Source organism: Pteropus medius, unplaced genomic scaffold (assembly GCF_902729225.1).
Source record: "Pteropus medius unplaced genomic scaffold, Ma_sr-lr_union100, whole genome shotgun sequence".
NCBI lineage: Eukaryota > Metazoa > Chordata > Mammalia > Chiroptera > Pteropodidae > Pteropus > Pteropus medius.
Genome location: NW_024349802.1, coordinates 6,360,845 through 6,505,023, shown reverse-complemented (window position 1 = coordinate 6,505,023; position 144,179 = coordinate 6,360,845). Strand labels below are relative to the sequence as shown.

Below are 144,179 nucleotides of genomic sequence, written 5' to 3'. Positions count from 1 at the left end.
CCTCCCTCTGGAGCTTTCCTGGTCAGAGAAAGCAGCAAACAAAGTGTGGAGCCAGCCCCCTGGGCCTGGAGCCCTGAGCTCCCAGGGCAGACCCACAGGCTGACGGAGACGTTACTGAAGCCGATGATTCAACTTCCTGCCTTTTGAGAGCGCCCAGACCACAGAAGTTTTCTTTCTCGCTTGGAGGAGGGGGCATCTCCCTGCTGAGGGCCAGGCAGAGCAGGAGGAGGCTCTACCACAACCACAAGGACTAGGCAGTGCAGGGGCAGGCCTTCGAGGCCCACACTAGAACCCTGGCCTGTGGCCTCCTGAAGCCTGTCTCTTTGGGTTAATGATTACCACCTAGGGTGATCAACCATCCTGGGACTGTCCTAGGTTTGCCTGGGACTGTCCTGGCTGTAGCACCAAAAATCCCACATCCCAGAAAACCCCTCAGTCCTGGGCAAGACAGAAGGGTTTGTCATTCTGTTACCACCCGTATTTCGGTATGACATGACTTACTGCCTCAGTGATTCTGGGCATCCAGGCCCCAGGACAGCACATTCTAGAACAGGGAATTGGCAAACTATGGCCTGAGGGCCTGATCTGGCCCTCTGCCTATTTTTGTACAGCCCATGAGCTAAGAATAGTTTTTTATATTTTCTGATTGTTGAAAACAAAATTAAAGAATAATATTTCATGATGTGGAAATTATATGAAATTCAAATTTTAGTGCTCATAAACAAAGGAACACAGCCATGCCCATTCATTTACATATTGTCTCTGGCTGCTTTTACATTACAAGACAGAGCTGCGTAGCTGCCACAGAGAGTTGTATGGACCTATGGACCACAAAGTCTAACATATCTACTGTCAAATGTTACATAAACAGATTGCTGGCACCTGTTCTAGAGGGAGGGAAAGGGTGAAGTGCCTGATCTGTGCTAGGTATGGCTGTGTGTGAGTGGGCAGTGATGCTTTTCAGAACTTCTTCTTCAGAACTGCAGAAGGAGAGATTAATTAAGTGGGCATGACGGCACAGCACTAATTTGGGATTTAGCAGATTAGCTGTGAGATGGGGACAAGGCACCAATTTTCTTTAAGACTCAGTTTGCCAATCTGTACAGGGGGATGAAGACAGGCAGGCTCTGCTTCTCTCTGACTTCAGTGCCTCGTCTTCCAGGCTGACACTGTCCTCTCTAATAACTCAGCATCTCCAGGGACTTTTGTATGGGCTAAGGCAGGTCCTGCTCCCTCTGGGCCCAACCCTGAAGCTTCTCTAGCTTACAGAGTGGGTACTTTATCTGGCTTTAAGGCAGACCCAGATTCTGCTCCTAGGACTGGAAACCATTCTATCCAGCCATTCAACAGGGTCAGGAAGCACCTACCTACCATGTGCAAGGCACTATTAGGGCCTCCTAACATTGGAATGATCCAATGTCATCCAGACATTGGAAGTGGGAAGCTCTCCACTCAGAGAAAGTGCAGTGGGGCCATTAGCTCCATGACTCCCGCTCCTTTGGTGAACATCGCTAGAAACCTCTCAGGTACCAGGCCATGTCCTATGTGCTATTGAGCTGAGCCAGCAGGCAGTTGACAATCTAGGAGAGCTTGAATGATGTAGAAGGGGTTTAGTGAAACTGGGGCCCAATGCAAAGTCTAAAATGGGCCTCAACTTGACCCCTCTACCCCATCTCCGCCCTAACCCTAAGATAAGTTGCACTCTCCTTTTTCTTTCAGAGGGCTGGTGGGGGGGAGGGGGTACCTGAGCAGCATGAGGTTCTTGGAAGGCTTGCAGGGAACTGACCTCAGCGTGGACCTTCACAAGCCCTAGCTCTGCACTCACAGGGTCTGCCTGGTTTGCTTACACAAGGCTAGGATGAGCCCTGTGGAGGCCTCCTTTGTGCCCTCTGAGACTCTCAGCTACCTCCTAGGCACAGTCACCCATAGGCCACCTCCCTCTTTGCCTGTGTCCCAACATCTCTGCTTGTTGACCTCAGGTGTTAGGACTTCTGAGAACCCAGACACTCCAAATTGACACCCTTACATCTCCGAGTCCAGGTGAAAGGACATCTTTTTCTTAGCCACTCAAACACCGGGTATTGGCTCTGACTGGATCTGATGGCTTGGCTTGGGTCACATACTCATCCCTAAACCAACCACTATGTAACTCTGCACAATGCTTAATGCGCTATATGACTCTGATTCATGTGTGACTCTCAAGCCAGGGATCAACTCCTCCTGAAGTATGTGAGCTAAAAATAACAAGAGGAGTAGTTCCTCAGATGAAGATCAGGGTATATTACCAGAAGAGAGGGAATGGATACTAAGCAAGGAGACTACAACAGTTCTCAACAGGGAAGAGGTGTGTGTGGGCAGGATTCCTTGGGCCTGGGTATAAGATATCAGTGGACTGATACACAGCCCCAGATACAGTGAGATTATGAGATACCACCCACCTCCAAGAAAACACTTGGTGGCCTGAGAAGCCCCAGCTACTGCCCATCCCTCTGGGACTTGGTACTTCACAGCTAATCAGCAGATAATCTGGGCACCCTGAAATCCACAAGAGCCACCAGCTCCTGACTGGAACAAGAGTTATCCAGCCCATACCTCTCTACTCCTTGATAGTACTGTGCTATCTTTGAGGACAGCGACCATAACTTTCTTCCCTGTGCATCAGCAGAAATAGTTACAGAATGAATAATAATCTTCGGCAGGTATGTAAAGCTTGATATCTTTCCAGACCTCTTTAACATATATTATTTGATTCTCTGTTCTTCTTTTTGGCTACCCAGGATCTGAACCCTCTTCCTGTGATGGGGAATTCCCCTCATTCTGAGGTAGAGCCACTTCCACCATAGAGGCTGAAAGTACCAAGTGCACACTTTTCCCAGCCTTCCTGTGGCAGGGCAAGAGCTCATGACCTAGTCTCTGGCAACCAGACATGTGACTCCAGACTGTGACCCAGGAGCTAGTGGCCCAAAGGAGCAGGGACCACAGAGAGTTCCCCTTGGTGGTTACTGTGGATATAACAGGCCAGGGCAGTTCCTAGGGCAGTAGAGCTGGTGGCACTTGAAGTCATGGACAGGATGCTGCAACCCAGCCTGCAGAGCCTAGTGCATGGTGGTGGTGGTGACAGTAATGGCAGTAAGGTCCTGAAAGCCAGTTCTGCAGTGTGATCTGGGGCCTTGCTTGTGGCTGTGTAGCCTCTGGGGCTGCTTCTCTGCTCTGCCCAGAGATTCTCTGAGCTGCTCACTCTCCTTATTATTTTTCTGCTTAAGTCAGTCTGCTTAAGAGTCAATTTCTGTTACTAGCAGCTGGAAACTCTGTTATAATTCTTGAAACAAGACAACTGGATTCCCATTTTTCGGATAGATAAATTGAGCCTTAGAGACTGGCCCAAGTTCATGCAATGTGACAATTTCTGAGTTGAGACCAGAACCCTGGACTAGGTGGAACAGACCTATAAATTGCAGGTGGGAGCCCAGGCAAGAAAGAACTTTTTCACAAGTAGCGCTGCCTCACCAGACAGGAAGCCCGTTACTGGAAGTGTGCAAACAGATCTGGAGAAATTGAAGGGAAGAGGCCAAACAAGGTAACAGCAGCTCCCTTTTTCATGGATTACACATGTTATCATCTGCTCAACTTAGATTATTCTTATTTATTTATTTATTTATTTATTTATTTATTTATTTATTTATTTATTTTTAGGCGGAGCAACCATTGGTTGACCTCACAGATTGCAAGGACCTTGTCAGCTTACAATCCTTTATTTTTTATTTCTTATTCCTACAGCACCTGGTCTTCTTAGGTGGTCTCCCATCCAAATACTAACCAGGCCCGACCCTGCTTAGCTTCTGAGATCAGACGGGATCAGGCTTGTTTAGGGTGGCATGGCTGTAGACTCAGATTATTCTTTGTGAGCACAAAAGTGAAAACACAACTCCAGGTGCTGTAGCTTCGAGTCCTCATAATCTCTTAACCAGCTAGCCTGTCCCTGGCCCAAGACACAACTGCTGCTAGTCCTATATCCCATAGCAAGGCCATGGTGCTTATTGGCCTCTGTCACTTTAATGAAAAAGCCCCTACACCAAACAAATACAAGCACAGACATTTGCAACTAATTATGGTATTGCTGATCAGTCAAATTTCATTGCAAATTGCATGTTGAAATTGATAGTGGGTGACTCGTGAATAAACTGGTTGTCTGGAAAAGTGACATGGGCACACAGGACTAGATTAATAATTCAATTTAGACTCCACCAGACACTCTGAAGAAGAGGAAAAAGCAAATTAGCATTGCCCTAAGATTGCCTGTTTACCCGGGTACCTCCTGCCAATGTGCCTAGCTTCTAAGGGAAGCTGATCCTCCTTTAGGATCCTCCCACTTTGTGAGACCGCAGGGCATTGAGTATTCCAGCCTTTAATTCTTGGTTTGCAAAATTGCAGCCTTGAGTGGTGTTGGGAGGGGAAGACTGCCCTATGTCCCATCCACTGCTGAGAAGCCCATTCAGGAGGCTTCTTGAGGACAGATGTCCCCGTTGCAGTGAACAGCACTGTTAGTTTACTATTTGTGAGTAGTAGGCCTGGGCAACATAACCCACCTTGAAAGCCTATGTGGGTTCCCCAGGTAAGTTATGGTTCTAGAGGAATGAGCCTGGAAAAGGTGGGAGAGGAGCTTTACAGAGCTCCCGCTTGGCCTTGTCTCTGTGGGGCCCTTCGAGAGCTATGAAATCCAGAGGAGAGATAATCCCAGCGTGGCCAGGTGACCACAAGACGGATGGGCAATGTTCTCAGGACTGGGTCTTTAGTGGTGTCCCCCGAAAGGTCATTGTGCCTATGAACCTAGGGAGGAAGGCGGGAAGGAGACATGGAGCAGGCGGAGTGTAAAAGTGTTGAGGGGCAGACACCTATATGCGTATGAGATGCAGCCACAGTGGCCACCTTGACCCAGCCAGGAGTGCTGCATGCTGAGCTGCTCAGCCAGCCCAAAGTGGAGAGTGAGTCCACCAGCCTGCAACTTTTGCTGAGCCACTGGCCCCAACTCCAACTGCCCTCACTCCAGCCTATGCAGAAGGAAAGTCTTACTTTTCATCCTCTAGATTGGGGTTCAACACTCAAATGTCTACAGGGAAGTGAGCCAGCTATGGATTGGAAAGAATTGGTGAGCTTGGGTCTGATTAGATGCAAGTGGTCATGATTCAGCTTTAGGAGACTACCTAGAGACAATAAGAGCTAGAACTCAGAAAAAGGCTTAGGCCAGTGATATAAATTTGGAAGTTGTCAGCAATTGAATGGTATTTAAAAGCCAGGACACTGGAGGAGATTATCAAGGGAATGAGTATAGACAAAGGTTAAAAAAAAAAAAAAAAAAGTCCAAGGACCTAGTCTTAGAGATGAGGCAGTGCTCTAACCAAAGGAGAATGAGAAAGAGCAACCAGAGAGATAGGAGGGGAGAGGGTGGTGGTGATCTGGATGCCAAGGATGAAGAGATGAACTCTTATATGCTCCAGAGAGGTAAGGGAGGTGAGGCCTGTGATTGAACAGCATGGAGAGTCCTTGACAAACATGGGTGTTTGTAAGTGGGAGGGCAAATAGTTAGAAGTGGTACTGGGGAGGCAGGTTTGCTATAGTAGTGTGGGCTAAAGCCTGATGGGAGCAAATGGGAGAAAGGAAGGAAGGAGAGGACTTGAAGGTAGCAAGAAGTCAATTCCTTCTAGCAGCTGTGCCATAAAGAGGATCAGACAAATTGGGTAGGAGTCTGAGGAGGATTATTAGGCCAAGAGGTTTTTCTTTAAGATGGAACCATTACAGTATTATAGACTTCCCAGTATTTCTTTGTGTTGATGAGAATAATTCTGGAAAGGGGGGAATTTCGATGATGTAGGTGAGAAAGGGGTAAATGTTGGCATGAAGTCCTTGAGTAGACAGGTGACACTAGCATCTGGTATACAAAAGAGGGGGTTGTCCTTGAATAGGAGCATGGATGGTTCCCCCATATTAGGGACATAGGAGGCGGAATTGATGAGCAGAGGTGCAAGTGGGTGGGGGAAGCAGTGGGGAAGCCCCTGGAACTGTTCTGAGGGCTTCTCTTTTCTTCGCAAACTAGGAAGAGGTTGTCAGTGGAGAGTGAAGTAGAGGAGGGGGTGCAAAGCAGTCGGCTGGGAGTAGATTTGGGGATGTAGTATGATTACTGGGCAGCTTTTAGGTCTCATTTAGGGAGGCTTGTGTTCATTAACTTAAAGTGAAACTGGTCAGCCCATTGGGTTTTTCGTCAGTCCCAGGCAGCCTGTGGGTGTAGGTGTAGAGTGGGTAGGGGGCTGAGTTTAACCAGGGTTGTAGTTTCGCCAGGTGACTATACTATAGTGAGGGACAAGGGCGAAAGTATAATATTGAATCGTGGACTCTTAGCTGGGTAAAGAGGGAAGTGGGGCACGAGGGGGAGGGGGATGATGAACCTCCTTTTGGATCAGTAGGTTCTAGGAAGAATTGTCAGAGTGGGAGTACTGGAGGGAGTGAGTTGGAGAGAGGCAGTGTTTATCGGAGAGCAGGATGCATGACATTGAGATGATGAAGGGATTGCATTGACGGATAACAACTAATTCAAAGTCTGGCTATGAGAGTGAGAGGCTGAGGTATTGCAGAAGCCAAGATTGTGAAGAGGAGGCCAAGGGGCTGAGAGGCCTGTTCATCTACAGGAACGATGAAATAAAAAATGAAGACAGGAGGGGCCTTGGAGGGAGTTACAGCTGGCCGGGAGCTAAAATCTTAAAGAAATGAGGGCAAGTGCCAGGAGGTCTGTAAATGACTGCAAAAAGGTAGAGAAATGGGTGGTTTTGTCTGATTGCATGGCATTCAAACATGGTGTTTGTAAGTGGGAGGGCAAATAGTTAGAAGTGGTACTGGGGAGGAAAATGGGCAGTTCCCACCCCTAGACCCAGAAACACAAGGATCACAAGAGGGAAAACAGCCACTGCTTGAGAGGCTGCTGGGGAAGCGGAGTCCTTACAGGAGAGGCAGTTTTCCATTAGAGCAAGAAGCACAGGAGACATTCCGAAATCAGGTTGAGGATGTGAGGGAGTTTACTGCTGCCGGACCATGAGTTTCAGAGAGTCCATGGAGGAGGGTGGGTGGTGAGGTCAGAAAAGGGAGATACAGAGCCAAATGGGGCGTAGAGTCCTGAGTGAGGGATGCCTTAAGAATTCTGGCCCAACGCACAGTGTAAATAAATATATATATATGCCTTACTGTTAAAGTATACAGCTGAAACTTACTGGATTTTGTTAACCAGGTCACCATAAAATTAATTAATTAGTTAATTACAAAAAGAATTCTGGGCATCTGGTAGGGACTGATAGCAACAGGGATAAAAGGCCTGATGACAGCAGTTGTGAGGGGCCCAAGGCAGAGGGTGGTGGCAGGCTGGCTTTGTTGGGAGGTGGGCAGAGAGAGTACTGTACTGGTCAGGAGCCCTCTGCTTTCCTGCTGATGGTGGTCTGGAGGTCTGAAGAGGAGCAGACTTCCCAGAACAGGTGGAGCTTTGGGCTCCTTCTTTACTCCCAGGGAGGAATATTAATCAAAACATTCTCTATAGAACTAATACTAAAACCACAGACATGTCAATGAAAGAGAATTGCCCAGAAATAGACTCTTATAAATGGCATAATAAATCTATCTATAATAAACGTGGCCCTCAAAATAGAAGAGATAAAAAGCATGATTTTTTATCCCCAGAGACAACTGGTTAACTATTTACAAAAAGATAAATCCAGATCTTTACTTTAGATCTTATGCTAAATGAATTCAGGTGAATTGAAAAGCTAGTGTAAAAAATGTGATATTAGTGTAAAAATAGAAATAGACCCACACATACATGATTGATTGATTTTCAGCAAATAGTATCAAGGCAATTCAGTGGGGAACAATCTTTTCCAACAAATGATGCTGGAACTATTGATAACCACATGTGACATAATGAACCTTTACTGTTAAACCATGTATCATAAACAAATACTAACTTGATATGGATTATAAGTCTGTATGTATGAGCCGTATACAAAGTTACACATGCAAATATTATACAAAAATGATACACAACCCAATTTAAAAACGGACAAAAGACAAACTGAAGAAGAATTCACCAAAGAAGATATTTAGATAATAAACACATGAGAATATGCTCATCATTTGTCATTAGGGAAATACAAATTAAAACTAAACACTCACTAGAAGGACTAGAATTAAAGACTGACCAAATCAAGTACTGGCAAGACTGGGGTCAGTGGTTGCCCTGGGATGGATAGATCACAAAGGTGCATGAAGAAAACGTTGGGGAATTATGGGTATGTTGTGTGAACACAGCAAAATTTAACCTTTCTTCAGATGATAGACATTTGGGTTGTTGCCAGTTTGAGCTTGTGGCAGATGCAAAGATTCACCACCCAGACTCCACTTCATTGAAGGATTTGCTGTCCAGCTGCAGGCAATGTGGTCAGAAGAAATCTGCAGCTGACAGCTTCTTCTGGGTCTGCCTGTGCTGCCTTGCGCCTTCCCAGAGCAGCTTGCATCCGGTGGCTGAACAAAACAAGGATATAGAGGATCGGCCATTTTCATCCCATATGGGACAATTCAGATGCACAATATTTGCTCCAGAGTTCCCTGCCAAGTTGGCTTGGACTTCCTTGAACCTGCATCAAAGTTTGACTTCTGCTCAGTACTGCTTCCTCTCCCTTCCTTTCATAAATGTTGATCCCTAATATCCCTAGTAAATATCTTGTATCCCAGACTCCATCTCAGCACTGCTTTCTGGAAACTTGACCAGGAAACTTAACAGGACTATTGCAAACAAAGCTTCTATGATCATTCTTATTCATGTTTCCTGTCCTATAAGCACTATTTTCTGTTAAGTATTTATCTAGGAATGGAATTGCTGGGCCATAGAGTATGTTATTTTTTAGCTTAATTGGATAGTACCGAACTGTTTATCAAGGTGGCTGTATAAGTTTTGTAAATTTATATGGATAAATATTTTTGCTAATATTTGGTATTGTGGCTTTTCAATTTTAGTCAATTTAGTTAAGTGCGTAGTGGTATCTCATCATGATTTTAATTTGCATTTCCATGATTACCAAAGAAGTTTTTTATGTTATTGGCCTTTGAGTTTCTTCTTTTTCAAAGAGCCTATCTTTTGCCCACTTTGTCTTTTTTGCAAGATTATTTATTTATTTAAAAACCACTTTATTGAGGTATGATTGACATATAAAAAGCTGTAATGTTTTCTATATGCAACTTTATGAGTTAGGATTGCTCATTTTTCTATTGGGTTGTCTTTTATTATTAATTCTTGTGAGTTCCATATATATTCAGGATATAAGCCCTTTGTTAGTTTTACCTATTGCAATTATCTCCTGCTACTTCGTAGTTTGCCTTTTCACTTTCTTATGTTGTCTTTTGATGAACAGGGATTCTTCATTTTATCTATCTTTCTTTTGTGATATCGCTTTTTGTGCTCTGTTTAAGAAAATTTTTCTTACCCAAGATTATGAAGATACTCTTCTTTCTACATTATTATTCAAACCCTTTAATTCTGCCTTTCTAATAGGTCCATATGTCCCTGGAGTTGATTTTGGTATATGGTGTGAAGTAGGGGTCCAATTTCATTCTTTTCCCATACGGATACTCAATTGTTCCAGCCAAGTTTACTGAGATTCTGTCTTTTTGCCACTGCTATACACTGCCATCTCTGTCAGAAATCAAGTGTCTAGATGTGTGCTGGTCTGTTTCCATAATCTCATCCCTATTTCATTGAACTGCCTATCCCTAAATAATGTCACACTCTCTTAATTACCATAGCTTTAGAGTAATCTGGTAGAACAATTCCTCTAACCTTGTTCTTCCTCTAGATTGACTTAGCTATTCTTGACCTTTTGCATTTCCATATAAATTTAAGAATCATTTTGTCAAGTTCCACAAAAAATTCTGATAAATTTTCATTAGAAATAAAGTTGAATCCATAGATCACTTTGGGAAGAACTGACAATATTTGTAATATTGAGTTTACCAATCCATAAACACCATTATCTTCACTTATTAAGATCTTTAATTTCTGTCAGTAATGCTTTCAGTTTTTTGCATTGGAGACTTACTCAACTTTAATTAGATTTATTCCTAGTGATTTGGTATTTTAAAATGATATTACAAATGCTATCCTTTTAAAATATAATGTTCTCTTTGTTGCTGTTAAATACATTGATTTTTTGGTTATTGATTCTTTTTAAGCCCAGGAAACCTGCCGAACTCTCTTAATAATTCTAATTATCTATAGATTATTTTTAATTTCCTTTGAACACTATTATATCATCTATAAATAATGGCAGTTTTGTTTCTTCCTTTTCCAGTCCTTATTCCTTTCCTTTCTTCACTGTGCTGGCCAGGACCTCCAGTATAATGTTGAATAAAAGTGGTAGTAATGAGTATGGGTTTTTTTGTTCCAATTTTCAAGGGAAACTTTCAATGTTTCTCCACTAAATATGATGCTTGTGTTAGCTATTTTTTTTTTTTTAAAGACAGCCTTTATAAAATTAAGGAAGTTCCAGTTTGGCAAAAGTTTTTTAAAATCATTTATTTATTTATTTAATTCAATGGATGTTAAATTTTATCAAATGCTCTTTCTGTATCCATTGAGACAAACATAAGATTTTTTCCCTCTAATCTGTTAATGTGATAAATTACATTAACTGGATGTTAAATGTTAAGCAAACATTGCATTCCTAGGATTAATTATAACTTGATCATATGCACTATTCTTTTTATATAATATTAAATTTTGTTTAATAATACTTTATTTAGAGTTTTCGTATCTATGTTCGTAAGTGAGATTGGCCTTTAATTTTCCTATACTGACTCTGTCAGATTTGGGGATCAGGGTCATATTAGTTCTATGAAATGAGTTGAGGAGGATAATTTTTGTTTTTTGGGAGTAAAAATTCTAAAATTCTAAAACAGTTTATGTGTTAATGGATTTTTATTTTCCTTGAATGTACAATATAATTCACAGGTAAAGCCATCTGGATTTGGAATTTTCTTTGTGGGAAGATTTTAAATTACTGACTTGATTTCTATAATAGTTATGGGACTATTCAGGTTTTCCATTTCTTTATGAATATCTTTTATTAAGTTCTTATTTCTAGGGATTTTTCCTTTTTATCTAAAACTTTTACATTTATTGGCATTAAGTAGTTCATAGCATCTTCTTAGTACGTTTTAGATGTCTACAGGACCTCTAGTAATGTCCCCATTCTTCATTCTTCATATGAATTATTTGTTCATTCTTTTTTCTTTATTAGTCTCACAAGTCTTATCAATTTCTTTATTTTTTGAAGAACAAAGTTTAGTATTAAAAAAATTCTCTCATGTGTATGTTGTTTTTATTCATTGCTTCTCTTATATTTATTTCATTCTTTTACTTTCTTTGAGTATAACTTCCTGAAATTCATCCTTGCCTCATATTTTCAACAATTCTTCTTTTTAAGTGTATACGTTTAATGCTATAAATTTTCCTCTAAATACTACCTTAGCTATACTCGCACTTTTTATGTACAATATTTTCACCATTACTCAGTTCTTCTTATGAATTTATAGAAGTTCTTTATATATTCTGGATATAAACCATTTACTAATTACAGTTGACCCTGAAACAACGTCGGGGGTTAGGTGCACCAACCCCTGCATAGTCAAAAATCCACTTATAACTTTTGACTCCCCCAAAACTTAACTACTCTTAGCCTACTGGAATGGTGGCACTCACGTGACACCATTCAAGTCCATTTATTCTCTTAAAAAAAAAAAAAACTTAACTACTCTTAGCCTACTGGAATGGTGTCACGTGAGTGCTAGGCCAGCCCCAGGACCCACTGGAGGTCAGATAAGAACTCCTCAGCGCAGCTGGATTCTGCTGCATGAAAGCCCCAAGTGGATATGGGATAAGAGAAGACAGAAATGCACACAGACAGCAGGGAGGACAAGTTTAAACCATATTGGAAACTCTGTCCAACTCAGGCTGTTCAAGTACTTTAACAAAGTTGCCTATTTTGAAGCTGAAGTCCTAAGGAGGAGTCGCTACCAATAACATAAGTAGTCAACACATTTTTTGTATGTTATATGTATTATATACTGTATTATTATAATGAAGTAAGCCAGAGAACAGAAAACTTTATTAAGAAAATCATAAGGAAAACAAAATACATTTACAGTACTGTGCATATTTATTGAAAACAAATTTGCATATAAGTGGACCCATGCAGTTAAAACTTATGTTGTTCAAGGATCAACTCTATATGTTTTGTAAATATTTTCGCTTTCTCTGTATCTTGCCACTTCACTCTTGTAATGATATTTTGATGAACAGAACATTTTAATTTGAGTATAGTTCAATTTATGCATTAATTTTATGATTTTTTGAGTGTGTCTAGCTTAATAAATTTTTCTCTAACCTGATATCATGAAGAGCTTCTTCCCCTATGGTATCTTATAAAGCTCAGGAAGAATAACTCACTTATAAAAAATATTCCTAAGGATATTATTATAGCATGAAAATAATAATAATAAATTTTAGATGAGTTAGATAAACAATAAAATAAGGTATATCTCTAATGAAATATTTTGTAGCTATTGAAAAGTCATGATAGTCCAAGATTTGCACATAAATCTTAACTATTATTTCACTTCATCACAAGCAAATATGTACATATTATAATTATTTTAAAATCACACTTTAAAGAGCTTTAAATCACATCTAATAATGCTCAAACATGTAATTTTTTTATTGAGGTGAAATTTACATAACACAAAGATAACCGTTTTAAAATGAATGATTCGGTGGCATTTGGTATATTCACAATGTTGTGCAACCACCACTCTCTAGTTCCAAACATTATTATCACCTCAAAAAGAAATTCTGTACCCAATAAGCATTTCACACTCTCCATTCCACACTTCCCGCATCCACCAACACACACACCAAAAGCATAGGCAACCAAAGAAGAAATAGATTAATTGGACATCATCTAAATTAAAAATTGTGTGCTGCAGAGAGCATCAAGAAAGTATAAAGACAACCCAGAGGATGACAGAAAATTTTTACAAATCACATATCTGACAAGGGACTTTTATCTGGAATATATAAAGGGCTCTTATAGAGAAAGGGCTCAATAATAGAAAGACAAATACCCAGCTAGAAAAATGGGCAAAGGATCTGAATACACATTTCTCCAAAGAACATATACAAATAACCAATAAACACATGAAAAAATACTCAACATCATTAGTCATCAGGGAACAGCAAACCAAACCATAATGAAATACTACATCACACTACTAGAATGGTTAGATAATAACAAATGTTGGAAAGGATGTGGAGAAATTGGAACCCTCATACGTTGCTGGTAGGAATTTAAAGTAGTGCAGCTGCTTTGGAAAGTAATCTGATGGTTCTCCAAAATGTTAAACATGGAGTTACCATATGACCCAGCAATTCTACTCCTAGGGATATACCCAAGGGAAATGAAAACATATGTCCATATAAAAACCTGTACATGAGCATCCATAGTATTCTCCATAATATCCACAAGGTAGAAAGAGCCCAAATGACCATGAACTGATGAATGGATAAACCAAACAAAGTATATCCATGCAATGGAGTATTATCCAGCCATAAAAAGGAATGAAATTCTAATACATACTACAATATGGACGCACCTGGAAAGCATTAAGTAAGTGAAAGAAGTTAGTAATAAAAGACCACATGTTGTGTGATTTCATTTAAATAAACACACAGAAAAGGCAAACCCATAAAGACAGAAAGTAGATGATGAATGATTTCTAGGACTGGAGGTGGGGCATGGTAGGAAAAGATAATGACTCCTAATGCGTATGGTTTTTTGAGGAGGAGGGTGATGAAATATTCTAAAATTGATTGTGGTGATCGTTGCACAAATCTGTGAGTAGACTAAAAACCATTGAATTGTATGCTTTAAATAGGCGAATTGGATGGTATGTGAATTATATCTCAATCGAGCTGTTTATCTAAAAAAAAAATCAATGGATCTGACAGTCAGGAGGACTCTGGGTGATCCCCAGCCAAAGCCATTTCAGTGTGATGGTGGGTTACAGTCTAGAAAGTGTGCCAGCAAGGAAGAAAGGAAAATACATGGAGAAGACTCTGGAGACTCATCTGGCCATGAAGGCAACAGTGAGCCTTGATAGAAGGGAAGTTTGGGGAGTGTGTACTCTCAGGCCCCCATAAGACACATTATATCCCTCAGCCTGAGAATCAGCTCCTCAAAGAAGCCGGTGAAGCTGACTCCTTGGGCCTCTAGAGCATTCTCTCCCAATGCTGACCAGACCGGCCAGGCCAGTCCTCTCTTTTCTATACCACTAAAACTTAGCCACCTGGAAAGGCTTACCACACCCGGCTTCATCTTGGAGCCCTTCCCTGGAGGTGCCAGCTCCCAATGACCTCTCCTTTCTCAGCCTGCTTTTGCATTGCATACAAGATGTCATCACCATATCATATATTACACTTTACGGGAGCAGCTTGCAAGTACGGGGAAGATGCAGGCACATACACGCACACTGCTTCCCCAGCCTGTGAGGACAAGGGGACCCATGAATGGTTCCAGCCTATATATCCTGACTCTAACTCCAACTTGCTCAAGCAGGGCATCTGCAGCCTCCTGCTTGGTGCCCGAAGGATTTCTGGGAGCTCCAGGGAATGCACGGGAGGTCCCATGCAGAATCTACAGTCTCTTTCCTCTGCTGTTCTTCTGGTCACTCCCTGCTTCCTAGTGAGGATGCAGGTCTTTCTAGTGTTGGCTACACTTTGTCAAAGGGATCCCTCAGCAGCACAGCTTAGATGCCACTACTTTATCAAAGCAATAAGAAAGCCCATTTTTGATGACCAACTTTACTCCTCTGCTTTCTGTGGAGTTAGACATGAGACCATAGAAGGCTAGGCTCAAGATATGTCCTAGTGGAGAAATCACACTGAAAGTAGCCTCAACCTGCAATCTCAGCCACAATCTATAACCTCTAATCAGCAGGTTCTCTGCATAGGCCATGGGATTCCCCAACGATGACCAGGTATCTCATATTCACCTGATCTGGGGAGTAGGAGATTGCATGGAACCTGGGACCCAGAATCTTGAGTCTGCCGAACTCATTCATTTAGCATTCTCTTATGGCTATCACCCCTCCTTGGGCTTCTGCAGGCTGGCTTTCCTTTGAGGAGATGGTCATGGAATCTGGGTTTCTAGGAAAGCCATGTTTACTTTGGTGCCTATGTGTTCTTACCCATTCCATCTGAGCCAGAGCCAGCAAGTGAGACATATTTATTAATCCTTGGGCCCCAATTTTTTCAGAAAAGCGCAAGTCCTATGAGACTGAGCTTCAGGGGGGAAAGGACTTTCTGCATACTCTGCCTCACTATTGGAGAACAAAGATGCTCATTAACTAGCATATGAAGTAAAGGCTCTGATAAAGCCTGCAGTAAGTACTGTTTAGCTTTTTTGAACAGTGTTCTGGAAACATATTTGTTCATAGGATCCTTTCTTGTCCACTCCACCATCATCCAGGAGCACATTGCTCAACAATGAAGTCTAAAACCTGTGACTGGCATTTGGGGACCAGCCTACGAGTCTCATTGGCCAACCTGTCTCCTTTCCTGCCACCAGGTTTCCTCTTCATATTTGACACATTTTCCTCCTTCAAGGCATAGCCCACAGCTTTCTCCACCTGCTGTGGTGCCAGTATCTCAGAGGAATCTATTCCCTTGAACACCCAAAGACCCCTCTCCCCACCTCATATCCACAGCTGGCTATTGCTTTCAATATTGAATATCCTTCAGTATTCCTGATGACTGTCCTTTCCCCATACTCCTTTCCAAGTCATTCCTTGCTGCTCTGAGTTGCCCTTGTGAAGCCATAGGCATGGGATATCACACTTGGCAATAAGCCAAGGGGGCAGGACTGGGCCTTGAAGTGTTTTGTTCTCAGACCCTGACCCCTCCCTCAGCTTCTCTACCTCAAAGGAACTCTGTCTCAGGCAGCTGAAGAGCAGGGGGATGATAGAAGGTAGAGATGGGGGTGGGGCAACAACCCAGTATTAACTTCTCTCATGGGCAGGGGCCAGAGGCTGTCTCCATGCCTGAGCCTGGCACCTGATGAATAAAAGATCAATGATGGTTCTAAGAGAGAAGCCCCCACCCCATTCCCTGTCTCTCAAGTCCAGGACACATTCTCCATGAGAGAATTGGCCATTTCCCAAAACTCAAGACACATCCTGGCCGGAGCTGGCTGTGGGCCTGGCACCCCCGGGGCAGCCGGGCAGGGCGGGGTGTCCTGGAGATCTGAGTATGGGCCTCACACCCAGGCCGGGCCAGGACACCCCGTCCTTGGCCGAAGCCCAAACCGGCTCTGTTTACAGAATGTCAGCTCTGTTCCCCCTCCCCCACCCACCACTTCCCCTAGAGTCCTGGGGGGCTGGGAGAGGGCCAGGCAGGACCTGAGGGAGACTAGGAGGCAGCCAAATCCCAGGTCGGTCTCTCAGTCCCCCTCCCCTTCTTGGCTCCGAGGGTCTATCCGCCCCCGTTTTCCAGTCTTCTGGTTTCCCCTTCAAAGCATAGGTGGGAATGTGCATTTCAAAACAGAAATCTGCAGAACACAATGCTTAATCCCAAGGAAAGTTTAGCTAATGGTAGAAAGATAGGCATTGTGCCGGCAGGCGCAGGGAGATTTTCCTAGGAAAGGGGCTTACTGGATACCCTCAGACAGCTGGGAAGGAGGCTCCCTCTTTCTTCAGGACCCTAAACCCTTGGATCTCTATTTTTCCAGAACTGCCAGAGGGACTTGGCACAAATTAGATGTCACTCGACGGGCAGGCCGGGGGCTTTCGGGGGTAGCGACATCTTGAGATAAGGCCAACGGCCGGCGGGGCCGCAGTGACTCAGCTCCTGCAGGCTGCAGGGAAGCTCAGCGGGCCCCACAAGAGCCAGACAGGGGAGGCGGGGCCTGATCTGGGACGCCCCGCCCCCTCCCCGTGCCCTGGCTCCGGGAAGGCCGGCCCACCACCCCCAACTTCCCAGAGGCGCCCGGATTTCCCACGGGTTTCCCCGTTTGCTGCAAATAGTAACAAACGCTAACACTTTTGGAGCGCTCACTCTGTGCTGGGCACTTTGCAGGCACTGAGTCTTTTGTTACCTCTAACAAGGCTCTATAGTAGGCGCCACTATTATTCCATTCAGAGACAAGGAAATTGAGGCTCAGAGAAGCCAAGCGACTTGCTCTAGGTCACACAGCTACTGGGTGGTAGGGGGCCACAGTTTCCAAACCCGCAAACCCCTCTTGCCCCTTCCCAGCGTCCATGTCCTGTCCTTCCGGGTCCTAACGGGTTCTCCTGGTGGTGCCTTTCTTGGCAAAATCAGGAACCTGGCAATCCCCTGGCCTAGGGGCTAATTCGATAGAAATATTTATCATTTTAAGGCAAATCCTGAGGTATTGATTACGTGTCTGCTGAACTCCCAGCCTGGTTTCAGGTGGTGGCAAAGTTCCCCAGCCCTGAGTTTCCCCTTGACCTCCACTCTGAGGGAAACTCCTGGGCACAGTGCTGGGTCTCCAGGGAATACTGCCCCACCAGCACCCAACCTTGTCCTCTGGAGAGATGCAGTCTCCAGAAAGCCCCTGCCTTGCTCACAGGTTACCCCCCAAACCTGGGGCCTTGCCAAGTGAGAAGCAGCAAATGCACACCACCTAACTGCTGCTGGCTGACCCCTGCCGATGTGGGGTCAGGGCCAGGACAGTGCCACAGAAAGCCAAGTCTGAGCCTCAGAAAGGGGTGAGAAGAGCAGCCTGCACCCTGGGGCTGCCCTTGGAGGTTGTGAGCTCCCTGTTATCTGGGGTAGGGAAGCACCTGTGGAAGAAATGATTCAAAAGGAAGGTGGGATGAGATGACCTTTAAACCCCAAATTCTTCTATTCTATGAGTCAGGCAGTGTCCAAGTGAATGACTTGTTCTGACAGCTGCTTAAATGGAAACTTTCCCAGACTCTCCCACTTCCTTCCCCTTTGACTTCTTTTTGCTGGGCCCAGGGATCTTCCTCCTAGAGACTCAGAGACTAGGGGTAAAGAAGATCACTCCCACATCTCCCTGCCTCAATTTGCCGCTCTGGCCACCACATGAGTTCTGGGAGCTGAGAGGCTCCGATTCCTGGGAAGGAAGGAAGGGAGGGAGGGAGGGAGGGAGAGAGGGAAAAATCTTGAGATGAGAGATTGCCTCTGTGGTCAAGTTGGTTTAACCTAGGCCCCAATCTCAGCTCTAACCTCTTCTCCCAGATACATGACCTTGAACAATGTCACTTTACCTCCCAGGGCCTCAGCAAAATGAGAGAACTCTAATACCAACCACCTTTCCTGTGAGGGTTGTTGGTAGCAACGAGTGAATACTGTGGGTAAGGTCTTCTCAAGCACAATCGTGTGATGGTACCCAGCAGGCATTCCAGCTATACAGGGCAGACATCATTCTTTGTGGTTCTATCTGAGGAGGTAAGTCTCCAAGGACAGGCAAGTTTGAGTGGGAGAAGAGGGAGAGAGAATGGGGCCTGAGTAAGGGCTGCAAGGGGTGGGTTTCCTGCAGTGGGAAGGGCTATGGCCTGTGATCGGGGGACCTGTGTTCTAAGCACCACCTCTGTGCCAGGGCCATGTGGTGCTAGGTGCTACACGCACACTGTCACATTTAATTCTGTAAGTCAAGTACTGTTATTACCCCCATTTTATGGATAGCAAAATCAAGGCTTAGAGAAAGGTTAAGCGACTTGCCAGTGGAGGAGCCGAGATTCGCAGCCAGGCAGGATTACTCTGGAGCCCTGTCTTTTCTAAGTCCTGTCTCTGCTCCTACCATGGTCTTAGAGGCCGGTACCCAGTGGCCAGGAAGACTGTGCCCAGTCCTCCGAGATCCCTGCCCTTGCTTAGCACCCTCCCTCTGCCAGCTGCCCTGTCCTGCCAGAGCAGCTTTGGCCAACCAGACATCTGGCATCATGGCTGTATTGGACTTTTAGTAGAGACTAGGGTTGACAGGGGCTAGGATCAAAGGCCTGAATGACAGGAGATAGAGAGGATGTGGGGGAGGGGTCTTGGCTGGTGCTGAATCTTGCACAGCAAAAAAAGAGAGGAAGACTGGCAGGCAGGCAGCCATCCCCATCTACCTTGCACCCAAGAACCAAGCAGTGACCTTAGGCACCTTGTTACCTGAGACCAGCTCTGGTTCCACAAAGGTTGAGGAAGGTTTTAGACAGTTATTCGGGGAAGCTGGAAGACTGAGGCTGCCCTAACTATAAGGTGATACTGGAGGACCCCAAGGCCTCCCTCAAGTTCTCTGCCAATATCCTATCAGAGTCATGGTCTGGCCTGGGGCATCCCCTAGTCAAAGTCCTGCACTGCAGTCCTGTGGCCATCATGGAAAACCTCTGTCCAGTGGCACTGAGCCCCCAAAAGGGGCCCCCTCCCCTTTAGACAGAAGAGCCCCCTCCTTGCCCTCTCAACTCCACTCCCAGTTGACTCTTCATCTTTCCTTGGAAACAAATTGTTCCCAACTCTGAAGCATCATAATTTCCCCCAAAGAGCAATCTCGAGAATGTCAAGGGGAAATTATTGAATTATCCTGGTTGGCAGAAAAATCTAATTTATAGCAAAGCATTTCTCCTGAAGTTTTAATAGATTTTTTTTCCTCCGATGGATTTTAATGCGCAATTGTTTCCCGGGCTTGGAAATTTACTTTGAAGCAGTGACATCGCTTTCAGTTCTTGATTTATTGCCAGTTTCCTGCTTTGAGCTTGATAGCAAACCCAACATCCTATTTTCCCCTAAACATGAATGGCCTGTGCTCTCTGGTCAGCCTGCTGGACCAGATATCGCATGGCACTGCCCTCTCATTAAGGGCATAAGGGGGCCTGGAGACCTGGCTGAACCCTCCCTGCCCTCCTTACCTGGCTCCCAGGGGCAAGTCTCCTCCTTGAGGATTTTGCTAGAGTGGAAGCTCAATGCCACATCTGTGAGAATGGTATGCTACTGGTGTGTGGGGACCAATGGGGGCAGGGCATGGCTAACTTTCCTCTCTACCTACTTCCTGACTCCCAACCTGTCAAGGTGCCTGGCACAAAATAAGGGGTCAGTCAACAGGTGTCAGTTGAAATAGAGGGTGGTGTGGCTAAGTGTCAGAGTCCTGCTTGGGCCAATAACAGTTTAGGCTCCCACTAGCAAAGGAATGTTGTTTTGACATTTTTACTCAGGCTCCAGTCCATTAAATTGGGATCATCTGGGCATAGCACAGGGGGCAGCAGGCAAGGTGCTACCTACAGGTCTCAATTTATGGGGGCATGGCCAGCTCTGGGGAAAGGGAATGGAAGACAAGATGGAAGCAGAAAAATGCATCCTCCCCAAAGATGAGAAACTCATTGTGCCCCCAGCCACCTTTCAAGAGTGATATCTGACCAAAACTTAACTAAGGCAAGTGGGCTTTTAGAATGAATGACAGGCAGAGAAGGGAGATACTTTGAGAATAAAATAAACTTTTGAGACCTTAGAATGATGATACCCATTTTAATGATGAAGAAACTGAGGTCCAGAGAGGCTAGGAGCTCATGAAGCTTTGGTAAGTGGCCAAAGTGACACCAAGACCCACAGTGACACTGTTCAACTCCCTGAGGACTCTTCAACTGACAGCATGGGAAGCTGTACCAGGCTCTTTCTAGCCTCACCCTGCAGGACCCAGCAAAGATCAGTCTCCTTTGGGAGGGTGGGGGTTCCTCAGGCCCCAAAGGAGGGGGTTCGGGGGCAGGCATTTCTGTGCGACTTCAGGGCAGAACTAGGTCTGGGACTGAGGATCCTGGAGACCCCATTCCTATAAGGAAGGCATCCTCACCACTCGAGCTGCAAAAACATAGGACAGGAAGCATCATGAGGAGAGTGTGCTGTTACAGGGCTATTCCCCTCCAGGCCTACCTCCAGATTTAATGACTCCCAAAATGCCACCTCTGCAGAGACAATTCCCTGGCTCTGTCCCAGCCAATTAGACCTTCCTAATGACTGTCTCTTTACCCTCTGGCAGGCCTGTGACTGCAAAAGAAATGGCTGTGAGCCAGGTTGAGTGGTGAGTGGGGGGGCTGAGTGATGGGTGGGGGGACAAGAGAAGGAACCCCCCCGAGCAGGCTAGTTATCTGATCCCAGCTCTTGGGGATGAGGAGCTCATGAGAGGCCAAAGCTGGGACACTTTCCTGAGGGTGTCAGACGACAGGCTTTCAGGATGAGGGCCACTATGGCACCAAATGACACTTTCCAGAAGGGCAGTATAGGGATTAGGGATAAGAAAGCTGCTGATAAGATTCCAAAATACATAGCAGGTCAATCTTGGATAGATCTGAGGACTCTGACAGACCCAATTTGTCAGCTAGAGGGGCAGGTCCAAAGGAGGCTCAGGCCATGGTCCACCAGTCCCCACTTGTAGTTAGGTAAGATGAGGTATAGGGTGGCCCAGCCTTGGAAGGAGCTGTGCCTAGGCAGGGTCCTGGCCCCAGCCCTGAAAGTCCCCCAGTGCCACAGCCCCTGGTGAACAGCCATTCTGATCAGATCTGGGACAGGGCCCCTTGCCTGGATTTCTGAAGCTTTACCCTCTGGGAGTAATTTCTTGGGCTGGCATCAAGATCAGAGGTTTTGCTCTCCACCTCCTACCTCTGAAGGAATCATGAAGAAGAGCCCTTCTCAATGGCCCTGGGGGATGCTTCTGATCTAAGAGAGGGAATCTGGAGGCAGGATGAGGGGCATGTGTGGACCTGAAGTGCTTGAGGCAGGCTCCTGTACTGGGTCCTCTGGCCTACGCACTCTGGCACAGGCTCACTGGGTCTGAGTCTGACGGGCACCAGAGGTTGGCATGCTTGATAGAGGTCATGCAAAAAGCATGCCTGCCACCCAAGCCCTTGGCCCCCAGCCCATGCCTCAGTCCCACTGCTTCTTAGCACCAAGCACTCAATAAGGGCAAGTGTGGAATGGTTTGAGTGCAAACTGCTGGAAGGTCAGGGTCAGACACGAAGAACTTTCTAAATATAAGAGCTATAATATGTAAATGGCAAAGGTGGAAAAAGGTGAACTGATCACTTAACTCCCAGCAACCAGGTGCCAGCCTTGTCCCTTCAACTTGTTCTTCCACTGGTCAGATCTCAGAAATGGTGTTTCCACCTATACAGCAAAACTTGCTGGGCAGCGAGCCCCTCAACCCCATGGCCAATCCAGCCACAGGCCTTGGCCTCTCTTTCTCCAAAACACCGCTAAAATCTGTCCGTAGTCCTCCTCCTCCACTGCCACCACCCAGGCGGAGTCACCACCACCTCTCTTCTGGATGCCTGCAGCAGCTTCTCACTGTCTGCCTGCTCCTACCCATGCCCCCTGCTGTCCATTCTCCACGCAACAGCTGGAGTGAGCTACTCAAAATGTAGGTCAAATGGGTCTCTCTCCTGCTGCAAAACCTCCAGGGTGCTATGGTCCTCTTGGGTAAAGATCCTGTCTAGTCCGGATCCAGGTTCATCTCCTGCCACCTTGACCACAGCTCAACCACAGTGGCCTCATTTCGTGTGCCCCTAGCTTCACTATGACTTTCCCATCTCCCTTGCCTCTTGGCCGTCACTTACTCATCTTTTAAGACTCAGGAGACTTTCCAATCTGCCAACCCCCTCCAAGGCTCTGAGAATGCCCGCTGAACCTGAATCCATCTCTCGATTACCCATTACCTCTTACTGTGATGCTTCTTTTTCTTTTTTTTGATATTTCTTTATTCTTAAGTCTACCTACTTAAGAATGACAGTAACAATCAGTAACAACACACATAGAACAGACATGTTAAATGACCACAACTCATCACTGTCTTCATCATTATCACTGCTCTTACTGAGCACATTTTATGTGCCTGGCAACTATTCTAAGCATTTCACATGGATTAAGTCATTTGATCTTCATAACAATCCTATGAGGTCAGATTTTTCTTAAATTCCAAGATGCCTCATAGGAGGTCAGTGGGGATTGAAGTGGACAAGAAGGCTTTGTGGTGGAAGTAGGAGTGAAGCCGGGGCTTGAGGAATGAGTAGTAACTGAAAGATGCAACCGGGTAAGTATTCCAGGTTAGTATGAAGAATAATCATAACAGTAATAATAATATGTTGAGCATTTACTATGTAAGTCACTGTACTTAAGAGCTTTATATTTATTATGTTGTTGGATGCTCACAACAACCTTCAGAGGTGGATCTGAAGAGACTCGTTTTGCAGACAAAGGCACTGAGTAGATATTGCAGGCCTCCTCCATTGGGGGAGAGAAGTTCATCCAGCCCCAGAAGAGCTTCAATCCCTGGGGAAGGAGAGCAGGACAAGGAGAGCTGGAACTTGTTGCGGGGGAGTGAGGGCTGGAGATCCCATCCTGGAGGAAGTTGGAAAGGATCAGAGCTGGGCTTCAAAGGATGGGCAGGAGTTAGAGAGGGAGAAATTAGGGGAAACTTGGTGGTGGGAGTGGGGACCAGACAGTCCCCTTCCTCCACTCCAACCCTTCCCACTATCTCCCAGGGCCCTGAGTAAGCTCCCAGAGGAGGACACTTAGAGATTTAAGTGCCTCTCACCCATGCGACTTTTTCTTTTTTTTTTTTTATTGTGGTGAATATACATAAAATTTACCATTTTAACTATTTTTAAGTGTACAGTTAGTGGCATTAAGTACATCTACATTGTTGTACACCATCACCACCTTCTATCTGCAGAACTTTTTCATCATCTCAAACTGGAACTCTGTACCTATTCAGCAATAATTCCCCATTCTTCCTTCCCCCTTGCCCATAACCACCCTTCTACTTTCTGTCTCTATGAATTTGACTACTCTTGGTACCTCAAACAAGCAGACTCATACAGTATTTGTCTTTTTGTGACTAGCTTATTTCACCTAGCATAACGTCCTCAAGCTTCATCCATGTTGTAGCATGTGTCAGAATTTTCATCTTTTTTAAGTCTGAATGTATTCCATGGTGTGTCTGTACCTCATTTTGTTTATCCGTTCATACACTGATGGACATGAGTTGCCACCACCTTTTGGTATTGTGAATTATGCTGGTATGAATATGAGTGTACAGACATCTGTTCAAGTCTCTGCTTTCAATTCTTTTAGGTGTCTACCTGGAAATGGAATTGCCGGATCATATGGTAATTTGATATTTAATTTTTTAAGGAACTACCATTTTGTTTTCTACAAAAGCTGAACTATTTTTTATTCTCACTGGCAATACACAAGGGTTCTGATTTTTCCACACTCTTGTGGTTTTGATTTTTATTTTTCTAATAATTAGTGATGTCAAGCACCTTTGCTGTGTTTATTGACTATCTATATATCTTCTTTGAAGCAATGTCTATTGAAGTCCTTTGTCCACTTTTAAATCTGGTTGTTTGTTTTCTGTTGTTGAGTTGCAAGAGTTCTTTATTTATTCTGGATATTGACCCCCTTATCAGTTATATGATTTGCAAATATTTTCTGCCATTTCATGGGTTTCCTTTTCACTTCGTTGGTATTGTCCTTTGATGCACAAAAGTTTTTCAAATATTTTTAAAAATTAAAAAAATTAGCTATTAGGGAAGTGAATATCAAAACCACAATGAGATACCATCTCACACCTGTCTGAATAACTATAATCAACAAGACAAATAATAACAAATGCTGGAGAGGATGCAGAGTAAAAGGAACTTTCATACACTGTGGGTGGGACTGCAAATTGGTACAGCCACTATGGAAAACAGTGTGGTGGTTCCTCAAAAAACTAAGAATTGATCTACCATATGATCCAGCAATCCTTCTACTGGGTATTTACCCCAAAAACTTGAAAACTCATAACCGAAAAGATATTTGCACACTGATATTCATAGCAGCATTATTCACGGTGGCCAAGACATGGAAGCAACCTAAGCATCCTACAATAGATGATTGGCTAAAGAAGCTGTGGTACATATATGCGATGGAATATTACTCAGCCATAAGAAGAGATGAAATACTGCCATTTGTGACAACATGGATGGGCCTTGAGATAATAATGCTAAGTGAAATAAGGCAGACAGAAAAAGTTGAAAATCACATGATATCATTTATATGTGGGATATAAACCTAAAAGCAACAAATGAACAAGACAAACAAACAGAGACTCATGGACTAGTGATTAGCAGAGGGCAGGGGGTGGTGGAAGAGGGAGGATGTAGATGGGGTAAAGAAGGGTCAAATATAGGGGGTAAGGGGAGGGTGAAGTGAGTAAAGGGGATCAAATATATGGTAGCTGAAGGAAACTGGACTTTGGGTGGTAAACACACAATAGAATATACAGATGTCAAATTATAATGTACACTTGAAAATTACATAATTGTATTAACCATTGTTACCCCATGAACTTATTTAAAAAATTTTTTTAATGAAGCCCAATTTATCTATTTTTGTCCTTCATTGCCTGCACTCTTAGTGTCATATGCAAGAAATCATTGCCAAATCCAATCTCATGAAGGTTTTTCCTTATCTTTTCTTCTAAGAGTTCTATAATTTAAGTCTTAAGTTTCTGTCTCTGATCTATTTTGAGTCAATATTTGTATACCGTGTAAGGTAAGGATCCAACTTCATTCTTTTGAATGTAGATGTCTATTGTTCCCAATATTATTTGTTGAAAAGACTGTCCTTTCCACATTGAATAGTCTTGACACCCTTGTCGAAAATCATTTGAACATATATGTAAGAGTTTATTTCTGGGCTCTCTATTCTACTTCATTTGTCTACGTGTCTGTCTTGAATGCCAGTACTACACTGTTTTGATTACTGTTGCTTTGAAGTAAATTTTGAAATCAGGAGGTATGAGATCCCCCAGTTTTGTTCTTTTTCAAGATTGTTTTGGCTATCCAGGATCCCTTGAGATTCCACATGAACTTTAGGATAGATTTTTCTATATCTGAAAAAACATTGTTGGGATTTTGATAGTGATTGTATTGCCTTTGTGACTTCAAGGAGGATCTGAGCCAGTTAGGGTGTTCCAAGGTGACCAGGAACCAGCAGTGCAGTAAGGGTGAATGGTGGTCTGAGCAGAAGGGGAAGGCACAGACTTGACAACTCAAAGAGTGAGGGACAAGAGGCTCCCTTTCTTTAGAATACTGAAAGCTTTGGTTCTTCCCAGGCCTCCATCAGAGGCAGGTCCCCACGGGCAGAAGTGTACCCATCTGTATAATGGGCATTAAATTCCTAAGCCACTAAGAACGCTCCTCCAGAATCAAACGCCTCCTACTTCCCCTCATTTAGATTTTTTAGCTCTTCCAAGTCTCTTGTTGATTTGTTAGGACCTAGTTTTCCCTATCCTGGCTCTTGAGAACATCAGCACTATTTTTGATGTGGCTAGGAGTCTGCCTCACTCCTACCCCTAGACAAGTCATCCCTCCAGTCCAGCCAGCTATCCCTCTTAGGAGGAGTATGTTTCCTCGAGACTGGAAGGAATAGGAATGGGTAGTTCCAGGCCCTCAGGGAAAGGATGGCTGGGCAAAATCACTTGGTAAAGATTATAGAGATGTTCTCCTCATCCTGGTTTGTCTCACAAGCAGACCCAGGTCTCAGTAAGTGAGGTCCACCTGCCGCAGTAAAAGCAAAGGTGGGCACAGGCAGCCTTGTTGTGCAGCCCAGACTCTTGGGAGATGACTCACCAGGATTTAAGTCAGCCCTCTGGCTCTGCCTCAGAAAAACTCCTGCACTCAGTCCAGCAATGCAGACAGACTGAAGGACAAAGGAGCAGAACCCCTCATGGGACACAATTGCCGGTTCTGAGCTGTGACACTTACCTACCCTCTCTGTCTGACTTTGGAGACATAGAGGAGCTTTTACTGCCCTAACTTTAGGAGGTATGTCTAGGGCTTCTGGAAACTCATCCTGCCTGGGGAGCCGGAGACCTAATCCCAGCTCTGAAAGAGGAGCCTGTGGTCTCTGGCACAGCCTGAATTTCTATCCCAAGGTTCACATATATAAGACCAGGTGTCAGAAAATAAGATCCTGAGCCAAACAGGAGCCTTTATCCAAGCTGTTTTTAAACCATTCCAAACTTTAGCAGGCTGACTTGAGTCATGTTAGATATAGAAGTAAAGTAGCAAGCAGATAACATTCTACCTATTTCAGAGATTAAACAAAAAAGGCCTAGAAAATTATACTAATGCTGGGAAGGATCTCATCCAACTGAGCCTTTTGTTTTACCAAATAAAATCTATCCAGCTGTCCATCTGTTTGTTTATCCATCCATCCATCCATCCATCCATCCATCCATCCATCTATCCATTCATCCATCCACTGCCTGCTCCTAGACAGGTTTCTTGCTAGGGGTTGGGGAAATAGCAGTGAGTAAGACAAGCAGAAACTCTCTTTCATGTAAGTCACAGTCTTCTGGGGAAGGCAGATGGCAGTAAACAAGCAAATAAATAAATAAGACCTCTAATAAAGGGGGATAAGTCATGGAACACAGGTCTACGGGAATATTTAACTAAAAACTCTGACCTGGACCAGGAAGTCAGTGAGGTCTGCCCTGAGAAAGCAGAGACCTGAAGGATGAGCTAAACAGAGAAAAAAGGGAAGAGTATTTCAGGCAGAGGGAACAGCGTGTGCAAATGCCTGGGAGCTGGGGAGATTGGGAGGACAAGCCCAGAGAGGAAAGGTCACCTGAGGAGCTGGAGACCAGACTGAGGCTTTAAGATTGCTACTTATATTCTTCCACCATATCCCATAGCCCAACACCCCTAAGCTTCATGGCCTCAGAGAACACCTCTGGCCCCTCTTGGGGTCAATCACTGTACCTCCAGGTGTCCAGGAGAGCCCAAAGACAAACCACAGAGTGCAGGATATCAGAATTATGCAAAGAAATTATAGGGTGTGTCTAACTTTGTTGAAGCTCCTTCAGGTTCCCCTGTGGCTGGTGGGAACCTCTGGCTTGAGTTAATACTAGAGATCAAAGTTGAGTGCTGAGTAGAAAAGATTTACTGCTACAGAGAGAAACTACTCCAGCGGAGTCTACGCTCAGGGTTGGGTGAGGGAGAGAAATGGGGTTGGTCATGAACTATCTCTGCTCTGTATTTAAAAAGCAAAGTTTCTGAGTGTTGCTGAGTGACTGGGGATATCAGGTTTAGAGGTCCAGTCAGCACTGGGCTGGCTGGAGGTGGTCAGCTGTGTACCTAGACTGTCTGCTTCAGCATATGGTGTCTAGCAGCTTCTATATGCGTTACATGCCTGAATCAAGATCTGGGTGTCCAATCAGGTCTACCACTGATGTCAGCAGGCTAGATGGCCAGATTAGGGCTTATTATTTGCCACTGGCCTTCAGTACTTTGGTTATGAAACAATGTGGGGTGCCCCAGACCACCATGTCCTGAGTCCAATCAGTTAAGAGTTGTTTGCTAAATGCAACCATTGGTCTAGAATCTATATCCTCAACACCTAAGGCAGGGTCCCCTTCCTCTCCCTCACCCCCACATGTTGTGTTGAATTCCACCTCTTTTCATATTCTACTGTGTCTACCCTAGTCCAGGCCACTACTATTTTCACCTAAAGTCATTCACTTCCTCCAGGCTTATCATCTCTAGGTCATGGTCTATGTGGCAACCAGAGTCATCTATCTAAAATGTCACTTCTTTCCTTAAAACCCTTCCTTGGCTACCCTTGGCCATTGGGACAAAGCACTGGGGTTTACACACCCAGCCAGCTGACCTCTCCAACCATGGCCCTGCACAACCCCCTCACATACTAAGCTCAGCCACAGTGAATCTCAGTTTCTCCAGAGTCATGCTCCCTCTCACTTTCAGGCCTTTGTCCATGGTGTTCCCTCTGCAAGGAATGCTGCTCTCATCTTCGCCTGTCAGCTCCTGCTTCTTTTACTTTTTTTTTTAGATTTTATTTGTTATTTATTTATTTATTAGTATTAATGCCTATAGCACCTGGTCTTCCTAGGTGCTCTCCCATCCAAGTACTAACCAAGCCCAACCCTGCTTAGGTTCCGAGATCAGCCATCAGGCTTGTTCAGGGTGGCATGGCCGTAGACCATGGACCGTGGCTCCACTGGGGCACGAACTCAGGAACTTCTGCATGTAAGGCAGACATACTAACTGCTACACTATGGAATCATGTCCTCTTGCTTATTTTTCAAGTGTCAGTTTAGATGCCAATACCTTGGAGCCTTCCCCAATGTCCCTAAGTTCAGGTTAGGTGTTCCCAACTTAGTGCACCCCACTTCCAGTCCCTTCTCCCTACTTCAAATTTATTTGAATTGGAGGGTGGGAGACAGTGAGGTTTCCAGGTTATTTGGAAAAGACATCTGCCCCCTGCTCTTCAAACTGCCTAGAAACGTGGGCTGGAATTCCCGGAGAAGGAAATACCAGCACATCCCTGTTCTTCCCTCTCGAAATGCTAGCATAGATCCTATTCTAAGGAGAACAGGGCCCATTTAGTCTCTAGGATAGATTCTTCTCTTGGACTATTATAAGGAGAATCACCTAGGAGGTAGAGGGGCTCCAGGCTGCCCAGCCAGAACACTGGGCCAGGCAAAAGCCCAGGCTGGAGAAAGAATGACCAAGGTTCAAACCTTGCCTCTCTCCATCCAACTGAGTGACCATGTCATTAAATTAAGGTTGCCAATTTCTGGTTCAGCTCAGCCTGGGCTTGTAGTGCAGGTTGTGCTAGGCCAAGAGGATTCTCCAGGGGCCTAGGTGCTTTTTGAACTTGTGTTTCTGGCTCTTTGGTGAATAGAATGAATATTCCCATGCAAACAAGAAATGCCTCCATGGGGTTCTGTTCTTTAAAAGAAACCAAGGGTCCCACAGACTGAGGATTTTCTTTCAAAGTCAACTCAAGTCACCACTCTCTGAAAATTTTTATCAACTCTGCTTGTCCCAAGTCCTACCCTGCCACCACCATGTCAAATGGTTATGGAAGGTCCCCAAGGGCACCTCTCATGCTGGGTAAATGGGTACCCATGTGCATGGCTGACTGTTAACCAGAGTGAGTTCTAGGGAAGGAGAGTTGGGAATCACACATATTCTTTTTACTGTGTACACTTCTGTAATGTGGGAATGTTTTTACAAGCATGTATGACTCTTGTAATTAGAAATGCAAATCTAGTAAAAAGCTCCATCCCTAAGGCCATAGGTTCAGAAGGCGGAGGGTGACAAGGAAAACTTACTAAGAGTGAGACAGTACTGTAGTTGGACCTGGTCAGAAGGGCACATGTCTATGGCAGTGACAAAGGAGTATTTATATCAAGTAAAGGCAAGACCCAGGACCTAAGGATGGGAGAGATTCACAGGCAGAGGATAAAATGGATGAAGGAGTGTAAGGAAGCCTGGTGAGAGGTGAGTTAAAACCATAGTGGTTAGAGCCTTGAAAGCCAGATCAAGGAGTTTGTAATTAAGAGAATTAATTACAAAGCCAGAGGGACATGACCCGAGCTAGGTCTTGGGGTTGGAGCTGGCAAAGATGAGAGCGGCCAGAACTGCCAGGTGACTATTTGCACATCCCAGTGAGAAGAATAATAATCAAGGAAAAGGGGTCCCTGGATGAATGAGCTTACTGGCCCGGACATTGATACTGAGGGCAGGGCCTACTCTCTACCTGCACCACAAATTCTCCCATAGCCTTGCACTGGTAGCTCTGTGCTTGAGGCTCCCGGTGCACCTGAAGCTGGCGACAGGGTGACATCCCAGCATGGCTCTGGTTCAGTCCTACTTGCCCATTTTGATCCAGAGAGGAAGTGGTGCCCACTGGACCTCCTGGGGCCTTTGTTTCCTTCTGTCTTCATAGAACCACTCCAGAGCTGCTGTTTGGTTTTGGGTCACTTGGTGATTCATTTGCAAATCACATTTTCCTGGGTCCTGAAGGAAAAGCAAGCTTGTACACCACAAAAAGAGTGACTAGGGTGTGCCCGTATGAGCCAGATGCTGCTGCTTATACTGTAGTGCCAGCTGTAAGAGGCAGGATGGGTGCTTTGGCAATACTGGGGGTTCCCGTGGGCTCTGGAGAGCATCATGGATCTGGAGGCACTGGGTCTGACAGCAGGGAGCGGAGGCCAGAAGTGCCCCACCTGATGTACCTTCCAGCCCTGCGAGGAACAATCATGCCTAAGGGACCTACAGGAAGGACTGGGCCTTGGGCAGGTTATTCAAGACCAGAGAACCCTTCTCCCCTTCCTAACTATGGGACTTCCACGATCATGACCAGATATCAAAGACTCAAAGACAAAAGGAAACCAAACAAACCCTGCAGCAAGGGAGCATTTTCTTCCCTCTCTGACTCCTCTGAGTTGCTTAGTGGAAAGAGATCAAGGCCATACTCTACCCTGAGCAGGCCCCAAAACTTCGGAGTACTGTAAACCCACCAGGCAAACAAAATCCCTTCCTCTACCGCAGGTGGTCTCACAGCTCAGAACTCTGGGGCTTGCTGTTCCCTCTGCCAGGATGCCCTTCCTCACCTGGCCCCACTGCTGGCTGAGGAACTCTCATTCCTTTTGCAAGTATCACCTCTTCTGTGAAGCTTTCCTTTACCACTCTGCTAGCACACTCCCCGCTCCATTATTTCTGTACCTTGTACTTAACCCATCACTGCATATTGCACTCTCAGCTGTTGCGCTTTAATTATTTGTCTGGAGTGATGTCATACACCTTACTCTTCTCTGTCCCCAGGGAGTAGCCTAGTATCTGCCTCATTGACAGGTGCTCACCGAGCATTGGGGCAGTCACAGAACAGAGTCAGAGATTTCCTAAGCCAGTTTTAGGGTACTAAAGAATACTTTGCCTCTCCTCACCACCCCCTTAGCCACATCTGGAGGTGTCTCTCTTGAAAGAGTCCTCAAAACAGGAGTCTGTGGAGGTCCCCCAAGTTCCTGATGAACTTGGGACTGAGGCCAAGGCAGAGTGGGGAAGGCTGGGAAATTTGCTGATCCCTCACTGCTCTGGAAATTGAGCCTTGTGCAGCAGCAATGTGGTGATGATTGACAACCCACTTGCAATAAAGAGCATGGGCTGTGGCCTGAGTGACTGAGCATGTTGCCTGCCCAAGGTGTCCTGACAAACCCATCTGGACATGACCAGGTGGATACTCAGGACCCAGTACATCATCCAGCTTGGGCCATGGGAAGGGTGTGTAAGATCAGCCAGGCAGGTAGGAGACCCCCAGCCACACTCCATGAAGCAAGTACCTCTGAGTGCTCAGTCTACCCTCTTCCACTTTCATGATAAGGATCCATGTCCAGGCAGGCTGTGGCAGCAAAGAGAAGGCCAGCCCCTGCCACAAGGCCTTGGCTTCCACCCCAGGCATCCTGCTTCAGACTTTGCATTCCTCTAGGATGACAATGCTCCCTGTCTCTGGCCACTTTGCCAAGCCAGAGCCCTGCCTTCCTGCCAGGGCAGCTTTTCTGTGGACTTCTCAAGCCTTAGAATTCTCTGACTGGCTTACAGCTCATCTGCTCAGCCAGGCTCCAAAGCCCAACACCACCCTCCCTATCTCCTTACCCCTAGCTTGAGTCAGCACCCAGCTGGCTGCTCAAGCCCTGGCTCTGGTCCTTCCAGAGGTCTCTGGGCAAATCTGCAGCTCAGCTCTAAACACTTCCGTATTTGGTCTCTTTGGTTCATTGATCAGGAATCATATGACCTTTTAAAAACACAGCTGGTAGAGTTTCCTATCTGTGCTTCTGTATTTGGATCAGTAAATTGGGCTACCTAGAGTTTATTTAAACCTGCAGGTCTGGGTGCAGAATGAAGCTGCCCTCATGACGCCTCTTGAATTTTCTCATTTTCTGGGTCATCTTAATTCTTGAGACTAAACTAGGCCTGTTTTTAAAGCTCATTTGTCTCCTGAGTTCTTCTAAGGACTATTTTCTCTTTACACTGAGATTCACTAATTACAAGGTAAAGCACTAATCTATACTCCTCCCCTATCCCTGTACCACACACACACACACACGCACACACACACACACACACACACACACACACACACACACACACACACTTATTTCTCAGACAAGATGAGTCATAACTCCTTAGTCAGGTCAGTAACCCAAGGTAGTAATATTCTCTATGTTCCCTTCCTCCATCTTTTGAAATATACACAGGTACATTGCAGATGTGGCAGAGACTGCCAGCTGTCCTCCAGTATCTAGTCTAACTGAGCACTTCACCATCCAAAATAATTACTAAATTTCCCAGCCTCCTTTCTAGCTATGTGACTAAGTTCTGATTAATGAGATATAAGAAAGATGGTGCATTCAACTTCTGGGGAGTATCCTTAAAGGGAAAAAGCATGCCCTTCCTCCTTTCTTCCTTATTCATGCTAGCTAAAAAGCTTCTGTGATGTGATAGCTGGAGTTGTATATAGCAGCTATCTTGGAACATGAGAATGAAGCCACACTTTGAGGATGGCAGATGTAGTAGCCCAACTTCAGAGATGGCCTCCAATGATTCTCAACTTCTGGTATTCATGTTCTCCCATATTAAATAGGGCTGACCTGTGCAAACCAATAGGGTAACAACATAAAAACTATTGTAGCTACTGCCTTACTCTCTTTTAGATCACTTGCTCTAGGTTAGTGGAAGCCAGCTGCCATGTTGTAAGCACACTCAAGCAATGCTATGGAGGATTATAGGTGGTGAGGAACTGAGGCTTCCTGCCAACAACCAGGTCCAACTTGCCAGCAGTATTATAGTTGTAGTCAAGCCTTCGGATCACCAGAGATCCATGTGACACCCTGACGGCACCCTCATGAGAGAACCTGAGCCAGAACCACCCAGTTTAGTCACTCTGAATTCCTGACACACAAGAAGTATGAGATAATAAATGTTTATTGTTGTTTTAAGCCACTGAGTTTTGAAATAATTTGCTACACAACAGAGAAGAGCAACAAAATAGGAGCCTTGGCCCTCTGAAATTGTGGAGGTCCATAACAACCCTTCATACCTCCCTCAGAATTTTTTTTGAAAAAGAGAAATAAGCTTATTTTCACAACTATTATTTTACATTTTGTGTCACTCCTACTCCTGTCCCTGATTTGGCACCCTCCATTCATTCAGAAACTCTTCTAAGACTCACCAGCTGGAAGTGCCTTTGGAGGCCATCTCAGTCATTTCTCCTACCAATGGCATGTTGGGGCCTAAATCTTCCTAAGCTGATGCCTAAAAATGTCTATAAAAGGAATTTCATAATGAGAACCACAGGCCAAGGATCAGGAAACACTGGTTCCAACCCCTCCTGAGGGATTTCATGTAACGGTTTGGTGACTTTACCTGACACAGAGATATCATCTTCATATGGGTCTCCCTGGGATTTCCATGAGCCTCAAACAATTTGTAAGTGCTTTAGAGAGAGCCAAGCAGCTCTACAAACTAAAGATAGTTCTCTTGCTGTGGGTCTGGTTGTCTCTGGATGGAGTTAGCCTACGTCAACATTTACAGGTGTCCCTTTCATGGACTAGTTTTCAGGTATGCACCCCATGTGGCCTACTGAGTAGATCCTTAGCAGTGATGAGATGCCCTGCTCAGTTCTATTCAGCCATGATAGCTAACAGAACTGAGAGATGACAGTCCTGTTAGTTTATTCTTTATATTAAAGTGCTCCTTCCCGGTGCCCTGGTTGCAAGACAACGGCTGGCCCTCTGAGGCTCCCTCTCCATCCACGTCCTGCTTCATCACCGACTATGACATCTGGGCAGACTAGCCAGCTAATTCCTGACTCTCGGCATCAAAATTCCTAGACCTGCTTAATGTTCCTCACCTTCTCCCACTTGGCTCTTCCCACATCGTGAGACAGCTTCTCTCTGAAATCATAGCCTCCAAAATTGTACCAGAGGCCTTGACTGACTTCCTGCTTTCTAGATTTTTCCAGTCCTCTCTCCACTACTGCTTTTGGACTTTAACAAGGACCTTCTGTCCCTAGAGGCCTCAATTGTTTCCTCAGCCTGGCCCATCTGAATCAGCTAAACAACGATGCATTTTCATAAACCCTATATTAGTTCAGGTAATGCTAGATGCTATAACAAATTCCAAAATGTGTACTGGCTGAGACAACATAGTTGATTTCTTGCTCACAAAAAACCCAACAGGCGTTCCTGATTAGTGGTGTTTCTCCTCCAAGGGATGATTCAGGGACCAGGATCCTTGCACCTTGTGGCTCTGCCATCTTAAACATGTGGTTTCCAAGGGGGCATCAAACTGGAAGAAGGGGAAAGGAAGGGTGCAGAGGCACATCCGTTTCTTAACTATCTTGGGCTTGTACTGGAAGATGTAGTCTCTGCTGGAAAGCCTCAATTCTATTCTTTGGAAGGGCTGGGGGCGGTGACAATATTTTTTTTGGTGAACAGTTAGCTCTCTGTGGTACACACCCTTCCTTTCCTTTTGCCACACCTTCCTAACAAGACCACCACCCAGGCACTCCAGGCCAACCTGCCTTCCTGGCTTCTATGTCCTGGAAAAAAGCCGAGGTAGGCAGATTAGTGCCAATATAGATTTATGACCACCAAAGCCAGCAGAGCCCTGTACTCCTAGGCCTAGTTCAGATTCTCTATTTCCTATAACAAGGGTTCTAATCATCCACTCCTTGCCTTTAGCCCCTCCCCTACCCTCATTCTCAGCAAGTAAGAATTTTAGAGCCAAAGGTCACGATGCATGTCAGTCCACTTCTTCTCCTTCTCTCTCCTCCTCCTCCACAATCATATAAACTTGTCCACGCCCACATTCACTCCAACTTCTTCTCCCCAGCTTCACAACCCAAAGAGCTCCCTAGATTTCAGACCTGTGCATCATTCCACCTGCCCACCAGATGCTTCCACCGAGGTGCCCATAGGTCTTTCATACTCATTATGTCTCTAACTGAACTCACCATTGCCTAGCTCAGCCCCCTCCCCCAAGCCTGCTTTTCCTCCTGTGTGCTTTTTTTCTCCTATGAAGGTGACACCCTAATCACATTGTCAATCACGAAGAAATCCTGAGGGTCATCATTGTTTCATTTCTCAAGTTAAATCCTGGTCAAAAGATTTTTTGAATCAGTTCCCTCCACCCCGTTCCTAAAAGCAAATTTTTATTTCTTGCTTGGATGCCTGCAACTCTTTCCTAATGAGTCTTTATGCCTCTAGTCTATTCCCCTCCAAGCTGTTCTCCATGGGCATCCAGAGTGGCTGTTTCTCAGTACAAATCTGACCACAACACTCCCTTTCTTAAGTGAAGTACGGACTTCCCTCTGAGGCCGCCAAGACCCCACGTGACTGGTCCCACTGTCCCTGACACTCTAACAACATCAGACATTCCTCTGTACATGCCCTGCGGATCCTTGATGCCCCACCAGTGTCACTGGTGGGTGACCCTTCTTGGTGCTGCAGGCATATCCTTAGTTTAATTCTGTCTGTGTTTATCACACTCCTCAGTAAAGTTCTTTTTCTATGCCTGCCCCCAGCACCACGAGGGCAGGAACTAGCTCTCTTTATCTCAGTATCTCAGTGCCTGGGACAGTGCTTAGCATACAGGAAGTGCTCAATACATGTTCAGAGAATGAATGAAGATGGTGAAAAGGTACCCATTGAAGGTATGAAAATCTTGATTTATATATACTTGCCTTACACTGAATGAATACTTCCTTCTCAGGAAAGCCAAAGTATATATATATATATATATATTTATCTGTGAAATCTGATCCTTTGCCTGAGGGCCTCCCCATCAATTAATAATGACTGGCCATTTGCACAAAACCTCTTCTCCCAAAGCACTTTGCAAGGTGGTGTGGGGGGAGAGGCACAGCTCTCCTGTCCTGCCAGAGCTGTGGGCTCAGTCTTCACCATGTGACTGGCCTTGGCAATTGACTCACACCCTCTCACTGGATCCCTACACAGGCCCTAGGAGGCGAGACAGAAAGGAATATTGTCCCCCGTTTTTAAGATAAGGAAACCTGTTTGCAGGACATGAGTTGATCATCAAAAGGTGCAGAGAGGGTCTGGTATTTGTTCTTTTCTGCTATATCATAGACCATTCTGTCCCTGACCTCTGGGGCTGACATAAAGCCTCATGAAGCCAACATGGATCCTGGGCTCTGTGGGAAACTGCCTCAGACCAGGAGGGTTGAGACGCTACCCCAGGTCCTTAGGCCATAATACTGTACGTCTTACATGTCAGCTATTCTCTCAGGTGGAGAATTATTGGAACAGACAACCATCCAAGCTGACTGGGGCATAAAGGACTCTCATGAAATCCAAATGCATGAAGCCATCTCAGGAAGCTCATTAGGCAGCCACTTTGTCCTTCCTGCTGGACCACAGGTCTTTATCTCTGCATTGCTAATCTCTTCCTCTTTTCACAAAACCCCTGACCATATTTTACAAGGCCCAACATGACCACCGGCCTTGAGTTGGCCTAATTCACAACTCCAGGGCCCACCACCATAGAAGCAGAGTGTCAGAGCCTTGGGAACACCTAGTTGGCTCAACCTAGACGATGGTTGGTTCTCCCAGGTTAGGCTTGAGTCCCAGCCCAACACCTGGAACATGGGCAACGGGATTGGGTCAGCTGGTATGAACAGGGCAGCAGGGATTGTGGCAGGGGAATCCTAGGAAAGATGGAGGTAGGGAGCCAATTACAAGTGTAGGGAAAACTGAGAAAGATGTTGAAATTTTGTGGGTGTCTTGAATCACTAACTTACCCACCGAGGTTATCTCTGCCTTTTGTTGACATTTCTCAACTCTAAACATGGAACTTAAGTTATAAAATCTTAATAGTAATGCAGGTAATTCTTGTTCACAGAAATGCAAATTGTGGAATACTAATGACTATGGCCTTGTGGAGATCGATCAGTTTTGCGTCCATTTCTAAAATCATTTCAACATTCCTTATCTGACTATCCTGTGTGATCCTTTGACTTATCCTTTGAGTTGACTGTAATATTTTAGTAGTTCTCAGTCTTAAAATTAACGTGTTAAATTTTTGACACGTTAATTTTACATCTTAGGAGAGTTATGATTACGTACTCTTTTAAAACTTATCACTAAATATAGACAAAGCCTGTATGATCACATACTCATTTTAGAAACATTACTGATACAGAGAAAAAATTTTAGAAGAATACACAAGAAACTGTTAATGGCTACTTATGGGTGAAAAGCAAAGGAGGAGGCACTCACTTTTCATTTTTTATCTTTTTGTATGTTACAAGAATTTCAACGGAAGTTGTCTAAGCAAAAATTTAAGGGCCATTTGTTTTCTTTTTTAATATATTTTTTATATATATGTAAAAATAGTATTCATTTTAAGCTGTACATATGGTTGTTTGGACTTTCCTGATTGTATATTATATTTTAAAATAAAATAAAAGAAACTGGATTCATGTTATTGTTAAATTTTGTAAATTTTATGGGCCCAGCACACTTCTGCTGTGCTAAATTTTGTAAATTTTAAAGGAAAAAATAAACCAAATAGGTAAAACTACATCTGGGCCTATTGCTCCAAGCTAGCCACAAGGCTGCCAGGAGGTGGTTATGACATGCTGTCTGCCTGCAGGGAATAGGATAAGGTTTGGGGCCCACCCACCAGCCAAATGGTTCCAGACACTTACCACACCTACCCTGTGTCAGGAGCTGCTTAGGTGAGGAGACTTCCCCATTGTTCAACACCAGCTGCCTCTCCACCCTCCAGCCCGCTGGCAGCCCAACTCAGAGAACACTGATGGAAGATGACGCCAGAATGGGAATCCCTTCTTCCTGGCCTCCTCCCCTAACAACCGGAGAGGCATCCTGCCCTCCCTATCTTGCCGCTGAAAGGGGAGAATCATTGCCAAACCACTGCTTGTACAACAATGCACTTCTGAGAAGGGTACACAAAATTTTTCTCAACTCAATTGTCTTCCTCCTGACTTATTCGATGGTCTTGATGTACTCAGCCTTCAAGCTCATGGGTGGCTCACCTACTAGTAATGACTCCCAATACTTTATATTCTTCTGTCTTCTTTAGCCAACCTATAAACCAGTATTTAAGTACATGAAGATAGAACCCTCCTTCTAGGAATTCTTCCATCAACCACATTTGGATATTTGTCTCTGCTGTTTTCTTAGTGTGTGTATGTGGTGAGGGAGGCAACACCAACAGGCAGTGGGACCATCTCTCGGCCCCAGGAACTTCTCCTGCAGGATCTTTAGCATGAGTATGTGAAGTCCCTTGTACTTGGCACATCTGCAGGCAGATGCTTCACTAATGAACTCTAGCCTAGGAGGACCAAGGAAGAAGGAAAAGCATGAGCCCAGGGCTTCCTCTCACTTGCTGCACACTCTCAGCTAGCCTGACAAGGGCCAGTCCTTCTCACACTGACCCACTAAACACAGAGCTGCGGCCACTCTGAATCCTGGGGCTGGTGCTGCAGGTTCTCTTGAACACCTTCCCAAGTAGCACATCACTTCTTACAGACTGCTATGGGGAGGGAGAGCCTTATTCATAGTGCCACTTCTTGGGGAATGTTTGAACTCAGACACCAACATTGTCTGATCACATTACTCCCTTGCCATTGCTTCTAGCACTAAGTCCAAGCTCTGCGGAATGGCCTTCAAGTCCCTTCCTTCCCAATCTGGCCCCAGCTATATCTCTCTACGCTATGTACTCTGCTGTTTAACCACTCATTCACCCCATGCATACTAGATTCCAATTTGTGTGTTGAAGGCTGTTTTCCAAGCCCTCACAGCTGCCCCAAATGCCTCATTTCCAAAGCAGCTTCTCTTGTATTAACTGGTGTCATCAGAATTGCATTACTACAGATGCAGATACAGGCATGCCAGTGCCCGCTCTAACGCAGGACCTTACCCTGGTTCTTACACCATTCCTGTGGCTGCACCTGGGTGAAAAGCACACAGACCACTTTCCAGAATGGCTCTCTCCACAGGAACAGCTGCAGAGTCCTTCCATCTCTCAAAAGCTCACTGCCATGGAGCAGAGGCAGTTGTATTAGGATACATCACAGCATCTCGCTGCCAAAGTGACAGCTACAATTATGTTTTGGCCGACAGCTGGAGATGAGAGAATATACAAACAGCCAAGACCTCATGAGCCTCCATGAATCAGCAGTTTGTGTTACATGTCTAGCTGGTAGGTGAGGCAAGCCTACCCTGCCAGTTGTCCAGTCTTCCCTTGGTGGGCAGCCTGCTGGCTACAGACCTCAAGTTAGCACTTGGGACCCTCAGGTGAAGTCCTCCACTGGACAGTGATAGTTAATGCCCCCTTAGGCCACCCCAGGTGTCAGATCTGCAGAAAAGTAGGCTGGTCAAGCCCAGGCAAGGCCCAATTCTTGATTGCCAGGCAAGGGCAGGGAAAGGAAAAGCAAAGGGCTGAGCAGCCCAGCGGGGAAGCCCATTATGCTGGGCAGCCTGGAGGGAGTGTGCTCTTGATAGACAGAGGGTCTTTATAGAGGCCCCAGGACACCACCTCGATGAGGAGCCTCAGGGCCATAAGCTATGAGAAAAGGAATGACATCAGCCTAGGGACCAAGACACCAGAGAGAAAACAGCAGCAGCAGAGGCAGCAGTTTCCACTGACTGAGGCTTCCATGTGCCAGGCACTATGTTGACTGCTTTATATCTGTTCCTTTTCATCTTCACCACACTCAGTGAGGTAGATTCTTTTATTATCCCCATTTTACTGGTGAGAAAACTGAGTCTCAGAGAGGAATTGTGAGGAATGGAGGCTGTGTAGCTGGCAAGTGTGGAGATGGAATCTGAGCCCAGACAATCTAGCTCCAGAGCTTGGTTGGTTTATGCCTCATGATCTCGATTTGGCCCTTTTGATCCAGTCTTGGCAGCTTAGAGACACCCTGTGCGTTCCTCACACAGGGTAGGTTGAACTAGGACCTCTAAGTAGACTTTGGCTTGGAAGCCAAGATGTTGCCCCCAAAAAATAAACAACAGCTTCAGGTGACAGGTGCTGTACCATGGAATTGCAGGGGGAATCTAAAAGCTACCAGGATTTCCTCATTGTACATGTTTGCATGTTCAGCAGAACTAGCGTCATTAGGAAGCTGTTCTGTGGCCAGCACTGCCCCTGGATACAGAGGGCAGGAGCAGGAACTATCCTCTCTCTTTGACTCACAGGCCATCCAAGGTCCCAGCACCCGAAGGTGGCCTCCTGAGCCCAGGGCTTGCCTCTTACTCAGCCTGGACCTAGGTTCTAGCCAGGGCCTCTGGGAGGGGCGGGTTTAGACTCTCGGGATTCTCCGAGGAGTACTGTAGCCCTTTTCAGGCCCCTTGTTGGAGCAGAATTTGCTGCAAACGCATGCAGACAAGGAGGCAGCAGGCTAGCAACTCTGTTCCACATGCTTCCAAAGTGGGATTGTGAAAGGCCAGTGGGACTGAGGTGCGGGTGTGTTTGTATTTCAAGTGGCTGCTGCCCATGAATCACCAGTTTCATTTTGTGCTCTCAGCTCTGTGAAGGCATCATTTCCACCCAGCCTCACATGGAGCTGGCGGCCAGAGCCTCTTAGTGGGGCTATAAATAGCAGATCATCAACTCACCTCCTCTGAGCTCATCACAGGCTCTCCGTTTACTGTGTCTTCCTGCTGCCTGCACGTCACTCACTCAGATTTCCCAGGTGAGGCCTGTCTAAGACCCAGCACAAGCCCTGGGGGCTTCAGGGTTTAGGTCCCCAGAGATGTTTAGGGAGACAACAAGGGCAATGGCAGACTTTTGAAAGGCTCGACATTTAAGATGTCATCATTATAATTTCAGGCCTCTGAGCTCCTCTCCAATTAAACGTAGCAGCAAGGGACTGTCATTTCTCTAATAGTCCTAGAAATAAAAGGCAAAGGACTCACCAAGCACACACCCAGAGAAAGCCACCAAGAGCGGGTAGCAACAAATGAAAGGTTTCTTGCCTTCCTGTGGACTTGTCTCCTAACACTGAATGAAATACTTTATGGCTCACTGGCTTCAGAAGTGAGATCACATTTTTTAGTATTACTCACAGCTACCATTTACAGAGTGCTCCCTGCATGCCAGGCTCTGTGCCCAGCCTTTGCATGCTGCATCTCATTAAGTCATCACAATAGCCATATTGAGTTAATGCTGGCATCATTAGCTTTCTGTAGGTGAGGAGGCTATGGTTCTCAGCCTCACACGGACGGACAGGGCAATCAGATCCAGAGCTCAGTCTCTGAACCACCACACTTTCTGCTCCTACAGAACAGAGCTGTGTGTGTGTCCATGTATATGCATGCATATCTCCATGCATGTATGCGACCAGAGGGGTCTAAACTGTAGTCTCTTTTTCCCAGCTCCATGCACTCCATGACTGTATGTAGGAGCCAGATGCTCAGAGTCATCTTCCCTAAAGTCCCCTGGCATTCTGAATATCCCTTGTCACCATTTTCTCTCAAATCTGATCTCCTTCCAGTTCTCCTGCAGGGAGGGGACCAGACTTCATTGGCTCTCCAGGGCCAGCTCAATGGTCTCCTCATGCCTCCTTCCCACAGGTCGAAACAGGCAGAGGTCAGGTGGGACTCCCCCATTGTCGATCTATTTCTTCCTCTATCTCCCAGAGTCACAACCCCGTTTTTGAGGTCTGGTGCTCTTTACTGGCTTGTCACAATAGCCTTCCAGCTTAGTGCTACATCTGGGGGATGTTTTAAGAACACTGATTCTTGATCCCAGATCAGAGGCCAGGGTTTGGATTTTTAAAAAGCTCCCCCAGTGATCTTGGTAGCTGGGGTTAAGAACCACTTTGTCTAACTGGCCTCCTAGATTCCAGCCTCTCCCTGCTCTAAACCCTCTCACTCACAGCTATCAGCTTAATTTTCTTGATGCATAGTTTAACTCAAGTCATTCTCCTGCTCAAGATCCTTGGGTGGTTCCCCATTCCCTACAGGAAAGCGCAAATTCCCTAGCAGGGCATTTGAAGCCCTCTCCATCCTGATCCACCCACTCTCCTACTAACCCCTTGCCTTACCTCACAGAGTCACCTTTTCCTGTGACAGCCTTCTGGCCCTGCTCTCTTTCCTTAGCTTGTCTGGACTTCAGCTGTCATCTAGACACAGAGGAGCACATAGAAACAGCAGCGATCCTTCTCTAAGACTTTCAGCCCTTCAATAGGAGGAATGAAGGATTATTGCTAAAATGCCCCCTCTTAATTCAAGAGCCACGTGTGCAGCTTTAAATGAAGAGAGTTTTGTGTGGCTTGAAGATGAAAGGAGATCCGCCAGCAGATACAACACAATAGCAGTAATGTGTAAACACAGGATGGGGGTGGAGGGGAGCTCATGATTAATTCAGAGGAGATGGTATTTCGGCATTTTCCTTGCTTTTATTCAAGCCCAGAAGACAGCGCAGGTTTGGTAAGCACCAGGGCCACGTTTCAAAGTGCCTCTCCGGTTCTTAGACATAAGCAGAGAAACATATTCAGGTCTTGATCAAAAGGTCATGAGTGTTTTACTAATATGATTAAACAATGTGTGTGTTTGGACTTTGCTCTTCTTCCCATAAAGAAACATGTACCCCATAATAAAATAAAATGTGACTGTGTTGACTGACAGCATGAGTTACTTCAGAACGGGGCCTAGAAATTGTTCCCTTCTAGTGCTTCAGAGTGAAAATGGACCCCCAAAGAACTTCTGGTTAAATGTGGCAGAAGAGCCTCTCATGAATCTCTGTCTGCTCCCTCCCAATACCCTACCACAAACGATAAAGGAGTAAAAAGAGTTACAAATCCACAAGGTCTATGAGAATAGGAGATAGCAGCAGACAAAGATGTCAGCACATTTTTGGAAGGTGGGAAGCAGATGAAGGAGCGGTGAATCACACAGCAGTGTGGGAGAGGTTGAAGGCCTGATGCCTACAGAGGGGTTCCTGGTGAGAAGGTGGGAAGCAGGGCAAGCTGCAGGGAGAGAGAGGGCAGAGGTGCAAATGGGAGGACTGGTGGAGCCTGTGTAAGAGCACAGTCCCAGTGGCCAGTGGAATCACCACACCTTGCCTACTCCTGCAGAAGACCTGAGGTACTCGCTGGGGAATATGGATCAGCCCATCAGGCACTGTGGAGGGGGCATATGAAGTACAGAACTGAAAATATGGGAAATAAGTGGAAATCTAGATACTAAAAGGTAAAATCCCAGCTCCCTTTCCTCACCTTGCTTCTAGACAAACTGGCAGCCAGTCATACCTCTTAGTCCGAGGCTGGAAACTACAGAATCCCTTTCAGTAGAACTGAGAAGGCTCAAGGGAAAGACGTACTGATATGGACATTTGGGACCCTCAGTGGAAGAGCCAGCTCATGACCAACCACCTCCTACAGGGAAGTCCATCATTAGACAAGCTCTACCCAAGCATCCTGACTAGCTAATCATCTCTTTAGCACACAAGTTTTAAATATGATCAGAGAGTCAAGATTCCCAGACTTTTAAGGCAAGCTTCGGACATGAGGTACAGATATGTGGGTGAAGGGGAGGAATGGAAGAGGAGAAAAAATGCATAAGTTCATGGAGGAGAAGAAAGCTTTTAAAATACTATAAAATCCTCAGGGAGGGAAAATAAGGTTTACAACTCAAGGTTCATTATTATGAAATGTCAGAACACTAGGGATAAAGAAAAGACCCTAAAAGAACCCAGGATGGAAAAACAGGTCAATTCAAAGAATGAAGTATCAGAATGGCACCAGACTTCTCAGCAGCAGCACTGGAAACTGGAAGACAGTGGAGTGAAGCCTTCAGAATTCTGAGTGAGAATTATTTGTGGCTCAGAAATCTAAACCCAAACCATGAATTAAGAGAAATGGTAGAATAAAAGATGCCTTCAGTCACGGGAGATCACAAATAACTTGCCTCTCATGCTCCCTTTCTCAGGAAACTCTCTACCCAAACAAGACTAATCCAAGAATGAGGAAGACATGCCCAGGAGAAGGGATGCCCAGGATGGTGGGGGAAAAGCCCCTGGATGACAGCAGGAAAGGAGGCCCGAGGATGAGCATTCCCTCTGAACTAGAGAATAGAAGACTTTCAGGACAGAGATGGGCCAAATGGATTACCCGACAGGGCAGTTAGGTGGGAAATTATGCTGAGGGGCTATTAGAGGGTTGTGAGAATTAATAGTAAGTTTATTTAAAAAAATGAGTACATAAAAAATATGAGGCAATTACTATCTACAGAAAACCCACAACATATAAACTGTTTAAAAAAAGTAAATGTAATATCAAAAACAATTTACATAGCCATAATAATGTAAACATACAGCATTGATTTAACCAGACTGTAAAAAACAATTTGGGAAGTTGGGGGAAAGAGAAGGAGTATGCAGGTGCTGGTGGCCAAAGAAACAAACCCTCATCTCCCATAACTGCAAGAAAATTGATACTCTCAAAAATTGACAAATCAACAAAACAGCACTATAAGCATATTATGTAAAAATATGGGGAGGAGGTTAAAAGGGGGAAAATCAGCAGAAAAGAATTTAATTGGGTACCTCTGGGGATCAAACCGGTGGTAGAACAGGGGACTGATGTTTTTTTACCACATGCCTTTTAGTACTATTTGACTTTTTATATTTTATGTTTGTATACATTATTTTCATGAAAATGAAATTTGTAAAAGGAAAATAGAAAATATCTTAAATTGACAAAACAAAAAATTTTTAAAGTGTTAAATATTCATTAATTACAGCTCTGTAATTTGTTTCTGTCCTGTTGATCTTCCTCTCCATTTACTCATTCAGGTATTCTTTCATTTATTTTCTTTCAAAGTCTTAAATATTGATTGAAAAATATGGTAGGGTTGCCAGAGAAAATACATTTGGGATATACTTACACTAAACAATTATTCGTTATTTATCTGAAATTCAAATTTAACCAGACGTCTAGTATTTTATTTGCTAAATTTGGTACCTTAAAATGTGGGCTCTCTCTTCACTGTTTTTGCAGGCTAGGCCTGTGGCTAAAAAGATAATGGAATCAGAAAGTTCTTTGGCAATTAATATTCACGGTGTGGGAGATATGTATAGAAACTGACAAAACTTCCTGGTTCTATGCCAGTGGTGATTTGGTATCTACTCAAGATGTGTCTCAAGCAGTGTCAACCAGCTCCTGGCCAGTCTCTGTGAGCTCAGAAGTACATTTCAAGGAGTGCAGGGCCTGTCCTGCGACTGGCAGCAGGGTCTACCTGAGGGCCAAAGGCCTGAGACTCTTCCTTCCACCTGTCCCCTGAGGGCGCAGAAGCTGAGCCCAGGACTCCTACAGGCCATCACTGAACCTGGGCTGCATTTTCTCTCCTGAGAGAGAGGAGGGCAGGATGACAAGGGACCTAAATTTAGGTAAATTAAGGAGAGGGATCACACCCACGTCATCAACTCTCACCTTTTATTGAAAAATTATCTCTTTAAGCTAATTTACATAGGTGCCTAATCTTGTCTACAATGTGCTTATCAAGAGTTTTACTTTCAAAAGATTTTGTCAAACCTGTGGGGAAATGCACTACCACCAACAATTAATGGTAGGGATATAACCACTTTTCCCGATTTGTGCTGGGAAAACTTTTCTTCCGGGTTAATAGAATTAAGACTATGTGCATCTTCCTGAAAGCTAAAATCATCTTTGGAATTTATAAATATATAATTTGGAAGTACATATACATAAATGTATAAAGAGAAACAGCTAAAATCTAGATATTTAAAAAGAAAAATGAACACAAATATAAAGCATTTTTGTTGTTTTGCCATTAATCATTCCTTACGTGAGTAGATGTCAACAGCAGCTAGGCAGGCAACAGGTTTCAGAAATCCAATTGGGATTAAGATGATTAACCAGCCACAGTCTTATTTTACAAAACTAGTAGGCAGAATAACAAACGGTTTGCTTTGCTTAAACATTTTCAAGGCTTCCTAAAAACAAAGAGCTGTGGCTCTATCTATCTATCTATCCATCCATCCATCCATCCATCCATCCATCCATCCATCCATCCATCTATCATCTATCTAAATTGTAAAATATGTAGTTATGTATCTAGTTTAATCATGAACTTATTATAGATGTGAAATGACTGGGAGCTCAGTTCAATTTAAGGGGTATTTTGTATTTTTTCAAGCAGCTCTAATTGTTTAAAGTTCTTCTATTTAAAGATGAAATCTGACTCTATACAGCTCTCACTCTTTGGCCCTATGCCTGCTTTGAAAAGCAAAAAATGAGCTGTCTTCTACAAAACAGCCCTTCAAAGATCTGAAGACAGTCACAGAGCCTCTCCAACTGTGTCCTCTGCTCCTCTGTAACCTGGTCTCCCGGTTCCCCTCCTCCATTCTTTCCTTGTAAGCACTTTAGTTCATCAATGCTGTGCTTAAAATAAGGCACTCAGACTGAACTTCTCCTGGTATGGCCTGAGGCGTACAAAATAGCAAAGAACTACAACTTTCTGTGATCTTGAATGCTGAACATCCATTCACTTAGGTAAAAGCAGCCAGCCACTTGACTGCTGTTATAAGAATATCAATTTGAAGATTTCTGGCAGAGAGAGAAGACCTGTCTAATTCAATTATTTAAAAAAAAAAAAAAAACTTAAGCTTACATTTACAACAGGTTAAAACATTCATGCATTTTGATACAGAAATACCATCTTATATGAATATAAATAATAGATTAACAGACAAACTTGCAAAACAGAAGCTAACCAGAATTTAGTCATTACTACCTTTACAGTAAGGAACTGGGTAACTTCCTGTAGTAGGAAGCCTTTGGGGAATGTAATTTCAATTGCCTTGTGATGTTAATTTGAGGCAATTATCATAAGTAGACTAAAAAGTTTTACATATTATTTGTCCTTGTGAGAGCCCTGTGCTGTTGTGAGTTAGGATAGAGAAGCCCTTGGAGAATAATATTCAGAATATAGACACCTCTTTAAAAGTCATGAATCTCAAGGTTTCAAAGCTTTTAATGTTTCCTAGCCTTTGGCTGGAAAAACCTTCCTCTGTAGATGCTGGGAAGCCAGCTCGAAGAGCTCCAAGAGCTTTCTCCACTTGATATTTTTAGTGCACCTGAATTTTCAGCTTTTCCAAGGCAAAATGGGCAAGAATAAAACCACTGCTCCAGTCCATTTGGCTGTTTTAGAACAGTTTTGTTGTGTATGAAGGGAAAGTAGGTATTTTCCCCCCTTGCCACTTCTAGGACCACTCTGAATTTAGGTCACTTGCTGAGCTTGTATGTGGAGGGAAGGGAAGAAAAAAAACCCTGGGGGCCATGGTTCAGTGCTCTCATCTGACTGCCCACTAGGAGGCCTCCTTGAGCCACTTCCACGGGTGTTTTTTCTCTGGTCGGACTGGCCCTTTTCAAGACCAAAATCAGAACAGAAGAGCTGAAAATGCTGGAGGGTGAATAAGGGATAGCTATTTTTCTAGCCCATGTCTCTGTGCCAGGGCCTCTGCGCTGAAGGCTTTTACAGAGCTTCAGCCACAAAGTGGGGGGCTAAACAAAAAGAAGGAAGGTTTTGCTCAAGAGAGTCTGGAAATTAAAAAATCTGAGAACAGTGATTTGCAGTCTTGCATGATTCACCAATTTTAAAGAGGAAGCCTGTGGCTGGTAGGTATGGAAACTGAAGCCCAAACTTTCTAGAAGGTACTTTGGCAAAACATAGTAATAGCTTTAAAAGTATTCATGCTTTTTGAACCAGGAATTCCACTGCTAGAAGTTTATCAGAAGGAAAATAAAACCTGGATGTCCATAGAAATTTAGTTGAAAGGATAAGTTATAGTAGCATTGATTAAATTTTTTATTATAGTTTTAAAATAGGAAAATGTTCCATTTCAGAAGGAACACAGCAGTGGTTTAGTTTTGAATTGACTCACTTAATAAGGACAACAGCAAGTCTGCCAACTACGTATTTAGTGAAACCAGGAGAAAGATGCAACCTCCAAAGTTTTGATAAGAGCTGCCAAAGGTAAAAAAGCAGGAAACCTGGTGAAAAACCTAGCATGAGGATGGGATGTCGACCCTCAGAGAGTTCAGAAAGCTCCTGCAATTCCCTTCCAGAAGGGGAAGACACCACTCTGAAAGGGAACTATGAGAACAAGACATTAATTGAACAAAGCAAGACTGCTGGGGACAATGAGTAGTCTTGGAAAGCACTGGAAAAATGATAAAACTTTAAAAAGTGAGTATATTGTCTTAGAAACAAAGGCTGTAAAGAAATCTGGGAATGAGAGAAGGTCTCCTCAACGAAGCTCTGAAATCCAGAGAAGAGGTAACTTCTCACAGGGACCATGTTTGAGGTCTGTCATTATGACAAGAGAAACAACTCCCCTGGTCCCATCTGTTCACCCCTCCACTTCAGGGCAACAATAACTACCACAACCAGTGGAACACCACCGGTAAGACACTCAAAGGAAGGGAAATATGAGTCAAGGATTCTATCCAGACTAACTGATCTTCAAATATAAGACCTATAGATGAACATTTTAAAACCTGTGAAAAATCAGGGAATATTATTATCATGAGCCTTTTCTGAAGAACCTACTAGAACCATGAAACAGCAGTCTCAGCACCACTGAGCAAGGCTGAAAAAATCCAGGTAAAAGGCCCTTCCTTTAGCATTGAATGTATTTAACTGTAGAAATAAGAGTAAACAGATATGAAGGTTAGGGTGAAGGATCAGAATGCAGATGTTACATGCCTTAATACTGCAGAAATTTCTCACTGCTAATAAAAAATTGAAGAACAGAGAGAGAGAAGGTAGGAAAAACAACGAATTAACTGATCACCTCAAATTAATCGATTCAAAAGACAGTATTTAAAGTTTCCAAATCAATGTTCATAGCAGCATTATTCATGGTGGCCACGACATGGCCACCAAAGTGTCCTATGATCGGATAAAGAAGATGTGGTTCATATATACAGTGGAATGTTACTCAGTCATAAGAAAAAATGAAATATTACCATCTGCAACGACATGGATGGACCCTGAGATAATCATACTAAGCGAAATAAGTCATACAGAAAAAGTTGAAAACCATATGATTTCGCTTATGTGTGGGATATAAAACTAAAAGCAACAGAGACTCATGGACATGGACACTGCATGAGTAGTTACCAGAGGGAAGCAGGGAGGGAAGAGGTAGATAGAGGTAAAAGGGATCGAATATTAGATGATAAAAATAAATTTAACTTTGAATGGTGAACACACATGCAATATTGTTGAATTGTATACTTGAAACCTATTTGATTTTATTAACTGATGTCACCTCAATAATTTTAATTAAAAAAATAATAAATACAATAAAATTTCCGAATCAAGAAAAAGCTTAAGCATGTGTAACATAAACATTAATATTGATAATTCTACTGACTGTGTGATGGATGAGAAGCGAAGGGTAGAGGGTGAGATTACAAGATAATTTTACTGTTGCTCATAGTAGGTAACCAAAAGATAGTTCCCAAAGAGAGTGGACCAACAGTATTTTATAAATATAACTTTTAGAACAAATTGTAAACCTTCCTAAATATCAAAACCACATTAAGAAAAAGGGCAAATACATAATGAAAACACAACACAAAATAATAGATTTGAGACCAAATATATCTATCACCTCAATAAATATCAATAGGTTTAACTCATGTTTTTAAAATAGTTTTCAAAATAGATCACAAAGCCCAATCCAACTATAGGCTATATATGTATAAGACAAAATGATTTAGAAAAGTTAATAATGAAAGAATGGGCAAAGAAAGGCATACTAGAATAATATAAACATTAAAAAATCTTAATATCTGACAACACAGAATTCAGAACAAAAGGTTTAAACAAGATAAAGAGAAGTGCTTTTTAATGCTAAAGACTACAATTCACCATGAAAATTTAAGTTATGAGTATATATGCATCAAGTAATGCAGTAGGAACTTTCATATAATAGAAACTATAGAGATGCAAGGAGATTTAGACAAGATCCACTAAAAAAAGAAGACTCTGATTCACTTTTACTAATCTAAAACAGACCAGTGGTCAAAATTAAATGAGGATCTAGGAGTCCAAACAAAACAATAAAAAAGGTAGATGTTCTGATATGCATCATACATTATGCCATGAGATTAGAGAATATATTTTCTTTTCCAGTGCTCTAGAATATTCATATACACACAAAAGCTTTTATGTTAGGCCGCAAACCAAACTTCATTAAATTCCCACTGTAAAAATAATATAGATAGATAGCATTCTATAATAACACAATAAACACTGACATTGATAACATATTCAGAAAACAAATAAAAAGTACCCTTCTATTTGGATGTGTGTGTGGGGTCTATATTAAATAACTCCATGATCAAAGAGAAAATACGAATTCAAAACTACAGAATTTCTAGAAAATAATAATAATGAACATATCATATAGAAGGATCTATCAGTACAGTTAAAGTAGTACTCAAAGGAAAATTCATAGACATAAAGAAAGAAAAATAAATGAATTAAACAGCTGGCTCAAAAAACTAGAAAAATAATTTAAATATAAAGCAAAAGAAAGAAAAAGGAAAATTAATAAAGATAAATACAGAAATTAATCAACTAATATAGCAAATATTCAGTATAACATAAATAAGCAAGCTTGTTCTTAGAAAAAATTCAATAAATTAGGTAAGTCACAAGCTAAGTTAATCATAATAAAAAAGAGATATACTAATACCCAAAATAAGAAATTAAAAGTTAAAAATATTCATACAAAGATTAGAAGGTAAAACACAAAATAAAGCAAAATAGAAAAACCATAAGCAAATAACTTACACAATTTTATGCAGATAAATTTGAAAACTTGTATGAAATATACAATTTCATCAGAAAACTAAAGATAGAAAACTAAAATAGACAAATTTGCATATTTTTCAAAATAATTTTAATATTATGCATAAATATAACATATAGATATGTTATATAAATTAAAATAACACTTTTAATAAATAAATTTTTCAAAATAACTTGACGAAATTTGTCAAATTCTTACTCCCTTTCTACCCCAAAGAAAACTCAAGAAACATCAGGCCCATGTTTTATAGAATTCTACAAATCTACTAACCTTTAAAGAACAGATGATTCCAGTGGTTTTTAAATGCTCCTAGAAATAGCCTAAAAAAAGAAAATAAAACAAATTCTTTTTATAAAGCAAATATAAGTACATAGATACCAAAATATAGTAATTGTAAAAATAAAGAAAAGAGAGGCCAAACTCATTTTAAAATATCATTGCAAAAATCCTAAGTTAAATTTTAGCAAATAGAATCCAAAAGCACACTGAAAAAGGAATATATTGTGACCAAATGGAGTTTATTCTAGGAATTAAAAAAAGATCTAATATTAGAAAATCTAATAATATAAATCATCATATTAATAATTTTAAATAGAAAAAATCATATGAGCATCTTTATAAATATTGAAAATGCATTTGATAAAATTAAATACTTATTTTTGATTAAAAACATTTAGTAAAATGGGAATTAATACATATTTCCTCAAAATGAAAAAAAATTTTTTTCTCAGCAGAAAAGCAACAGTTTGCTTAACAGAGAAATATTAGAGACATTAATATATAAGATATGTTAGACCCAGTAACCATGCAATGTAGATATGACAAAAAAATTAGTGGTAAAAGAATTAAAGAGAAACACTCTAGATTATTTTCTAGAGTACTCTCTAGAATTCTCTTAAGTTTTCCAGGCCCAAAAGAATTGGTGAGGAATGTTCTAGAAGATAATCTTAGGACTGGAGGAAAGAGAAAGAACGGAAAGAAGAGGAAGAGGAAGGAGAAATAAGGAGAAGAGAAAAAAAGGAGAAAAAAGAAAGAAAGAAAAGAAGGTGTGGTGGTTTGAAATACATTCATTTGACACCCCATTCAAAATGTGGAGCCTAATTCTCTTGCCCCTGAATGTGTACTGGACTTCGTGATTGACTTCTAATGCATAGAATAAGTTAGAAATGATGGCATATGACCTATGAGTCCATGTCATGGATGATATTGTGGCTTCTGCCTTCCTCTTTCTTGGTCCACTTACTCTAAAGCAAGACCCCTCTGCCATGTGAGGACACTCAAGCAGCCCCATGGAGAGGTCCATATAGTGCAAAAGTGAGACCTGTGGCAAACAGCCATGTAAGTGAGCCATCTTGGAGGTGGCGCCTTTAATCCTAAACAAGCCTTCACACACATGAAGCATCAGTCAACAATAAATTGAAACCTCATCAGAGACCCCAAGCTAAGCCCCTTCTGCATTCCTAATTTAAGTCATTAAATTTAGGAATAATTTGTTATGCAGCCACATAACTAATACAGAAGGCAAAATAAAGTCATTTTTAGATTGACAAAAAGTGAGCATGCCACCGGCAGACCTGTACTAAAGAAGACGCTAACAAAACTTTCAGGTAGAAGGAAAATGAAACCAGATTCAAACTAAGAGATAGAGAAGAAATGAAGAATAAAATGGTAAATATGCATACAAATCTAATAGTTCACTGGATTTTAAAATATACCACATCAGTAAGACTTAAATAAAAGGAGAAGATGTACCATGATTATAGATTGGATGATTCAATATTGTTCAATGTTAATTCTCCCCAAATTGATCCATAGATTCAATACGATTCCAATTAAAATCCCAGCAGCCTGTTTTTCTAGAAATTGGCAAACTAATGCTAAATTTTGTATTGAAAAGCAATAAACTGAAATAGCTCAAAAAATTTCGTAAAAGAACACAATCAGAGGACTCCAATGATCTGATATTAAGACTATAAAGCTACAGTCAGGTTGGCAAACTATGGCCCGTGGGCCAAATCTAGCCTGCAGTCTATTCTTAAAAAGCCCACAAGTTAAAAATGCTTTCTTACATTTTTAAACAATTTAAAAAGAAACAAAGAAAAGTATGCAACAGGGATTATGTGTAGCCCACTCTTTAGAGAAAAAGTTGGCTAACACTTGAGCTACAGTAATCAAGACGGTATGGTATTGATAAAAGGATAGACACATAGACCAATGGAACAGAATAGAGAGTCTAGAAAGAGACTCACCACATATATGGCCAATTGATTTTTGACAAAGGTATCAAGGTAATTGAACGAAAAAAGGATAGTTTTTTCAAAAAATTGTACTAGACCAATTAATTACACAACCATATGCAAAAAGAGAGAGAGAGAAAGAATCTCAAACTACGTTTGGAGGTAATTCTCCATGGGTATCTCATGTTCCTGAACACTGTAAGAATTAGATACTAACTCTCCTTTTGCTCCAGACTGTCTTTTCAAGGATATTTGCCCACAAAACAGCCTAGAGATAATGTCTACCTCTAGAGCAAAGGGCAAGTTTGTTTACTCTCCAGATAAAAAGGTAATATATTGCTCTGGGGCAAAATTTGGGCAGGTTTGCTTGCTGTCCTTTATAAAAAATTGATATTCCCTAAGCTTGTGGTTCTTCAGCTGTGATACAGACCTACTGTGTGAACTTGTTTGTACTTCATCCACCTGGGCCTTTTGGCATAACCCCTGTGGAACTTGAAGGACAAGGAGAGCCAATGTGAACATGAAGCTCATGCTACCTGTTGTGCTGTAATAAAGTTCTTTGTCTCTGTCTTAGGAGGCTTATGTCCAGCATCCATTGAACTGTGGCAGGGTAATTTGTTAGCTTGCAAGTAGGGTAAAATCTTATATCCTTTTTTACTGCTCTTGACAACCCATGTCTTGTATCATATACAAAAATTTACTTGAAGTGAATTATAGACCTAAATGTAAAATCTAAAACTATAAAACTTCTGGAAGAAAACAGAAAATCTTTGTCATTAGATTAGACAAAGATTTCTTAGGCAGGACCAAAAAGTGACTCATAAAAGAAAAAATAAATTGGACTTCATCGAAATAAAAACATCCTCCTCAAAAGATACTTAGGATTGTTAGGGCAGTAAAACTATTCTGTATGTTACTATAATGGTGGATATATGTTTTTATATATTTGTCAAAATCCATAGAACATACAACACCAAGAGTGAACCTTAATGTAAACTATGGACTTGGGATGATAACGATGTGTCAGTTCAACAACTATACCACTCTAGAGTGAGAATTTGATAGTGGAGGAGTGTGTGTGTGTGTGTGTGTGTGTGTGTGTGTGTGTGTAGTGGTGGTGGTGGTGGTGGGCCATATGGAAATTTTCCATATTTTTCTCTCAACTTTTCTGTAAACCTAAAACTCCTCTAAAAATAAAGTCAATTAAAAAGGGCAAGGAATCTGAATAGACATTTCTCCAAAGAAGATATACAAATGGCCAATAAGCATATGAAAGATGCTCAGTATCATTAGTGCATAGGGAAAAACAAAATAAAACCACAATGAGATACCACTTTGTACCCACTAAAATGGTTATAATCAAAAAAGGGGAAAATAATGTGTTGACGAGGATGTAGGAAAATTGGAAATCTCCACTGCTGGTAGAAATGTAGAATGGTATAGATGCTGTGTAAAACAATCTGTAAGTTCTTGAAAAAGTTAAACATAGATCAAGCCATCCACTATATATCCAAGAAAGTTGAAAACATATGTCCACACAATAATTTGTATGTGAATATTCATAGCAGCATTATTCATAATAGGCAAAATGTAGAAACTACCCAAGAGTCTAGCAACTGATGAATGGATAAACAAAAGGAGGTGTATTCATATGATGGAATATTATTCAATCATGAAAAGGAATGAAGTACTGACAATGCTACATGGATAAACCTAGAAAATATATAAGTGAAAGAGCCAGTCATAAAAGATCACATGGTGTATGATTCCACTTATTTTAAATATGCAAAATAGGAAATCTATATAGACAAAAAGTAGCTTATTGTTGCCAGAGGCTGGAGAGAAAGGGGAGTGGTTGCTAATGGGTATGAGCTTTCTTTTTGAGGTGATAAAAATGTCCCATATTTGTGTTAATGGTTGCACAAATATGGGACTAAACCAAAATCACTGAATTATATACTTCAAATGGGCGAATTTTATAGTATGTGAATTGCATCTCAAACAAAGATGCTTAAAAAAATGAGGTAGGAAAACTGATCCATCTATACAAGTAAAAGCTCCACTCTGTGAAAAGCTGAATCATAAAAACAAATTAGAAACAATAAACTGGGCAGTAATTTGACACAGGATCCTATAAAATGTTAATACTAACATTTCTAGACTACTTCATATTTTGAAAGCTTATTATTAAAAAATACCTATTTGTGCACTTTGGGGTTCTTATAACCTACATGCATGTCTCAGTATGTTTATATGTTGGTACATATATGCTTATGTCCCATTAGTGTTAAAGATGATGCTAAATAAGCTACTTTCTGGATGACCCCTTAGCTTTTTTGCACCTCCCCCTTTCCGCCCCCAACCCATGGTGTGTAGCTGCAGCTGCTGGTCACAGATCCCAGGTTCCTATTTCTCGGCCAGCCTCTCCACCACATAATTCTCTGACCAAGAATTTGGTTCAGAGAACGCTTATCAACATCAAGTATTTTTCAAAGTTTGGTCAGCCTCAGGTGAATCGATTACTTAGGGCCTTGGCTCTGAGCATCCAGAGATGGGCCTGGGAATCTGCTATTTTATCAGGCTCCTCAGGAGATGTGATTTGTACCGTTTTGGGGGTCCCAGCTCCCGGCACCTATTTCTGATTGCTGTAGAGAAGCTGAGTCTGGATTTAGTTTCATAGCCCTGTTCACTTTCTCTCTGCTCACCAGGGTGAGAATAGCATGCCTCCCTTTTGTTAAAAATAATGAGATGTTACTGGGCCTGGTGCTGGATCTGGAAGCACAGTCTACTCATTAAGACTGCCTGGTATTTCCATTTTGCCTGGGGTTTCTGCCTGCTGGGGACCCTGATGTCCTATCAGAAGCTGCAGAAGCAGCAGAGAACACAGTTAGCTCTGCCCTTGAGCTCCACTCACAACATAGGGCCTACACTGGAGCCCTGAATCCTGAATTCAAGGCCCAGCTCTGTACTCTACCCCACAGCTGATGGGGAATGATGAGGAAGCCTATTAGGTGAAGAACTCAAGGCTGCTGGAGGCTCAAGTGATTTCCTTGTTACTGTACTTGAATGCTTTCAAGGATGGGAAATGCACCACTTAAAACAGAGCTTTTCTGTCTCTCAGGTAGTTTGTTACCTGACCCTAAACAAACATTCTCGCCAGCTCACCTGCTCATCTCTGGACTCATCCATTCTGGCTCCTTCCAATCTCTTTTGGAAACACAGGCATCACTGCTCTGGTTAAAATCCATCAGTGGCTCCACATTCCCCTTAGGACCTACCATGGCCTACTGGTCTTTGTGGCCTCATCTGCTCTGTGATCCCGTATTCTTGGACCTTGTCACCCAGCTCTTGTAGTTCCCTTACCAGGACAGGCTCTGTCTTGCCATGGCCTACTCCTATTTATGTAGTTATCTCCTGTTCACGTCTCAGCTCTCCAGCATCATTTCCCTGACCCCCGCATCTCGGCCAGATCCCTTGTTTACTTATGCTCCTAGCACTCTGGGCCTCTCCTTATGAAAATTTGTCAACACTGACATTTTTCATCTGAGCAATTAGATATTTCACTAATGTCTGCCTCCCTTGGATATAGTAAAGTTCATTAGAGCAGGGCTCTGAGTTTGCTCTCACTGCATCCCCAGCACTTGGCAAAGAGCCTGGCAGGTATTTAACTGGATGGATGACTCGCTCTGAGAAGGTGGGCCACAACCTGGGTAGGGTGTTGGGACCTGTGGGAACCAATGATAGACCCGGAGCAGCTACACATATAAGTCCTCAGAACTGAGGGAATTCGTCTGCGAGCCGGGTGCCCAAGAACCCCCAGGGAAAGAACACAGCACAGTTCTGGCTGGTATCCAACTGTCGAATGGGAGAGGGGCGCCCGGTGCCGTGGTTGGGGGCCTCAGTTTCCCTACCGGTTCCCCGCGGGGTCGACCGCCCCTGCGCCCAGGAGCCACGGAGCTGAAGTGGTCTGAGGGGCCGGGCCAGTCAGGCCGCCGCGCCCAGCGAGGGCGCTCCAGGCCGGTCCTCTGGAGCAGTCGCGCGCCGCCGGGGCCCCTCTAGCCGCGGGGAGGTGGCGCAGTGCGTGTCGGGAAGGCGGCGGAGGGCGCCATGGTGGGTGGCGAGGCTGCCGCAGCGGTGGAGGAGCTGATTTCGGGGGTGCGGCAGGCGACTGACTTTGCCGAGCAGTTCCGTTCCTACTCGGAGAGCGAGAAGCAATGGAGGGCCCGCATGGAATTCATCCTGCGCCACCTGCCCGATTACCGCGACCCGCCCGACGGCGGCGGCCGCCTGGACCAGCTGCTGTCCCTCTCCATGGTCTGGGCCAACCACCTCTTCCTGGGTTGCAGGTGCGGACCCCTGCCGGCCGTCTGATTCGACCCCCTGTCTTCCGACCTGCCGCCCTCGCCCAGGGCTGACCCCGCCTCCTACCTCCAGCCGCACTGGCCAGGCCTATGGCTGATCCCCACCCCAGCCAGCCTTGGAAAGATATTTAACCTTTCTGAGCCTCAGTTTTCTCATTTAGAGAATGAGTTGTGATGACTACAATATTAAAGGGTGAAAAACACTTAACAGGTTGCCACCTAGCAACAGCACCATACATGCTGAGCGCCAAACTTGCCGTTGTTATTTGTGTTGCCAGTATGAGCTCAAACCATCAGTTTTGCAGTGTATTTTAAGTCCATTAGCTCCTTTCACCCACATAGCAAATGCAGAGATAGAAATTGAGACCGCCAATTTACATACGGTGAAGCTGAGAGAGGGGAAGTGATATCCCAAGGAAGGGCCTTGCAGCTTCAGGCAGGATTGATGGATTTTACGATTTATGGCTGGATGTAATATGTGGCTCTTGCCTTTTTCTCCTCACTCCCCAGTTGGCTGGACCCTGAGCAAGAGCCAGCCTTCGCCTCACTGCTTTCCTCTTACGAAAATAACAGATGCCTTGCACCCTTCCCTCCTACCCCACCATGAAGGTGGTAGCAAATCTTGAGGCTCCCACGTTCTTTTATTTTAGCTTTTCCTGAAATTGTATTAGGATGAGATGACTTGGCTTAGTCCTGCTTTCTGTGCTCCTTGTGGCTATCTGACTCTGGTCACATGGCTCCTCTAGCCCTAAGCTACCTGGTTTTGATTTCACATGTTAGAAGTTATTAGAACAGGATTTTGAGAAGCAGCACCATTTGCATCCATCCTTTTTCTCTGTCTCCTAGGTGCCCCTGGAAATTGTAGTTAACAGGATCCAAGATTCAGCAAATGTCAGAAAAGTGGAAGAATAAACAAATAATGTTATTTTCATTAGACCAACATTCCATGTGTTCAAAAACTAAAAATTTTTTGGCCCTCATACCATATCCACGAATATGTACTGCCAGATGTACAGTGCCTCTATTTTTGTAAATCTTTTGTTTGTTTTGTAAATTTGAAACACCTGCTCTATTGGCATTCCTAGAGCCACTTTTGTATCCCCAAGTGGGAAGAACTGTTAACTAACCTGCTGCTGAACATGTATTGGTTTTCCCCTGTAGTATCAAATCAGTCCTCTGAGTTGAGTTTACAGTCCATTTGCCTGCAATTTCTTGTTAGCCCCATACTAACAAGTAATTCTTCCCCGGTTCTTAACCTTACTACTCTTTATTGTGCAGTTACAACAAAGACCTTTTAGAGAAGGTGATGGAAATGGCTAATGGGATTGAAGTGGAAGACCTGCCACAGTTTACTACCAGAAGTGAATTAATGAAAAAGGTAAATAGGATTTCTAAGTACATTTGAAATGGTACAGTTAAAGGCCCCTGTATGTATGATGAAATATTCTATGAGTATATATTGTTTCCTGAATGTTTGTTTACTATCCCAAAGATCTAAACTCTTTTTTATTTCTCCGTAATTGGTATAAACCTTTATATCTAGATAACAACACAGAATGATAAATTATGCATTGTTGGTGGAGTAACATACAAACCTAACCTCTTCAGTTCCTCTAGGAACATTGTTCTGACCTTTTTGCTTGATTTTTGAAGAAAATATTGGTTAAAGTGCTACAATTTCCCACTTATTAAAAAATCTGGTTGGTAACATTAACTCATTCTTAACCCAAAAGGTGAGAGACTGACTAGTGTTGTTTGGCCTCTCCGATTTGCTGATGGGAATGTAGATGGGTTAATGTCCACACATCATAGCTGTTCTGTATTCTGTAGGGTTTGATATGAGCCCGTGGATTTTTTACATTGTGAGCTGTTGCCTGTAGAACCTTGTATCTGGATCCCGGGGCCGGGCTGTGGAGAGTGTGGCAGAAAGAAGCTGAGATGGTGGGGCTGAGCTACCCAGCTGTTTTTCAGAATCTCCCAAGACATGCTCTTCATCATTTCTCTAGGTCTCCCAAAGTTTGTTTCTTTGTCACTTTACTTGGGCCTCTTTTTGAAGGTTCTTGAGGGGATGCCTAGAGTTTTAGTCTTTCTAACTCCAAAACCTACTATAGCATAATACAGAGAAGGTGCTCAGAAAATGCTTACAAAATTGACCAAAACAATAAATTAAAAGGCTGCTGGCCTCTTTCTTAGTTCTACCCTCAGAAACAGATAAGCCCTTGTCTCATCCTAGTTGGGTCTTATTTTGGAAAGCAGGGCATATAAAGAGTTTCCCTTCTGTGCGACTGGTTGGATCTCCTCATGTAATACTTTAAAAATTCTCTGGGCAGTCAGTCCTTCAGTGCCCCAGAGTGATGAGGTTCCTGGGGCCTAGGTAGGGGGTGGCTAGATAGTTGCTGGCTGCCTGAGTGTACCCTGTGAGGGAGAGGCAGGCAGAGAATAGGGTGAACCTTTATTTCCTAACTGCGTGTGGCAGATTCTTTCCTTGTGTTTTACTCCTAAGGTATTCTGCCCTCCCTAAGATCTTTCACATCAATTTTCTATTACAGTATACTTCTCTGCCTTGTATGTAGCTGTACACTTTCCAGTCATGCTGGGCTATTTGAGATCAGATCACTTCATGATATTTGGGCTGCAGCCCCCAGGAGAGACTAAAATGGTTTCGTAATTGATATGCATATCCTTAACATCCATAGACCACTGTGAGGAAGTGTATGTGTGTTGAGAGGAAAGATCTCTTTAAACTGTTATACACTGTAAAGGGATCCCTGCCCTGGAATGTTTGTTTTTGACACTGTCATTACACAATAGTATCCTCCTAAGAAGAGTCCTCAGGCATGAACCTGGCATCTTTGAAACCAGCTTTGCCATCATACTAAACATTAGCACCTAACTACCTGGAAGAAGCCTGCAGGAAGCCTATACTTGTGTAGTCCTTTGGTATTACATGTATTTCAGCTTCCTTCAAATATAACTTACGTTTTCTCAGTAAGTAACCAAATTTAATCTTAGACTGTTGATGCCACTGAAAATAAAACTCAAGTTGATGCTGAAAAGTGAGGTACTTAGAGGGCACGCAGTTTTGCCAGTTGTTAAGACTCTTCTAGGCAAGCCCATCCTGAGAATGAGTCATCTGATCCGTGTGCCATGACAGATTTGGGCGATGTTGAAGGTTGTCCCTTCTCCATTGAAGGCTACCTTGAGAGCCCACTGGAAAGAGAGCCATGGGGACTTTGCAGTAGTTCTTTTGTGTCTTGCTTGAGGTTTTTACATGTAATAGATGCTGGTAAACCTTAAGCAACATTGCCAGCCCAGAAACAAACAAAAAAACCCTTGACGTTGAGCCATGCACCTGAAAATGTCTGTTGTAGTTCTGCCCAGAATTGATCTTTAGCTCTAAAATTGGACTTTAGTTGGGTTTTAAAGCTAGCTACCAAGTAGAAATGAATCACCTGGCATTGTTGGTATCTTAGGACTAGACAATGAAGATGACTTAGGGACATTAGCTCTTTAAGGTAAGATTTTAAAAATACTTTATGGCTATTCTGCAGTTTTGGGGCAAGTGCATCTCTGCGGTTTGTCCAACTTTTTTGTAAGAAAATAAATGAGCTTTGGCCTCTGGTGGTATTTGTCAAACAGTTGCAGCATATGCTTTTTCTTTTGAAAGAAGGGGATTTAGTCACAAATATATTGAACAAACAATCCTAATTATCTAACAGTCATCCCTAGTTACCTACCTACCAGCAGCCTTTGTGGTTGACCAGCTCTACCCATTAATAAGCAATAATTAACAAATGAGTAGCAGCTCTCTCAGGAAGGGTGTCATTACTATGACTGTCAGAGTTAATGTTTCCAAGGCATTGTCTTAAGGAGAAAAAGGAGTGATTGACTAGGAAGCTGTCATTATTGGCCCAAAGAATTTGTCAGCTTAATTACTTGTCCATTTTCCTTGAAAACATTTTTATCCAAGAGGGAAAATGGCAGAATAGAAAGTGACTATATGAAATGTGAAAGAGAAGTTAGAAAAACAAGTGTGCCTGCATTGCAGGAGGTTCTTTATTTGTGGATTATGTCCAGTCTTGGCAAGCTCGAAGGTAATGGAGCAGCCATACCCTTGATGGAAGGAGATGTGGTTCTAAGGTGACAAGTATTTGTATTCAAAAAAAAATTCAGCCTATCAGATTAGTAAAATCAAGTTTTGTCTTGTATCCCCAAGATAAATGCTCAGTGGAACTACCTTTTCCCTTTATTCACTAGAAGCCGGGAAACCTGCCTCATCCCACAGGCCAGTCTGTTGCCTGGAGCCCAGGATGAATGAATCATTTGCCAACTTGTGTCAAAGACCATACTTGCAGCAACCAAAGCCAGTGGCAGCTGTTGTGCTGCTATAATCTTGGTCTGTCTGATCAGAAATTTGAGAGACAGCTTAGGGAATCTCCTTCCCTTTGGCCTAAAGATGGTTTTTTTAGGTCATACTGCATTCTCCTAAAAGTAGAAAGACCTTATATTTTGCTTTTGCTGAGGAATTTTGCTTTTTTCATTTCTCAAAGACTAGAGAAATAGGTTTGGCTAGGAAATAGGTCATACCTTGAAAACTCTGATTACTAAAAAGACTCAGGTTGATTCATTCACACTGCTAAATGTTAAGGAAATCCATTCAAATACAAGGTGACAGCCAAAATGATTTCTTCACACCCTGCTTAAAAGTTGTCTAAAGCCAAGTTTAAATTTATCAAAGGTGCTAGAGAGAACCCAGAAAGAATGTATCTGTTTTCCTTTGCCACTATTTGAAGACAAGCATTTACAGTTTCTAATAGTGTGAAATCCAGAAATACTTAACCTTCACATCTCCTAAATATTCTGACTTGATGTGAAATGTTGTGAATTACTACCTGGATTCAACTAATTTTAATTTAGAACAATAAGTGTTTGTGTGATTCTGCTTTTAGAACCCTTCATTGTGGAACATGCCAGGAAAAAGTTATATTTTAAGTATTTCTGTTATCACTTTAAATTGTGAACATTTATAGATCACAGATGACAAGACAAAAAAAATAGGTTCTGACTTTCAGATGGATGGGATGGTCAGTGTTCTGCTGATTTTTTTTTTCGTATGTAGTAAAATAGTAATAATTTGAGTCTACTCACCATGTAGGTCATACATAAGTATTGCATCACTGCTATATTTTATGAATCTGATTCACTAGACTGCATAGCTATATAACCTTTTTTTTTCCCCCCAGCATCAAAGCTAAGGCAGAAGATTCATCATATTTTCATCATCAACTACAGGCTCAAAAGGTGGCTGGGACAAATGTGACATTGACCGCAGCAGCTGTTAAGACTCCTGGTATCACCAAAATGTAGGAAAGAGGCAGCTGGAATGAAAGTGTCAATTTAAAAGTTCTTATTCTTCAAGTAGCTAGCTCTCATTGTAAAAGAATGCATGGATATTTACATATTTATAAACTATATCCTCTTTTTTATTTTGTTTTTGAATATCAGTTGAACTTTTTGTTAAAAATGCATATTTTTTTATGTTGATGTAATGGCAGGTGGATTTTACTATTTTGGATTTCTCAACAATGTACCTTGATGTAATGGCAGGTGGATTTTACTATTTTGGATTTCTCAACAATGTACCTTTAAATGTGACTGTTTTATAGTCTTTTTTTTTCCCCTACTGAGGCAAACCAGATCCCTTATTTTCTTATTTTTACCTGAAATTTATGCCATCCATATATCCCAGTACCACACACACTCATCTTTTTTAAAGAGATGAGTGAGAGTCAAACCACAAGCCTTGGGTACCCATCAGTTCATGGGAAGAGGCGCCCTACCAAAAAAAAATTAAAATCTGCCTTTATTTTAAAACTAACTGACAAGATTCCACAGCTTGGTCCAGGCAGTCAGTCGATCTATAGATTCTCTAGAAGTTCTCCCAGGCTGCCGATTAAAGCCCATATTCTCTTCTTCTGGAGGGAGCCTGAGGCCGTGGTCTTCTAGACTTGAGTTGCCATGCACATGGCCTTTCAGGAAATATTTTAGTGCAGTGCTGCTTTGCTCTGAAATTCTGGTATTAATTTTACTCTTTTAGTTAATATATCTTCTTTATCCTTTCCCTGTTCCTCTTTCGTGCTTAGTACCCACTACTAAGTACTTATCTCTAGCCATAAATACTGAGAGAGGGACTTCATTTGGGGGACAGCAATGTAATAGCCAATCACAGCAGGATTCACTCATGGTGCTTGGTCTTGTGGATAGTGGTGAATAAGATGGTGGATCCTTCCTTAGCTTAATTTACTGGTAAACTCAGGTAATTGAACAACCAGAAGTGCTGAAGAGAGCTGGCTGTGGGAGCACGGTGTCTGTGGGCAGAGAAGTGAGATGACTCTTGCCCATGGTGCAAGGCTAAGGCCAGGCTGCACACCTTAAATGGGCCACATCTCTGTGCAGCTTCTATCTCTAAATCTTTTGTGACTAGTAGGGAAGACCAATGAAGAATCAAGATCTCTGGTATAAAACCCTGGACAAGCCACTTCTGTCCCCAAGCCTTACTTGGAAAATGGAGATCATAGAAATAGCTCCCACAAAGAGCTGTGGTGAGAATTAAGATGTCAGGGGGCCAGGCATGTGCTTGGTGAGCCTTAGCTGCTGCTTTTCCTCCAATGTACCCTAGGCTCTTTCCAGTCTCATGATTTGTACAGATTTGTGAGGCTTAAAAAAACAAATTATAAAGTAAAAAACTCAGTGTGATTATTCACTTTTAAAATGCATTTTCCATAGGTTTCTCATCATGGATTCTATTTTCCCTGTAAGATAGAGTGTCCCAATAAAATAATATCCTGTATCCATTGCATACCTCAAGCTTAAATTGTGGACGGATTATCCTCCTGCCCCAATCTCCTTCAGTTTATTTTTGAAGACTTCTCTGATTAACCAAAATCAAAATTTCTGATACCATTTTCTAATGGGTATTCTCTCATTATTTCTTCAGTTTAAGCTGCCTCTGTTTTTCTTTTTGTCTTACCTTTATTTTTTTAAATTATTTTTTTCTATATTTTAATTAGTTTCAAGTATACAGTACATTGGTTAGACATCTATATAGTTCATAAAACGATCTCCCCGATTACTCCCTCCCCCACCGACCCTCCCTCTAGCCAACGTATTAATGCTAACTGCAATCCCTATGTGGTGCTCCCCATCCTTGTGACCATCTATCAACTACTAGTTTGTACTTCTTTAACCCTTCACTCCATTCTCCCAGCCCCGCAAACTCTCCTCTCTGTTCATCACCAAATTATACACTATATTTGCGAGTCTGTTTTTGATTAGTTTGTTCTTTTTATTCCTTAGATTCCACATATAAGTGAAATCATATAGTGTTTATCTTTCTCTGTCTGACTTAAATACCTTCTAGGTCCATCAAAGCAATATCTTTTTCCATCCCCTTCCTTTTAGTCTGTGTCTTTTAATCTGAAGTGAGTCTCTTGTAGGCAACATGTAGGGGTCTTGTTTTCCCTTCCATTCATCCACTCTTTTAGTTGGAGCACTTAATTCTTTTCCATTTGAGGTACTTATTGATAGGACTGTAGTTGTTACTATGCTTTATTCCTGTTTTTGATACACGTTTTTTCTTTTTAAAGAAGTCCCTCCAACATTTTCTGTAATACTGGCTTGGTGGTGATAAATTCCTTTAGCTTATTTTTGTCTGGGAAGCTCTTTATCTGTCCTTCAACTCTAAATGATAGCTTTGCTGGATAAATTATTCTTGGTTGTAGATCCTGGGTCTTCATCCTGTCGAGTATTTTTTGCCAAGCCCTTCTGTCCTGCACAGTTTCTTTTGAGAAGTCAGCTGCCAGTCTTAGGGGTTTTCCCTTATAAGTAACTATGTTTTTCTCTTGCTGCTTTTAATATTGTCTTTGTATTTAGCCTTTGGCATTTTAATTATGACGTGTCTTGGTGTGGGCCTCTTCGGATTCCTGATTTTTGGAATTCTCTGAGCTTCCTGGAGTTTTATGTCCATTTCCTTCACCAGGTTAGGGAAGTTTTCCATCATTATTTCTTCAAACAGCTGTTCAACATCTTGATTTTCTTCAGTTACGCCAATTAGAGGATATTTGGACCCTTAATAGTGTCCCATATGCTCCTTATTTTTATAGTCTTGGCATCTCATCTCTTGCCATTCAGATTGCATGTCCTTGGCTTTCCCATCCTCTAGATAGGGCATTTGATCCTTTTCTTTATTTACTTTGTTTATTCCATTTAATATACTTCTCATCTCAGATAATGTGTTCTTCATTTCAGACTGGTTCCCTTTTATAATTTCCATTTTCATTTTTATGTTTATGAAGTTCTCACTGAATTTATCTATACTTCTTCCCAAAAGTTCATTGAGCATCTTTATAACCGGTGTTTTAAACTCTGCATCTGTTAGATTACTTGACTCCATTATATCTGGATCACTGTTCTGTTCTCATATGGTTTCTGCTTGTCTTCCCATTTTGGCTGCCTTTCTGTGTCTGTTTCTGTGTACTAAGCAAAGCTCCTAAGTCTCCCGGTCTTATTAGTGTGGATTTGTGAAGTAGGTTTCCAGTGGCACAGTCCTGGGAGGGGTTCAGCTGCAGGCCAAATTTAGCCCAAGCCTCTGCCCCTCCAGGGCCACCAGTGAAGATTCAACAGGCAATCCACAGATGCTGTGCTTATAGTTTCCTCACAAGGCCACACCAGAAACTGGAGCCAGCTGCCTCTAGTGTAAGTCTAGGTGCTGCTCAGCAAAGAGCACCTGACTCGCTGATGATACACCTGGATGTGGCTTGAGTAGGGCCGTGAGTTGGGGGAGGTGGGTTTCAGGGAATCCTCTGGGTGGAACAATCTGTTATCCAGTTTGATGACATCTTGGCTATGGCCACGTTGTGTCCGATGCACTGGAAATGGGGAGGGTTCAATAGAGAACAATGGATACCAGCACTTCTGTACAGTGTCTCACCTCGGCCCTCACTCTGACATTGTCTCCCTATAAGTCCCTGGTGCCCGCTACGTGCAGCCGAATGGGCAATGATGCTCAGAGTGAGCAGGTCTGTCACCATGAAAATCTGCTTGCGGACATGGCCCCTTTAAGAGGTGTCTGCTGCTGCTGCAGCCTCCATCTCACTTAGCCACTGGAGACCAAGCAGCCCCGCATCCTCTCACCGTCCTACCTTCTGCTGTTGCAGGGTGATTTCTTGGATTTTACAGTTTTTTTCCTCTAGATCCCAGGCAATTTTTCCTTGCCGCAGCTCCTTGTTTCTGTCACAACTTTGTTTGCCAGAGGGATGAATACAGCCTGTATCATTTACACCATTTTTTTTTCCTCCTCTGTCTTAACCTTTACAACCTTTGTGGCTATCTTATAAAATTAACCAGTATTTTATAATTTCATCCTGTTTTTCTGGAATAGAAATCTAATTTTTTTTTTTGCATTGCAGCACTCCCTGAGGTGTAGGTAAAATGGCCCACTCAACTTTCAAACAGGAGCTCACACCAGATACAAGCTAAAAGATACCGGCCCCTTTATCCATATGGTCCTGCCCAGATGGGTGAGGGTCAAGTGAGATTTTAGAAAGGGACACAGTAAAGTATTACCCGTTAGGTAATGACTAGGAGAGCATCTTTTTCTGTTATAGACATAAGTCTCAATACCTGTGAGAAGCAAGTACTAATGGAACAGTTTAGGGTGCTTAGTTAATAGTGATGCCTTTTCGTGTTATCCAGAAAATTGCTTTTTGAAACATTCTTAGAGCCTGTGGCCCATGTGATCTACCATTGGAGAGGATTCCCTCTGAACTATGCCAGGATCCACTTGGACCTGTGGCTTACCTATTCCATGGGCACTGGGAGGAATCACACTATCAATTGCCCGTGCTTCAGTGCTTTGTTATTTGTAGTAAATGGCCATGAAAATACACTTTGTTGCATCTGGATTGAGATTTATATTACCCTACATGTCAGGTAATTTGGTGCTTCCCAACTGTCCAGCTCTAAAATCTCTGCTGGACACCCAGCAGAGGAAGAGAGTGTCAACTTCTGGGATCTGGGGCCTTTCATCTAGTTATGTCATCTAGTCATGGCTCTCATTCTTGACTAGTTTAAGGACACCTTTCGGTTGGAGTAAACATAAATCCGAAGAGGCAAGAGTTTTAGAACCTAAATAGAATTTTGGTCATATGGAAATTGCTAAAAAATATCTTCCCTCATGAGGACACACAAACTCTGGGTTTGCCTGGCTTTACATTAAAGGGAGAGCATGCAACAAAACCTATTTTTTATTTAAATAAAAAGCAAGCCAGGAAAGGTGGTTTCTTCTCCAAAGTTTACTCTTGTCCCTTCAAAGAAATGATTCCCGGGGCTAGGGTGGCAGTGTTGGCTGCCCTTCTCATTTTGGTTTGGAATATTTTCTCACAATGCCAGCAGAGTGCTTTGCATATACTTTTGTCAGAGATGGAGGTGGGCCTGAAGCTTGCCTATGGACAAGAGGTGGTGGCAACACTTGAACAGATGCCCTTTGAAATCAAAAGTAAACACTGAAACTTTTAAGCTCCCATTAGGTGGAGCTAATTCTTACCTATTCTAGGCCTGAGCATGTGAACCAGAGCTTTTCCTTGACAGTGCTGTCAGAAAGGGGGCCTCCCTCTTTAGAATATAAGCCAGGTGGCCCAGTCCAAATCCCATCTTTCTTTCCCAGCCTAGGAAAAGTAGGCTAACAAACCGAAACTGTCTGTGAATTTGGCCCTCCAACCTATTTGCCTAGGAGAAACATGCCGTTGGGGGCCTGAGGCAGGTCTTGGTACCTAGCAGTGAAGCAATTATGAGTAAGGTCAACCTTAAACTGGTGGGCCCAGTGACTAAAGCTCTTGCTTTGTTGTGAATGCTAGTACTAAATTAACCAGTATTTTATAATTTCATCCTTTGTTTAAGGCTGCATTTTCCTTCCCCTTTGACATTTTCTTATATTAAGAATGTTTTACTGAACCTAGTAGTAGATGTGAACTGGTAGATAATTCCCCGAGTTATTTCACCTCAGTGAAGGGATCTGTAAAGTGGGTATGATTCCTACTTTAATCTTTACTGGAGGATGCAGTGGAAAATATTTCATGTTCTGCGAAAGTACCTAGTACTTACTGAACTCTCCCTGCTTCATTCCTGCCCTACTTTCCTTTTGAGGCCAAGCTGGGAGGATATTAAGTTTCAACTAACTTAAATTTACATGAAAGAAAAATGAGCACTCACAATCACCCCACCAGACCAGGCTCCATTCCCAGAACTGCAAAAGGACAGATCTTTTTGGTTCAAGTTATGGAGCAGGGCCTAACATGTACCCATCAGGTACTCAGTAGATATGTTGACAGTGAACAGCAGCAGGCACTGAACAATGCAGCACCAGTGAAACGCCAAGCTGTTCTGGAGAGGGGGCAGAAGCAAAACATCCAGGATGGTGGAAAGGGGTCAGCAGATGACCAGCCTTACTCAAAACTTGTGTCCACTGTAGTCCTCCGTACACACTAAGTGCCTTGGCACCCTGTACCACCTGGGTCTAGGTGTCTAGGGCTTGCAAAGGCTGTAGGTATACACTATTTTGTGAACATGGCATTTGCTCTAGCACTGGCTCCATGGTAGGAGGCTTGCCCCAGAGTCTCACCCTGTCAAACTGACTAGATTCCTTGTCACTGTGGGTGTGAATTGTGAGCCCCAGCCTGCTGGGAACAGTGGGGCTTGGACCATCACCTACAGTCCCCACTTTCCATGAAACCAGCTGTTTTCACCTTCTCAGGTGGTGAGACAATGACTCATGCTTCTATCTACCTTTGTGTTTACCAAATGATATTTTTATGACTATGTTCTACTTTTATAACAAAACCACAGAAAACTGCTAATTAAAAAGTATCTTGAGGATTCAAAGCTTGGACCCTGGAAGTCCTCTGCTGTCCCATTGGCTGTCTGGAAAGCAGTTCTCAGTTTTTGGCTTTAAGTTTCAATCTTTGGTACTTATATTGTTGCTCTTACAGCCTGATCTCTCAGACTTTGTCTTGAGAGGGTGCCATGGTGATTGTGGTCTGTTCTCAATTTGCTCTGTGTAAAATACCCAACCCTGGTCAAAGAACCAGTAAGTAAGGGCTAACAAAAGCCAGGGAGGGGAACTTTCTCTTTCTCCCTTAACAGATGGATTCAGCTCACCACCACGAGGCCCCAGTGCTGCCCTCATGGACCTGGCCTGCAAAAGATCCTTTATACCCACCTCTGGGGTGGACACTGTCTTCACTCTAAAGGTAACCTTCCAGCTGATGTTCCGGGGAGTCTCCACCTGAAACCACAGCCGTATGTGCCCACACAGGTACAGTCCTACAGCTGAGGTCCACTACAACACAGCAAGGTTTCTAATATAGCTTTTCTTTGGAGCTGTTATTCCAAGCCTTTAGCTGAAGCTGATGTCATGGGCTGGCTGGAGTCTCTGGATTCTTTCCTATTTTCTGCCCAGGATGGTTACTAGGCTAGAAGCTTCCTATTTCTTGTTGTCTTTGTACTAGCACCAATACAAAAACATTAAACCTCCCAACTCACTTTTGTAAAACGACTTACAGAGGCCAGCCAAAGAACTGCACGCCTCTCTGCAGGTGACTCCTGCTCAGGAGTGCTGTTTGTCTAATTCAGCTGATAGGCTCTGGTATTCTTGGCAAAAAGCCTTGTTTGTAAAGGGGGAAGGGAATGGGGCAACTGTGTCCTTTGGGCTTCAAACAGGAAGCAGTATTAAGAGGTCTGCCTTAAGTGCTCTTAGGTTTGCACCTTGGCAGCCTTCAAGACACTACAGGACCCCGCTCGCCTTCTAGGAAGAATGACAACCAAATGGTTCAGGCTAATGGAGCCTCTGGTGGTCCTTTCAGAGATAGGCTCTGGTCCCCTCTACACAAGTTCCCAACCCAGAGGCACTTTAAGGATCCCAGTCTTTCAGGTTAGACTTGAGTTCAGCTAACCTCCCTCAGACTACAGAAGCATTAGACTTGTAGCTAACCAGGTAAAACCTTGTTTGCTTTCTCTCAGCAGATACACTAGAGTCTTCCCAAACATATTCCAGAAGTCACTGGTAAACAAGAGCATCATGTGGCCAAGTTTAGCAATCAATGGCAGAGCTCCTGAAAGTCAGTCCATGCAGGGTTCACACTCAAGTCTGAATCCTCCATATGCCAAAGAGGAAGCTTGGAGCCCTTCCTTCCAGGGTTCTTGATTTCAACCAACAGAGCTCATGTTGCAGAGCTGAGAGACACATACCCAAACAGGTTGTAAAGGGAACGTCTCATCCATCTTGTTGGTCCAAATAAAATAAAGCCCTAGCCTATGATATGAACAGGAAACTTAAAAAACTCAAGACACTACTGACAAAATTTTAAAAAACTCTAGTGATGGTGTGGAGACATTACTGAAAGGCACATATTATGTATTCTTTTCGAAGAGAGAGAGAGTAAGTCAATTCTCTTAAGATTTTGTTCGTAATATCTGTGCTCTGTCATATACTAGAACAGGATAAATAATCTTTTTCCTTATCTGACAACAGATCAGGTTTTTCCTAACTAGATGGGAACTGAAGTAACAGGGCATGTCTTGGCACAAGGCGCCTGTCCTATGGACAGTTTCATTTACCTTTAATAGCTTTCCAACCATTTTTTTCTATTTACATACACAATCCCCACATAACAGGTTCCTTTGCGACTTTGCACTGCTAAATGCAATAGAAAGGAATTGTAATAAACACCGAGACCTAAAAATTTGGTCTCTGTCTCTTAAAACTTGGGAGAATTGATATTAAAATATCTTAGATTTAGCTCTAAATTGTGATATGAGCCCCAGCATTCTCAAGAGTACTAAATGGATAAACTAATTACACAGGTACCTTATTTACTGAGCACAAAAGTGTTAACTGAATAAGCCACCTTTAATAGCTTATTTCTCCACTACCTTCCGCCTATGTAAGAATTTTTAGATCAGTTCTAGAAGTTATTCATATTCATGGAACTTATTTCTTGGAGGGTGGGGTGTAGACTCAAGGCTGTTTCTAGGAAGGGGAAAATTTTTTGGTCTACTGATAAGCCATAGTCCTTTGTATTAGAGACTGAAAGTGCTCCCATATTCACACTTTATACTAGGAAAAAGTGAAAAATGGTGGTCAAGAAAACTTCATTAGATAGATATAAGTCTGTACAGAACTAAATCAACTAAAGAATTTTCACAAAATGGGATGAATATTTAAGTTCAGTAGAATTTCTCAAACTAAACTCAATCTTTTAATAACTCTTGAGAGAGATTATAGTTACTGGCTAAAAGACCAGACTGCCTGGATTCAAAGCCCAGCTCTATCATTTACTAGCTGGTTGACCTAGAACTAGTCACTTAATTTCTTTATAATATAAAGTTTCCTTATCTGTAATATAATAACACTTTAACATGAATCCAACTTCATACCTAAATAACTTAGTTCTAGCCTTTTGCCATACCATATGTTTATAAGATTTATGTGGAGTTTAAAAGCATTTTTTGTATGACAACTTTGTAAACTGAAGGTTTACATCTAGTATTTAACTAAAGAAATAGGAATCTGTTACAAGGGTGAAAGAAAAAAACTATGAGTAATTGAGAGGGAGAACTTTCCTAAGAATTTTTCCCAATGGGAATGCAGACTAATGGTGTGAGTTTTATGCATGTGTTGAATTTGGAAGTTAGAGCTCAGATTCTCTGCAAACTAAGATTTAATTCCCTTATAACTATCTGTCAATACTTGAAATGTTTCAGTTTTAGAAAGAGGAAAAACATATTAAGGATAAAAATAGATTTTGAAGCAGTATCCAAATAACATGTAATGAAGAGGGGAGACTCTCATAGCTACTGTATTTAAGAGTCACTCACTGGAGTAAATGTCTACAGAAAGCATATTTAGTTTAGAGCTGAATATAAAAGCATCACACATGTAATATGACCAAAAAAATACCTTTAAATAAAGCACCTTTTTGGAGGGCCATAATTCCAGTGAGTGAACTCTTCATTTGCATCAAAAGTTCCCTAAGATCTTACACTTACCCCAAATTTCTCAAGTAATAACTTTTAAAGGGAACCATCAGCACTTAATTTTTCCAGTGTTAAACTCTGCTAAATAAATAGAAGCCGTAGATATTGCCAACTTATAGTCTTCCAGTAAAGAAGAAATCAGTCTTCAAATAGAGAAGAAGCTGTCAGCTTACTAAGCTAGTATGAGTATGACAAGAAACTCTTGGGGTTACTGAAATGTTTTAACTACTAGAAAGACTACACAGGTGGTTCAACAGAATTTACTTGTATATTTTCCATTTTCTATACTATTTGAAAGCATAGGAAGCTTTGTATTAGCTTTCTACAATACTGTGTTTTAAATTTATCCAGTAAACTAAGATGCAATACAACTTTTATACACTGAGGAGATTAAAAAAATCTCCACAAGAGAAAGCAACTCAGCAGGCCTTGGTATGAAAACATTTTCCCAGAATAAACAGATATGCAATTGCATTAAAAGGCAGTTTTCAAATATTTAAATTACACCAAGATTCCTTCCAAATATCTGCCTTGCTCAAACCAATGCAACTAATTCTTACTCATTGTTAATAGTGGGGCAAGGATTTTTGGTAAATGTTTATAGTTTTACTTTACTTCATTATCAGAAATCTTTTAAGGTGCTATCAAGCAGCAAAATAAGTCGCATCAGCTCTCTGCTCAAGGCAGAGGTGCAAACTGTGAAATTGCAAAAGGTACAGTTTAACAGTAAGTAGTGCATGAAAAAATAGTAACAGGTGGCTCAAGTACAGAGTTGGACAGAATCAAGTCAGTTATGTCTAGAACTACTCAACTGAAACCAATATAGGTGCATTCAAAATAAAGTCTGAGATTATAATTGGTGTTTAGAATCAAATTTGAATAATTTCTTGATAAAATATAAATCTGTTCTTTTGAAATTGGAAACTATCAATTGATGGAGAGCTAGAGACTTATTAACCCCTCCTACACAGATAAGGAAATAAGTGACAAAGTCTCTTGCACTGAAGTTATGTATTTTAACAGCTTTACATGTAATAGTCATTTATAAAAAACTTTAAGTGCTTTTCTCCAATTTAAAAATCTAAAGAATTCAAAAATAAGGCATTCAATATTTGAAAAAAGTACAGATTTACAAAATGTGTATATTCTGTCATGAAAACTCCACACCAACATTATACACTTGGAAAAAAATACAAACAGGATATATTACAAATTTATGTAAGCAATAACTTAGTTCACACCATGCAATAAAAAGTACATTAATCAAGATACACAAGCTTTTGTAGGTTCTAAACTGAAGGATTTTTTTTCTGCAGAATCCTTAAAACCTGTGGCACTTAAAATTTGTTAGCCTTTCTACTGAGAGGTAAATTATACACAACAATGATGAAAAAGATTAACAGACCAGTTGTCTATTATGAATCATTCCAGCTTTGTTCAACAATGGCCGAAACTCTTTTCTCATATTCTCGTTTGTTTTCCTGATAAAGTTGTGCTGCCTGGCTATTGGCTGGACTGTTTGGATTCGGTTCATCCAGCAGAGACTAGAAGGAAAGAGAGAAGAAAAAACATCTGCAGAGTTACTCTGTATATTAACATGGGTCAGGTAAGGAGCACAGAAGTTATGCAAAATAACACATTATCCAATAAAGAAATGGCAGAAATTAGTATGTCTTACATATTTTTAGGTCTAAATACTTTCAGAAATGGCTTGATAAATACAGTAAGAAGTTTCCTGCTGCTAGAGAACTTAAGCTTCTAAAACAGCTCTCAATTGCCTTAAAACCTCTATAATTTCAAAGAAATTAGAAAAGAACAATATTCTTCAGCATACTAGCACATTAAACCAGGAAATAAGCAGCTTGTTTTGATTAATATACAATACCTATAAATAGCTTAGCAACTAACAGTTTTCAAAGTTAAGCTCTATTATTGTGATTATTTGGCAAATGTCTGACAGTAAGTCAAGTAGTGAATCTCGTTTCTTTTAATCAGTAAAACGTATACATCTAGCAGCAAGGGAATGAAATAGGAAGGTTAAAAACAATGTTTACACATACCAAAATGTTGTCTTCTCTCAAATCCACGTTAATAAACATCCCTCATTCCACCCCTCTGCAAAACTGTCACTCAAGGTCAACTCTAACATATTCTGCCAGAGTGCTTTGGCAAATAGTTACAGTACTTTCTTTTTTTGAAAGACAATTTCTTGGATAGGGCAACATAATCAATGCTTCTCTGCACTTGGCAGTTTCTTTAGGTCCCTATGGTTTTTCTAAGCAATCACCTTTATCTGTCCCCAAGATCTTTCATTCTTCTCCACAACCTCTGGCTATGCTTCATGGGTGCAAACAATACTTGATCTGTGAGGACACTTAGACACGATCAGGAAAATGATTGTAGATCTGACCTAAGGGGGTCACTAACGAAAAAGGAGGCCAGTTGTCTGAAAATCATGGGCTTCTGAACTCTGCCATTGGTTATTATCTGTGTGCTGGGAAGGTTAGTTTCCTCACTTGGTCTTTAGATTGCTACTAAAGGATCTGACTGTATCCCACAGAATCTTGAAAAATTATGATATATGTTAACACAAACTTACCTGAATTGATGTTAAGATAGAAGATACATCATATGTTGGACTCCATCGATTCTGAAGGATATCTAAACATATGCTACCATCAGCATACACTGTAAAGACAACACTAAAACTGGTTACATATTAACTGTCATATCTAACCTTTAAAAGAAATCTTTATCACAAACAGAATGCTTAGTCCAGTCAGAAGTTTTGAACATTAGAAAATAAGTAAACCACATTCTGTCTTGCAGGAAAACCAGTCTTAAAACTAAGGTCTCTTATTTTGCACCTTTTCATCAGGAGGCTGAGTGGGACTTAAACTTTTTCAACACACACCATATAGCAAATCTTTTTATTTATTTATTCCCCTCCCTTTAATTCCTGCCCTCTACCCCCGCCCACTTCCACCTCTGACCTAGGATGTCTCCCTTTAAAACTGGATCTCTGAAGGCAGGGCATCTCCTCCCACGCATTTGCAGCGGGCACCCAGGGCCTAGTGCCCCCGGGATATGGTCCATGGCTCCACCTGGGGCACGAAGCCAGAACCTTCTGCACGTAAAGCAGATGTACTAACCACTACACTATGGAGCCACCCCCATAGGAAATTTCATATTTCTTTATATTCTTAAATAAAGCCCTTTAAAATTTTTTGACAAAGCAATTCCACTCCCTGAAATTATTCTAAAATAACCATGGACATGCAAAGTTTACAGATGTTCACTATAATACTATTTATAAGAGTGAAAAATTGGAAACTACCTTGTGCTCCATAAAGAGGGAACCACACATCTACCTTATCTTAACTGATGGAGAAAGACATCAACAATATATTTCCTTAATTTTCCAATTTATATAGGATAATACATTTTTTGTCAAGAATTATATTTAAATATTTTTAGTTTATGCAGTTGCAAAAACATTTGTAAGACTAAATGCCAAACTGTAAATTATGGATATTCACAGATAGAATTATAAAGGATCTTATTTTCCTGACCTTTTCTTGTATTTTATGATTTGTTTTTGCAAAGAATATGTATCCCTTTTATCTTTAAAAAATCAAGTGATTAATGTTTTAGAAGTCTTTAACACCTGGGAAGCTTTTCCTCCCTTTTGAACTGATTATGTGAAAATACAAACAAAGAACGTAAATTTTTATCTACCTGCAATACTATATATATCAGTACAATAAATTTCTAGAAGTAGAACTGCTCTATCGACAAAGGGTAAATACATTCAAATGTTTCAGATACTGCCAAATTGTGGAAAGCTTCATGGAGCAAGCCAGATCACTCTACATAAAAACATGAATAAGTGCATTTTCTGGGGGAAGAGAAGGCAAATTATTCTTAAATACTGTTATTCCACAGGGTCCTATCCTCGGTCCTCTTCCTTCTTACCCTTTACATACTCTCTGGGCAATGTTATTCACTCCCATGGCCTCAATTACTAGCCATGTGCTAGGTACTTCAAATTGTTAGCTTTATACCAGATTCTAAGCCTCAGCTCAAAAGCACCATAGTCAACTACTTACTGTCTATTCCATAGGAACATCAAGCTTTGCAAGCCCAAAGTAAAAATCATCACCTCTGTAAAACCCATAAAAGTATAAAATGATTTCAAAGTTTTTAACTAGTAACTATTTTTGAAAAGTAATCAAAAAGTAAACTAGAAACCTAACATCCATCGACTGATGAATAAACAAAATACAGTATATCCATACAATGGAATGTCGAAGTGCAGATGTTACAACATAGCTGAACCCTGAAAACTGTGCTTACTAGCTGAAAGTAGTCACAAAGAACCACATATATACAGAAAGTAAATCAGTGGTTGCCTAGGGCTAAGGGATTGGGAAAAATGGGGAGTGGCTGCTAATAGGCATGGGATTTTGGGGGGAGGGCGACAAACATTTCCTAAAATTGAGTGTAGTCATAGTTGTACAACTCAGTGAATACTAAAATCTACTGAACTGTCTAATTTAAATGGGTGAATAGCATGGTATGTGAATATTTCAATGAAAATGTTTTTTAAAAAGTAAACCAGAAAATTAATAAAAAAGGGAAAAAATTATTATTAATATGAAGGGAGGAAAAATAACCTAATACACTGTTTCCCAATTAATTTGTTAAAGTTGAAAATCCTACACCTATACACCTATACCTCCTGTACATTCTACAGTCTATCCTACCTTGACTGACAGAATCCTCTTACTAGAATTTGGGTTGATTCAATACCAAGTCTCAGTCAGATAAAGCTACAGTGGAATAAATGGTAAGTGACTTGGGAATTTCCTCAAAACAGAAACAATAAAAGTAAACCTGTCTTTTTTTTTCTGAAAAAAAAAAAAAAAAAGGGAGGCAACCAAAAAGAGCAATTAAATTATTGGGAAGTCATATTGATTCCAGACACACAAATATCCCTCTCCTCTGAGAAGAGAGCTCTGCCTGTAGCTCATGTAGTCTGCAGTACTAGATTAGATGCACAAATCAAGAGGCTCTCTGAAAAATGTTCCTCCTGAAAGTAAGCTAACTGATGGCGAAGACCACATTTAAATGAGCAAAGGTTACAAAAGAAAGAGTGTTGAAGTATTTTAGAAAGTAAGTCCTTCATACAGCTATTTATAATCCAGGTATAGAAATATATTCAAATAACAAAAAGGGAGGAACAAATTTAATTACAAAAGGGTCACTCAGCAATCATTTATGAAAAACAGTAATAAACTTCTAAAAGTGAAAATCAGAAGAGGGAAAAAATGAAAAACTATTTAAGAAGCCTTAAAAACATACAAACCTTTGACCCAGTAATACCGACTAAAGAAATATTCGTAGGTATTTGAGAAGATTTATTTTCAAGAATATGAAATGCTGAAAATCACTAACAATTGGACACTGATTAAATACATCATGATAACTCCTATAAACAGAACATTTTGCAACCATTAAGATGCAAGAATATTTAATAAAGGAAAATGTTCATAGTACATAAAAAAATATTTAACTTTACATATAACATGATACCAAATTTGTACAATCATTTCTTTGTATTTTTTAAAAGCTAAATTTTAAGTAATTTTTTTTAGTATCTTTCACATTTCTACAAATTAAGATATTATTTTAACCCATTTCCCATTTGCACTGAGAATACTCGCAGGCAGCGCTTGCAGCTGCAGCGTTTACCCCAAGATAACTCACAGATTACAGTCCTAAATTTACCCCTAAAGTTTGCCATAGAATATCTTGCTTTTACTATTATTTTCGCATTGCTCTAGTATATCAATAGTCTTTGGAAATGAATAACATCATCCTATATATAGCATTTTGTTTTCAGCAGTGGTATTTCCATTTATAAAATATAGTAATTCTCAATAGCTGAAAATGTCAAATCCTAGAAAAATCCTAGAAAACGCAGCATCCTACGTGTGATGTTAATGCTGGCAGCTAGCTGCACTTTTTATTTCTAGGCAGGAAAAAGAGTTAAAATCAGTAATTACTAAAATAAAACAACTTTATCTCAAATTTGGAACCTCGGTATGATTCCAGACTACAAAAACCTGGCTAATATTGACATGGAAGCACCATCTACAAGTGAGTTCTAAGACTCAGAAGTATGGGGCAAGACCCAAAAGGAAGGAAGCAACTTCCCCACCCCCTCTATCATTTGCAAAGTCTAATAAATTGCTACTTACCATTTGGATGAAACATTTTGGATAAAAACCTAACTGTTGGCGGTTTATTTGGATATTCTTCAGAAAATTCTATTACTAGTTTAAAAGTACCTAGATAGAAAACAAACCAAAATAATTACAGTAAAGACAAGCATAACTTTTTAATCTCTTCAATGACTCCTAACCCCATACTGGTTTTTCACAACCACAGAAAACTTAATTTGTCAATTTTGGTTTAACACACAAAACATATGCATATACTCCTATTTACGTTAAATTTATGGCATGCAACAATGGCAAGCACTTGGGGGAACTAATACTTTTATGTGCTATTTGGAACGATAACTGTCATTTTTAAAAGGCAATTTGGCCCTAGGTACTAAGATTTAAAATGCACATTTGGGGAACTAGAGATAGTTTATAATAATTTAGAAGGGAGCACCCAGACGGTTTTGAGAGGGGGCAACCATCACATGACAAAGGATTGGTGGCATGGGCGCTAATGTTAAAGGTCTGTTTTGTCCCCATACCAGTCCCTTCACTTAAACATGCCAAGAATCAGTAAGTGTTAGTGGAATCACCCACTGTTGTTGGTTAGACATAGGCATTTTAAAAAATTATGCATTTGTAACAAAGTTAATCTGTTCATACTGAACAAAAAAAGTTAACTCTAAACTCCAATTCCAAATCTTTTTCACAGAAATAACACTATTAATGGTTTTGGGTTTGTCTTTCTGGACTTTTTTTGTATTTATTTACTCACTATCCTTTTATTTTGAGGTAAATCGCCCAAACGAAGGTTGGAGAGGTCCTCTAAGTACAACCCCTTGGACATAGTAAGTTCAGATTTCCTAATGAAGTCAATAAAAGTTTAAACCACTCCAGATCTCTACAGGACTCTTTCCTTATTTCACCAGTGAAGTTTTAAAAAACAAAATATGTCAACTATAACTGAAAATAAAATTTAAAAAATAATCTAAAACAAAACAAAACAAAAACCCCTAATCAACCTAAATTCTAAGCTCCTGGCTTTAGAGGCATGTTTTTAAGTAAAATATTTCATATTTTATCTTCTTCACTGGTCATACATTTGGTATACAAATTCTACCTCTTTACACCTTTTTTTTTTTTAATTATTTGGAAATTTCAGATCAGGGAGGCCGAAGATATAAGCAAAATCAAAGGTGATATGTATTTCATATTTTGATAAATTAACAGAGGTACTGTGAAATGTACAGTTAATTAGTAAAGACAGCTAATTATTTTCAAAGCTTACATTTTAATTACAAAAACATACCACATAAAGATTTCAGGCAAACACAAATATGAAATGGCTATTTTTAAGCCTCCCCCCCCCCCATTATGGGTTCTCAAACCCCTTTTACATTGTTCCTCCCAACCAGCATCAAGCTTCCAATGTGAAGTCACTGAATATGAGCCTGGAAAGAGATGCACGCAATAGCATACCATTTTATGGTATCTCAACCAAAAATAAAAAATAATTTCATTTTTAAATATTGGCTCTCTAATAACCAGCTTGCAAAAATTCCCCAAATTATTAACAGTCTGTGCTCACAAACTGGCACAAGCTACCTCCAGCCACCAATGGCTATGACTATCGATATGTGTTGTATTAGTAATTATAACTCAAAAAATCTTTAAATATAAACTCATTACACATTAACCTAAGTTACATTTAATGAAAAAATAACTACATCCCCAAGTAAATGAGAAGTGAAGCATTGTTTTACAGTTTTGCAAATCTCTAATGACTGGCTTAGCAGAAGACAGCTGGGTTCTCTCAGCTGCTTCTGCATCCAATCTGTTGCAATATGCTGTTTTGGTTAAGGGACATAAAATCAGGCATCGCAGAAATATATAAATGAAAAAAGGAGTATTTTCATAGTCTTTTCAGATAACTATAGATATTTTTTGATAGTACACCAAAAAAAGGGTAGGTTTTTAAAGGTTAGCTGTAACGTAGAATCTGAAGCCATATAAACTTGCATCAGTTACATTACGATCTTTTGCACATTGCATAAATCTTTTATCCATCCACAATTTTCTAATATTATACATTGGTCATTTGGAAAATATTGGTTCACTGTCATACTTATGAGTATCACCATATTCCATTATATACCATCAAAAAAACCTGCAATAGGTAATAACACCTACTGATCTCAACAGAGAAGTATTGGGATGTTGTCATTTTTATCAGCAGCAACAAACATTGTCAGTTGTTTTCCGTGACCTAACAGTTCACTCAGGTCATTTCTAAGAATGTCTTTCAAATACTCAAGTCTATAGCAGAAACTTATTGGATTTCGTTAACCAATGTCACCATAAAAAAATTAATTTAAAAAAATTAAAAATACTCAAGTCTAAATAATCAGTTTCTCTGTCATTCTTTCAAGTGAAAATGTTCCCCTCGCAAAAGCACTAGTTCAAGTTGCAACTCAAATAATTGCAGAAGTGCTTTTCCTCCAGACAGCCATCATATTTTGGTACACAAGAGAAGTGCTATATGCATACTTCTCACTTTGTCACACAATATTAAAAACATATATACTTAAGGGACAAAATTTATTATCATTAATTTCTACTTTTTCATCAAGATATTTTTAAGTGAAACTGGCATCTTTTAAAATGCAAAGAATACAATGACCATTAGTATAGTTTTATGCCACTGTCTTGATTTGTGCCAAGATGCTGAACTGCTTAGGGCCAGTCTCAGCTACTAATGCTTTCATACCAACAGTGCAAATGTCAATACAATAAAAAAGGCAAATAACACCTTAGTATGGGTATGAAGACAGTTTTAATCACATGGAACCCCTGAAAGGGTCTTGGAGACCTTAAGGGATTTACGGTCCACTCTTGAGAACATTCTGGTATAGACTGAAAAGCTGAAGTACTTAAGTACTTCTCTTCCTTACCCAGCTTAGAGGTAACCACCGATAATAGTGTGATACATAACTCTTTCACACACACACACTTGCATGTTTGTACTTAGAAAAAATGCGATACAACATACATTATTCTGCAACACTGTCATATGTCCAAATCTACCTTATTCCTTAACAGGTATATAATATTTGACAGGTATATTATAATTTGCTAACCATTTCCCTTACTGGGCATTCAGATGATCTACTTAAAAACAGTGCTGCAGTCACAATCTTTCTACAACTAGCATTGATGGGTAAATGCTGAAGACATTTTGATAATTAAAACAAACCCATTTAACATTTTTTTTTTTTTTAATTTTTAGGCGAGGCAACCCTTGGTTGATCTCACAGATTGCAAGGACCTTGTCAGCTTACAATCCCTTATTTTTTATGCCAATGGTACCTGGTCTTCCTAGACGGTCTCCCATCCAAGTACTAACCAGGCCCAACCCTGCTTAGCCTCTGAGATCAGATGGGATTGGGCTTGTTCAGGGTAGCATGGCCACAGCCTTTTTTTTTTTTAAAACCATACTATAATTAGGGAAAATTTAAATTCCTGGTTAAAAATCAATTCGAAAAGCTCAATTATATACATATTACAACTAGTTTTCCATTTTCCTGGCTGTTGATGAAAATGCTGAATTTAAGATGCAAAAGACTAAGCAGAATGCTAACTACTTATGGGTATTGAATGTTAGCTGTATGTATACATTTAAGAATAATTTCTGCTCAACATGCTATCAATACAGATAACAAAGTTATAAAAAAGCATGATTACCCTCCTGGTGTTTACCTTAGGGACATCATTAGCATGCTACAAGGCCATCGAAATTTAAACCATTCTCAACATAGATCCTACCATCTAGGCTTACAATGCTTTAGCCAAATATCAAAGTAACACAGTAACTGGCAATGCAGGTGATCAAACTGATGTAGGAAGCAAGTCCTTTGTAATCTACAACTCTCAGTAGTATTAGTTTTAATGTGACCTATTAACGAGAATAAATTTTTAGATAGACACATAGGTATTAGGATTTCCTACTTAAAAAAACACTCAATATTATAGAACACATAACGAGAATGACTTACCATCTTCAAAGGGTGTCCCTTCTGGTCTGAAAACAAAAAGATTTCTAATTAAAAAAGGTTTTTCATTCTTTCGTTCTACTTTTTCCTGATTTTCAAAAGCAGAAATGATAAATTCAAACAGAGAAAGTGGAGCTCATTCTGATATGTGAAGTTTTAAAGATATTGTCATCGTAGCCTTAGATTTTTATAAATGTAGGCAGATAGGGTAACTTTCATTTTCCCTATTAGGTTAGTTTTACAAAAAAGACAAAGCCAAATACACTTGTCATAATTTTAGCACAAAAAGAATTCAGTTCATAAACACCAACCAATCATTTTGTAAATGCATGTTAAGAAAAAATCCTATTTTCAATTTACATCAATAAAATGGAAATCAATATCCTTTAAGATAATTATGACACCAAAGCAAAGTGCTATACTTTTCAACAGAGCATAATCTCTTGTTCAAATTGGATAGACATAACTGATGTACCAAGAAAGCCAGTTCCTTTTGCCCAAATTTTTTCCCTGCCTCCATACCCCAATTTCATTTTTCCTAAGCAGCAACATGAAGTTTAATTATTACTTGCAAGGCATATTCAGGATCTCAAAGCAGCACATTAACAGCCTGAATAAAATCACATTACTTTAGAAGGGTGAACTACATTCATTTATTCACCAATCTTTAAGGTGCACTCTTATAACAGATTCAGTAGCAACTCTGAATTCTGTTTATGAAAATATTACCCTTTAAAAGTTCTAGTGCAAAACTCTAGTTTAAAAAGAGTCAAAGAAAAAAGATCAAGTCTAGGAAAACCAAAGAAAAGGCATAAGAAAATTTTAAAATAAAAAGCATATATGCAATATATATAATACGTAGAACGTTAAGACTGCTTCTCAAAAGACTCCATTCAGCTACAGGCATTCTTCGTTTTATTGTGCTTTGCTTTACTATGCTTCACAGATGTTGCCTTTTTACAAATTGAAAGCCAAGGCCCTCCAAGGCACAAGAAAAGGAAGAAAGGAAGAGTTTATGACTGGCTTTGTTGTGGTGGTCTGGAACCAAACATGCAATATCTCCAAGGTGTGCCTGTATTTCACACTGGGTTATGAAACATTTTTCATTTAAAATCTTGCCTCAGTGGAAATTCTTAATATTTTTGGTTCTTAGCCTTTTAATAGTTCCAGTAGAATGTAAGCATAAATATTTGCTTGGTACATTTTGTACAAAATAATTTTTCTCCTTTAGTTTCAAATGGTATTTTTATCAGTAAAACCCAAACTCATTATAAAATCACATGTATTAACAAAATGCAAATAAATTTTATGTAACTACCCCAAAATTATCAGAATGTTTTTTTCTAATTTACCTTGCAGTTTCTGTAAACTCTCCATTCCACCTCAGCCTTTTCTCCTAATGTATTTTTTCTTAAAGAATCGCCACACCTATCAGTTGGTATATCTTCAACTCACCCAAATATAACTGCATTCCACTGCATGATGTTATTTTCAGATGGTGCGCCACTGACACCCACAGGTGGGTCCTCTTGCAATCTAGAAATCCATAGTAGTAATTTTAAAAGTTGACCATTAAAAAAAAAAAGTTGACCATTAATGCCACTAAAAAAAGGCCAAACAGAACATGTATGGATTATCTACTTTGAGATACAAACTAAAACCATTTTCTTGTTCTTGTGATGAGCTGAAATAAACCACAGTAACTCAAAAAAATAAATAAATAAATAAAGAATCCACCAGGTATATACTTATAAAATACTTCTTCAAAATATACAAAATTCCAAAGGGTTTGGGAGTATCCTTCTTCAAATATAATCAAGGTATCTCTTCAAAAATAATGTATACAGCTGCCTTCAACCAAAAAAAAAAACTTCAATTGCAAAAAAAATTTTTACAGAACCAGATTTTGCTGCTGTGTAAGTCCTAATCACAGCTATTTGTGCAACACCGCCACCAACCCCCCACCCCAAATAAAACCCTCATTGTAAACACTGAATGACTGGAAACACTTATCTTCAATTTAATTAGGAAAATAATTTTAGGCAGAAGTTATTTTATCCCATTTGCTTCAATTAGCAATAGCTTTTAAAGTAATCAAAGCTTCAGTTAGGTTTTCCTGTCAGTCTCTATTCTAAAGGCTCTGCCACTAACACCAAATAGGAGACTCAATACAAAGCTACCTTCTAACATTTGTCAAATTCTTGTAACCTGAAGACGCTTGGAAAACTACCAAAGGCGCCATGTGTTCAACTCAGAATAAAGCAGAGAATCGCAGTAAGAAAGCAGGGTAATAATGGACACAAACTGTAAGTTTTATTATTAAACTTCACTCACGAGAGTTAGTCTGAAAACCATTGCTTTCAAACTTTAGAAGACGACTTTCGCATGAAATTGTCATCTCTGTAAAAAGTTATACATATATGGACAGTGATTGTCACGTGGTATGCTTTGAAATTAGTATCATACTAATAAAAATGGTATTTTCAGTCAATCTCAGATTAGGCCACGATGAACAGAAGGAGCCTTAGCGGAATTATGCTGTTTGAAGCCCACCAAAGGTAACCCGCTAAATTACGAATACATTCAATGATAAATTGGCCAAAGCCCAAAACAATAGCTTCCAAACGCCTCACCTACGACTACATAATGGCGAAGTTGAGAGGTTACTTCCTGAGCGGCTGATGTAAGTTTTTATACTAGGCAGATTTTGTGTCAATCAGGGCAGGTATCCCCAGAAAAAAAAAACACTTAAAAATGTGCAGAGAATGGCAATACTAAGTTTTCGCAGTCACTTTTTCTCGTACCTTCAAATATTCAAAGGTTAACAACTGAAAAGTCTCTTCCTCCTAACTAACCCCCACACCTAACAAAACCCTGTTTTACAAAAGGAGGCCCAGGGAGTATCAGGTTAGCGCCAGTCTCAGGGAAGGCATTTTTCCAGACTTTGGTGGCTATAGATAGGGCTTTATACACAAGGCCACGAAGCTGACTTCCAGAAAGCACTGGCAGCCGGGGTTGCCAGCTCAAGTCTCAGGTCTCTAAGCCAGTTCTCAAGGTCCTTTCAGACAAGCGAGGGAGAGTCGGGTTTCGGAAGATGGGTTAACCACCTCCGGACCGCGAGCTGCAGACCCCACCCTCACTGCAGAAAGAACTAGGGTGGGGGTGGGGGCCTTTCGCCCCAACCCTGTCCCTCTGAGGAGACCGCAGGACCATCGAACAAAGCTGATTGGTGCAGCAAGCGGGGAAATAGTTTCTGCTACGGCTCGCTTTTTCGAAGCCAGGGAGGGGACACCGCAGGGTGCGGGGACGGGGTTGGTGGGGAGCGGTGAAGGTTTGAACGCTACAGCGAGACGTCGGGCAGCTGGCCTGAACAAGCCCACAGCCATCTTTTCACTTTTTTGGGGGGAGGCGTTATCGAAATTTCTTACGTCAGAAGAGTGAGCAAGCAAGGATGAGGGAGCGCGATCGGGGACTTAAACTGGCCTTCCGTGCGTCCCGCGGGGCCCACAGTCGGCCCTCCTACGATCTTAAGAGGAAGGTGTCCTGGATCCCCGCCCTACAGGCCTGTAGCTGTGGAAGAAAATTCGTCATCCAGGCGAAGGTGAAGGCTTACCGCTTGAAATCCCGCATGAGCCGCCTCCGGGCCGGGGTCGACATGCTCCCCAGCTGCCCCGCGGTCAGTCTGAAAGAAAAGAGTCCCGCGCAGCCCCCCCACCCCCCGGCTCCGCGGCCGAATCACTGCGGGTCACCGCCGCCGCCGAGGCTGCACAAACAACCCTGCAATGACGTCTCCCTCCGCCGCCTCCAGATCCCTCCGCCCTCCGCCAGTACCACAGAGTGAGGGGTGGAGGAGAAGGGGACAGGCTGTATGAGATCTCAGATTGGAGCCTTTCGGCAAGGCTCCATCCATTGTGACTTCCTGACATAATAAAAAAATTTGTCTTCTCTGTGTTCAGGCTATAGATTGTGGATTTAGAGTTTTCGAAACCGAAACATCACCGTCCCTCTCCCTTTCAGTAGTTTAGGCCCAACCGGGTGGGGAGAGAGGGACGCAAGCGAGGCCAGAGATTTCAGGGAAAGGAGGTGGGATGACGTAAGGTCACGTGACTGCTGGCGGGGTTGTCAACAATCCACCCCGGAGGGGGAGGAGGAGAAGTATCTAGAACCACGTGTCCCTGTGACGCGATTAGAATGGATCACGTGAGAGCGTCGCCTGAATCTGAGTTTCAGTCTGGTCTTAGACGTGGGTAGTTAAATTGACCCGGCTTAGGGCGGCCTTACACCTTTGTTTTCCATCCACTTTGTCTCATTAAGTGGGAGACCAATCGAAGAGGTGGCGGAAGCAAAGCTCGTTTTGCTTCTTACGTCTTTTAAACGGAGCCGAAAATATTTTGGATTTAAGGTTTCTTCTGGTCGATTCAATGGTTTATCAAATCTGGTACATGAGGAAGAAAGAGTTAATGGGACCTCCATTATAAGTGCGGCATTGAATGCTCAGGCCCACACAAAGTGAAATCCCCTGAAATGATTCCGTACGGCCACCTAATAGCCTGTATGTATGTGCATTGTAGTGGGGTTTTCAGGGTTGGAAAGTCTGCAAAGATAAAAGAACTGTACATTGTCCAAGGTTTGTTCATACTCCCTACGGAATTAACGAATTTTGTTCTTCCGTTGTGGGTCTGCTCTCATCTGAGGATTTATGTCAGAGTCCACGGATTTGGGTATGATAGGGTACCATTGTTATTTATCAAAGAAATGTGGGGATGAGGTCTCCAGAGAGCCTATCGATGGGAGGTTGGTTGTCAAAGAAACCTAAAAATGTGATTCAGATTTGGAGGAGAGGTTATGTAGACCCAGGGTGGTGGTTATAAATCTAGCTGGATAACGCATTTATTTCAGGTTTTTTAAAACCAACAAGGTGCAAATGAAGCAGAAATGCCTCCTCCCGGCTCCTCTCCCCCAACCCCCGTTCCCCGCCACACCCCCGGGGTGGGGGGTGGGCGGGGCAAGTTCAAAGGTGTTGATCCTTGTAGAGGACTTCGAAGACTTTCGTGTTCATTTGGGTAAGTCTTCAGCTCAGGGTGGTATGGGAGGATAGAATGAGGACCCGGAACAAGAAAGGGTTAACTTTCCCCCGTTTCCTGGTACCTCTTTTTCTTCAAACCCTGAATTCTGTCTTGCTTTTAGTAATTTCCTTCATGATCAAGTTAGCCAGCCCTAACTCTTGGTAGGTCCTACTGTGCATTCACAATATGATTCCGTAAGTCAAAAGCTGAATATTCTTATATTTACTTTTTTGCCTTCCTGCCAAAGCAATCCTAATCCTCCCCATAGCTAAGGATGAAGACACACTGGTAGGGTTAACATTCAGTGAAATGCTAAAGAGAAACGTTAAAAAAAAATTTGTTATATCATTTATCTAGCAATTTATAATTGTTTTGGAAACCCAGTTTATGGTTTTCTGAAATGAAGTAACAATTTTGACAAAAATCAATGAAGGTTTTTCATTGAAGTCTTATAGCAGTGTTTAAGCAAGAATCATTGGTTGTCCTGGTTACCAGGCCTGCTTCCCCCTTGTATTAAAAAAATTCAACAGTAAATTCGAAGATCTAATTGGCTTTATTAAGCAATTCATGAATTGCAATGCATCCAATCCAGCTACCCGAAGGGCCCTCTGAGGGGTTTTACAAAATGGAAAGTTTTTATAGGAAGAAATGAGGAGAGGGAACTATTTAAAGAAATTTCATTTGAGGGGCAGGGACATCTTTCAGGGAGGGGAGAGAATGGGAATGGTTTTTATCATGCAGATTGCCTCTTCTTTCTTCCAGAATGGGTGGAGAGGGCCCATGTGATAGAGTTCTTCTTTGGTGTCGACCAGAAAATTCCAGATAAGGTATTAAATCTGTTTGATATGGGCTTTAGCAACCTGTGATTTTTTCTCTTTTAACATAATAGTTTTAAAGCTATAATTTTATATGTAGTGATTTTGTAGCTCTAGATTGTGAGTTCACTGAGAGGACTCTCATGATTTTTCCCTTGCCAATACTTAGCCCACAACAAATGTTTAATATGCTTACGGCAAGTCAGAGCCCACTATAAGATATACTATGACATTCTTATTCATAGAAATTTTATAACATGGTTGAATAACTTTTTAAAAGGAATGACAATTCTGAATGATGATGTTACCGGAGAGTGGGGATCCTCTCCCAGCGCGTTGTCCAGGTTCTTGATGACTCGAACAAAGAATTGAGCAAGACACTGAAATACGGTAGAAAAGAAAAGTTTTATTAGAAGGGAAAGTACACTTCCCAGGCGTGAAGGCGGGCCTGAACAAGAGAAGCGTAGCTCAGGTCTGGTAACAAAGCCTTTGGGGTATTTAACCCTTTTTGCTGTGGGTGGTTACTTTTCTTAGAGGAGTGGGCTTCCTTGATTGACAATTAAGATTGACGGGACTCAGTGATTCATCATTTTGCATTCTGTGAATGTTTGTTCCCAGAATTCAGTCTGTTATAATGATATTAATGAATGTCTGGGCATATGCCTCATATTATAACGATTGTATAATGAGGCTCAGGTGAGTTGAAGGTCATTGGGGGTCTTCGTTGTGCAGGTGCGAGTGACTGGCTTAAACTGGTATCTAATTCTCTGCCTACTGGTTTCTTTGTGTGAGTTAAAAAATGCCTTCTGGCTTGCTTAATTGTGGGTGGATTAGGGTGGGCCCCTTCTAGGATAGGGTGACCTCAGTGTCTTTGCAAGCAGACCCGAAACTCCCTAATTTTCCTGCCTGCCTTACTCTTTTCTAAGAGTCATGAACCCCCTTATTATTAGTATGGATGTTGAGAGACAGGAGGTCTCTTCTGTATCTGATTTCTACTGAGAATGGCCGTAGTCCCTGCCTACAGGGGTTTGTTTCATGGAACTCTTTCCCTTTCTGCCTCAGGGTGGGGGTCTTGTGTTTCCTGCTTAAGTGCCATCTCAGTCCCTAGACAAGGAAAAGATACAAACTCACTATTTAACTCATATATCTATTAATTTCTATTATTGATTTGCCTATTAAGTGAGTAAAGGGAAACAGCCTTGGTTAATATCTCTCTTAAAGAATTAAAAAAAAAAAAGACTTTTGGCCTAAAGTCTCCTCTCTCGGACTCTAAAGGCCCTGTCTGACTTAACACCATTTCTGCTAAGAATGGGCTGATGACCCTTATCAATAGCCAGAGGATCTGAGTTGCCAGGGCAATTATCAGGCTTTGAAGGAGAGGGTTTTTTTTCCAAAGAAAGGAGGGAAGAAAACTAGGTTTACTAAAAAGATTAACTCTGAAAGAGGTCCCATTTCATTTCCTGCTAAAAGATTAAGAATTTTACAAGTGATGTCCCATCTCGGCAATGATAAACAAAAACCGTTGATAAACAAAAACCGTTGATAAACAAAAACCGTGACCACCTTTACTTCCTCTCTCACTGCTCTCTCAATATAAATCTTAGCAGCACAGAAACCTTTGGGAAGCTTTTAAAACACGACTTTCTTTACTCTATTTCATTTAAATTAGGATCTCTGGGGATGGTGAGACCTTACTAAAAGCTCATCTAGCCATCATCTGTCATGGCCCCTTTCCCCTCCTCCCCCCAGTCAAATATGAAGTTCCTGCAGTGATCAGGTCCTGGGATCCAAGAAAACCTCAGACCTGCTTGGACTAGTGTGGATAGCTGTGATTTTTAACGTGCATGGTGGAGTGGGACCAACTAGACTAGAATTCATTGGATAATAATGATGCTAATTTAGGGAAAGCATAACGAGATTTGGCTTTTTAATAGTTAACTCTTTTTACAGAAAAAAAGAAATGAAAGCTCTGCGAAGTCCCTGGGCACTTGCTCCAGTACTATGCTTGTTATTTTTTGAAGGCTGCCATGCCAACAACCCCATATTTGGTTATTTAGCAATTAGATAACAGCCTTCTTTTCCTCCTGTGCCCTTGTATGTCAATGTGTGTGTGGTAGAACCCTTTGAATCATTTGCTTTCCCAAAGAGGGAGTTTTAGAGTTTCGACATGTAGAAAGGGAGTTTTTAAAAAATTACTAGAAGAAAAAATTTAAAAGCACACTTAAGGTGTTCCAGAAATGGTCTTTATTTAAGAACCGTCTTATTCCCTTTTAAAGGATGAATGTCGATAGCTGAGGTCGAACTCACGTCTACAGAATATTAACGTAACTGGGTAACTTAGAAAACTACAATTACACTAGACTTGCGTGGAAGTCTCCTTTCACAAGATGTCTGTATTTAATGACACCAGCCACCCTTTTAAGACCCAGCATAGGCGGCAGGTGTTCTCTGGCCTGGAGGCATATGGGATGCAGGTGAGATAAGCCTACGTACGACTCGGCTCCCCTTTCCTAGGAGATGTGTAGTCACTCACACTGCAGTCAAAATACTGATCCGCCCCCAACTCGGTTCAAAACCGACATAGCGCGGAAGCTTCAATTCGATCCTCCACAAACCACACTCCCCATCCTTAACAGAACGCCCACTTAGCACCCACCAGGAACTCGTTTTTGTCTCTTCTCATTTCCCCTTCCGGGTCATGCGAGCGCAGCCGAAGATCCGGTCTTGCGCATTACGCCTCGAGCGCGCGGCTAGTGGCGCCGTTGCCATGGAAATGCGCCGCCGGAGCTAGCCGGGCCCGCGAGCTAAGTAGGGTCCGCGTCCCATTGCCGGGCTGGGACTCAGCGGAGCCAAGCCGGCGTGACTACAGAATGGGCTGAGGTGGCGGCGGCTACCCGGCTGAGGTCGTCTGGGGGGAGAGGGGCGCGACCCTGGTCCGGGACCCCAAGAGGTCTGGTTTGAGGAGTGGGCGGGACTGAGGTTTCCTTGGGTTCCAGGGCCTGATTTGTGGGGCGACTGCAGAGAGTTTTGCGAGAATCTCATATTTGACTGGGACATGACAAGTGTGAGGACTCCTTACCCCTCGCCCCGCATGATGGATAGGTGACATATAGTGAAGAAATCTTAAACCATAGTTTTGATGGGAATAACCGAGACAGCAGTAGGCTCCCGAAGTTTTGGTGAGGGCTGGAGCCCCACAAGGCCACCTTACTGCCGAGCTGGCAGCGTTTCCAGAGACAAACGGGGTCTGTAGAAAAGATTTCTATTTTTTCTGTTTTGTATTTTAATATATCAGTTTATTGTGGAAATGCATTTGTAGCTTGAATAAATAAAATATATGTGTTTAACATTTTCCTTCTTTATTTCCCTGAAGAAGCAGCCGGCCTTAAGAATGGAGATGTATGAAACCCTTGGAAAAGTGGGAGAAGGAAGTTATGGAACAGTTATGAAGTGTAAACATAAGGATACTGGGCAGATAGTGGCCATTAAAATATTTTATGAGAAACCAGAAAAATCTGTCAACAAAATTGCAACGAGAGAAATAAAGTTTCTAAAGGTTTGCTTCTTTTGCCTTAATTGCTCTCTGTAAGTCAAAAGAGAAATCTTTATGGAATAAAAATTTATAGAAGGAATATTTCAGTTAACACATGTATTAAGACGTACTAGAAAAACAAGTGTGATGCCCTATTCTAATGTCTACATTTTGTAATTTTATAGAAATACAAGAGATATGAGCTTATGTATAATGTAACAAAAGTTATGCAAAATATTGTGAAATAATTAGAAATATCCATATAGTACTTAATAAAAATATCTGATTTGTGCAAGGCATTGTGCCAGATGCCGAGACTATAATGAGGTAAAAGACAGTATCTGCTTTTCAGGACTTTTATTTAATCAGAAAGACAGGAGGACATATGAAATAATACTGAATAAAAAGTGGCTAATAATAAATGCCAAGTGAATAGCACAATATTTTCTTGGGTAGAGAAGTTTGGAGGAATTTAGACATGTGTTTGGCTTTAAATGATGTGTAGAAGTTAAGAGGGAGAAATTTCTATTATAGGTTAGGGGAACAGCATTAGTTCAGAGTCTAAAGCAGGACAAAGAGCAGAGTGGAAAGGATGAAGAGTGGAGACATTTGCCTGTACAGAAATAGAAAGAGGTGAGATTAGAGAAGTAAATTGGAAGGTTTTAAAGTCTTGTCTTTTGGGCTAAGGAGTTAAAATTTTATTTTGTAAGCGGTCGAAGATTTTGAATTCAGAGTAAAGAAACTAAATATTAATCTAGCACTTTTATGGAGTAGATTATTAATCTAGCACTAAATATTAATCTAGCACTTTTATGGAGTAGATTACTTTTATTACTGAGATAATAAAAATAAGGAGGCCTGTTAGGATTTTAATGCAGGAATACTGGTCAATGTGAGGGCCCTTGCTGGAAAGCAGAAATTTGAATAGCAGATAAAGTTGGAATATAATATATTGCAAAAGAAGACATGAAAGAATGTAGAAAGAAGTAGAAGGGGAGAAGTCAAAAATATCCTTGAGATTGTGTAGTGCTATCATTGATGGAAATATGAAAGGCCCAAAAGAGACATGGCTTGGGAACTAGTTCTGTTTTAGAAATGTTGACTTTGAGGTAACAGGAGTACATTTAAGTAAAGATGACCAGTAGGCTTATAGAAATGGGAAACAATACCAGGAGAGATCAGGGCAGAAGATAGAATTTTCTGTAAGTATGACAAGTCAACGCAGGGCAAAGAACTCAGGAGTATGAAGAAAGGAGCACTAACATTCCTAGGTGACTGGGTACAAAACTAGTAATTTTAAAAATGTTTAAATATATATGTATTTTATATATTGAAATATATCTAGGTGCTTTAAGATTTATGACTGACAACATAGTCTAGATGTTTTATGTGAAGAAAACATATTCATTTTTATCTGATACAAAGTAATATTTTTTCTGAAGGTATATTAGATATGATGGACCAATTTGCTTTCTAATAGGAGAAATATATTAGGCCTTTGTGGATTGTTGGAACTACTCTATTTCTAGACAATGAAAAGGAAAGTTAAAGTCAGTAAAGATAATTTTGTGAAAGATACCAGTCCTTATCCTGATGACCTAAAACATAATACAGTAAGGCAACTGTTGTGTACTGTAAGTGAAAATCTAATTAGAAACCTTTTCCCAAGCAATATCTTTTGCTCTTTCTTCAACTCTGTTGCATTTAAGCCAATTATTTTTTTCTACTTAAACAATTTGTAAAAACCAATACGTGGCAAGAACACAGAGATGAATTTGAAAATATACTTTACTATTACAATTACTATGCAAACTATTTTGAGACACCTTAACTATTCGTATTGGTTAATTTCTTATAGGATGTTTAGTTTAATTCCACAAGACATTTCTTGGATTAGTTAACATTCTTAGTCTAAAAAGATGGTCATAGTGATCTAATGTAAACTAAATTTTTATCTGCTAGAATTTTGTTAAATAAATTACAGTTCGAGCAATTAGTGAAAATACCTGTAGATAGTTGTTCGGTTATGAAGGAAAACAAAAGCAAACAACTTGAAAAGGAAGAATAGAACATTTCTAGGGGTTTCATAGTTTATCTGAGGAGAAATCTGATCCTTTGATGGATCTTCCTTAATGCTTATTAACTCACATTAACTCTTCAGTGCTTTTGCCTCTAAAATAAAGACTGGACCAGAATTTTCCTTATTGAGAGATTAATAGTGTAGTTTCCAAAATCAGTTCTTTTCATCTGCCAGCATGTTGTCGCTGCAGCACTCTGCATCTTGCCAATCAGGGAAATTGCAAACAAAAATAGGAAAGGAATCTGGCCTTAAATTTTGGCATGTTTTTCTATTAGTAACGTTTTAAGTACTGGCTTATGTATTAATATAGACAAGTAGAAAAATTGATAATTGTGCCATTGGGAAAAAAGCAAAGTTGTTCTTATAGTTTTCTAATGAATCCAGTGTTGAAAACATACTCCTTAATTTTTAGCCAAATGAATAAATATTTTTGGTAATTTGGAAAAATTAAATATTTGAGAATTAATTTTAATTAAGTCAGTGTATTAAAAAATAGAATAAGCAGCATAAAATATTAAACCTCATTTGTTTTCTAAGATGATTCATGCCATTTTTGACATTTTGAAATTAAGTTATTGTTACCAGTCTAAAAAGATGTCTTGTTTAATAGAATAGTAGAATATTCTATTCTAGTAGGATATAATAGTATAATGCTTAATAGAACAAAAATATACCCACAAATAATTGTATATTTATGTAAAGTTTCTATGGCTATAAATTGGTATTTCATATATCTGAAAAGTTTCTAAATATTTGATACTCTTGTTACAGTATGATGATTTTATAATGTCTACCTGGAACTTAGGTTTTACTTTCAAGAGTTTAGGATTAAACTCTGAGAATAATTAATTTCTGTAAATTCAGATCACATAGTCATGACATTGAAATCCTTGCTCATTTGAAAACATAAGGACCTTTTAAATTTCAGATGTTAAATTTAACCACAAAGTAAGTTAAAATATCAGAAGACATCTCTTAGCAGCATACTAACTTGCATTAAAGGACATTAACTCTAAATTATTTTAATAAGCAATCAAATGCTAGTTTGAAGTAAAGCAATGCATTTCCCTTTGTTCTATAAATATTAATTATGAAGTAGATTAACATTTTCTTAAAATAGGAATGTAAGCAAATTAGTTGAAAAATTTCTGTTGAAATTCACGGAGAAGAACCTGAGAACATTTCTGCTTTTTAAAATGACATAGGTGTTATATGTACAAATTTTTGTGCATGAAGTAATTTATTAAAAATCTGTTTCTTCTGTCGATAGCAATTTCGTCATGAAAACCTGGTCAATCTGATTGAAGTTTTTAGACAGAAAAAGAAAATTCATTTGGTGTTTGAATTTATTGACCACACAGTACTAGATGAGTTACAACATTATTGTCATGGACTAGAGAGTAAACGACTTAGAAAATACCTCTTCCAGATACTTCGAGCAATTGAATATCTTCACAATAATAATGTAAGTGCTTCCAAGTAAGCCAAACAATAGATATATATGAATCATACCTTTAAACGTTGTATTTTTATGAAGGTTGTTAAATTTTTCTGTACAATATTACCTGACATCCCGAAAATGGGATCACTATTTTACAATTTTATTGCAGAACCAAAAAACATTGAGCACACAATATTTATAATTATAGGGCAGACCAAGTATGGGATGCTAAAAGAGGTATTAATAATTTGCTATAAAAGGATCAAGAGTTAACTCGGCCATCTTTTACTAGAGAAAGTACATTAAAAAACATTGAAAGTCAGGCTAACTCAAATGAAGGAAGGTTTGAAGGTAGGAACTGGAAGCTAGACCAAGGGAATGACATGTGAATGTGGATGCCTTTAGGAGAAGAAAGAAAGAAAGTAGCAGAGAGATACAGAGTCTTGTCATTTAACTTAGGAAAAGTCAAGAAAGGAAAGAAGACTAACTATTCTGGTTTTTAGTGTTGTCTTTAGCATTGTCTAGTATGTGTTTAGCTCAGCAGGTTTTTATAGAGATATTTTGTTCCTAACATGAGCTCTACTTTCTGGAAAATTAGATATGTATTCTGGAAATACAAGAGCCTCAAAAAAAAAATTTTATTAGTAAGCGATATAGGCATAACATCTATATACTCCAGGCTTTTTCAGAATTCTTAATTTCTAATTTTCTGTCTTGCTATAGTGCATCACATTTTGCAGCTTTGAAAAATATGGTTGTGTTAGCGACTAGAATTCAGATTGCCAGCCGGACCCATGGAGAGGCAATACAGTGTAATAGTTAAGAGCACACAGTCTTGGGAATCAGACTATCTTGGGTTTTCACCCACCAGCCTGTCTATGGGTAACCACACAACTTGTGCAGTTCACAGCTTGCACAATGAAAGGTGGCAGCCCCATTACTCTGTGACACCAGGAAAGTTATCTAACCTCTGTGAGCCTCATTTTCCTCTTCAGTGAAATAATACTCTAGTACCTCATGGATATTTTGTAAAGGTCAAATTGGGTAGTAGATACAAAGTGTTTAGTACTGCATCCAGGCACATTCAAAGTGCTCAGTAAATAGTGCTGCTAGAGAGTCAGGAATAGTCATGTTATCAGTATTGCTATTGTGCCTTGTCTATAGGAGACTTTAAAAATGTTTCTTGAATAAAGAGAGTTGCTAGACTGAGGCAGAAGACTTCAAAGAAGAGGTGAAATTGAGGTAAGTACAATTTTGAACTGTAGCTAGGATTTCACTAGAAGAGGAAATAAATTCAGATGGGGTGCCACTATGAGAAGAGTTAGAGCTGAGCAGGATACTTCAGAGAGTGATGATTCCTCAGCTTACAGAGACCAGGTAAAGTGAGATAAGATTGCACAGGTGCCCTGTGGAGAGGTTTTCCAGAGCCTTGAAATTCGTCCTGAGGAGTTTGTACTTTGTACTTTTTCCTGAGGATACTGGGAAACCATAGAAGATTTTTTTATTTTTTATTTTTTTTAATAGAAGGTTTTTAAAAAATTTATTTATTTAAATTAGTTTCAAGTATACAGTACATTGGTTAGACATCTATATAGTTCATAAAATGATCCTCCCAATTGCTCCCTCCCTCCCTGGGCCCTCCACTTAGCCATCATATAATGCTAACTGCATTCTCTCTGCCATGCTCCCCATGCCCGTGACCAACTATCAACTACTGATTTGTACTTCTTTAACCCTGCACCCCATTCTCCCAGCCCTCCAACCCCTCTCCCCTTTGTCCATAACCAAATTATATTTGTGAGTCTGTTTTTGATTAGTTTGTTCTTTTTGTTCCTTAGATTCCGCATATAAGTCAAATCATATGGTATTTATCTTTGTCTGATTTATTTCATTCAGCATAACCTCTAGGTCCATCCATGTTGTTGCATATGGTAGGGTTTCATTTTTTTTTTAATGGCTGAGTAATGTTCCACTGTATATATGAACCATAATTTCTTTATCTATTCGTCTGTTGATGGGCATTTAGGTTGCTTCCATATCTTGGCTATTGTAAATTGTGCTGCCATGAATATTGGAGTGCATAGATCTTTACTAATTACTGTTTTGGTTTTCTTTGTATAAATACCCAGAAGTGCAATTGCTGGGTCAAAAGGTATGTTGATTTTTAATTTTTTGAGAAACCTCCATACTGTTTTCCATAGTGGCTGTACTAATTTGCAATCCCACCAACAATGTATGAGGGTTCCCTTTTCTCCCCATCCTTGCCAACACTTGTTTTTTGATTCATGGAAGGTTTTTGAGCACTGCTATAATAGGATAAAAACAAAACTTAAGCTTATTTTGGCTACAGTGGAGGATAAGTATAGAGAGAGACAGGGAGATCAGGTGAGATGCTGTTATGACAGTCCAGATACGAAGTGATAAGCACTTGGACTAGCACAGTGGCAAAGGGGAGAGAGGATAGCAGGGAGAGAAGGTGGAAAGATTTCCACCTTAGATATGAGAGGGATGCAAGCAGAGGGAAAATTCAAAGGTAATTCCAAGATTTTAAATTCAAGAGCAGAAGAATGATAGTGCCATTGTCAGTTATGTATTTTAGAAGAAGAATTGCTTTTCAGTATATTGATGTATTTTCAAGAACAGTGAGAATGTCTAAGTAAAAGTAGTGCTTAACCAGTTATATAACATGGCCTTAGGAAGTTGTCAGAACTGGATATACAGCTTTGAGAATCTTCATCTTAGAGACTTTGGTTGAAGAAGTAAGGGTAGATGACTCTCGGGACAAAGGTAAAAGTTAGTCCTCAGCAGCAAGTCCAGAAGAATATCCATGAGGGTGTGCAGGACATCAGAGAAAGAGGCCTAGACAGAAGTACCCACATTATTTTATTCTCCTGCTCTTATCTAGCACCTGGAGTACAATTATCCCTGTCCCTCACAAGGTTAGTTACCTTTGAGAATTAAGGCAGCCATGAATGAAGTGGCTCATTAGAATAAATATTATTATTATTATCTGGATATCTGGGTTCTGGCCTTGATGATTTAAGGTTATCAAGAAAGGAAGACTTTATTTTCTTAATATCTCCAAATTTAAGGTGATTGGGTTTTTACGTAACTGAAATGTCTGCAATATTTCTACCATGATAGAAATATGTCTACCATGATACCCCATGTTCCTGTTAATAAGAATTCATGAAGTCAAATACAATTTAGTACCAGCAAAAGCTTTATATCTCCAGAAGTATTTGTTTACCTTCTTTTATTTAATAATGAAAACATGTTTTCTTTTTTACATTGGTTTCCAGGCAGCTTGAATAGAAATTTAATGTTCAGTTGTAGTAACTAACTGTAGGAATCTAGTTTGTCTTTTTCATTCTAGAAACAGTCAGAAAACCATTTTCGAAGCAGTCAGAATTTAAATGCAAATATTTGCTACTTATGAGGGAGAAATGGTTATTTATTCCCTCATTTATTTGGTCTACAAATATTTATTGAGCATATTCTGGTAACAAACATTGATTTTTACCAGGTGCTGAGGGTACAGTCTTGAGTAAAAGACTTGGTTCTAGCCCTTTTGGAGCGTATTAAATTTCATTCAATTTTCAGTAAACTTTATGAACTTTAAGTAATTCTGATTAATACCTAAGGACTTTCAATCTTCCTTAGCCCCAACACACCCCTTACTCCACAAAGCCCTACTTCCCTAAATTGAGGTCTCTTTTGCATATTTTCTTAACTCTGTGTTTGGATTTTAAACTCAGTCTTCCAAACGAAGAATTATTATTATATGAATAATATCATTAACATTTTAATATTACTTAATGTATTTTAATATATTGTTAATATTTTGCTATGTGTGCTTCATCTGTTTTGTTTTCTGAAGTATTTTAAAGTAAATTATAGGCAACCTTGCATTTTATCCCTAAATACTCCACTACTTAGCCCTTCAAAAAAGTATATTTTTCTGTATAACTTCACAATCATTACATAATCTGCATAATTAACAATTCCCTAATATCCTCTAATACCAAATTTATATTAAAATTTACTCAATTATTCCTAAAATGTCTTTCACAGCTGATTCATTAAAATCAGGATCTAGTCAAGGACTGCACTTACCATTTGTTTTTTTTTTTTAGGGCATATAGGGAATTCCTGCTCTTGCAGTCCACCTCAGATATTCAGCATCTTTCTGGAAACTACCGGCTTATTTTTTCATATATACATTCTCATTTAATTGTATAACATCCAATTGAAAAGTTTATGAAATTGAACTCTAGGTGATTAAGAACCAGGGTCTCTGAGGCTGTTAGAGGATATGGAAATTTGAACTCTCTTCTTAGATAAATGTTTAAATTCAAGCACATAGGGCTCTATAGAGCAGAGGTATTATAAGTCAGATTGTAATATGAAGTTTTCTGTAGTTCTAGAGCATTCCACCACAAAGTAAAGGAGAATCAAACTCATTGAGTCCAAAGTCTGATAGTTAACACTCTATACAAAACTAACTCAAGATGGATCAAAGACCTAAATATAAGAGCTAAAACTGTAAGACTCTTAGAAGAAAACATAGGTAAAAACCTGTATGATGACCATATATTAGGCAATAGTTATTTAAATACGATACCAAAAATAATGAAAGAAAAGGTAGACTAATTGGACTTCATCAAAGTTAGAATCTTTTGTGCATCAAAGGACACCATCAAGAAAGTAAAAAGACAGTTCACAGAATGGGAGAAAATATTTGCAAATCATTATCCGATAAGCATCTAACATTCAGGGTCTGTAAAATACAACTCAATACAAAGACAAATAGTCCACTTTTAAAATGGGCAAAGGATCTAACCAATGTACTGTATACTTGGAATTAATAATAAAATAAAATTTTTAAAAAATGGGCAAAGGACTTGAATAGACATTTTTCCAAAGAAGGTATACAATGTGGAATGATGCTCCACATCATTAGTCATATGGAAGTGTAAATCGAAATCACAGTGAGATACCACTTTACACCCACTAGGCTGGCTGTAATTTAAAAAATAGACAGTTAAGAATGTTGATGAGGAAGTGCAGAAATTAGAACCCTCATACACTGCTGGTGGTAGTGTAAAATAGTGTAGCTGCTATGGTAGACAGTTTGACAGTTCCTCAAAAAGTTAAACATAGAATAACCATATTACCTAGCAATTCTGCTTCTAGGTATCTTACCCAAGAGAATTGAAAACATGTTCACATAAGGTCCATCCATGTTGTCGCAAATGGCAGTATTTCATCTCTCATGGCTGAGTAATATTCCATTGTATATATGTACCATAGCTTCTTTATTCAATCATCTATTTTAGGACACTTCGGTTGCTTCCATGTCCTGGCCACTGTGAATAATGCTGCTATGAACATCGGTGTGGAAATATCTTTTTGGATATGAGTTTTCAAGTCTTTGGGGTAAATATCCACTAGAGGGATTGCTGGATCATATGGTAGATGGATGGACCTCAAGATAATCATGCTAAGTGAAATAAGCCAGACAGAAAAGGCTGAATATCACATGATATCACATATGTGGGATATAAACCTAAAAGCAACAAATGAATAGGACAAACAGAGACTCATGGACAACGACAATAGACTAGTGGTTACTAGAGGGGAGGGGGCAAACGGGAAGGGGGAGGTAGATGGGATAAAGGGGGTCAAATATGTGGTGACAAATCTAACTATGGAAGATGAACACACTGTAAATATATATATGCTTTACCGTTAAAGTGTACAGCTAAAACTTATTGGATTTCGGTAACAAATGTCACCATAAAAATAAATAAATGAATTAGTTAATTAGAAAAGAAAACATGTTCACATAAAAACCTGCACAGGAATGTTCATAGCAATGTTTTTCATAAAGGCCAAAAAGTGGAAACAACTCAAATAATATATCTACTGATGAATGAGGTAAATCCATACAATGGAATTTATTCAGCCATAAAAACTAATGAAGTACTGACTCATGCTACAACATGAATGAACCTTGAAAACATTACGTTAAATGGGAAAAAGTCAGATGCAAAAGACTACATAGTATAAATTCCATTTAAATGAAATATCCAGAACAGATTCATATTTGTATATCTTCTTTGAAAAAATTTCTATTCAAATCCTTTGCCCATTTTACAATTGGGTTGTTTTTTATTATTGAGTTTTATATATTTTGGATATAGATGCTTATCAGATATAATTTGCAAATATTTTCTCCCATTCTGTGCGTTTTTTGCTTCCTTGGTAGTGTTCTTTTATATTTAATTCTTTTTTTTTTTTTATAATTTCTCTTTATTGATATTCTTTATTTGATGAGACATTATGTTCCTACTTTTCTATAGTTCTTTGGACATGGATTCTTTAAGCTATTTAAAATAGCCGATTCTAGTCTTTGTCGTGTAAGTTCAGTGCCTGCACTTTCTCAGGAAAGTTTCTTATTGACTGCTTTTCTTTCCTGTGTATGGGCCATCCTTGTTTCTATGCATACCTGTTTTGTGTTTTATTCAGGGAAATTTTTTGTTGAAAACTGGACATTTAAAATAATATGGCGACACTGGAAATCCATTTCCCATCTCTGAGGGTTTGTCGTTTTCGATGTGGTTTTTTTGTTGTTGTTGTTGTTATTGTTGTGGCCGTTTAGTTACTTTCCTGAGCTAATTCTGGAACTCTGTATTCTTCAGAATACCACCGAAATCTCTGCTCAGTTAGCTTAATGGTTAGATAAAGACTGGACAGAGATTTCCTTAAATACCTGAAACCAACAAATGTCTCAGCCTTATTTATTACTTATTGAGAGGCTCCCTCTGTGTGGTTGGACAATGACTTCGATATTCAGGCAGATAATTTACAACTCTGCCCTAGCCTTAAACCTCTTGCTTGTGCAGAGCCTCAAAGTCAGCTCGAGATAAGAGCTTAGGACCATCTCGAGTCTTTTCTGGGCATATGCACAGCTCTGCATGTAGCCTTCTTAATTCTCAGGAATTGGACATCTCTTTATGGACATTTCACTTCCAGCCTTTTTAAAAAGTATTTTGGTCAACTTGTTGTTTGTCTTGTTATAGCTCCCTCAGGTGGCTATAATATTATACAGTGGCCGCTAATTATTTCTGACGAAGGCCCTGGGTGAAAGGCTGTTTGCACTGGACAATCTCTGAGTTAGGTTAAATGAAGATAAGCCTTCTTGTGGGATTTTTCAGTGACCTGCTGGACAGGTCAGATAATGACAGTTATCTGGATATGGGGTTTTGGAGGAAATATAACCCCGTCGATTTGGGGGAGCTGCTGGTTTACAAAGCTGCCAGGAGCTGGGGAAAGGGGAATAGAAATAGGAAGAGCTAAGAATACCACTGAATTTTATGATACGTTTATGTTTTAACTTTTTAAAGAAACTGCCAAGCTTTTCCAAAGTGGCTGTACCATTTTACATCCCCACTAACAATGAATTCCAGTTTTTCCATGTCCTCCCCAATATTTGTTATCGTCTTTTTGAATATAGCTATTCCAATGAGTGTGAAGTGGTATCTTTTTCTGAGAAGTAAAACTGTCTTTATTCACAGATGACATCATTATCTATATAGGAAGTTCTGTGGAATCTACAACAAAGTTAACAAAACTAATCTGTAAGTTTATAAAGGTTGTAGGAGACAAGATCAATATACCAAAATTGTATTTCCATATATTAGCAACAATCATATTGAAATTTAAAATACCCTTACAACAGCATCAAAAGAAAATAAATACTTAGAGAAAATCTGACAAAAGATGTACAAGACCTTTATACTGAAAATTACTAAATGTTGATGAGAGAAGTGAAGGAAGACTAAAACAAATAGAAATGCTCTGTTTATGGAGGTCTCAGTGTGATAGTGGAAGACTAAGGAGGATGTTGTCAAAACATAGATTTTAAAAGTTGGGCTTCAGAGAGTGCTTGGTTTTCGAGGATAAGAAAATTCTGCATGTAGTTGTGTTAGTTGTTGAAAAGAGTGAGACCATTAGAGTATCAGCTGGATAGATCTTTCTGTCCCATGTTTGGAGCACTGAGGAGAAGGTTATGGATGTGTGGTGGGCAGGATGTGTGAAGTGCTATCTTAATGTGCTTTTTCATGTCTATTTTTGTTCACATTATATCCTCAGATTTTGGCATAGGGGCTGGCATATAGTAATCAAAAGTTGTGGAAGTAAAAAGGATTAATATAGTTTTATAGACATCTTTAAGGCTGCTCATTACCCTGTTAATTTTGTGGAAGGAGACTGAAGCAGAACAAGAGCCAGTCCCAAAGATTTATAGTGATAAGTTTTATAAAGAAGAAAAGATCCTGCATTTCTGTAACTGAGCTATTTTTACTTGTGCTATGAAACTTTTCTGGTGATGCAAACATACTTCATTTGATAAAGTTTTGAAATGCCTTCTTTGTTTTAGGCACTGTACTGGGCCCTGGACACATAGCTTGAATAAGACAGGACATCTTGCCATCATGGAGTTTACAATCTAGTGAGAGTTACAAAAATTAACAGGCAGTTAATAATATAGCATGACAGATACTGTGATGAGGACATGCAGAATGATGTGAGAACATAGAAAGGAATTCTTAATACAAACATTTAAGCTGAGACCCGAGGGAACAGTTGGCCAGGAAAGTATTCCAGGCAGTTGGAACAGCATCAGCAAATGCACAGAGATGAGAGAAGCCCTGGAAAACTGGGAAACTAATAGTGTATAGATGAGGGGAGGAGGTTGATAAGGAGAGGAGGGGCCAAATCCTACAAGGCCTTACAAGCCATTTTAAGGAGTTTCAAAATTGTCATGTCAGATGGGGAATCCTTAAAGGATGTTAAGCAGAGAAATGACATGATCACATGTGATTTTAAAATAGTACTATAACTTCATTGTGGACAGTGGATCAGAGGGGATCAGAGTGAATTCAAGGAGACCAGTTGGTAGTGTGGTAATTTTTGGTGAGATAGCTGAAGGGACTTGAACTAGGGAGAGAAATAGATGGGTTAAGAGTATATAGGAGCTGAGAGAAAAAATACCTTGGTTTCCGGCTTGAGACTTGGAGTCAGTTTTGGTTCCATTTACTAAAGCCTGTTAAGAATAAATAGTTTGGGAGAGAAGATGATGCATTTAGTTTTGCATTTGCTGAGTGGGACTTCTTGTAGAATTCTACTTCTCATGGAAACTAAGAGATATCTTGGTTAGACACAGAAATTTGGAAATCATCAGTATATGGATAGTTACGAAAGCTATAAGAGTAGATGAGGTCAAGATGGAGCAGCCAGTAGGTGAGAAGAAACCCAAGAGAGTATGATGTCTCCATAACCAAGTGAAGAAAGTGGTCCAAAAAGAAAGTAGGTGAGTTTGCCTGGGAAGATGATGTCTGAGAAGATAAAGCCTAAGACCAGAACCCTGCATTTAAGGGACAAACAGAGAAAGAACTTCAAACAGAGGTGGAAGGAGACTGGGAGAATTTTAGGTCCCAGAAATCAGGAATGGAGGAGTGGTTGGCAGCATTTTACACTAAGATATCAAGCAAGGTATGTATTGAGGGCTGTCTATTGGATGTAGCAACAATGGAGTTGTTGATGACTTTGGCTAGGACAGTTTAATGCAATGTGGGAGCAGAAGACAGACACCTTACCTTGAGGAGTGAATGAGTGATTAGAAAGTGACAACTGAGTAAAGATAAGGCTTAGCTGTGGAGGAAATGAGAGAGAGGGCAGTATCTGGAGTGTGACGTGGGGTTAAAGGAAAATTAAACCCTTTTCATTTTCTTTTGATTACTTTTCCTGTTAGGAATATGATTTACCTTTTTTAGTATTATGTCTGTTTTCTTGGCTTCATTTCATTTTGAGATGATAGATGGGACAAAAATTGAAAATGTATAACTTTAGCTTTTGCAGTGTGTAGTTAATCCTTTACATGTGGTAAGAAAATAGCTTTACTATCTTAATTAGATAAATTTTCTCTGTATAATTTTTGAGAAATTCTCCAATAAAACTTCATTTTAATGTATTGCATCTTCTGTTTGTTTTTTAGATTATTCATCGAGATATAAAACCTGAGAATATTTTAGTGTCCCAGTCAGGAATTACTAAGCTCTGTGATTTCGGTTTTGCACGAACACTAGCAGCTCCTGGGGACATTTATACAGACTATGTGGCTACACGCTGGTATAGAGCTCCAGAATTAGTATTGAAAGATACCTCTTATGGAAAGTATGTATATTTTGGGATCTTGCCTGGCCTTTCCTAGCCATCTCTTTTTTCCATGGTTTATCTGTCACCTCTATTACTGACAACCTCTGCCTTCTGTGTCTGGGTTAGAGCTAAAAAAAAGGACACCTGTAAATACAACAGAGAGACCCTGTAGGCACCTGCCCTGCCCTGCTGGCTATTAATTTTACCACTATTGTCCTCTGTGACTGAGTGGCCCCCACCCCAGACTTATACAGACATCCCTCAGGCTGTATCCACGCTTGCTTTAAGTTGTGCCCCACCTTTCGCTGAGTTGCCTCCTCTGCTTATCTTTAGTCTCTACATTCTGCAAAGATTTTAAAATCATTTACCTCCCCCTGCCAGTATTACCATAAGAACTGCCAAGTTTACTGTTTTCTGGAATATGGCACCCTCTTTGCAAAGACTGGCAAGTAATAATTTTTAAATTATACTGTTCTAGATGCCTCAAAATGTAGCATGGTGTGTAGGGCAGAATCTTTGTCTCACTGAGCCAGAATGAAAGAGGGAGAGAGTGGTCTTAATTCAAATATCACAAACTCATCTTTCTTAACAAGTTTTTATAGATTTCCTGAATAGATCTTTCATTTGTTGTTTGCCCTTAGGCTTATTTCAAGAGGCTTTTATTGTGGGTTTTTAAAAAAATAGTGTTCACCAGTTTCACTGGAGAGTAGGTCAGTAGATCTCTTCACTATCTCATGATAAAAGCCCATCTCTTTGTGCTTCTTTTTAATTCTCCTTTTACCCTGCATGTGAGAGTAGAACTGGCTCATATTTCAGATAATAGGGGAGCCCTTTAAGATTAGTGCTGCAGTGACAATCAACTACATGTATTCGGTCTTTTATTGCTCTCTGAAAGGCCTGCCCATACAATGCTTTACATTTCTGCAGATAATGCCTTACCTTACTAAATTGAACTGTGAAAGTTCAAATCAAGCTGAGGAAAAGTGAACTGATTTGTGTAGGAATATTTTTTAGTGCCTCTATTGGAGGTAGAAATGGTGAGTATGATGGTGAGTGCTTCAGATAATTTACTTAAAGCTTTGAAGGCTAACAATTGGTCTTGATTTTACTGTTTCTCACTGAAACATAAATTTCTATTAAGTTCTTAAAATTTGTGAAATGAGCAAGCTAATAAGTTCCTATTATATCCAGTTTTTATTGTAATGTGGACTTGAAAATTGTATACAGGACAATTAAATAATTTATTCCTTAAAATCATTATCTAGCAATACCAATACACACATCTCCTTTAAACAGAAATAGTAGCATATATGTAGTATAGAATATTGCTTTTTCTCTTTCAAGTTTTTTAATTGATAGACTTTTAAGAGCAGTTTTAGGTTTACAGAAGAATTGAGCAGACAGTACAGAGTTCCTATAAACCCCCTTTATCCTCTCCCACAGTACAGTTTTCCTAGTAACCTCTTACATTAGTTTAGCATATTTGTTGAATTGATAAACCACATTCATACATTATCATTAAATTTCATAGTTTCCATTAAGGTTTACTCTTTGTGTTGTATTTCTTATGGGTTTTGACAAATGTATAATATCATATATCCACCATTATAGTATCTTAGAGCATAGTTTCACAGTTCTAAAAAAAACCTCTGTGGTCCACTGCAACTGCAGGTGAACTTAGAGGTGGGAAGAGAGCATACAGGGTGGGGTATCATCAGTATCTGACATGTGAGCCTACTCTAAACCCTACATGCACAAAGATAAACAAAAATCCAGCAGGTGGCCACTGTTCACTCTGTAAATATTCTTCCCTTTTTCTATCTGAACCCCTGGCAACCACTGATCTTTTTACTGTCTTGCCAGCAGTTATAGCTTATGATTTTTATCAGTATATCAGTAAAAAATAGGTCTCATTGTAGCATTCATTTATATTTCTTCTGTATGTGGGGTTGGTATCCCTTTTGTCTATTTAAAAGCCCCAGTGATATAAACTATCTTCTAAAAAACTGATTACATAGAAAAAAATTTGAATTATAGATGACTCACAATGTGTTAAGATGAATAAATGAAATGTAAGTGGTAAAATGTTTAAGATTTTTAATTTTTACTTTTTAAATACAAGATGATTTTAGTGTTCAGTTATTCTAATTCATAAACCATTTATCATAATATCTTTATATAAGTATCTGAAACAATTTTAGAATACAGTTACTTTTTATCTGGACTGCTAAGTGACTTCTCATGCAGTTTAAATATAAGCTATTTAATGTTATTAATACAATGTGGTCATATTTAATGTATATCCTAAAGTCGACATATGATATTGCAGTGAAAATTTATAAATGATATTACCCATTATTTTTTCTTTGACCTTTTTATTTTAAAAGTTTTCTTTAGAAAAGATATTTTATATATTTCTCCATGAAAAAAAAGTGATTTATTCCTCTCTGTTTCAGACCTGTGGATATCTGGGCTTTGGGCTGTATGATCATTGAGATGGCCACTGGAAATCCCTTTCTTCCTAGCAGCTCTGATTTGGATTTACTTCATAAAATTGTTTTAAAAGTAGGTGAGTATTACTGAAATACTGGTAAAAGCTTAAAATAAATATTGTCAGATTAATTCTGCTTGACTTTCAAATATAGATTTTTCGTTATAAGAACAGGGAAGCATATCGTTTTGATAGATAGCAGCAGATGGATGCCTTGGGCTGATAAAGAAGGTAGACAACTCTGTTTTTACAAATAATATTTTCTTTGCCAGGGTGCAAATAGCTAAGCCATGTGTTGACGGTTGATAATAAGAAAAATAGTATAATAGGAATCTACTTTAGTTTGTCTGAAAATTGTTTTAAAATTTGGCTTCTACAGATAATTGTATCTCTCAAAGAAGACGTTTAAATAATAGAGTTGATTTTAATGCTTTTTTAAAGCACTTAGATATACAATATCAATTATTTACTGAGTAAATGGTTTTTTTTAGCATAGTAGATAACCAAATAGCTAAGTAACTTATTCAAAAAAATATTTGATGAAAGCTAAATTATGTGATTATTTGCTTTGACTACCTAAATATGTTGATGGATAACCTTTCTTATGGAGTTTCAATGGTTTTTTTATATATATATATTTCTGAATGAGGAGCTGAAGGAGCCCTTTTCGTGGTGAGGAAGCTATACATAAACCTGTAATTACAGGATTATGAGGAAGGTACTGTAAATAACTAAAAATCTTGAAATCTAGATAAATATTGATTAAAGATACAGTTCAGAGCGTTAAAGCATCACACATTTTAGTGTTATCTTTAAAGTTCTGGTTATGAGATTAATATTAGAAGGAACTTTAGAGATGATGGGATCAAGTTTTGTCATTTTACAGATGAGGAAACTGAGGCACAGAAAAGGGCGAGATTTGCCCAAGGTCACAGAACTAGTTAGAGCAAAACTGGTGCTAGAACTTAGCTCTCTCCATTTCTATTTATGGTTCTTTCCATTCTACGACTGCTTTATAACCTTGTTTCTTTGTTGTAATATTTCTATTTCTAAATAATTTTAATATTTTAGTTGTTTTGAATAAGGCTTTATTGATAAACACTTGATAGTTAAACCATTTAGATACCCATACAGAAATATATAAAAGTTTGAATGTGTTTTGCCTGGTAGCATTATATTTTATGTGTTATATTTTGGGAAAAGAAAATGACCCTGGTTGTTTTACTTTTTCTACTGCCTGTGTACTATCAACAGATTACTGGGGAAACTTCAATTTTTTGTGTTATCTTCAGATGGTTCCTTGTTCAACTTTAAAAAATTAAAAGATCAAAATTGTTATTCTCCCTTTTCAGTAATTTAATGCAGACCACATAGCAATTTGATTATTTTGATTATAGACTAATTTCTCTGTTTTCTTATATACATATTTTTTCTCTTTTCAGGCAATTTGACACCTCACTTGCAGAATATCTTTTCCAAGAGTCCTATTTTTGCTGGGGTGGTTCTTCCTCAAGTTCAACACCCCAAAAATGCAAGGAAAAAATACCCAAAGTTAAATGGATTGTTAGCAGATATAGTTCATGTATGTTGAGAGATTAAGAATTTATTTATGAGAAATTTGCATAAATTATAATATAGTTTTAGGACAGTACTTTAATGAAATTCCAAAAGGATTCATAAAGTAATGTTATCTGTTAAAAGTTACTATATTCCTGTCTTTGTCTTTAGTTCAGAGAAATTAAAATTCATAGACTGTTAGAACTGAAAGCTCCCTAGGATAATCTTGTTTATTATTTTTAGTTTATCCCAATTTTAATGATAATTAGGGATTAACTGCAAAAATTCTAAGGACTTACCATGTTTATCACCACTTTTTAATAGCTAGTCTACACAAGTTAGGGATCTGTTCTTTGTATAGTGGTATCCTAACAAGACTTTGGCAGCTGCAGTTGTAATGTTTAAAGACAACAATGCCAAAATTCACCTTGAATTGGAGAAAACAAAAACATTACATAGCACTTTTTAATTCTTTTAAAATTTAAATTTCATTTTAATCTAAATAATAAATGTATACCAACACACTTAGTACAACATTCAAAAGGAAAGGGAGTTTACTATGAAAAGTGACTCTGTTCTTATTTATTTTCTCTATCCAGCCAATTTCCTTTCCCAGATCAACTAAGGTATCTTATTTCTAATGTACAGCCCTTAAAAAAATAAAGTGGTTACCTATATTTCAAAGCAAGTATAATGTAATGTTTATAAGAAGGGACTTTGAAAACACAGACTACATTTAAAACCCAGGTCTGTCACTAATTAGCTCTGTAACCTTGGGCAAGTCACTTAATCTCTGTGCCTCAGTTTACTGGGCTATAAAACAACATTAACAGTATTTATTTTCTGGGGCTGGAGGATTAAATGAAGTAATAGTGGAAATTTTCTGAGCATAGGTCCTTGAATAAGCTTTCAACAAATGTTGTTCATGTTACTAGTTGTTGTTGCTATTATTTAGATAAACATATGATATATAAACATCTAAAGACTATTCTTGAAAGAAAAAATTATTTCATTGATACCTGCAGAGAACTAGAGTTTATTAAGGATAAATTTGTTTACTACATTTTCAGTTTGATTTTTTTAAATTTCATATTTTTTTAATTGTATAAAGAATAAAAAATGATTATAAAAAAATTAGAAAATACATGATAAACAAAAAGGAGAAGTTAAGATTTTCCCAACTCCCATAATCCAAAAAAAAATTGCTATTAACATTTGGGTTTATATACGTCTAGACTTTTTCCAACCAAATATATACATAGAAATTTATGCTTTTTAAGTGCTGCCTCTGGGCACAGACCCAATGCATGCGAACCTCAGCTTTAACACTTTTCAGCCATGTGGCCTTATGTGAGTTTATTAATTTCTTTTTGTCATCCACTGTGAAATGGGAGTTGTGGTACAATGGGAACTAAATACAGTCATGTACCACATAACATTTTGGTCTGTGACAGACCACATATACAGTGATCCCATCAGATTATAATGGAGCTGAAAAATTCCTATTGCCTAGTGATGCTGTAGCCATCATAAGGTTGTAGCTCAATGCATTGCCCATGTGCTTGTGGCGATGTTGTTGCAAACCAACTTACTGTGCTGCCAGTTGTATAAAAGTACAGCATATACAATTATGTACAGTACATAATCCTTGATAATGATAATAAATGACTATACGACTGGTTCACATTAAAAAAAGGAAGTTTATGCTTTTTAAAAGGTGTTATACTTTATACACTGCTATGTAACCTGTTTATCTTTACTTAACAGTATATTATAAACATATTACATGTCAATAAATATGGAACATAATTACATCATAATTTTCAACAGTTACATAGTATTTCATTGTCTGACTATACTATAGTTTATTTAATTGATCTCGCAATTTTAGACATTTGTTTTCAGGTTTTTTTCCCTCACTATTAGTAAAGGTGCTACAGTGAACATATTTTACGTATGTCTTTATGAATTTATTTTATTATTTGTTTAGGATAAATTTCTAAAAGCATGAGTAGTGGGCAAAAGGGTTTATACTTTTTAGAATTTTTAATATATTTTGCTATTTTTTTCTCCGAAAAGATTTCACTGATTTATATTCAGGTTCTCTCAAGTAGCATTGGCTATACATTCTACTCTTAACCTAGCATTAGATATTATAATTTTTAAAATATTTGCTAGTTTAATAGGCTATAAATAGTATCTTTTTTTAATTGCACTTACAGGAAAGGTTGAACATACTAATTGATCATTTGCATCTCTTAAGAATCAATCTATTTGTCAATTAGAATATCTTTTTCTGTATTTATTTGTAAAATAATAAGCATATTAGTCTTTTATCATATATGTTGCAATACTTTTTTTCAACCTGAATAATCCAATGATTTGGAATGCTTTTTTATCATAGAATTAAAATTTAGAAATTCAGGTAATGCATATTACACTTCAGTTTAGTTCAAAATCTATGTGTTTAAACTGATTCATAGTAAAAGTTGTAGAGCTATGCTGCACAGTAATATGAATATAGTTAACAATACTGTACTGTGCATTTTAAAATTTGGTAAGAGGGTAGATATCGTGTTATGTGTGTTTTACTACAATTAAAAATGTTGACTCACATTTATCATAGGCAAAATGCTTATTATACATGCTAGGGTCTGTTTCTATGTCATTGATTTCTCTCTTTATTTCAATAAAAGTATAATTTTGATTGATTATTATAACTTTAAAATACATCTTAATATCTAGGGTAGAACTTGTATTTTTTCCTAGATTTAAAATTTCCAAACAATTTTACTGTGGTATAATTTATATAAAATAAATTACACATACTTGAAAGGTACAATTTGATGAATTTTGCTAGATATAAACACCTATGAAACCAGCACCACCAATCAGGATACATAACATTTCCATCACCCCCTAAAATGTCCTCATGTCCTTTTGCAATCCATCTTTCCTCCATTCCTGTCCCCAGATAACCACTGATTTGCTTTCTGTCACTATAGATTAGTTTACATTTCCTAGAATAGTTTATAAATGGAATTACACACAGCATATTTTCTTTTATGTCTGGCTTAAACTCAGTATTATGGTTTAGAGATTCATTCATGTTTTTTCACGTATCAGCAGTTTGTTCTTTTATTCACTGAGTATTGTCCATTGTATGGATATACTACAGTTTTTTATCTCTTCTCCTATTTTGGGTTGTTTCCTATTTTGGGCTATTACAAATAAAATTGCTGTGAACATTCATGTGCAAGTCTTTGTGTAGATGTATATTTTTATTTCTTGGGTAAATATCTAAAAGTGGAATGGTGGGTGTAAGGTATGTATTTGTTTAATTTTTAAAGTAATTGCCAGTCTGTTTCTCAAAGTACCATATTTTACATTTTCCAAACTAGGGCATGTATTTAAATTTTCTGAATTATGTTATTCACAGCATGACTAATTTGTCTGCCTCTAATAGACTATGACTTACACAGACCTTTTAGCATTTTTCTTATTAAGTTTTATTGATGGATTACTATTATGTTCTAAAATAAGCACACATTTTTAGCTAGTTGCAGTTTTAAGGATCCAGGTATTCCTATATAATATAGTATTAAATAATGGGCTCCATTTCACTTTGTGAGTCAACATTTTTAATTGTAGTAAAACATAACACGAAATCTACCCTCTTACCAAATTTTAAAATGCACAGTACAGTATTGTTAACTGTATTCATATTACTGTGCAGCATAGCTCTACAACTTTTACTATGAATCAGTTTAAACACATACATTTTGAAATAAACTGAAGTGTAATATGCATTACCTGAATTTTCTAAATTTTAATTCTAGCTCTTTTACTTATGAATCTTAGACAAATTACTTGACCTCTCTGGGCCTCAGTATCCTCATCTGTACAATGGGGATGATAATAACTTGTAGGGTTATTGGGATCAAGTAACAGGAAAAGGCTACATAGAGTTGTATAGCATGCTGTAAGCATCAATAAAATTACCTATTATTACTATGTTTTGCCTTCTTTTAGAGGAAGAATGAAAATTACAAAACGATTATGAAGAATGAAAATTATGTGCAACTCATTATTCAAAACCCTTCCATTGTTTTTTCTTTTGTGGGGTTATTATTTTTTTGGTTGTGTCTCTACTCAGTTGAATTACTCCCCAGATAGAGAAACAGAAAAAAGCCGTTCAAATAATGGATTTCTGAAAATTTTGGAGGCTTGAATATTTTTGAAATTGTATTATGCTATAGAAAAAGCACTGGATTAGGAATCAGACAATATGAGTTAAAATTCTAGTTTGGCAAGTCATGCTTCTAGCTCTGTAAAATGGAAATGATAATTCGTTAACTTTCCATCTTCAGGGCTGAGAAGAGGATCAAAATGAGCTAATTAATCTCTATACTAATTCCAAGAAAAATAGACTGACTTCTGTTTTGGCTAGAATCATAGGACATTTAACCTGTAATAATGCTTTACAAGTACAAATTTCTTAGGGAAATAAATGGTCAGAACTCATGGTCAGAAATCCCTGAGGTCTAATTTCAACTTTTCAAGAACACTTTTAATTCTGGGTAATTAATGAATTTTACACTTGTCAAATAAATTTAATTTTTGCCTTATGGAGACCTGTTAAGACCTTACTTAACGATAGAATCTTTTTTCCATTTTCTAGGCTTGTTTACAAATTGATCCTGCTGAGAGAATATCCTCTACTGATCTTTTGCATCATGAGTATTTTACTAGAGATGGATTTATTGAAAAGTAAGCATTCTGAGTGAGTGTGGACTTTCTGTATAGGAAATTTTAACTAGCATGAGAATTGCAGTATAGGTTAATGTTACACAACAGAAAAATTCAATTTAGCAAAACCTTACTTAAGTTCCTGTGTTGACTAGGTATATGGTAGACTCATAGGTGTCATGATGAAAATCTTAATAATAAAAATAATTGCAGTTAACATTCATTATACAGTTACTATGTCCTAGGATGTGTGCTGAGCTCTTTAGCATAATTTCAGTGGTCATCATTGACCAGAGATAACATTAAATAAACAGTCAGTACTTTCTAGCTTTATTCCCATTTGGACCTCTGACTCAAATAATGACTCAGAATAGTCCAGTTTTTTTCCCTTGTGATAGCATCTCTGATCTAAATATTATAACTAAGATTCGTTTCCCAAATGATTTTTTTTCTCTGCTTTACTTATTCTCTGTTGCGGTGTTTATTGTCTTTTCCTCTCCACCAATTTTTTTTCCCCCACCAATTTTTAAATTCCCTAAAGTTAGGGACCATCTCTTTTATAGCCATTCTGTGTCCCACATTATATATATATAATGACAAAATAGACTTACAAATCAGCTATATTTCTTTAAAAACCTACCATTTTCTATTCAGGCTTTGAATGAAACAGGAAAAGTTTCTCATTAATTGCAAAATCATTCACTTTGCCTTTGGAAATGAGGTCAAAAAGACATCAGTTTAAAATGTGATGGAGTTAAGATCAGGCATGGAAGAGTCCAGGAACAGCCATTGAAGAGAGACTAAAATAGGAAAAAGCAAAGAAAAGGGAATCTTTGAGAGTAACTAAGCATTTCAGGAATCTTAATCTAAAACAAAAAAGTGAGAAGATATTCAAAGTGCTGTTAATGGAAAGTGCCAATTATTGAATAAAGTAGTTGATTCGTATCAGTGCTATATAGACTAAGTTGATATCTCTTGGGTATTTAGATATTAGGATTTCACTATTGTGGGTCAGAGTTCTTGAGTTCCAGTTATCAAACCCTCAGAAAATGTTTGGGGAAGACTTTTTCCTTTGGTAAAAGGACTCTTCCTTCCGTGGACCTTCTGTAATGCAAGACAGTTTTGACAGAGGTGTGATATTTTCTCATTCAGCCAAAGTAATCACACTGGTTATTTTCTTCTTCTCCTCACACTACCCTTTACTAGACATGTGCCCTGTACAGCACTGACAAGATTGGGCTGAATTAGGGAAGAATTCATTCATGGACTGATATTTTAAAACTCCCCCAAATTGATAGCCTTCAGAGACAGGGGCGGGAAGGAGACTTTTCAGCATAACCTTTTGAATTTTGAGTCATATGAATGCATTTTCTATGCAAAAATAACTTTTTTAGAAAAGAAAGTTAAACTAAATCTGAGCAATCTTCCTACAATATTGATTTCTGTTACATTTTGTACTGAAACTATTTTTCTAGAGCAAGATTTCAGAAACTAGTTAGTTCATTTTTTAAGTACTGTTACTTTAAAGAACCAAAAGAAGGACAAAGTGGCCAAGTCTTCCTTGAAAAGAATAGTATATTTATCAAAATTAAAAGCAACACTTTTATTGAATAAAGTTTGCCTATAAGTCTATTTTATAAGCTTTTTATATAGTTTATTTCCATGGCAAAATCAAAAGATGTATCTTTACCAGGAAGCAATTTATATTAGGTAAATATTGGACCATCTTTCGGCATGCATTTTTGACGACTTATTTATGCTGTGGCTGCAATGTAAATTAATTGATTAAATGTTCCATTAAAGATAAAATAAAAAGATAAATAAAAATATTATTGGTTGATATTATTTGTTTTATCAGATTCATACCGGAACTAAGAGCTAAATTACTACGAGAAGTAAAAGTCAATTCATTCATAAAGCCAAAAGAGAATTCTAAAGAAAATGAACTTATAAAAGATGAAAGAAAAACAATTTATACAAATACACTGCTAAGTTCTTCAGTTTTGGGAAAGGTAAAACTTGGTTTTCTTTTTAGCCAATATAATTATATGATAGCACTCTAATGATAAAAATTACTGTTCTCCTGACTCAGATTTTGGATGTATCTATTCCAGGAAATGGAAAGAGAGAAAAAGCCCAAGGAAATCAAAGTCAGAGTTATTAAAGTCAAAGGAGGAAAAGTAGATACCTTAGAATCAAAAAAGCCAGAGGGTGAAGTTAGACGTTGCCAACAGAATTCAATTGATGCTCATACTACGTCTCAAGATACAAAACCTGTAATCAATGAACCATTAAACCCTGTCAACCCCAGCACTAACTCTAATGGCATGAAAGATGATCCATATGCTGGAGGTAGTATGACAATGCCACCCATCAATCTAACTAGCAGTAATTTGATGACTTCCAATCCCAATTCAGATCTCTCCCACTTTAACTCAAGGTGAGTTCTAACAGAAAAGAAGCAGAAGTAAATGGACCGAGTTAATACAATGTTCCTATATAATGGTAATTCAAAGAATCAAGTTCGTAGTGTCTGTACATAACTGAATTTTCAGATATATTGAAATTATAATCATACAATGGGTATTACTACATGCTTCTTAAGACTGCTATAGAAGAAATTAACTTTTCTTGCCTACATAGACATTCAATTTTTCACTAAGGCCTTTTGGAAAAACCTCATAAAAAAAAAAAAGATCCTCAGAAAATTTCTTTTCTCATTTGAAGAGAAAAAAGGTGGTATGACCTAAGTTCTGATATTGATGTGCTTTGTTATAATAATAAAGTAGGCTTTATCTCTGTATCATAGCAAATTCTCTTAATGGAGAAAGGATAGTTAAAGTGATCTTTTATAGTCAAATGGCCTTTGAAGGTCAGATATTTGGGGAGGAAAACAACATACTGAGCTAGTTTAGATTTAGCTATGGATGCAAATTGAGAGGCTGGTACATGAGTCTGTTAATCAAGGACAGTGTGGTGGGTGGCAAGCGTCTGTCTAGTACAGCATCAAGCCCGGTTCTAAATTTAGGGGAACTACTATGTATCTAGATGAGGAAGGAGACTAGGTTCAATGTCCCAAGTCAATCCTAGCAGACTGGTTTGGGCTATAAATTGTGAATCTTAGTGGTCTGCAGAGGTGGGCAAGTGGACATGGTTACAATAACCGTGGTTGCAAACCAGCCTTGGACAGCAGGCTCAGAACTTCAGAAACCTAGCAGTTAAGAGATCCAGATACAGAACAAATAAAAGAGACGAAGTAGGTCGGCCAGAGTAACCCTACAACATGGGTGTCGTCCCTGAGGTTAGCCATGAGTGAGTTGTTCTCTGCTCTGTTTTCACCTCTTTACTTAGAGCATTTGGCACTTAAGGACTGACAATTGCACTTCGGCATGCAGTGTTCAAACAGTAATCTTCCATGATATAACTTATTCATTATCGAAGCTAAAACAGAAGCACTTCTGGGGCATTCTAATAACTTCTCATTTGTTTTTTAAAAATAGGGTAACTGAAAGAACAAAAAAGAGACGTACTTCTTCACAATCTATTGGACAAATTATATCTAATTGCAGGCAGGAGGATACAGATGCCACTCAAGTAAGGCAAGAACCTAGTCTTTGAAGTATGACCTCTTTCAACATTATCCCCTCGCCCTCTCACCTTGTCATTTTCCTCATCTCCAGGCTCTAACATTTTTTAAAACTGTGCTTTTAGTTCCCCCACCCCCCCGAGACAAAAATAGGCTATCATTTCCTCAATGCTTTCACAATTTTAGTTAATTTCTGGTAGCTTGATTTGTGTTTTTAATGTCTGATTTTGAGGGGAAACATTAAGATTTTCACCTTTAAAAGTCACAGACATTTTGGATTTTCACTTCCAAAAAATGTTTTTGATATCTTACTTTATAGATCAAAAGCAATTGCCGAATAGACACATTTTACTTTTCACTAGAAAAAATAATCAGTGTAGTTTATTCCCTCATTTTTTACATAGGAAAGTAGCTTATTCAAAATTGAAATACAGTGTTATTAACAATAGTAAAAAATTGAAGACAACACAGATTCATCCAAAAGCAAGTGACTGGTTAAATACATTCGAGTATATCTACACAGTGGGATGTTACATATTACATTCTGGAAGAGTGTTCTAGAAAAGTTTTTATCATCTGTTGTCAAATGAACAAAAACAGATAACATAAGGATTTTCCAAAATGCTGGGTTCACAAGTAGTTTTTTTCTTTGGGTTTTCTTAGTGTCCAGAGCACATCATTTTATAAATAAAATGCACTGAAGCAATTTGTCCAAAGTCAGAATGCAATGAATAGTTTAAAAATTAAAAGTTAAGATTGTAGTTTTCATGATCAAGACTGTTATTCTCAGAATATTTAGTATGCTAAAAAAAGTTTATTTGTGAAACTTTTATTGGAGTTTGATCTGTTTATATTTTTACTGGTATTTTGTTCTACCTCTTAATTATTAAAATAACCTTGCAAAGATAGACATTGTTATTCCTATCTTATACCACCCAAATGGCTAATAATTCTAGGCTTATCATTCAGTAAATAGTTACATATCTTTCTTCAAATTAACTCTCATTTGTTTGTTTGTTTGTTTGTTTATGGAGAAGGGTGTATTTAATGAGCGAACAGGCCAAAGTGACCAAATGGCAAATGGAAACAAAAGGAAGCTGAATTTTTCTAGATCTGACAGGAAAGAATTTCATTTCCCAGAATTGCCTTTCACAATACAGTCAAAGGAGATGAAAGGAATGGAAGGTACAAATTGGTTACATAGCTTGACAAATCTCCAGATGTTCTCTTTTACAAGATTTTTTTGTAATATAACTTAAATTTTATAATCTGATTTAAACAGAAAATAGTAAATTACTGTGAAAAATATTCTCAGCTGATGAGAATTTTTTCCCATATTCAAATAAGGGGTGAGACTTAAAAGGTAATTTTAAAGAAAGGTTAGAAAACTTTAAAAGGTAAATTTTTCATTAGCTCAATATTGTTGAAATGTTGGAACAGTATTTGAGGAAGGTGGTTTTGGTTCACTATATGACCTGGAGCAAATCAATTTTCTATATTTCTCTATGATTATTTACCCATATAGTAGCAGGTTTGATATATGTGCTTCAGGCATCCAAGGATTTAGTAGATTAAGATTTATAACATGTATTGAGCTCTTAAAATGAAACTCATTTTTTGGAAGAGTAAATGTTATGTTTCTTTGAAGAACAGTGACACCTTGTGAAAAATTAATGTAATAGCAAGAATACAGTACTTGTGTAGTTCAAGAGGAATTATCTAATCCACTTAACAGTTACAGTCAGAATTAAAAAGATAAATCCACTTAACAGTTACGGTCAGTAATAGCAAGAATACAGTACTTGTATAGTTCAAGAGGAATTATCTAATCCACTTAACAGTTACAGTCAGAATTAATGGTAGATCATTTGTAAAATTATAAAATGAATTATTTATGATTGACACATTTTACCATTACAACTCATGATCTGTTTGTTCAGTTCCTTTATAATAAAGTGAGAAATTGACTTTGGTGGATATCAGAATTTCCATTTGAAACTTTTGAAAAGGAAAGTAAAATGTCAAGATAGGAATAACAAGTTGTTATTGTATATATTTTTGCAAAAGTTAAACAGATGAAAGTGCTGAAGAGGGAATCAAAGAAAACTGACTCATCTAAAATACCAACTTTACTGAATGTGGATCAAAATCAAGACAAACAAGAGGTAAAACTTTTTTTTTATAGCTTTTACTAAGGAATGCTGTTTAGAACCCTTGACTTGATATGTAAATTTAATTATTATCATTGGTAAGTTATAGAAATTCAAAAGTTTATAATCTTTGAACTTAATAAATATCTATATTTTCATAGAATAACCAATTACTAAAGGTTTTCAAGGTTTTTTTTTGCGAGGGGGAGGTAGTGAATACCATCTCTCATTTGAATGCTGAAGTTATTAGAATATATGGTACCCAGGGAAAAGAATATGTGTGTCATGTGTATTACCTAATATTGGGTGAGTAAAACCATGCCAGAGGAAATTAATAATAGTATAAACATATGGTTATACTGCCCACAAGAACAGATGTATTTGCCTCTTCCTTCCTGCTTTTTCTCCAATTTGTTCTTCCATCTCTGCTGTCCACCTACTGTCCGATTTTCACAAATATTTGCTCTTATCTAGCTATCAGATAATCTTGTTGAACTATCCTGGCCCCTACTCACCTGAGAGAGTCTTGAATTTTATTTGGAAATCTTGAAGCCCTCAGCATCAAAATGAATACTCTCTAAAGGTATTCTTTGAAGGGAAGGGGATTGTGCTGAGCACACACTGAATTAAATCATATAGATGGCCTCCTATTTTTATGAGGTCATCACTGTTATCTCAGTTTCTTATTTTTTAAATAGAAATGATTATATTTTTATTCATGATAAAATTAGCACATACCTATTAAGGAAAAATAAAGAAATGATAAATATAGAGAAACTTTGATCTGAAACTACTTAAGAAGTTGTTTTAACTGTTTATTTAATCTCTACAACATCCAGATAAGCAAGTTATAAGACACTATTAGATATATTTTCACAATGACATTTATGCTTTATTTTTGGCCTAGAACTTGTTAAGAACTCCACAGTCCACTTTGTAGAAAAGAGATATTTTCTAGATAGAACAAGAAAGCTACCAATGGTCATCTTTTAGTTCATTATAAAAAGTAATAAGTTGGTTTTAAACTTGGATGACTTACTGATGTCACAGCGTGTTGAACAGCACATTATTTTCACAGTTTTTGAATAATTGGGTGAGTTAGGGCTCCTGAGTTTGGGCAGGCTAGTAAAGTGCTCTAAGTGTTTATTTTATCCCACTGTCCTATGAGAGCTGTCCCCCTATCCCTGAACTACAATTACATTCCAATGCAGGAAAAAATGAATTCTTAAGACAGTTATGCCATTTTTAAAATACAAAAGTAGGAAGAGAAAATCTCTTCTTGCTTATATGGTATAGAACTCCTGAAAAATAATATTTTTAAGAGTGACTTTGAAACAGTTGTAGTTATTAGAAATAACCAGAAGTCGTCAATGATGGTTGTAGTTTATTTGTACTACCCATTAAAATGCAGTTCTGACAAGTGACTGAAATTGCACACAAACATTTTTAATAAATTAATGTCAGAATTAAGAAAATTTCCTAAATTTTGAGTTGGTAGTTTGTTATTTTAGAGCATGAGAAAATATGGCATGTTTTTAAAAAATATAAAGTCGGTAATAGCAACTTACTTGTTCTATTCTTGACTTTGTCATTGACTTGATTTTAAATTACCTAATCATATCTAGGTACTTCCCAGTTGTGAATTAAACTCTTTTAGGCATCTTAAATGTATACTGAAATAGCATATATGCATTGAATAGACTCTGACCTACAGAGAAACCCTAAAATTACTGCTAAAGAGTGAATTAGGCAAGAGAGTTAAGAGCCCATACAAAAGCCACCTCCAGTTCTGTTTCATGATGATAATGAGGAATACTTTACTAAATAGTCTTTCTATACCTTATAAAACAATCCCCAGATGCAAAGTATAAGTACTTATCTGTGGCTATATTTCCTTAGCCAAAGACTCATCATTTTCTCAATTAAGGTCCTGTTTCTATTTACTTTTTAGAATACAGGAAATGCACAAACTGAAAGGAAGAAGAACCTGCCAGATGTAGAGTAGAAAATGCAGCAGCTGAAAATTCAGGGAATCCCAGAATCACTGTATGGTTTTAAAAAAATCCTTTTTATTATTATTATTATTACACAAAAATGCTGACTAGAGATTTCTACAGATATATCATAAATTCTGTGTAGTTATGTGTATATTCACCTAAATTTGTTTTTAAATTTATTAATCGTTAAATTATTCATGTTTTCTTAATTTGAACATTAATTTATAAAAACTGCCTGACTGGTACATCCTAATAACATTGCAGCTTATGTTAAATCATATAATTTTATTCGATGATATATTATCTCAGACATATTTGATTAGTGGTCATGCTTAGCTTTGGTTCAGGACTTTATAATTATAGAAGGAAAAGTTTCTAAATGTGTAATAAAGTAAGATCCCAATGTCTGGGAGCACTAAACATTTCTGAGCAAACAAATATACTTGATAAGCATGAAACATGGGTTTGGTTCCACACTGAACATTCTGAAACTGCATTTAAATATATCATGAAGGTTGTTTAAAAGGATAGAAATTGAGCAAAACTTTGAGGCAAATCTTTTGGCTTGACCAGCATGTTTATCAGTTAGTGGGTTAATAGGATATGTTGTTGTTACATATAATTTAACATTAATAGGCAAGGTTTTGGCAGCATATATTTACATTCTTATCTTTGGTTCTTTCTGGCTTGGTTTCTAATTTTAGGGTGGAGATGGCCATTGTGAGGGGAAGAATTTGAAGAGGAACAGATTTTTTTTCTGGTAGTGTCTTTTAAAATCTTAAAATACAAATTGGCAAGTCTTCCTTTTTTATTTTATATACAATAGAAATGTAACACGAGCTGTTAAGATGGCCATACGTCTGTATTAGCATCATCCAACTTTGTTTTGTTAGATCATTCACTATTTTCTTCTTTCTTCTAAGAATTCTGTTGATGTGATGCTTTGATTTGCAATTAAAGTCACCTCTCTACCTGCTTCTTTGTTTGCCATGATTACTGAGTAGGTAACATCCTGTCATATACACACTCAACTTATGCTAATCTCTGACCTCTGCTAGTCACATAACCTTATATGTCAATTATTTCCTAGAATGCTCAGGCTTTCCAAAGTTAGTTCTTAATGAAATATCTAACCCATTGTTTTAAAAGCTGTTCATTACCATTATGTGGTTAAATATATGTTCTGTTGGTCAGCTATAAAACTATAATATTTATAAAATAACTAAATACATAATATTCAAATGTTAATTAAATTTCTTTATCCTTTTAAACAACTACCAGCACTCTTCCAGTTTGCTAGTTTCATCTGATAGTGGCTTTTATGTAGTACACACTTTTTCTGTTTCATAAAATAAATTACCTACAACCCAAAAAAGAGGCATAGCACCAAAATTCTTGATTGTCCTCTTAAAAACAATAAAATGGGATTATCTGGTATTTTACCAGGACTCTACCTTATTTTGTATTTACTAAAAGTAGACATGAAAAACAAAGGAAAACATAATTTCTTTATTACAATATTACAATATTTTCATCTCATCAAAAGGTTAATTAGAATTCATAGCTGAGATTATTATCCATAATACACCCTTCTAACAGACTCCCTATTGGGTTTAGCAACTGATTTCCTCCAGGGAAATTGAGTTGTTCCCTGTGGCAGGTTTAACAGTTATAAGTCTATCCATTTCCTGTTGAATTTATATATTTGTTGATCCTTACATCAATATCAAGAGAATATCAATTTTTTTCAATTTCTACAAAAATACCTGCTAGGATTTTGATTGGGATTGTGTTAAATCTATACATCAATTTAAGGAGAATGGATATCTTAATAATATTGAGTCTTCCAATCCATGAGCATGATATAAACTCTCCATTTATTTAGATCTTTAATTTTTTATAATATTTCATACATTAAAGTTATTTCTATGTGTTTTGTTTTTTGATGCTATTATAAATGGTATTATTTTTTAATATCAACTTTCAGTTTGCTGTTGCAATATGGATATAAAATTTATTTTCTATATTGATGTTGTAGTCTGAGACCTTGGTAAATTCACTTATTATTCCTAGTAGGTTTCCTTCCTTTGTTCCTTCATTGATCCATTTGTTCCTTTTTTCTTCTTCTTCTCCTCTTTCCTCTGTATATTCCTTAGAATTTCCTATATAGGCAGTCATAACATCTGTATACAAAGATAGTTTTACTTCTTCCTTTCCAATGTTTATGCTTTTTATTACTCTTGCCTTACTGTACCGACTGGGACATGTGATAATGTTGAACAAAAGCAGTAAGAGTGGACATCCTTGCCTTGTATGATGTTAATTGTAGGTTTGCTGTAGGTGGCCTTTATCAGAGGACAGTTCCTTCTGTTTCTGTGTGCTGAGTGTCTTTACCAGGAATGGGCATTAAATTTTTTTTTATTATTATTTTTATTTTTTAGGTGAGACAACCCTTGGTTGACTTCACAGATTGCAAGGACCTTGTCAGTTTACAGTCCCTTATTTATTTTTATTTTTTACGCCTACAGCACCTGGTCTTCCTAGGTGGTCTCCCATCCAAGTACTAACCAGGCCCAACCCTGCTTAGCTTCCAAAATCAGACGGGATTGGGCTTGTTCAGTGTAGCATGGCTGTAGACAGGCATTAAATTTTGTTAAATACTTTTCCTGCATCTACTGAGATGCTCTTATGATTTTCCTCCTTTATTCTGTTAATGCAAATTATATTAATTAATGTTTGAATGTTAAATCAGCCCTGCATTACTAGGATTAAACTCCACTTGATCCTTTATATGTGTATTGTATTGTATTTGACTGGTTAACATTTTATTTCAGATTTTAGCATCTATGTTAAAGAGGGATTTTAGTCTCTTTTTTCTTATATTGTTCTTGTCTGGTTTTGGTATCAGTGTTATGGTGCCTTATAAAATGAATTGGGAATTGTTCCCTCCCCTCTGTTTTCTGAAAAAATTTTTGTCAGATTGATTTTATTTCCTCCTTAAATATTTGTTAGAAATTACCAGTGAGCCAACAGGGCCTGGAATTTTCTTTGTGGAAAGGTTTTAATATGGAAATTCAATGTTCTTAAATTTATTTCATAAATATAGAGATGTTCAGATTTGCTATTTCTCCATGTGTCATTTTTTGGTAATTTGCCTCTTTCAAGGAACTTATCCGTTCCATCAATTTTGCTGATTTTATTGGCATGACATTGTTTATCATCTTTCCCTTGTTATCATTTAAAAGTTGGTAAGATCTATGGTAATGCCCCCTTTATCATTTTTTGTATTGGTAATTTGTGTTTTCTCTTTTTTCTTGGCAAGTCTTGCTAGAGGTTAATCAGTTTTACTTACTTTTTCAAAGAACCATCTTTTGATTTTATTGATTATTTCTGTTGTTTGTTTCCTATCGTATTGGTTTATGTTCTTATCTTTACTATTTCTATTTTCTATTTATTTTGGTGTTAATTTACTCTTTGTGATATAATAAAAAATATATATATTTGGTCTTCATCTCCTATTCCTGGCACAGAACTCTAAAACCCTTATAATTTCCTGACTGATAGGGGTCACAGGAGCATCTTAGCTGATCTTCCTGCTTTCACCCTTCTTTAACCTTCATTCTCTTACCAACTCACTGCCTGGGTGTTCTTAATAAAACTTAAGTCAGATGATGTCACTACTCAAAGGCCCCAATGCTTCTCAGTTCACTCAAAGTAAAAGCCACAGACGATACGGTAACCTACACAGCCCTACACAGTATTCCTCTGTCCCTTCTTTGACCTATCTGCTTACTTCTCTCCTTATTGCTCATTCTATTCCAAACCGACTGGCCTCCTTGCTGTTCCTAGCTATGCTCCTGCTTTAGAACCCTAGTTTTTGTTCTTTCCTCTGCTTAGAAATAATCTTTCCGCAGGTGACTGCATGATTCCCTCCTTCACCTCCTAACCATTGTTTAGGACAACCTCCTTACTGGTTTTTCCTTGTACAGGAAGCCTTCTCTACTACTTTACTTAAAATTACAACTTTCTCCATTTCTATTCCCCTACCCTGTTTTACTTTTCCACATAACATTTCCCTATCTGACAAGCTATATATTTTACTTATTTCATTTATTAATGGTCTCCCTCTACTAAAATATGAACTACATGGTAGGAGGGATTGAGAATTTTGTTTATTACTATATTCCCTATGCCTAGAACAGTGCCTAGCATATACTGGCACTCAATAACATTTGCTTTGTGAATGAATGAATGAATTTATTAAGCACCTTACATAGTAATCATTTAGAAAAAACAAAGAATAAAATATGGGATAATTTTATTGGTGGGATAGAATGTGTTCTCCATAGCATGCTAATATTAATTGTTCAAGTGGCTGAACAAGGAATGAGTAGGGATGATTCAGCATGGAGTGTAAAGGTAAAGGAGATTGGCTTAACTTATAGTTTGTAAGTATTTTAATGAAGGAATTGAAATTTAATTACATTTAGTCTACGGCCATGCCACCCTGAACAAGCCCGATCCCGTCTGATTTTGGAAGCTAAGCAGGATTGGGCCTGGTTAGTACTTGGATGGGAGACCACCTAACCTAGGAAGACCAGGTGCTGTAGGTGTAAAAAATAAAAATAAATAAGGGATTGTAAGCTGACAAGGTCCTTGCAATCTGTGAAGTCAACCAAGGGTTGCCTCACCTAAAAAGTAAATAAATTAATTAATTTAAAGAAATAAATTTAATTACATTTAGAGATAACACAGAAGGATGCATGTTAGGAACAGAATTTGGTGGAATGTCAGATAAGTTAGAAAAATTGTTTCTCAAAAATTAGAAAGGGAAGAGTGACAAGGAAAGATAAGGCAAGTAAAAGGGTAAAAAGGAATAATGTTCTGCAAAGTGAGTTATAGTATACGGGTCAGATTTTCAGATTCTCTACTGAAAGTCATCACATTTCTGTTTTTTTAGTCACTGTGTGTCAGGAGACCAGGGATGTCCTAAATTAGAACATTTAGTACTTGCTGTAGAGTGAGACATTGTGTAAGTACCATCTCAGTGTTCTGCAGGTCACTCAGCTCTCTTGGCTTAGAATAAGTGGAATGATTCCTTTGCTTAATTGGATGGATACGTATGGTATTGAAAGAACAAACAATCCTATGAAACATATAGCTCAAAATGGTAAATGAAATGAAGTTTGTCTGAGATTGACTTGCAAATTGACTTTGTGTTAAGGTTCTTGCTCTTCACAATTAGCCTTTATTTAATGGATAGCAGTATACAGGTTGCAAGTATCCAGAGGCTATAACATAGTCTATATTGTCCCTCCTTTGCCAAAGACTAAAGGTGATTCAGATTTCCTTGAAGTCAGATAATCCTAACCACCTCCAGAGGGAGCTCAGGGTCCAGCATTTTCAGGACCTGGAACCTGTCTCTGCCCTGGTCTCAGAGAGGACAAACCATTTGGTCCCCTGTTGGACTGAATTAGTGTGTAAAGATGGAGTACTAATATGGCAATGCTTTTTGTTCCCTTAGATGAGAGATGCAATAAAAATGCATTCTAGGAATTGGGTTTCCTCAGATGAATGACTAAAGTCTTAAGACATTTCAATCCAAGCCTTAGATTATTTATGTACATTCCAGGCACCATCTCCTGAGCATCTCTCAGCAATTTCTTTGTGGCTACTAATTATTACATTGAACTGCGTTATTAGAATGTTTCAGGCATCTGATGCCTTGTGAAAAACCTTAAAAACAACATTTATTATAGAATAATCCTGCCATCAGTAGTCTTCCTTGGATTGTTGTTTGATAGATTTGAGTTTAGAAAGTTGGTTTCTTTTATTTCTATCTGGAAGTATCAGAATATTTATTGAAACTATACCTATAAACTCCTGGAGCTTCTTTCTTTTTAAAAAAATATTTACTGAATGAACATTCAATTTTTATTAAAAGCCGTATAACATAGATTAGTAATAGATTCCAGATTAGTATCAGATTGCCTGAATTAGAATCATCGCCTTTACCACTTCTTCAATGGGGAGTTTATGTGTGATGCTCTGTTGCTTCATTTTCCCAGCCTGGAAAATAGGGACGAGAATAGCTTATCTCTTAGAGGTATTATGGTGACTTACTGAAATAAAGTTTAATACACACAGGGCATAGTGGATTTGTATTGATGAAATTTAGTTGCTCACAGAGCCATTGACATCTCCCTCAGAGATGCAGATTTATAGTTCTTAATTTTAGTTCTGTTGTCTGAGTTTATCCTGACTTCATTTTCTTTGGTAATAAATTAGTTCTAAAGGTGCCCTCTGCTCTTGCTGCATAGTACCTGTGAAATTCTGAGGGTATCTATGTCTTGGTTTCCAATTTTTTAGATACGAAGTTGGTGTGGGTGACACATACATCAAATATCTTGTCTGCATGTATAAATGTTTTATTCAATACAAGAATAAACATGGCATTTATAATTTTAAAAGAGAACCATATAACATGTCTTCTTTGTAAAAAATTTTTAAGTATGGTTGGTATACAATCTTATATTGGTTATATTAGTTTCAGGACTATAGACTAGTGGTTACTAGTGGGGTGGGAGAGGAGGGGGAGGTAGATGGGGTATAGGGGTTCAAATATAAGGTTTAGGGGGAGAGTGAAGTGGGTAAAGGGAATCAAATATATGGTAGCTGAAGGAAACTGGACTTCGGGTGGTAAACATGCAATAGAATATACAGATGTCAAATGATAATGTACACCTGAAAATTATATAATTGTATTAACCAATGTTACCCCAATAAACTTAATTAAAAAAAAGAACTGGGATTCAGTAGTAATTCAATGTTTGGTAAATACATAAATTGATTAACAAATAGAATGGGAAAAAAAAAGAGAACTGTATAATATGTCTTTTTTTAAATTTTTTTATTTAAGTATAGTTGGTATACAATCTTATATTGGTTATATTAGTTTCAGATGTACAATATAATAATTTTACATTTTTATACCTTACAGTGTGATCGCCCAATAATTCTAGTAATCACACGTCACCATGCAAACTTATTGCAATGTTATTGACTACCTTTTTCACACATCCCCTATCCCCCTCTCTCCTTGTAATAAATGGATAACATGTCTTCTTTCTTGGCAGACTCAGTAGCACTTTTTAGAGTTATGTCACATTAAAGGGGAGTTGCAAGTATTGTAGTTATGTTCCATCCTGGGAAAACCAAGTCAGACCAGCATGTCCCAACTTTTGTCTTTTAAGGCTATTTTAGATTTTCTGAGTCTCTGTGCATTAGTGGAGCAGGTAAGGTGATGTTACAAGCATGGCTGTGTTAAGGTGTTGAGAAGATGACTTACTGGTTAATACAGGGAGATCCAGGTTTTATGGAGACTGAAGCTTTTAAATTAGAGGGCCCTTCTTTTGAGAAAAAGAATACAAAATTGAAAGTACAAAATTGCAGTTAAAAAATTTTTAGGGCTAATCTCATGGCTTGGAGGGAGCCTCACTAAGGAAGGGCCTACATTGGCTTCTTGGCGAGTATGTCCCTGCTGATGGGATCGCCATTGCCTGGTTCTCTGTGACCAAAAGAGTCATGCAGAGAAGTGGGTTGTGACAGAGGCAGTAGAAGCTGAATTGGCAATCAGCCAGGTCAAGTTTTAGAATCTATCATGTAGACATTTATGTGATGATTGATAGTCCTGGCTCCAGTCCTTTGACCAAGTAGAGTTGTTATAAGTGGAAAGAGTTACAAGTGGTAGCTCAGTGCAGTGGTGCTGTGTAATACTCATTTCCTCTCATTTGGAAGAAGGAACATAGGACATAGTCATAGTAACAGGGAGCATCCTGCTGCATTTAACACCTTGAAGAATAAAATTAAAATTTGATCCATTAAATATTGAGTCTGACTTCTGTTTTCACCACACTAACAAAACCTTACCAATTATCTCCTAATTGTCAAATTCAATGGCTTTCTGTAAGCCTTATTTTCCCTGATTTTCTGTCACATTTGACAATATAAATCATGTTTTCCTTCCCGAAACACTCACCTTTTTTGTTGCGTCATCGTTTTCTTCTCTCCTCCAAACACTGTTCTGCTCTATTGATCATTTATCTTTCTGCCTATTTCCCTGTCAGCATTCTCTGAAGTTCAGTTCTTAAGCCTTCTACTCTTCCCTGCTTCCTTGAGTGAAGTGTAATTCTCTTATAGCTTCACTACTGCCTTCGAGGGTATCGGAGGGTGTTATTCTGAGATCAATAGTTCTGACAATAACATTAATCTGAAGCCCCAGTCTCCACATGTTTGCTAATATTTCTACTTCATCATTTTGCTGTTTCTTCTAACTTACCATATCTAAAATGTATTAATTTCTCCCCAAACCATTTTTTCTATCCCTCCTAGATTTTCTTGTTTCTAAAAGTGGTACCTGATTTTCTTTAGCTTGAAACTTTGCATCAATTTGATTTTTTTCAGTTTCCATATATCTGATAGCCAGTCAGACGTCAGGTCTACTTGATTCATTCTTTCCAATACATTTTGATTCTCTCGCATTGTATTAATTTTTCATCCTTAAGCTTATGTAGCCTTCCATGTATGGCTGGGACTTTTCCCATGCAAGGTGATTTATTTTTCCTCTAGATTCCCATTTTTATTGTTTATACCATATAAATTATATATAAACAAATATATGTTTCGCATCCTGCTTTGTGATGCTAGTTATCTCTTAATTTATATCTTTGTGCCTTAACACCCCAAACCAATGCCTTTATATAATTATGTATCTTATTATGTGGGGAACAAATAATTTAAATTCAAAATGACCTTGGTAGTTTAGAGACTGGCTGAAGAATCAATGAATAATGCCAAAAAAGATCAGTAAGAATCTGAGGCATGGATGCCACTGAGCAAAGCTTGTCAGAAGAAATCTTGGGATGGAGTTAGTGGTGTCCATACTTTGGTTCCTCTTCAGAGCACTCACAATTCTGTTTGCCTGTAGGAAGGTGTAGTTGAAGCTTTTCTGAAGTTTCAGCCTCTTATATCAAAAGCAGATCTGCTTTTTCATTTTTGGCAATATGTGTACTGGATATCTGACAATATGCGTGCTGGATATTCTGAAAACTTCCAATGATAAAACCTCTCAGTGGTGGTTTAGAGCATTGGTTTTAGCAGGTCACTCAGGTGAAAGAAGATAAATTCTAGGGCCTAAGCAAGGTGGGAAGTTGTATTAGAAACTGAACATGAAGCTGAGTCATTAAAAAGTAATACCCTTAGTAAAGAGTGAACAGCAACAAGGACTAATGCCAACCCTCCGACATGGCATTATTCCTTGAGGAGACCAACTAGCTATTTGGTAGCAAGTCAAGTATATTAGGCTCTTTCCATCCTCAAAGAGCTAAGATTTTGTCCTCGCAGAGATACCTATTCTGAAGACGGTCATGCATCCCTGCCTGCGGATTCCCAGTAGCCTGGGCTTACAGAATAACTGATCCACAAGCAAAGAAGTACATAAGTACATAGGATAGCAGCGACCACTTCACATTGAGGAAGTGTGGGAGTGGTGTGCTTTTGGCCATTTGCAGATCTTATTTGGTTGCCTGTTCAAGACTTCTGTCCACTTTTATTGAGTTGTTTGTCTTTTTATTGTTGATTTGTAGGATTTCTTTACATATTCTGAATACAAGTCCTTAACTGATAAATATACTGAGAATATTTTTCTAGTACATAAGTCTGTAGCTTGCCTGTTCATTTTCTTAATAGTGTCTTTTGATGAGAAGAAATATTTAATTTTGATGAAGTACAACTTACCAATGTTTTACACCTAGTGATTTCTTTGAGCTAAGAAGATTTTGCCTACTCAAGATTGCAAAGATATTCTCCTATGTACTTTTTAGAAACTTTACAGTAGTAGTGTTTGATTGATTTAGATCTATCTCAAATTAATTTTCATATATGGAAGAGAATAGAAGTTAAGGGTCATTGTCTCCCCAGTCAGATATCTTGTCATTCTATCACCAGTCATTAAAAATACTTTCCTTTCCTCAACTGAATTGATTTGACATTAGGGTGTATGTGTGTTTGTATGTGTGTGTGTGTGTGTGTGTGTGTGTTAGGGGTGGGAACCCAAAACTGAATACAAATAGTAACAAATGATCCTAACTATATTACAAGTGGAAAAAATAACCACACTAGGGGAATGAGAAAAAGAACTAACCTAAATAACTTTGGAAAAGAATGTTTTGCCTAAGTAGTGTAAGGCCAAAACCAAAAAGAACAGTACACAAATATTGTACTCCAGTTAGTAAATTCATGTTTCATGGTAGCATGTGTTAGTAATTCTGAAACTTTATATATTATTATATTCTAGGGTTCAGCAAATGAGTATATTGTGGAATGAACTCATGGTTTTTATTAGATATAGGTGTATATACGTGCATATATGTATACATTTATATATTTCCTAGTTCTGTCTGATACACCCTAGTAGCAATTAGCACACCTAGTACCCTGATCTTGACTTGTAAATACTATTCTTCAGTAAAAGATAACAGAGCTCTTGGAGAAATGACTGATTCCAGGGCTGGGGCAGGGAAAGTAGATGATGAGCCTAGAATAGCTTATTGTTCCAGAAAGTAAGGAATTCCTTTGAAAAATGTCGAAAGGACATAGACACTGGCCAGAAGCAACTCTTAATTGTCAAATCTCAGACAATAGGAGCAAAAAAACAAACAATGATAGTAACTGAGTGTAACTGTGTGTAAATGAAAATGGGTATCTATGACTCCATATAAATGAATACATATAAATGAATAATTGAAAACATAAGTAAATGGGAGAAAAGACACAGTTCTTCCTTACAATAGAATTCCATTTAATAAATGTAGAAGGACTGATGGAAACCGAAAATCATTTGCCATTACACTAATAATTGTTGCAGGCAAGAATCATTGATGGATGCTAAAACTTAACAGGATGTTTGCATAGTGTCAAAGTGTCTCCCCACAAGACGCTTAATAATTCCAAAGGGAAAAGAGTAATTTTACAGAGGTGAAACCTGTTAGAAAACACCTTAGTAAATTGGTCAAAGTGAACATTCTTAGTAATGGGGTGGATTGATGTAATTTACCACCTGACAGGATGCAATGAGAAGACCATTATTTCTTTGACATTATCGACAAAAATACATGACCTGAATCTAAACATGAGGAAATACTAGAAAAACTAAAATTTTGGACACTATACAAAACAACCAGCCTGTACTATTCAAAATGGCCAAGGCCAAGAAAGTTAAGAAAAGACTGAAGAACTAACTATTCCATATTGAAAGAGAAAGAGAGATGTGAAAGCTAAATAAAACATGTGATCCTGGACTGGAGTGTTTTGCTATGAAAGATACACTGGGACAATTGAATAAACTTGAATGAGGTTCGTGGATTAGATGGTAGTAATATATTAATGTGAATTTCCTGCTTTTGATTATTGTGTTGATATTAAGTAAGAAAATACCATTCTTTGTAGTAATTACGTATAAATTCTAAGTTATTTGGGGCATTATGCCAACAACTTAATTTCACATGGTTCAGGAAAAACATGTTCTTTATACTAATAACTTTCCCTCAAGTTTGAAATTATTTCAAAATAAAGGAAAACTATGTTCATATCAACATTATCTGCAATAGCTGCAAACTGGAAACCAAACAAATGTTCACCAGCAGGATGGGTAAATGAATTCTGGTATAGTCATATAATGAAATATTATATAGCAGTAAAAGCGAACAAATTATAGCCACATGCTACCACTTAGATATATATCACAAATATAATAACGAACAGATGAAACCAAACACAAAAGAATACATACTACATTACTCTGTTTTCATAATGTTCAAAAACAGGTAAAAGTAATCTGTGGTGATAGAGGTCATGATAGTGGTTGCTTTTGGGGAAACAGGAGATGGTCGCTGGGGAGGCCTGAGGAGGGCTTCAGGTGTACCAGTAGTGTTCCATTTCTTGACCTGCATCGTGGGAGTTCCATGTCCTGTTCACTTTGTGTTAATTCATTGAACTCTTATGATTTGTCTAGTTTTGTATATGAGTTATAATTTTTATAGAAATTTTTAAAAGACTTGTGATAATCAGAAGGAAATGGGTAACTTTAAATGTTTCTATCAGAAGAGAAGTTCTGAAAATTAATGAATTAATACCAACCGAAGAAATTTTTAAAGGAACAGAATAAAATCAAATGGAAAGAAATAGTAACTATAAGTACAGAAATTAATGAAATAAAAATTTGAGATATAATAGAGAAGATAATATAGAGAACAAAGCCACAAGTTGATTTTTTTTATAAAAGTTTATAAGCTTGCCTAATCAGTACAAATGGTCTATTTTATACCCTTCCACCAATTCAGTGGCATCTTAATTACAAATTTATTTTGTAATTACAAATTTATTTTGTAATTAAGATGCCACTGAATTGGTGGAAGGGTATAAAATAGACCATTTGTACTGATAAAAAAACCTAAAAATAATCCCATGCATATATAGAAACAGTATATGATAGGAGTGGTATTGATGATGGTGAGGAAAGGCTAGACTACTAAATAAACAGGACTAGGACAATTGGTAATCCACATAGTATGATTCTTGCCTCATACCAACACAAAACATAATTCCTGAAGTATTTAGGACTTAAATTGGAAAATCTTTAAAACTTTTAGAAGGGAATCTAGATTAATATCTTTCAGACATTAAAGTAGATATATATTTCTTAAGATATCAAAAACAAAAGAAAACTATAAACAAATGTAACTATATTATAATTCAGGGGTACTCCTCATCACAGAACACATTTTAAAAAGTGAAAAGGCTAGTCATAGCTGAGAACTTACATAACTTACATTATTACATCTAGAATATATAGTAAATTCCTAAAACAAAATCAATAAGAAAAAAGATAGCATCTCCTCAAAATGAGCAAAGTACAGAATCAGATATTTCACAAAAGCAAGAGGATGAATGGCCAATAACATAAGAGCCTCAGGTTCACTAGTAAGCAGGGAAGTGGAAATTAACAGGTTCCAGTTTTCACTCTCACCCAATTGGCAAAAACTAATTGTAAACAACAAGGGATCTCTTATACATTGCTGGTGGGAGTGTTCATTGGGACGACCACTTTGGAAAGTCTGGTATTATCTAGTAAAGCTGTAGATGGGCACACTCTGTGCCCAACTGTTCCTCTCCTTGGTGTTTACCCTAGTAGAGGAAGTCTTGTACGTGGACTTCAGGAGATAAGTATATGGATGTTTCTAGCAGTGTTGTTTCTTATAACAAAAACTAGAAACAATCCAAAAGCCTGTCAACAACAGACTGGATAAATAAATAGCAATATACTTAATAGATACATATACAGTGAAAATGAACTGCAGCTACATGCATTAATATTGATAAGTCTCATATCTCACCAAAAAATGCAAGTCACATTATGATTCCACATATACAAGATAAAAACATGTGAAACTATATCTGATTAGATTATAAAGAAAGGCCAGAAATATACACAAAATTCAGGATAGCAGCTCTGTCTGCTGGGAATGTGATCAGTGAGAGTGTACTCAGTAATGTCAGGTTTCTTGAATCACTTCGGCTCCAGGGAATTTGTTTTATTATTATTATTATTTAAACATGCTAATTATATTTTTGTCAATATGATATTTTTCATAATAAAAAAATATTTTAACAAAAACCACAATTCTTACCAGCTGAAGGTGGGGTGGAGATGAGTATTGTTCTTGAAAGTCAATCCAAGAAGAGCAGGACTCTTCCAGAACATCCCCACAGATGATTATCCACTTTTTCTGTTCTATTTTTCATTTTAATTTTATGTGTATTTTTATTGTGAAATAGTTCAGAAATACAAAAATATAGAGAATAAAGTAATAATCACCTCTGTGTTCACAACCTCATGTAAAACTTTACAAAAATATTTGAAGCCCCTTGTCTAACCCTCCCCACTTACATTTCCCTTCTTGCATCCCCAATAACCATGGTTCTGAAATTTGTATCTGTCATTCCTATGGTTGTCTTCTTAATTTTATGTATGTACTCTAAAAGTTTATATTGTATTAATTGTATTGTATTGTTTAGCATGTTGGCATTTTATATAAATGATATAATTCTGTACATATCCTTCTGCAACTTTTTCCCCAAACTTTTTTTTTTATGTTTGTCTTGTTTATACAGCAGGATTCTTTGTATCTAGTTTTAATTTGTTTCCAATGGTCTAAAAAAATTGTTATAGGAAATTTCAAATATATCATAATGATTTCCCATGTACTTATCACCCAGATTTAACAATTATCAGCACATGGTCAATTTCGTTTCATCTATTCCCTCACTCTGTGTCTCTCCTCTGTATTATTTTGGAGCAAATCTCAGATATCATATAATCCTTTCCTAAATATTTCAATATATATTTCTAAAAGCTAAGGCCTCTTTTTATAAAGACGTAACTATATGCCTTTATAACAGTAAGTTTATTAATATCAAATATCCAATCAATGGTCAAATTTCTGTTTCTCATATTTTTACATTCTGTTTAAACCAATCCTCTAATTAAAAATTTTTTAAATTGCTGATGTGCTACTCTGTGCAAGGCATTGAGTGAGTTCTGTTAAACATGTGTGGGGATCTCTGAGTGAGGGGCAGCTTGCTCATTCCATTGATGGGCTGAGAACTAGACTTCTTCAGGTGGCTTATGGAAACCGGCAGCCATTTCCACAGATGCCCAGTTTGTACAGATGCCCGGTTTGATAATCATTTAACTCTGTAATAATGTGGTTTTTGTCCTCCTTAAAGACCTTGTGTAAAGAGCTCCTATAACATACTTTTCTTCTTAACACACCATTAGATGGTTATGCAGTTATTCAATATTTATTGTATCAAGTAAGATACAAATAATACTTTATTAACTAATAATTTATGCTAACAAATACTAATTTCTGTCATCTTACCATCCTTCTTCTTCCTTGAAACTGAAGAAAGGTGTGGGATGAGAAAGAGTGAGGTGATGACCAAATGAGATAATGTTTATGGAAGCAGATTGTAACTTGTAGGATGCTATGCAAAGGTAGTTTTAATAGAACAAGTAGCCCTCATCTCTCACACATTTAAATTTGGTACTCACTGTACTTACAATTCCTTCTTAGTCAGCCTGTGTTATATCCAGGCTCTCATTCATTGTTTGGGCTGTTGCAGTCTTGCATCCTCTGCCAGGTCCACGGTATAGTCTTAAAAGTGTTGCTCTTGTTGTTGGCACAGAGGCACTTATGTGACAATTTGAAAAATTGACTTTTTTTTTTTATAAAAATAAGAATTATTTGAAGTGGAAAAATGAGGCTGCCAATGCTAGTGATCTTAGAAGCATGGCTCTCATGAATGTGATACCATTTACACAAAATGCAGTTCTTAAAGGTACTAAAAGCAGTGACTCTTTAGCCTCATCTGGACTCTTAGTCACATGCCAGATGACATATTTAGTTGTGAAGAAAAGAAAAAAATAAAGAATATTTACAAATGCTGGAAATAGATTTTTTGATACAGTGATTAAAATGTGAGATGTTAATTATGGATTTTATAATGTTTTTAGCCTTCTGGGAATGAACTGTCCTTAAAATATTTAAGCCCCTTGTTTGACCAGACATTTGGCTTGGGGATATGTTTAAGAAACACAAAACCACCCATATTTGAGTAAAGTTTCCTCTTCCACAGTTACCCACAGAGCTAGAACTCTGGAGATAGAGGGAGGAAACCAGCCTAGTCCAGTCCAAGGTCGCAGTGGTCAGCCAGCCTGGACTAAAGAGCAGCAAGAGAAAAGAGGAGCTCAGCTTTGCCCAGGAGAATAAATCACCCCTCTTTCTTTGGCAACCCAGAACAATTATTACACAAGGAGCCATCTTGATGACTGTACCCATGGTCATGGTCAAAATATGTTGTCTAGCTGCATTGTTTCCTGTTGTAGTAGGTGTTGTAGGTGTTATCTTCTGGTATTTGGGTGAGGCAGGATCCCGAGCAGTCTCACTCGAAGTCTTGTTGACACTGGGAACCCGGTACTGACTTAAAGCATCATTTAGTATAAGACAGAGTTAGGACTTTAGTACTTAGGATGACCAGCTTTCTGCAGCGAACCCCAGTAGTGGTCACTGACCTCATGGCCTTGACTAACTACAGGCAGGGTTAGAGGAGGCAGCATGGACATGCAGCCTTCACCATCCGTTCTACCCTCGAATTACAAATGCACCAAGAATGCACATCGCAGCTGCATCATCAGGAAAAGGAGGCTAGAAGTACTTTAGCCTTGTGCTATATTTTAGGCCCAACACTGTGTATTTATTTTGGCAAAAACTTTGGGAGCAGAGGAAGTCATAGTTTGATCATATCATTTAAATCCGACAACATTACCGATGTTACTTTTCCCGTGATAGTCTTCTAAAGTCATCTATGTTCAACTGTATTTCATTGTTTTGCTCTCAAGAGGTAAATTCTGTTTAGTAGTAGGGGAAATGGTCCCTGGGCTAAAATCTAGCTCATACTTCAAGATTGTTCCGTAAAAAAGAACCTCAGGGAAATAGAACATCATAATAATGATAATGAGCCACAACTTTATTCAACAAACATTGCCGAATTGTTTTTGAGTTGCCAAAGTCTGTTTGCTAACTAGCTTGTGAGCACTTGTATGGCAGAGAACCAAGTTTTCTTCATCTTTTATTCCCCATGGCATAGTACATGGCAGGGATTCAGTAAAGTGGAACAGAGAACATATGCCTCTAAATAATAGTAACACAAGCCAGACAGTAGTGCTGAGAAAGCAGTATGAATGATCTGCGGGGTCCTAGAGGAGGGAGAGATGACTTTCAGCTGGGGGAACTAAAAAGGCTTCAAGGGATGGTGTCTCTTGACAGAAGAACCTTAACAGATTGAAAGAGGAGCTATCATATATTGGACGTTTATTATATGCCAGGCACTGTGCTAAGCATTTGACATACTTAATCCAATTGAATCCTCCTAGCAACTCTATGAGAAAGGTACTATCATTATCCCCATTTTAGAACCTGAAGAAACTTGTGGCTCAAGCAGATTAAGTGATTTTATCTAAGTCACGCAGCTGGTAGGTGACAGAGCCAAGATTCGATCCAGTCTGACATGAAGAGTATACTATACTGTCCCTTATTCTAGGAAGTGAATTCAGTAGTTCAGTGTTTGGGAAAGCGTGGACCATGTTCTAAAAGCACTTACTAGTTGATGGCTGGAGAATAGAGTATGTGGAGAGTGGAGAGTGGTGTGCAGTGGGAAATAAGGTTGTTCCAGCAAATCAGGGACAGATCTCAGAGAACTGAGAATGCTGTACTAAGGAATCGGGGGTTTATAGAAGGTGATGGAAGCGTTAAATACCTATTAGTGAAGTGGGAGGATTAGATATGTGGTTTAGGAAGACAACTCAATGGGAAGGGGCAGAATAAGAGGCATAAAAACCAGTTAGAGGGCGATTGCAGCAGTAGTGCCGGAGTGAAAAGGCACATGCAGACCCGAGAATATGTGCTCTCCTCCTGCAAGCCTGTTTGGGATTGTTTCACTCTAAGAAAAACAAGAACAAAAGCATGTTAAAAAATGGAGACTCACGAAGAATATAAATTAGGTAATAATCATTAGCTTTACAAAAAAATTTTATTTGAAAGCTTTAAAAATAGGAATTAGGATTAGAGAAATTTTTGCACATAAATTTTAGGAACTGCATAAACCAACCCATGTTTATGTAACATTCTTAAAGGAACATTTATCAATCAATCATTACAAAGGAATATAGAGAATATATATATATCCCTTAAAATGAAAGCCCTTTCTTTTAATGACTCTATTTTCTCTTCTAACACTTATGGATGCCACTAAATGGTATTACATGCTGAATAAATTCCTAAAATATTTCCAAAGAAACAGGAACCAACAAAATTAGGCACTGGAAAACTCTCAGAGACTTGCTTCTGCACAGTGCTCTGGATCTACAAGTAATTCCCTTGCCCACACTGCTCGCTCACATTCCTGAGCTACGTGTGTAGCTCTGAGGCTACATGTGACATGACGCCATGACACCGGCTAATTACATGGAGTCTCTATGTGTCCAAAGGAAATCACTCATAAGGAGGCAGTCTCTCTAATTTCCTCCCAGGGGGATTTCATCCTATGATTGCCCATCTGGGAGTGCAGAATAAACAAATAATAGAAGTTAGGTTGACTGTGAGATCTTATCACTTTTTGGGGTCTTAGGAGCAAAGCTAGAGACATGACCCATTTAACCACAGAGCCTGTGGGAATGGCAGTACTTCCCATCTCCCCACTAGTCAACATTTTTCACCTGTTGCCTAAAACATGATCACTTGGATATTATGAAATTACTAATTTCAAGTGTGAGAGTGATCGTGTTAAAAGAGTTTTTATCTTTTAGAGCTATATATTGAATATAGGTGAAATTATATGATGCCTAGGATTTGCTTCAAAATAGCAAAGTTGGTAGGGGTGCAGATAAAATAATAATGGCCATGAGTTGATGATTATTGAAGTTGGATAATGAGTGTATGGGAATCATTATACTCTTCGCTATATAAATTAGTGAATCATTATTAGCTTTACAGAGGCCTACTTTTGTATATGCTTGAAATTATACATACTTTTTAAATGATTACCCTAGATAGAGGGCAGAATTAACAATGTTTAGATTTGGGGTTGAGTATTATAGAAAAAAAGAAGAAATACTGATGAATTGTTTCTAGAAAAATGTGCATGCCCCGTAAGTTCTCTTACTTAAATTTTTTTTTAAATTTTTCTATTACAGTTGACATGCAATATCGTATTAGTTTTACTTGTTCAACATAGTGGTTAGACATTTATATACCTTATGAAGTGACTCCCTAGATAAGTCTAGTACCCATCTGAAACCATACATAGTTATTACAATGCTATTGACTATATTCCCTATACTGTACTTCATATCCCTGAGACTATTTTTATAACCGGCAATTTGTACTTCTTAATCCCTTCACCTTTAGTAATTTCTCTTCTTAATGCATAGCACACTATTCAGTCCATCCATCACCTGTCTGCAAGCCTACACTAACTCTGTAGAGCTGTGATTCATTTTCTATGCGTTTGTCTGTGCCTTTTATCTGTAATCCTAGAGCTTTTTCACTTCCGGTTTGTCTCTCCCATTAGATGAGTAATCTCATCATAGCAGGACTTTGTGGCCCTGAGTACTATGGTTTCTCAAGAATGATAAAATAAAACGTCAAATATAAGAAATCAAACAGTATAAGCCAATACTTTTCAAAAAGCTTTCGAAAAGATGGTTTATATGTCAGAAACATCTGAGTTCAATTCAGTCACCAACAGTGATTCTCTCTGAAGCTAGGGGGAATGAATACATTATACTTTTTCTTCCTATAAAACAGAAATAATCTAGTCTCAGGGTAGAAAGGAGAGGGAAAGGAGGGAAATGGGGATAGAAAGGGCAGCCATGTTCTCCAGGGACCCAGTAGTTGTTTCAAAATTCCTTCCTAAGTGGTGGGGACTGTGGCCGTGTCCCAGGTGGGTCTGTGTCTTAATGATGTGGCTGCAACACTGCTCTAATTCTTAGTAGGTAAAATTGATGCCAGAATCTTCTACAGAAGTCTCAGCCCCTTCTCCTCTTTTCGCATAGACTTCTAGAAAATGTTGTTTCTGAGAAAGGTTATAGTATCATTTTAAAGGTTATCCAAAGGCCCTGCATATGCAGGGACTTGCTGCAGGTCATACAGTTATACAGTGGGGCTCACACTGGAAGCCAGGTTTCCGTACTGCCAGCCAATCCCCCACCTCCACCCAAGTCCCATACATGTGTACCTTGGAGGTTTGTTTTGAAAATTTTAGTCTGATAGGAATTAAGGAATAGGTTGAGTGCCCCATTTAAAAACTGTAATCTCTCATTTGACTTTCAAAAGGAAGTTTAGAGAGGGTGGCTTACCTCTTAAGTAACCTGCTAGGATGACTGAGCAAACCGCTATGGGGAAGTTGTGATGTCATCAGCCCTTTCTGGCCTCCACACTGAAACTAGGACTACGCTCTTGGTTAGGAAATAAAGGAGGAAGTGAGCAGATTCATCATTGCTTCAGGAGGCTGGTACGTGGAGCTAGGATTCCCTAGCTGTTGGCTGAGGCAACAGAGGGAAACTTTCTCATGCATATGCTGGGCCCCAGCTGAGAAGGGTTGGGGAGCTGCTGGCTACTGGGCTCTGAGCCCTGAGGAACTCACCAGAATCTGCAGTGATCTCTGTCCTCTCTGTCAAGCCTTGTTCAATACCTCCAGGAAGTTTTCTTTAGGAGAAACCTTTTATAGTAGTTTTGCGTGGATAATTGGCAAATATGGCTTTGATACAGCAGGCAAGATTTATTTGATTATTTGAAAGGTTTTTTTTTTTTTACTAAATGGACTTTAGCATTTAAGATTCCCCTTCCCCTAACCCCCTAAAAGTGGTTAAGAAAATGAAAGTGAACCAAGTGCACACTCTAGGGGCTGAGCAGGATAGACGTAGCAGATAATCTGAGCTCCTGGAATCCTAGACAGGCTCTTAGCGCTCCTATTTCCTCTAGGAATAGGTTCTTGTTCAGTTG

At 39.1% G+C, this 144,179-nt stretch overlaps 3 protein-coding genes, 1 long non-coding RNA gene and 5 pseudogenes across 8 annotated transcripts in view; 3 read left to right on the top strand and 6 right to left on the bottom strand.

Annotated features, from left to right (window-relative positions):
* Window positions 1-58,073, bottom strand: part of LOC120581299 (uncharacterized) — a 67,945-nt gene extending 9,872 nt beyond the window's left edge. For 2 of the 4 annotated variants that reach the window (XR_005647239.1, XR_005647242.1), the window contains exons 1-2: window positions 57,249-58,073; window positions 52,117-52,166 (exon numbers count right to left, since the gene is read on the bottom strand). This is a non-coding gene — a long non-coding RNA (uncharacterized LOC120581299). Of the gene's footprint in view, window positions 1-7,902; window positions 8,557-22,830; window positions 23,489-52,116; window positions 52,167-57,248 lie in introns of those variants that run through there. The other 2 variants (XR_005647241.1, XR_005647240.1) reach the window with 2 other exon arrangements.
* On the bottom strand, window positions 3,769-3,887 carry LOC120581895 (uncharacterized; annotated as a pseudogene).
* On the bottom strand, window positions 29,026-29,141 carry LOC120581843 (uncharacterized; annotated as a pseudogene).
* Window positions 58,074-58,151: 78 nt separating the features above from the next.
* Window positions 58,152-64,099, top strand: CDKN2AIPNL (CDKN2A interacting protein N-terminal like). Of its 2 annotated transcripts, XR_005647238.1 has the most exons (4): window positions 58,152-58,429; window positions 59,723-59,822; window positions 63,688-63,999; window positions 64,052-64,099. XR_005647238.1 is itself a non-coding variant. In XM_039836044.1 (3 exons), exons 1-3 carry the CDS (start codon window positions 58,191-58,193, stop codon window positions 63,697-63,699), a joined length of 351 nt encoding a protein of 116 aa, XP_039691978.1. In that variant the 5' UTR covers window positions 58,152-58,190; the 3' UTR covers window positions 63,700-64,099. The 2 variants fall into 2 exon arrangements, 1 of the variants encoding a protein (XP_039691978.1); XM_039836044.1 differs by having other exon boundaries at window positions 63,688-64,099.
* A 9,684-nt stretch (window positions 64,100-73,783) lies between these two features.
* On the bottom strand, window positions 73,784-87,860 carry UBE2B (ubiquitin conjugating enzyme E2 B). Its single transcript, XM_039836039.1, has 6 exons — window positions 87,427-87,860; window positions 85,269-85,349; window positions 83,817-83,842; window positions 79,798-79,887; window positions 76,134-76,222; window positions 73,784-75,078 (listed from the first exon to the last, which is right to left on the bottom strand). Exons 1-6 carry the CDS (start codon window positions 87,468-87,470, stop codon window positions 74,950-74,952), a joined length of 459 nt encoding a protein of 152 aa, XP_039691973.1. The 5' UTR covers window positions 87,471-87,860; the 3' UTR covers window positions 73,784-74,949.
* On the bottom strand, window positions 83,119-83,237 carry LOC120581786 (uncharacterized; annotated as a pseudogene).
* A 13-nt stretch (window positions 87,861-87,873) lies between the features above and the next one.
* CDKL3 (cyclin dependent kinase like 3) lies at window positions 87,874-125,979 on the top strand. Its single transcript, XM_039836038.1, has 15 exons — window positions 87,874-88,876; window positions 89,642-89,706; window positions 93,068-93,250; window positions 96,577-96,771; window positions 106,808-106,986; window positions 109,425-109,537; window positions 110,902-111,041; window positions 115,698-115,786; window positions 117,624-117,777; window positions 117,880-118,205; window positions 119,266-119,359; window positions 120,386-120,536; window positions 121,419-121,516; window positions 124,203-124,258; window positions 125,940-125,979. The coding sequence occupies exons 1-15, from the start codon at window positions 88,738-88,740 to the stop codon at window positions 125,941-125,943; spliced, it is 1,986 nt and encodes a 661-aa protein (XP_039691972.1). The 5' UTR covers window positions 87,874-88,737; the 3' UTR covers window positions 125,944-125,979.
* Window positions 125,980-126,017: 38 nt separating this feature from the next.
* On the bottom strand, window positions 126,018-126,136 carry LOC120581898 (uncharacterized; annotated as a pseudogene).
* A 1,851-nt stretch (window positions 126,137-127,987) lies between these two features.
* On the top strand, window positions 127,988-128,111 carry LOC120581777 (uncharacterized; annotated as a pseudogene).
* The last annotated feature ends 16,068 nt before the right edge of the window (window positions 128,112-144,179 follow it).

Coding starts and splice junctions, on each gene's coding strand:
- CDKN2AIPNL (XM_039836044.1), top strand. CDS start 58,191: ATGGTGGGTGGCGAGGCTGCCGCAGCGGTGGAGGAGCTGATTTCGGGG. Junction 58,430..59,722: donor CACCTCTTCCTGGGTTGCAG/GTGCGGACCCCT, acceptor TTTATTGTGCAG/TTACAACAAAGACCTTTTAG.
- UBE2B (XM_039836039.1), bottom strand. CDS start 87,470: ATGTCGACCCCGGCCCGGAGGCGGCTCATGCGGGATTTCAAGCG. Junction 85,350..87,426: donor CTCATGCGGGATTTCAAGCG/GTAAGCCTTCAC, acceptor ATGGATTTCTAG/ATTGCAAGAGGACCCACCTG. Junction 75,079..76,133: donor CTATCTTAACATCAATTCAG/GTAAGTTTGTGT, acceptor CTTTCCTTCTAG/TCTCTGCTGGATGAACCGAA.
- CDKL3 (XM_039836038.1), top strand. CDS start 88,738: ATGAAGCAGAAATGCCTCCTCCCGGCTCCTCTCCCCCAACCCCCGTTC. Junction 96,772..106,807: donor AATATCTTCACAATAATAAT/GTAAGTGCTTCC, acceptor TTTGTTTTTTAG/ATTATTCATCGAGATATAAA. Junction 120,537..121,418: donor GGAGATGAAAGGAATGGAAG/GTACAAATTGGT, acceptor TTTTTGCAAAAG/TTAAACAGATGAAAGTGCTG.